The sequence below is a fragment of the Anopheles gambiae genome, chromosome X, assembly GCF_943734735.2.
Source record: "Anopheles gambiae chromosome X, idAnoGambNW_F1_1, whole genome shotgun sequence".
Classification (NCBI taxonomy): domain Eukaryota; kingdom Metazoa; phylum Arthropoda; class Insecta; order Diptera; family Culicidae; genus Anopheles; species Anopheles gambiae.
This window is the reverse complement of record NC_064600.1, coordinates 24879495-24994005: the sequence shown is the minus strand read 5'-3', so window position 1 is coordinate 24994005 and position 114511 is coordinate 24879495. Positions and strand designations below refer to the sequence as shown.

Sequence of the window (114511 nt, the reverse complement as noted above, 5' to 3'; positions counted from 1 at the left end):
ACCCCTGGGTTTGATTTGCACGCGCATTCCCTGGAAGAATGTTTGAGATATTGGGCATTGAAGACCAATGCGGCTCACTCGTCCGTTAATTTGTTGCTGCATATAGTGCGTGAGCGAGCTAATTTATTACTCCCTAAGGACGCACGGACGTTGTTGAAAACAAGTACCGCGCCCAAAAAAATATTAAACGTTGTGGGGGGACAGTATTGGTATAATGGCCTTGGACCGTGTCTTGAAAAGGCATTCAGGTGAGAATATGTAATAATAATGTAGTATGTTATTTAATTTATCCTTGCTTAAGGAGGCAAAATCGGTTTTGTTGTAAATGCTCATCATGAGTTAAAGCCCCTTGTGGATTGTGTCCCCCCTTCCCCTCCACGCCTGTCCTATCCTGCCTGACTATCCTGCTATGAGTTACAGACACGCTAGCCCATCAGTAGCACAGCCAGGCGCCTACAGGGCCACAACGCTTAAACCGCCAAAGAAGGCAGGCACAATATGTTAGGCTTCATTTTCCTTTTTTTTATTTTTGGTTGGATGAGAATCTTTTAAAGATCCAATATCTGTATATTTTAACTAATATTTCCCACACCAGCCACCAAGGATAGCAGTGGTGCAAACTAGTGATGGGAAAAATGAAGTTTTTGTCGGAATCGATTCCGGCTAGCTCCGCAGTTTTCTGGAATCGATTCCGGATAGTAGGTCCGGAATCAGTTTCCGGAATCGATTCCGGAATCGGCTCCGGAATCGGAATCTACTCCGGAATCGGCTCCGGAATTGATTCCCAACACGGAATCGGAATCGGGTAGGTCCGATTCCGAGCTCCCACCACTAGTGCAAACCATCCAATCGTTGTGTATATTGTTTTGTTGACAAGTGTAATATATTTTTATTTTAGAAAGCAGAGGATAATACCCGGCACTAAACTACCAATTATCTTAAATATTGATGGAGTGCCATTGCACAAAAGTAGCCGAACGGCATTTTGGCCAATTTTGGCAAAAGTACACAAAATGCCACACATAAAACCTATGACGGTGGCAATATTTTGTGGAACAAAGAAGCCAGATTCACTGGAGGATTACCTTCGTCCGTTGGTACAGGATGTCAATCATATCATTGACAATGGAGTACTTGCAGGTTCTCCTCCTACTTTGGTGAAGATTGAAGTATATGCAATTGTGGCTGATTCTCCAGCACGTGCATTTCTTAAAGGTAACGAAAAAAATGGAGCTTGTTTAAAATTGTTTTAACACTTTATTCCTAGGTGTGGTGTCACACATAGGGCATCATGGCTGCTTGAAATGCACGGCAGTTGGATACTATCATCCATCATCACGAACAACGTGTTTTCCATCAACCAGTGCTGCTCCGAGGACGGACGAAGATTTCCGTGCGGGTGTCTATAAGGAGCACATAAAAGAAAAAACACCACTGCTGGAATTAAAAAAATTCAATTTGGTTAAAAAAATGCCGGTGGATGATGACCTGCATCTTTTCTACTTAGGTATACAACGCCGGCATTTGCAAGGGAAGGTGTACGGATTGTGGGGGTCGGAAAAGTGGACTGCAGAAATGGTTGAACAAATTTCGTTGCATTTGGTAAGCATAGTTTTGCCATCGGAGATCCATCGCAAACTACGCAAGTTGGACGATTTGAAGTTTTGGAAAGGCTCTGAGTACAGTTCTTTCCTTCATTATGCTGCTCCTGTCGTTTTAAGAGGCAGAGTTAGCGAAAATGAATACAACCACTATATGCTTTTTAATTGCGCTACAAAATTCCTTGGCTCAAGAACATTTAAAAACCAATGGACAAGCGCTGGATGTTTGCTTGAACAATTTGTTGCCGACTATGATAAAATATACGGGGAAGGGTACGTGAGCAGTAATGTTCATAATTTGCTACATGTTACAGAGGAAGTTATGGACCTTGGACCTCTCCATGAAACATCAGCATTCGATTTTGAAAATGCGCTTCAGGGTAAGACACGCATGCTAAGAAGTGGTTACAAAAATCTGGAGCAAGTAATAAACCGGCTGTCCGAGTTAGACAATTTAACTGCTCCAGAACCAATGAAATTTTTTTATGACATCGAAGTCAAAGATACTCAAATAACAGTTCTTTTGAACAATTATGTATTGAAGAAAGGAAATAGAGATGGTTGGTTTCTTTCCACAGAAAAAGAAGTTATTCAATATTGTTCGGCAGCGAAGGTATCTTCTACTGTGCGTATTACCGGAAAAAAAGCTGATAGGCAGAAAGAAAGAAGCCTTCATCTTCCCGCTTTCTTCAACATATCTGTTCACATTTGAATGTAACGTAAATGAAATTGAAAGAACCGTAGTCGAGCTTACTCCATCACAAGTGTTCTGTAAACTTGTTGCCATACCATTAAATGAAGGTGGAGACACTTTTTTCACACCTTTGATACACACGCTTCCCGACGTAGACAGCAATTGAACAACGGTAAGTTTTCTTTATTACAAAAATATGAAGAAAAATATTAATTTCAAATTTCTCCACATTACGGTTTTTTAAATAAAAAAATAAATATTTTTTTCTTCTTTACGGGTTTTTACAGCACGTGAATTATTATACTTCAATATAACGACCTTGCCGTTCTAAAATAAAGCAAATGATAAATTCAAGTTTAAATCAGTCATTATTAATTCATTACAACTAGTATATTTATTGTCAAGCTTTTGCTTTCTTCTATTTTAATTTCAAAGTTTTGGCATAAGGAGCAGACATTTTTACACCCTTCATGCCTTGCGTTTGTCATTTAATTTTATGTTCACTTTGTAAATTTGCAAAAAGTTAACCTCTTGTTCTTCAAAATTCTTGGTCTTTGAAAAACTCTTATAATTACATAATTTGCTTAAAGCATTTTATCCTTTTGAACCCCCAACCACCCAAAGTACATTCAGCAAACACATTTCGACTGTCATCTGTTTTTCGCATAATAATATATCTTTACATAATCACGGAACTGTAAATCGACTCCTAAAAAACAAGGAACTCTTCAAGTAAAGTCTCGTAGTTGAGTGGATTGACATGAAACATTTGACCACTATCTTGTTTTGGAGGGCCAATGGCCCTCGATTAAACGGAATGTTTTACAAATTAATTGACTTTATTGAGCGTACTGTGCGAATGTCCACATCTTTAGAAGCAGGCAATTCCACTGGAGCTTTAGCCGGGAGCGGTGCTGACGACACGTCATTATTACCTACGATACTATCGATATGTCACGTTTCTTCGATAATTACTGATTCATCAACTGCATACACGATGTGCATCGACGCACTGTTTATAAATTGAAGCGGCACTTGACAAAAAACTTTTTTGGTAAGCGTTTCGAATTAATCTTCTGCGATTGTCCTCCATCAACTGTTTTTTTTTATTCACAGTTCTATTTTCAGGTTGTGAAACAGACATTGATGGGAATGGGACGTTTGGTAACGTTTGAGAAACATTATCTGATGGCACAAGTTCTCCGAACGACGACGGAAGCATCAAAGGAAGCAGTGCCATTTGTGATAATCCAGCCATACCATACACCAACAGCAAACGTGTCGATAATGCGGCAAACTGGCAGATCAGTCCGGCACCGCCATGTAAGTAGTTTTCTGTATCTATTTTGGCAAAAACTGTATTAAATAAAATATAAGTATTAAAAGCGGAAAAAACACGTATAAAAACATTGTTCATAACAAATTTATTATTGTTATCCATTTTTAAACATCTATTAACAGCAAACACGCTAACTTTTACTGTATCATTGTCATTGTTTTTAATGTTTTGATAACAGATTAATACTAGCAGCCGGACAACGGACGGGAGGACCGTAACGAGATAAAGAAAGGAAACAAGTGTATCAATAGATAACCAGTTTGTGGACAGCGCGAAATACACTATGTGCCCAACAAACTTGATGTATACATAAAGTAAGTGTTTAACTTTTACAATAATAATTAAAATTTATTGATAAAATACTATGTCGAAATTAAAGTAACTTCATGCTTACCCCCATAATTTATCGCTGATAGTATATCGTCTACGACGGTAGTGTTTAATATTTTATAATGTAATGCAAGATTTTATTAATTAAAATATGAATTTGCTTGTTCGCTCGTAGATGTACTCGTAATAATAATAATAAGGAGTAATCGCTATGCGGAACTCTGTATTATTATTATTTATCTGAATGTAAGACCGGTAATCATACGGGGGCAGATTCTTTCTCCATTTAACTCATCAGTTTGAAACATACTTGGCCACAAACACAACTTGGCCAAAGCAAGAGTGTCAAAGATCATTGATTTCTTTCTGTTAAATAAAATACGTACATGTCTTTTAGTCTTATTTACAAAATTCATTTTTCCTTTAAATCCTAATATTTACACAACAGTACTCCATACTGTAACGCTATTAGCAATAGTATTTTCATAACACAATTTTTTACTCACACAAAACTAAACTAACTCGCACAAGAGACTTAACTTATTATACATTTTCCTTATCCATTTTATAAAGAGGAGCTGGCATCTTATTTCCTTTTAAATGTAACCTTCGCTTTGCATGGCGATTTTTTTTGGTAAAATACGGCTGAAGGTCTTCATCTTGAAGATCACCAAGTTCTTTAAAAAGATTCAGCATGTTTGGAAAATCTTTTAAAGGAATTTTTTTTGAACCCTTGCCACTCCAGGTACAGTTTGCAAATAATTGTTTTGAGAAAATTGTGTCTATTGCGCGGTGTAAAATATAATGTATTCGACTGTCACGAGCCTTACGTAAAACAAACGCTAAAACGTTTTGCTTATATGTTTGATCGTCCCCTAGACGAACATCGAATGCTTCCAGTTCTTTTTTGGTATTGAGTGGATTGAATTGAAAATTTTTCGGAACTGAGTTTGTCTGCATAGGTGGTCGGATGCATCCCGATTGAACTGCATGTTCAAATCTTTGCCGCAAGGCACGCACTTCACGTAACACCATCCGATTGTCCACATCTCCAAGGACACGTGTCTCGTTTGACATTCGAGGGAGAGGCTCTACGGGAGAGGCTCGAAACAGTGCTGACGGCTCATGGTTTTCCAACGTCATATCATCAACCAAATCAGCTAACACTTCTTGTGTGGGTGATATATTTTTTATCGACAATTCACCTAACACACCTTGCAATGGTTTTGCTGTGGGGGCAGATTTATTTGAAATGTCACATGATTGAACATTCTCCGGTGATTGTAAATCCATGGCATGGATGTATGTTGACGTAGGAGCAGCATTTGTTCTTTTGACATCAACTGGTTTGATATTGTTGCTCATAAAAGAATGGACATTTGTCATTGGTGGTGGACCGAGATCTTTTAATGAAAATAATGGAAGTGACGAGCAATATAATGATGTCTTTGTAACACCTTCGATTTCACCTAGCGACCGTTTGGCACGTTGCTTGTTAGATCGTCCAGCAACATTTTTGGTTTTGGTTGGTTGGTTTACGGATCGAATTGAGGAAGCTCTTTCTATTTTTTTTTAATAGTTTTCGGAATCGGTGTGTTTGCTGCAGGAACTAGATCACTATTCTCTGATCCATATTTTGTACCAGATGAAACAGTCATTGTTGCAGTACATTGCGCAGGTTTTTTAGGTGATGATCTTGCTGGCCTCGACGGCATTGGAAGTGACGGAGAAAACAATGGTGGTGGCGATGTGATGTATTCGATTTCATGAAATCCATCAGAACTGTTACGCATCGGTGTTTGCATTTGCGATTGTCCTGTTATTCCGAACTCAAACTTGGCCGACGGGCAAGGGGACACTAGCCGCAATTGTCCAGCCGCATTAGATGGCATTACATGGACAGGAGAAAACGGCACAGTTTTTGTCATCGATGGTCCAGCTCCTCCTCGTGATAAAGGTGCCAGCGGGGGTGGAATCGTTACCGTTGACTGAACCTGTACTGGAGTAAGCCGCGCACCTGTCTGTGTAGACGATCCAGCTCCTCCGGATGAAAAAGGTGCCACCGGGGGGGGAATCGTCACTGTGGACAGAACACGTACGGGCGAAAACGGCACAGTTTTTGTCATCGATGGCCCAGCTCCTCCGGATGGCAAAGGTGCAGGCGGGGGTGGAATCGTAACCGTTGACAGAACCCGTACTGGAGAAAGCCGCGTACTTGTCTGAATAGATGTTCCAACTTCTTCCGATAACAACGGTGTCGCCGGGTGGGAAAACATTACACGTAATCCGGCCGCTCCTGGGGACAGCACTCGCACAGGAGGAAATTTCGCACCTTGCTGAGAACGTGTTAGGGTCGATTTTACCATTTCAGCGGATTTCAGTGTCGATGGTTGTTGTAATTTGGTATGCTGTAAACAAAAATAAAACTTGTTAAGAAAATGTCTATTTTAAACGCTCGTGTTTACTTTGTGTAGATACTTACAGGATAATTAGTTGGCTCCATTTTAGCACATGTAATTTTAGCGAATTGGTATAATTTAAGATAAACAACTTTCGATTTCACTGTGCAAGAATACTTCTGATTATCAAGAATGATTAACGCTCTCTGTTATTATTTCGTTCACAGCCTCAAACCAACAAAACAGCGGGTGGCGTAAAAAACCATCAAAAGCACCAAGAAGAAACCAAAACGCAGTGCAACCGTAAAATCAGTGGGTTAGATAAGGATAGCGTCATAGCTCCACTCCATGCGGTGCCAATAAACAGAAGAGTAAAAAAACAACAACAACGAAATAAACCGGTTTTTTTCAATCCGAAACAAGTGTGCGTGAGAGGGGATAGTATGCATTAGTATGTGTGAACGCGATCGTTCGGGTGGAATGTGTCTATGTGTGCGTGAAACCACATTTACTCTTCTACTGCAAGTGGGTACGTAAGTGGGGCCATATGTGTACGACACGATCCCATACAAAACTTCGGCTTTTGCGGACTGGGAGACAAAGCCAAAGTCGCTCGAAGGAAATAAGGTTCGAGATGGGTTCGAGGGAGCTTACCCAAGTAGCAACCGAAGCTTTTTTCTCCCAGTTTCAACCCCCTCATGTCCACAAACTGCCTTCGCTTACTATTCCTATCCCGTTTTTACATTCCACAACGTTTGTTGCGTTCTCGCTCATCAGGGTGTTAGTCAATTCTCTCTTGCCACACGAAGAGAATTCTCCTGCACACTTCGTGTGTTGGATTCTACCCATCCCTGTTGAACACACGTCATTTTCTTCCATCGCACTCATCAGGGTGTTTGCTCTTTTCCATCCAAGCCAAAGAGCGACTTCAGTGTGCTCTGAACCGTGGATGTGAGAGTGTGTGTTTGTGTGCTGCGTGAACTATTTTTCCTGCGTGAAACACTTTCCATACTGCGCCATCCGCGGTGTTCTTTCTGCTTCATCGGAGGACGAATTTTTATAATCTAATTGTTTGGGTAAGTGTCTTTTTCTAAGTGTCTAGTGCTATGTGACATTTATTCTAATTCTAATATTATTCTAATATGCAATGTTTTGCACATTACAAGTTTCAGATGTGTGCTGCTACCGCTAGCTGTTCCTCAAAATACTTAAAAAATGTGACACTGTGTGCACAGGCGTTCAAGTTTCAATTGATCCTCAAGCACAAAGGTAAGTTTGTCACATCTTTAAATGAAGTGTAATCTTTTTAACAAAGTGTGTCTATTAATTGTGTATTTTCATCAACAGCCTTCATACAACACCGCGGTTGAAGCGCACCAAATCTGATGACATCTTTCCTGAACCAAGCAGGCTGAACACGCGCACCACCACGGGCTCCAGCGCGGTGTGAAGGGGGAAGAAGAAAAGGCAGAATTGGAAACAGCCGCACCAGGCTTCCAACCACCGTGTGTGTGTATGTAAGTATGTGAGAACACATGTGTGAATCCTCTTGTGGGAACTGCAAAAAGAAGAGAATAAAGAGTGTGAAGCAGCTAGACTGCCGCAACCAAATAAAGAGAGTGAATTCTCATTTCAATCCGAAAAACTGGGAGAGAGTGATGACATGCGAGAGAGAATAAAACTAGAAACACGAGAGAGGACACGAAGCGCTTTCGGGTTTTTTTTCGCCTTCGCGCACTTTTTGCTTTATGCGCGCGAAAAAGTGAGCCTTGATCAGCGCGATGGCTCCCATACAACGGCCTTCGGCTTTGCTATCTGGGTATCGCTCAAACCCTTGCTCGACTTCGAGCGGAAGCGATGGCTCGAACCTTTCTTCGTGCAAAAAGCCGAAATTAGTTCGGGTTTCGAATGGGAAAGAAGCAAAACAACACACGCACACACACTGTGCAGTTTGATTTTGGGGCGTTCCTTTTTTTCGCGTTCGCCTTGGTGGGGCAAGTGCCAGGTGGGGTGGACGGCGGGTTAAGCCTGGGGCCGCTTGTGCTTTGTGGAATCCTCTTTGCTGCCTGTTTGCCTGTGAACTGATGGAGAGTTATTTTTGTATATGGATTAAAGGGTACTTACTAGTGATGGGCGTTTCGGAGGGCACCAACGGCTCCGGAGCCGGCTCCGGACTAACGGCTCCGGAGCCGGCTCCGACTTTTTCCCGGAGCCGGCTCCGCTCCGACGGCTCCGGAGCCGGCTCCGCTCCGACGGCTCCGGAGCCGGCTCCGCTCCGACGGCTCCGGAGCCGGCTCCGCACCGACGGCTCCGGAGCCGGCTCCGCACCAACGGCTCCGCACCAACGGCTCCGTAGCCGGCTCCGGACTAACGGCTCTACACTCACGCCTCCGTTCCATAAATGAATATATATTCTCGCACGTGTGGAAGCTAACACACGATATGATTGCAGTATTGGCATGCATGACGTTGTGTAGCATTCGTTAGTCTCGTCTTTCTTAACAATATTCAAAACTAATCGATATTTTTTTGATAAATTCTTTTAAACATGACCTACTCCGTTATTTACGGATTACCTCGATTGAAACTTCATTGAAAAAGTTTTTTTGGTCTTTTGTGTTAAAACCGGCTCCGTAGCCGTTGGAGCGGAGCCGTTGGTGCGGAGCCGGCTCCGGAGCCGTTGGTGCGGAGCCCGCTCCGGAGCCGTCGGAGCGGAGCCGGCTCCGGAGCCATCGGAGTGGAGCCGGCTCCGGAGCCGTCGGAGTGGAGCCGGCTCCGGAGCCGTCGGAGCGGAGCCGGCTCCGGAGCCGTCGGAGCGGAGCCGGCTCCGGAGCCGTCGGAGCGGAGCCGGCTCTGGAGCCGTCGGAGCGGAGCCGGCTCCGGAGCCGGCTCCGAAATTGCCTGGAGCCGGTCGGAGCCGGCTCCGGCTTCGGAGCCGTTTTGCCCATCACTAGTACTTACCACCGGGTCTTGATCCAGCGTTTGTGATGGGAGAAATGTTTGAAACCAGCCGGTCAAACAATTTAACCATTTATTACATCGCGTTTGGCGAGATTATTAATGGAATAAGAATGGATCTTTTCCATCGTTTGATTTTTTCTAGTATCACAGGCGCTAGCTTCCGCGCAATGAACAGATACCCGCTTACTGCTGAACATTTCAAATATGTTTGTTCGAAGAAAGCAACAGGTTTTTGATAAATATCTTTGAAACTATTCATCGTATCCAAAAACGATCTTCGAGAGCTAGATTCAGCAACTCAAAATATACTTAGAAAAAGTTTTTCGTTTTTTTGTTTTTTTTTTTTCATTACGGGTTCAGAAACTTTTTTTTAAATCGATAATATGATCAATCTTAGCAATGCGGCTTTTTAGCGCCGTTCCTATGAAAATATTATCTATAGAAACTTTCACGTGTATTTTAATGAAATATTTGAAAAGTGGTGTGCCTCGTAGTACTGTCGTCAACTCGTCCGACTTAACAACATGCCCGTCATGGGTTCAATCCCCAAAAATAGACCGTGCCGCCATACGTAGGATTGACTATCCTGCTATGGTGGGAAATCAATTAGTCACTGAAAGCCAAGCCCAAAAGTGGTACAGGCAGGCCTTGACCGACAACGGTTGTTGAGCCAAAGAAGAAGAAGAAGATTTGAAAAGTGGGGAAAAATTTAGAAAATGGTGAAAACAATAACATAGTAAGCAAATATTGCAAAGAACATGCAGTTTTTCATAATCATGGGCATGAATCCCACCGCGCGAAAAAATAGCACACCCTTCCCTCAGCAGCGTTGGTATTAGACTGATAAAACCATGGGGAATTGTTCGAGTCCCTCAACTGAATGTCTGCGCCTACACGCGAGGTCCAAAACAGCCGAAGTCATACAAAATCATGAAAAAGTCTGCGCCCTTTTGTTCCGGCGTCCTTGTGGAGTTTACCGAGCCGAACCGAATGGTAGTGTTCGAGAAACATGTGTGCGTATCAGGTAGCAGCATTTGTACTGCTTACCTGCCGTATGCCGCTGTGAAACCGAGCGAGACGCATAGACAACGAATCAAAAGGACATGTGTAGCCGTGAGGAAATTTCTCTTTGTCTCTTTTGCCTTGTCCTTGCCTTTAGATCCTGATGAGTGAAGCATGCATACCTTTCGGGTACGTTCGGGGTATAAGCTCTGTCCCTCTCATGTTAATGGTGAAGATAGAATCGTATGCCATCGGCTCTGCATTCGGGCGTGGGCAGGCCCGTGGACGCTGTCTGTTCGCATGCAATGAGAAAACCCCGCTTCTTCCCATCTTCATCCATACATTCGCTCCGCGCACACACACATCTACACGCGCTGTGTTTGCAGCTGTAGAACTTGATGCAGAATGTATGCTTTCTCGTTCTGGCACAGAGTAAAAGGTTCGAGCGACTTCGGCTTTGTTTGGTGGGTCGATTTCTTTCTTCGCTGATTTTGGCAGCGCACGAAGGGGGTTCGGTTTCAACTTCCAACAACAACAACCACACGAGCCCAGCCAACAATTTCCGAAGGCGCCCCGTGTAAAAAAATTTTACTTTAAGCTTTACTTAAGTTTTTACACTAGCAGCAGCTAAAGTAAAAACTTTCAGCACGGCACAAACCGACGCACACATTCAAATGCTTGGATTGCTGGTCCTGCTTACGCATACATTTGTAATTATCCCTCCCCTTATATTTTCGGATTGCTGGTTGTAGTAGTGACGCTTTTTCTTTTTGCTTTATGCACACTTTCGCATGCTATTTATTGGGGTTACTCTTTCCACATGCGTTTTGGCACACTCACACTCTGTATACGGCAGGATGCTTCACCCCTTCCAAATGCTGCAGTTGCTTTCTGTTACCCTTCCTCTCGTTCTTCCTTCTACCCTCTGCGCTAGGATATCCTCGACTGGTGCTGTGCGTGTTCAGCCGGCGCCTGTCTGGAAATGACGTCACGGACTGGTGCTGCGCATGTTTAGCCGTATCCTAGGCGTCATTGAAGTGCGCTCTTCTACGAAAGAGCTGTAATTATATCTGTTGATGAAAATTAACCAATAATTAATCCATGTTTTTTATAACAAACTAAACAATATTTTGCACATAGGATTATAGAAACGCTTACCTTTATATTTTAAAACCGGACAACGTTTTCCTTCCGTCGATTAACATGCGCGTGCACTGTAACTTTTTAGACGACAAGTGTTAGTTGAATGTATCAATTGAAGCACACACGAGGATAAGAAACTTACCTTAGAAATTTACAAGGATAAATCATTCCATAATTGAAAAAGAAGGAACACGGCACAAAACGTAAGCGAGCAAAGTACGGGGCACAAGAAATCACACATCACTCCAACACATCCTTCCACAGTGAAAGTTCTGGACAGACTGAGGATGCCTAACACCCGTATGAGCGCGATAGCAAAAAAAATCATGGGAGATCGAGAGAGATGTGTAGTCTCGGTTCAGCGAAATACGCATACCGATGCATGCGTGTGTGTCACGCGAAGGATATCGGTTTCCCCTTCTCCCGTTTTTCGTTCATAGGCCACACGATCGGCGTTGTGCCGTCCAAAATCTAGAAAAAGAAGACATGCTCTCTCGCTTTGGCACACAGGAAAGTTTTCCAATAGCTACGGTTTTGCTGGTTGGGAGGGAGCTCGTGGATACTCACGAATGGAAAATCACTCAAATTAGAGCGAGAGACAGATAGAAAAAACGAAAGGTCAATATAAAATCTTCGGCTTTTGACTGTTCCCACCGGTCACCAGCACTAAGAGATCCGCTGAGATTGAAGCTGGCTTTGAAGCTGAGTTGGCGAAATTATTCAAGTGATCCGTCGGGTCCCGAAGCCGAAGCAAACCCGAAGCCGAAGCAAAACCCGAACGGGGTTCGGCACGACCCACAGTGGTCTAAAGGCGGACTTTATGGAAAAGTATTTTTTCTGTTTATTTCTACCCATTTTATTTTTAACTTAAACTAGCATTGATGTTTAGTATAAAGTTGATATTTTAATGAATTTCTAGATTTGTTCAAAAGTTCTGACGCTTTGAATCTAAAAGTCTTGGCTAATTGGCCGTTTTTAAGCCGTATCCACTGACATAATGTATTTGCTTAAAGCTTCGTTTGTGTTCTACCTAAAAATTTAAATAATATATCGTTGGAAAGGTTTTTTTTTGTCTTTAAGAATATGTTAATAGACTTAAGCTACTGTGACGAATAAAAAAGCTACTACAAACTATAAATAGAAAAAGCTGAAAAATATACCAATAAGCCAATATTATAGAGCGCCATTTTATTTCCTGTAACTTCCTGTTTTTGCTACCCACATTGAATTAAAGTTTAACACTTTCTACAACTTCTGTGAAAAAATTTCGGTCCCCTTTTGTCCCCTCTAAGCGCTGCAGCAAATTAAAAGTTGATTGATTGAAATAATAAATGCAACAAACAGAGCTAAAAATACGACATTGTTTTCCGATTAACTACACTGTGGTTATTCTTGAGGTACAGTTGTCATTTTTTACAATCTAACAACATACCCTGCATGGGTTCAAACCCCGTACAGTTCGAGCTCCCTTCCTCCTGCTTCACTATATGCAAACCTGGTCAATTTGTTATGGACTCACAAATCAGTCAAAGACATTTTAGCCGCAACGTTGCCTACACAGGTATAGACTTACTACATCAAATAAGAAGAAGAAGTTTTTTATTATTTTCAACCACCTACAATTGAATAGTTTTGTACTTGTATTGATAAATTTAGTTCCCCCTTTTTCTTACTGTTTTTAAATAACCAACAAACTAAAATAAAAGTGATAACATTTATCTATTTTTTTCTTCTGTTTGAGCAAAAGCAAACACTATCTGTTGCTTGCTATAAGTATTGTATTGCAAATAATCATACGAAGGGTTCGTTAATCTCTAAATCTATCCTGGGTTTACTAGTCCGAACAATAACTGTCCCCATGTTTATTACAATATTTTCCTCAAATAAACAACTCAGCACCAGGATACATGTGATTGGCTGAGGTGGCTATTCAAAAGGATCATTGTTATAAATATGTGGACAGTTGTTCATTGCATTGGAAACCATGCAATACAAACAGCCAAATAAATGAAACGTAGGCTAACGGTACTATTTGAGTATCTACACCGACAAATAAAGTCTACTTCAATTGAAATGCATACTGATACAGATATACAAGTAGTAGTAAAAGTAAGGATCGACTGATCGTTAGACCAATACAATAAAAATCGTTAAGCTTAGCGTATTCTCATGAGAGAGTACGAATATTAATGCACACTGATAACACAATGCGTTAGATATTTTTGATTCTGATGCGTATCGTAGTAGCAAGACCGACGTTAATTTGATCACAAGTGAAAAATATTCCAGACCGTATAAATTCCGCAGCTAGTGAATTTGGGCACTTTTATCTTGTCCTAACAATTTAATAACATTATGCAGGTAGATAATACAGACCAACGATTGAAATACTTTTATTTAACGATTTCTTCAATTGCGTTCAACACGCACATCTAATATTTTTTCCATTAATACAGAACGTAACCCAAATTACCAACCGGGAGCTTGTTTTGCAGTTTAACTTCCAAAATTCAGCTAAACTGAACGTAGAGAATGCTTTTCGTTTCGTTTGCGAAACATTGGAATCGTCAGATATTGATGAAGATGCAGTAAAGCAAAAACTTAACTTGCTGGAAAGACGAGCCAAGCATCTGTGGAAAAAAACGAACAGCGATAGGAACAAATTTGATAGGGCTAATTTTGCGTGGTTGAACACACAATTTCTCTGTGACTTTAAGAGAGAAAAAATCACCATCATACAGTCAAAAAAACTCTTTAGTGAACTTACAAACAGGCAAAAACGAAGAAGAATAGCGCAAATGTCTTCATCAGTTAAATGTGAATCCGTAGATGAGGCATTGATGCTTGCAAGAAAAATCGCAACACAGCAAAAAAATACGTATGTTGTAAATGCGTTAACAAACAATCTTCACTCTTTAAGCTTCCGCCGCCAAGTGTCTCAGGCATGTTTTATTGGTGGCTTATTACTTTCTGATACTGATGCTCCTGATTTACTCTCGTCCATCTCGTAGTATGTTCCCTCTCGTTCCCTTCGTCCTCGTGATCCTCTGTCAATTGAAACACGTCATACTCTTTATACTTTCAATGATCCTATTCTATCCTATTTCAGGTTGTTTAACCACTTTTACTATCTCTTTGATTTCGACTCCTCTCTCAACTCTTTCCGTAACCGTATTTTTTCTTCTAATTCTCTTTAATTATTCTTCTAAGTTTCATTAAGTTTTGATAGTCTCTACGCTCTACCTATGTTTTTTTTCTTTAATTTTTTTGCTAGGTCTAGACTAGTTTAGTTAGGCTTAGTTTTTCATGAATTATTTTGTTTATTTGTTAGGGTTTATTTAGTTTTAAGTCTGCCTTATTTAGCCTTGATGGCGGATATTGTATTAATAAATGAAATGAAATGAAATGAAATGAAATGGTTAATTGTTCTACTCCTGCAATGAAATCAGGAGAAGAAGCCTTATCATTTTTGATAGAAGGAAATTTCTCCAAAAAACAATATTGTATCATTAGGAAAGAGTGTCCATCAAAGTTCCGTAGCTACATGGAAATACTTAAAGCTAAAAAAACATGTTCCCCGTCGGCAGAGTCAATACATGTAACTGAAAGCTCTGTGAAAGTTGATTTACAACCACTTGTACATATGACTACAGAAAGCATTGTCAGAATGGAAAAGGACAAAATATTTGCCTATATGGATAGCCGAAAACACAACCACTTAAAATTAATTTCACTGATGGCATGGGGTATGGACGGGTCATCAGGCCATTCACAATATCATCAGAATTATTCTAATGAAACTGCCGACGATAGTAATGTGTTGATAACATCATTAAGTCCCATCAACTTAACTGTCAAAGGTGATTCTTCAAATGAAATCATGTGGTCAAATTTAACTCCTCAAAGTGTCCGATTTTGTCGACCGATTTCTATGATCTTTGCAAAAGAAAATCGTGACTTAGTGATTAATAAAAAATCTGAAATTGAAGCAGAAATTGAAGCACTTCGGCCATATTTATTCGAAACTGAAAACAGGGAAAAATCAGTAATTGTAGAGTTTAGATTTGTCTTGAGTATGATTGACGGAAAAATCTTATCATACATCACTCAAATTCCAACGTCTTGCTGCCCGGTATGTGGATCAAAGCCCACAGAAATGCAGAATGTAAAATACATCGATAACGGATTCCAACCTTCTCCGGGGTCTTTGATTCATGGAATATCACCCCTGCACTGTTGGATAAGAGTTTTAGAGTGTATTTTGCATATATCATACAGATTAGATTTTACAAAATGGAAAGTGACTGCGCATTACAGAGAGGCATACAATAATAGAAAACGCATTGTTTTGCGTGATTTATTTACTAAATTTGGAGTGAAAGTAGACCAAGTTCGAGCAGGTTCATCAGGCACAAGCACTACAGGAAATGTTTGCAGGCGAATATTTTCCAACCCTAAACTTGCAAGTGAAGCGTTAGGTGTTGATGAGGACTTGATAAGGCGGTTTAGAAATATATTAATAGCTATCAATAGTGAACGGCCTTTTAACGCAGAAACGATTAGTTTATATTGTAAGGATACTTATTATAAGTTTATTAATTTGTATAGCTGATACTACATACCAGCAACTGTACATAAAATTTTAGCACATGCTGGAGAACTAATTCTGAACACTCCTGTTCCGTTAGGAAGTATAGGGGAAGAGTGCGGAGAAGCACGCCATAAAATATTCCGGAAAGATAGGGAATACCATGCACGCAAATGCACTAGAGAGAGCAATCTGGTCGATGTATTTATGCGTGCAATACACAGCAGTGATCCTTTTATTAGTTCACTTTCTTTGCATAATCGTGTGCAAAGAAAAATGAGCGACAACTATCCAGAGGAAGTCAAACTTTTCTTTGAGTTTGAGCAATTAAATTCAAATGAAAATGTACCTCCTCTTGAGGAATCCTTTGAGGATATTATGGACACTTTAGACAAGATGAATGAGCCACTCGTACAGGATATGAGTTAAAAGTTATATTTTATAAGTTGATAGACAATAAATCTTATTAGGAATCGACTTTGTTTTAATGTAGAACAAGGTATATAACATAAATTATACTTTTAATAATTAAAATTAAAGACGTTACATTTTATAGGAAGTATACGATTAAATTGACTACCCTTTTTATATTTTTTCCACAATTTTTTTAATTTAAATCAAGTGTTTCATTCAATATGTTTCATATCACAATAGTTTGTTAAATATTTTTTAATCAATTGATTTCATTTGAAAAACGACGATTGAAATGAAAAGAATAAATTAATTATTTATTTTATAAATATTTTTTTAATTTGAAATTTGTCATTGTAAATAAACAGTTGTGGGCAACTGGAAACAGTAACATGAAACATTAAAATAATAATAATTAAAAATGTTTACCTGTACTCAAATTGAAACTACGTGATCAATTTAAGATTAATTTTTTTGCTAGGGTTATACTGAAGCTTAAAAAAGATTGACTAGTGGCGCCATCTGGATGTCCAATATAATTCAAAATTCTTTGTAATTGTCTTAGATGTGAAACTAACGTCAATCGATACTGAAATAGGCCAAACACTGACAGTAAATAGCAATGTCCTCCGATTGCTCTGAAGCAAACCACTGTGCGACCCTTCGTAAAAATAGCCCCCTTCCCCTTTTTTGCCAGGATTTCTTTCCGAAATGATACAATGCGAACCATTATATCAATATGATTCGATTTATTGAATATTTTATGTAACATAAATACAAAAAAAACACAACACATGCACAATAACCACTGCACTTAATTCTAAATTAACGCACATAATTTAACAAACACTTTTTACACTCGCACAGAGAAAAATCAGCACAGCACTTTCTGCTCCACATCGCTCTCGCGCCTAGTTCTTCTCGCTGCACTGTACGGGCCACCATCTCCAACACCACGACACTGCCACAGGTTTTGTTGTCTCCGTTCGCCGTGAAACACACATGAAATGGAAGAAAAATGTTATTAATTAGAAGGGGGGATGTTGGTTGATAATTTTAATCACTTTTACTTACCTTAAATTAGATAAATCTCCATTTTTCACGGGGTTTATCCGCTGACAACCAAGCGCTGAAACACCACACAAGCACCAACCTCACTGGACTGAAAGTAAAGCTTACTGCGTGAATGTGTGTATGCGCTTCTGCCAAGCCAACCGCGCCGTACTGCGTGTGTAGCCAAGTGCGTGTGTGTGTATATTTGCACCACTGGACACAGAACACAAATCTCACCGCAAAGCAGAGCGTGTGTCGCCAAGTGTATGCATGTGTGTATTTGCACCACTGAATTCTGAACGTCCGCCGCACCGCACCACACAGCGTGTATCGCCAAGTGCGTGGCTGTGTGTTGTATCACCGTGGACTGCAGAAAACTACCTGCACTAGAACAGAGCGCTGGTGTGGCCAAATTTGTGCATGTGTGTACTTGCTCCACTGAAAGCCGGTATCGCACCAGATTTCGGGTGTCGCCTTGTGCGTGCGTGTGTGTTGATGTCACAGCACACTCGTTCATCTTTTTTTTTTTCGTTTTTTCGCTTGAGCCACTCGATTTCGTTCTTCGCTGATTTTGGCAGCGCACGAAGGGGGTTCGGTTTCAACTTCCAACAACAACAACCACACGAGGAGGCTCGGGGACACTCATCAGGGGAAAATCGCTCAAATTAGAGCGAGAGACAGATAGAAAAAGTGAAAGGTCAATATAAAATCTTCGGCTTTTGACTGTTGGGTATCGACTCCGGGCGACTCCGGACTACTTTGGACGACTTCGGATGGCTTCGACTCCGGGCTTATCTATTTTACACATTTCTAGTGGATTCATTTTTCAGGAATTGGAATCGGACTAACAATAGTCAGAGTCGGATCGGAGTCGTTGGTGCGCTCCATACAGCACATCACTAGTATACAGCGGCTACCACAACTATATGGATAGTCGTTTTTCGTGATTTGCGTAAAATCCATAAGGTATAGATAAAAACAGTGAATGTATGAGTTGTGCAGAGTACTATTTCACAGCTACGCATATTTTTTCAAATTTTTGAAAACGTTTTTACACGACTTATTATGAAAAAAACAATTTATGGTGGTATCATAACTTTAAAGACATTTCGAAAAACAGGGTTTTTGTGCTAACTAACGCATTTTAATATCGTTCAAAAATATTTTAAAAAAACATTTACAAGAAATGTTTTAAAGAAGAATATTTTTTTACGATTTTTAAAAAGAGGTTTTATAACTTTATTTAAGGTTTTATTAGTTTTATGAGAGTAATTATCAACATATGATTTTTAAAAACACAAACAAAAAAATCTAAAAAATATGTGTTTCTTCTGTAATGAATTTTTTGAAAATGCAAACCAATGTATGTTAAAAGATTTTTTTTAATTATTTTGAATTTACCATGAGAACCTTATCAATTTTTTGAATAACGGTTAAAAACTGATTCGATCAAACAAAAATAAAATATTTATTTTAGCTGAATATAAAGATTAGCTGCTGTTACACACATAATTCAGGAATGTAATCCTAGCCTGACCTGCTTCAAGGAAGCGTACTTTCACCGATTCTGTTTAATATTTACACATGCGATATTCCAAAAATGAAAAATGTCAAACAATACTCTTTTGCTGATGACTTTGCGATTAGTTCCTCTGCCAAATGTCGAAGAACAATTATAAAAAGCCTAAACAAAGGGCTAAATGAGTATGCAAGATACTGCAAAATATGGAAGCTGAAAGTCTTCTTCTTCTTTTTTTTGGCCTGCTCATGTATGAGCACGTCTAGTAGACATGGCCAGGTCGCCAATCCGTTTCCAGGAAACTCGGTCCTGGGCTGCAGTCCTCCAACCACGGCTGCATCCGATCTCCGACAGGTTCGACTCCACCTGATCCAGCCAACTAGCTCGCTGTGCTCCTCTACGCCTCGTGCCGAACGGGTCGCTGACGTGCACCCTCCTAGTGGGGCATGAGTCCGGCATCCTCATCACGTGTCCCAGCCATCGTATCCTTCCGGCTTTGATGACCGTCAGGATATCAGCACCGCCAAACAGCTCAGCTAGCTCGTGGTTCATCCTCCATTTCCACACGCCCTGCTCGCACACACCGCCAAAGATAGTCTTTAGTACCCGCCGTTCGAAAATGGCGAGTGCATTGGCGTCCTCCGTCAGCATAGTCCAAGACTCGTACCCGTAGAGGACTACCGGACGAATCAGTGTGCGATATATGGCGCATTTCGTGTGTTGCTGGAGTCTTCTGGATCACAGGAGTTTGTGGAGCCCGTAGTAGGCACGACTTCCCTGAACAATGCGCCTTCGGATTTCGCTGCTTACGTTGTTGTCCGAAGTTACGATCGTACCAAGGTAGCAGAACTCCTCTACCACCTCGAGATCGTCGCCGTCAACTGATACTCTGTTTCCGAGTCAGGCTTTATCACGTACAGAGCCCCCGGCAAGCAGGTACTTTGTCTTCGTCGCATTGATCCTCAATCCAATCCTTTCGGCCTCGCGTTTCAGTCGGGTGTACGCTTCGCACACCGTCGCAGTTGTACTATACGTCCGATGATGTCGATGTCATCCGCGAAGCCAAGGAATTGGAGAGTTCGGGTGAAAATCGTGCACCGGATGTCGAAGCCCGCGCTTCACATGACACCTTCCAGAGCGATGTTAAACAGCCAACAGGAGAGTCCGTCCCCTTGCCTCAGACCCCGGTGCGATTCGAACGATTCCGAAAGCATGTTCGTCACTCTCACCTTGCACTGCACCCCGTCCATAGTAGCCCTCAAGTAGGAAGCTGAAAGTAAATGAATCAAAAACTGAAGTATTTTTTTCTCGCGTTGTACAAGTAGAAGAAAATTTCCAGATAGAAAATTAAACATTAATTATAATGAAGTGGAATGGAAAAATTAAATCAAATTTTTGGGGGTTACACTCGAGAAAAGGTTAACATTCAAAAAACATATTGAAAATAGAATACTCTCTGCAACAAAAACCTCATGATCTCTATATAGCTTTACTAGCAGGAAATCAAAATTAAACTTAAAAAATAAGCTTTTGCTTTATAAACAAATCCTACGGCCTATATTATTATATTCATACCCTGTTTGGGAGAAAAGTGCCTCTACAAATTGTTTGAACGAATCCTTAATTTACCACTTTGGCATAGTACTAGTGACATTCACGTAAGAACAAATATGATAAAAATAATACAATATGCTGATCTACTTTAGAAAAGTATAAAACAAATCGCACGTCCAGCCAGTGGCGATTAGTAAATAGGCTATATTAATGTAAATATTAATGTAATAGAGGAAATATTAGTGTAGATAAAGTTGAGGCTAGATTCTCCTTAGTTTTTATTTTGTTCTTAGACTATAAGTCCTTAATGTGACCAGGGTTTTTTTTTCAAAAAACTTTTCCCTGCAGAAGAACTCCACTCTAATGCGATGGCTGAAACATGATCCTATCATGAAACTGTTAAATTTATCCAGTATTTTGTGTAAAAGCCACAAAAGGTCTAATATCAATCAGAGCTCCATTATATTGTATTTAAAAATAGTAAACAATGAAAATAAATAAAGTAAAGTAAACTCCATTTAAAAAAAAAATCCCAGACTGATATTTTTTTCCTCCTACCACCCACTTCACTTCATCGATGTTCTCTTAGATCGCTAGAAAGGCCCCGGTGACGGCCGCTTGTAAAGTGTGATCGTGTATTCATAAGGTAGTTTATGAGCCAAAATAAGGACTGACTAAATTAGTAATATGGTAATTAGTAAAAAGTAATAACTAAAATTTATGCTACTCGCTCGACAAATGCTCAAGAAATCTGTAACATTCTCAATCAATATATGTCTTATTACAGTCGCCCGAAGCGAATTATTACCGGCTGAGCAACATACTTTACTTTCAATCTTTTGAAAGTTTTCTTGATAATAATGGAATTAAACACGTCTTAAATGCAACATGTTCACCTCAAGCGAACGAACAGGTTGAACAAGTTAACAGCATTCTTCGCCCAATTCTTAGTAAACTCTCAAATAGTCCTGATCATAGTGTTTGGAGTTCACATTTAAGCGCAACCGAATATGCATTGCATAATATCAAGCACGCATCTATGAATTTCATCCCTTCTATTCTCTCTTTTGGCGTCGAGTAACGAGGCCATGATGATGATGAATCAACAGAGTTTCTTGATAAGAAAAAAACCAACGTACTTCAAGATCCAGATAAAATTCTTAATAAAGCATCAGAAAACATTACACGCAACCAGGAAATTAATGAAAAATACTTTCCTAAAAACCACAAACCGACTCCTGAATTCGAGATAGGTGATTTTGTCGTAATAAGAAACGTTGACACCGTCGTGTACCAAATCAAAAAGTTGATTTCAAAATTTAAAGAACCAGCTATTGTACACAAGATTTTACCTAACGATCGCTGTGTTATTAAGGATATAGAAGGTTATCAGGTAACCCAAATTCCATACAGTCCTTGGTACATACCTTCGCAATCGTACAAATGTTAAACAAAGAACTGTAAAAAAAGAGGTTAATTCACGCTAAGGTGTTAAAAAACACATGAATCTGTGTCGTTGGCCCTTCAATCCTTTTGTCCCTAAGATTATCTCGCCTCCAACAAAATGATCATATTTGAAATTTGAAAAAAATCCATCTGTGGTTTCAGTACGCTGACTGACTAATTGACTGGCGAAATTGTTGTTGAGCCATATGGCTTTTAGTCGTTGGCATTTTTCACGGTGAAATATTTTTCCAAGAAGACATAACATTTAGAGAGGGAAACTTGGAATTTTCGCCCGATCGCTTGAAGCGCTTCAAGAATTCGAGATACATTTTGCTCCACTCAGAATTTAATGCATTGTTCACGCTGAACAATAGCGGTTAGCTGGGAATAATAAGGAACTGCATTTAATTCATTATTTTAGGATGTCTAATAGTCTCAATAGTTAAAAAATTGAATTTCATGTATTTTGGTGGTAGCAATATTCCGATTAATATTCAATTAAATGTAGCGAACGTACAACATTTCACGTTCACTTTAACGCAAGGTCTAAGGCGACCTTTACAATAACAATATCTTTTCAGTATGAATGTCACAATATTATGTTAACTATTTTTTTATTTGTTTGTTTTTGTTATACACTACATAAAATTAAAATAGCTCTCCCATGTGTTTTTGGCACTACCATATCGATTAGAATTTTATTAGTCCAGGATGTTTAAATAAACTCCACCTCCAAAATACTCCACTACGTTGATGGTATTTTTTCAATAACTCTGAAATATTCCTGGAATAGGTGCGAAACAAGAATAAAACCACAGCGTAAAAATATCTTTTACTTGATTTCATTTTGTTTCGTTTAGTTTATGATTCAGTTCTGATTAATAATTTTCTATAATTTTGATAAGTTATTCGAAAAATTTACAATTGGATATCATTTTTTTCGTTTGATTACAAATATTGGACTGAACGCAGCATCAGGCGTACGAAAATAATGTTCAATGCAAAACTGTATACTTCTTCTTCTTCTATTTGGCGTAACGTCCTACGCGGACATGCCGGCCTATACATGCTTTTGAGACCTTCGAGCAAAACTGTACACAGTAGAAGTATATTAAGACCATATAGACGGTTCAAAGATCTTTTAAACAGATACTTGAGACGGCAGAGTAACGAAAAATGTTAAAAAACTACAAAACTCCAATAAAAAACAATGTTTGTATGACAGATAAGTGACGTATCTGTTAATTAAAATAGTTGTTTATCAAATTCGGCAACAATTTAAAACATACAATAGCATACATACCCACGTAAGCAATTCTTGATAGGGTTTAAGTGGTAGTCGTAAAAAACCATCAATATATTAAAATAATGTGTTTGAAAGGCGTTGAACAGGTTATTTTAACATCCTGAGCGAAACAAATCTTCATCGGTAAGGTAAAGCCGCAAACATTGCATAAAAAACATGATGGTGTTACTTTAATTTTACGCTTGTCTAGACATTTAGAGTTTTGAACATGTTGTCCAACCATATACCTAACCAATGGTTTCACTCACATACATGTTTACAATGTTTTAAATATTTATGATTCGAAACTATTTTATACTTATTATTAATTTGAACTGTTATGCTTCAATAATTCGAATGTTATTGAATCAAATAAATTAGTTATAGAAAGCTTGTGGTAAATATTTCTCAGTTTAACAAATCAAATGTATTTAACATTTAACAGTATTTAGCAGAAGTGATCATAAATATAAACGGGATTTCAACAAAATCCACCACTCTTTGCTTGACTCACATTTTGAGCGGCGGCTTTTCTTACTTATAAACGATACCTACATTTGTGTTAAATTTAGTTAATTTTTAAGCAAGTTTGCGACACCTGCCCTAACCTATAATCCCAATGTTAGCACGACGTAAACCGCATAAGAAAATGAAGTTATATAATTAAATTATTCAAATAGCTACTTGGCAACGCCGAAAGGAAAACAATTACCAACTGACATTATTCACTCCTGACTATGTGCACACGAGTTGTTTCGTTTTTTTCCTCAAGACCTATAGAGCACATGAAGTTAATTTACATATTTGCTTTTTCTGTAATCAGCTGAAGTAAAAATATCCTTTAGCATTTACGTGTAACTAACTATAACTAAAGTAAACCATTACGATATTTGTTATAGAATCTTAAACACACATAGAATCTAAAATAAAATCTATTCTACATAAATATTGTTTAATGGTCTCCAGCAAAGGTTCAAAGAGATTATGGGCGTTTCATTTCATTTCAAACTATATGTTTCTATGAACCATTGATTGGTATCTAGGAAGACTAGATGTGAAATAGTTGCAAGTAATAACTTCTGGTCGCGATGTTGTAAGTAACTTGTAGTTACTCCATCAGTTATTAAAAGCATCACAACTAATGCAAATTAAAAATAACCATTCTTACGCATATGATTCAATAAGTTTGTTGTGTCAGAAAGGGAGGATAAGTAATTTTTAAGATGGTACGTAATGATTAATGAGCTTATTTTATATCCCGGAAGAAAAGAACAATTACGATTTAGGATACATACCGTCTGGCTGTTAAGGAATTTTATGCATTCCACGAACAGTTTGTTACATGAAATAACAGTAGATTTCCTGTTTAGGGAATAACAATAAAAACATGAAAAATAAAAGTTTTTATTAGTAATATCTGTTGACGTGGTTGTATTGTTCGAATTAAATGAAAGTAATTTTTATATTATTCAAGAGCATTGTAAGAGCAAGATATTTGTAATTGTGATAAATAAAACATTTGGAGCGTGAAGAATGATCTTTTCCGGAAATAATTAGCAAAGATAAATATGTAAGATATACATATATATATATATATATATAAAATGAAAGTAGTTTTATATTATTCAAGAGCATTGTAAGAGCAAGCAATATATATATATGAGCATTGAAAAGGGAATATAGTTATTTATAAAACTCAAAAATTTCTCCTATAATTTCGCCTATAAATTGATCGTGCGGCGTAACGTCGTAAGGAAAAACACTTTTCAAATCTAAACTTATGGTGCACGATCGCAATTCTGCAACTATCCCCGAGTATCGTTTGTATCAGGTATGTCAATGTAACGGGCCGCGGGCCGCAAGTATTCATGAAGATTCTGTGTGCGGCCCGCGACGCTATGAAGTAATGATAAATCCAGTCCATATTTGCCTTCAACATCGATATTAAAGTTAGCAATTGCGGCCCGCAACAGACTCTTCGCGTAGACGTAACATGTGGTCCGCCGAAAAAATGAAATTGACACAACTGGTTAACATCCCTGTACATCCATCAAATAATCCATCAAATAATCCATCAAATAAAAAAAAACATATATTATTTCATGGATACACAGGGATGTTAACCAGATGAGTTTTTCTATATATATATATAGATATATATATATATATATATATATATATATATATATATATATATATATATATATATATATATATATATATATATATATATATATATATATATATATATATATATATATATATATATATATATATATATATATATATATATATATATATATATATATATATATATATATATAATATATATATATATATATATATATATATATATATATATATATATATGTGTGTATATATATATATATATATATATATATATATATATATATATATATATATATATATATATATATATATATATATATATATATATATACACATATATTTATATATATATATATATATATATATATATATATATATATATATATATATATATATATATATGTGTACATATATATATAGATATATATATATGTATATATATATATATATATATATATATATATATATATATATATATATATATATATATATATATATATATATATATATATATATATATATATATACATATATATACATTTTTTATTTTTCGAACCTAACATCTACATTTTTATCCATTCCCGTCATGTGCATGATACTTTACTAGGTTAAACGATTCAATTGTAAGATTCAGAATTGTTAGATGTCAACATTATAGAACCTGTGTTGACAGCATCTTGGTTGAATCAACTAAACGAAGTACATGTCATCATTTTTGTACTTTTACTACGTCTTTTCCATTAGCTAGAAAGCAGGCATAACTCTTTCCTCTTCTTATTCGTATTTGTTGACGTAACGACCAACACGATAAAGCCGACTCATTCAGTCTTTCTGGGCTTATCTATACCACGCAACCGATACTCAATCATTTTTAGAGGGAATCTATTCGTCTAAGAATTGATCCCTTTTTACCAACGTATATTCAATGTCCAAAATAAATGTACTATGGTTTCTATTGATTAATTGCGAACTATTTTTTTTGTGTAAACTATATGATCAAATTTAACACGTTTCACATTTTTTATAACTTAATAGGAGGAAAACTAGCGTAAATTAATATTATATTGTTTAAATTTTCATCTGCCATACTGGTTTATTTCTTTAAATTACTGTGTCTTTCATTATACAGGTACTGATGGTGTTGTACCTGTATAATCAAAGACACAGTAATTGGTAGATCATTATTGTTAATGTTTCCATAATACAAAACTGCATTCAATACTTAAAAAATATTACTAGATTACTTGTAATTACAGGAGTAATTACTTTACTCAATTGGTTCAACGAGCTGATAAACTCAAGCAAACTTGACTTTGCTCTTACTAAAACTTTTCAAATACTTAGACATTAGACAAAAATTTGTTCAAGAAAATGGAGTAAAAAGTAAATGGTTGCCAAGAGAGATGACCTAATAGACCTACACGATATAGTATCAAAGCAATGAGGGGCTCGTAGCGTAGAAGGAAGGGATTTGGTTTAGGTTGGAGACTGATGTCTAATACTAGTTGATGGCATTCATAAGTGTATGTGTCGCATTTGTACGTATGTATAGAAAGGGAAGTTCACCATCATACCCCATTGAATGGACTTCATTCGAAGAGCATGCGATCAGTACCTCTACCATGAGTATGTGTTTGTAACAGAATTTGAGTGCGTATATGAACGTACATCTAACCGGAAAACCAGCCTCTGTCATGGTTGCTGGGTCCCCTCCGGTGTCGATCGTAAGCACTTGGTTTAGCCAAGAAAATTACGCTGACTATAAAAACAAATTTAAAACACCATTCTGCAGTCAGTTGCAGTAGTTCGAGCTGAGTGACAACAGCTTACGGTTGGGAGTGTCTTTACTACATTTTGTTTCATTAACTGGAAAATATTGTTCTAATTTCTTTGATATTCTTTAATTCGATAGTTCTTTTGGTAGGTGATCGAGAGCCAGTTCACTTGTAGTGGGACTGTTAACTTTGTGAAGATATTGTTAACAGTCCATTTTAGTTGATTGAAATGTCTAGCAAATAATTTCGCTAGAGAAGAGTTAAAAAATCAGTAGGAACTGTGTATATTGCGTTATATTGTTAAATGACACCTCAAGTGTTTTAAGCGATTGTGTTAGAAGTGCTATAATAAAGTGATTGATTAAGAATTTGCAAGCCAAACATTTGTTTGAGAAGTGGTGGTCAGAGACTTTGAGCAAAATAACATAACAAGCAGAAAAAGCTTTTGTCTTTTTCCATACATCGATCAAACCTTTACTGGTGTTAACGAAACAACATGTCAGCAACAATTGCGCATACAGATGGCCTCAATAGTAGTGCCAACATTATTTCACCAATCAACATGTTCTACTTCCTGCTTACTCCTGCATTATTGCTGTGGTTTTTCTATTGGCGTTTATCACGACGCCACATGCTAGAACTAGCTGAACGGATACCTGGACCGAAAGGACTCCCTTTGATTGGAAACGCCTTAGACCTTGTTGGCAGTTCGCACTGTAAGTAGTTGGTATATCATACCACTTTGTCCAGCTTGCAGATCATACCTGTGTGGTGAATAAAGAAGCATTTGGTTTTTTTTGCATGTTAAAAATATGATTCAATCATGAATAATATGGAAGACATACTGTTTTGTAAATATTAGATTAATATAATTGTAAAACGACTGTCATGTCCGTCTTGAGTTCAATCCTAGAATGAGCAGCTCGTATATATACATATATACATATACATATATACATATATATTTATGTATGTGTATGTGTGTGTATGTGTGCGTCTATATATATATATATATATATATATATATATATATATATATATATATATATATATATATATATATATATATATATATATATATATATATATATATATATATATATATATATATATATATATATATATATATATATATATATATATATATATATATATATATATATATATATATATATATATATATATATATATATATATATATATATATATATATATATATATATATATATATATATATATATTTAAGTTAATATTTGTATACAGTATACTTTATAATTTTCATTAGATATGCTATTTCAGGGATTAGATATATTTAAGGGTATAATTGACTTGACAAATTTAAATCACATTCATCTATACTGGCTATCTATGTCCCTCCTGTGTTTGGTACCATGCATTTCATTTGCCTTATGTTCTTTATTCTTCCATAGCGGAAACGTTTCCCTCAGTAACGTTTGTTATGGCCAGTAACCTTAATCAACTCTAATCAGGGAATGGGGGTTATTGACTCACGTTTTACGAAGTGATTTAAATGAACAGTTGCTCTTACAGGTCGAATAGTGTTATGGCTTACAATTGTGCAGCACAAAAATGTAAAGAGCGAAAATTTGCAACTTTTAATTCTAAAGCGTTGTAAGATATGTTGCAAGTTTATGACCTGCTCACTATTATTCCTGGACCTGAAGGGTTACAAATGGGTTAGATTTAGGTTTACATTTATTTTTTTGTTTGTTTTACAAAACAATCGCTCACAAAAACAATTCAAATTAACATCATTCATGAAACTTTTTAGCATAGCTCAAGTTTTCTGACTAATGTTTTTTTCTTGACTATCACTTCAAGCCGTGTTCCGCACAATTATCGAGAAGGGCAAGGAATATAACGAAGTGATTAAAATATGGATAGGACCGAAGCTAATCGTCTTTCTAGTGGATCCACGCGATATAGAATTGCTTCTTAGCAGCCATGTTTACATTGACAAATCCCCTGAATACCGCTTCTTTAAACCCTGGCTGGGCAACGGACTACTTATAAGCACCGGTAAGTATGTTAATAAAGCTGTGTCTACGTCTGCACTGGACGCTTGACAAGCTGCTGCCCACGAAAAGCAAAAAACCAATTGGCACGAAACACGATGACTAGATTTGCATATATAACCGGTAAACGAATCGGCTCGCTATTCGCCGATACGGTACGGTAGATCATATGCATCAACAGACCGGAAGCGGCCATTATCCTAATCGTCAGAGCCATTGAATCCGGAATTTCTCGAAACGCTGAGCTTATCCACAAAACGCTACCAAGCACGATTTAACTTTTTTTACGAAACAGTAGTAAACATGTAAAACCGTTCAGATAATTTTCCACTCAGCAATAATTATTTACGCTATAAATAAGCTGTTTATTCCTTTTTCATCATAAGGTATACACTAAGAAAATTATTTAAAAATTTGAAAAATAATCGGTACTAGTCTTAATTTACTATTTATTCAATACAACTTGTGCAATACCTCACATATGGAATATTTTAAACAACCCTCGGTAGTAATGTAATATTTTATTCATCTCGTGTTTCTCCTATGATTTATAAAATGATTACCTTGAATTGTTCTTCAATAGGACACAAATGGCGTCAACATCGCAAACTGATTGCCCCTACTTTCCATCTCAACGTACTTAAGAGCTTTATTGATTTATTCAATGAAAACTCTCGTCTTGTAGTAAAGAAGATGCAGAACGAGAATGGGAAAGTCTTTGACTGTCACGACTATATGAGCGAATGCACAGTAGAAATTCTTCTAGGTAAGTGAACTACTAGTAAAAAATGCTAATCATTTTACCAATTAAATATGTTTTATCTATATTTATAAAGATCTACGTTTATATTATAATGAAATAATTGATTGAAATAACTCAAACAGACTGCAGATATTTTTTCATAGGCATTTTAATTTGATCTGTATTACAAAGTCTAACGCAATGTTTTTATCCCTAACATTTCAATTCTCCAAACACTGCAGTGAATAAGCATATATATTTATATGCGTACATCTTTTGTTTTGATTTTCATTTGAATGAAAACCATAAAAATGCAAGAATAACTGAATTATCCTGCGAAAAAATGTTTGTATACAAAGCACAATGCATATTTTTTGTATTTTTATTCAATTGTCATATTTTTTTGCCACATAGGCTTCAATACTCAATACTTCAATACTTATTATCAATATTTAAACCTTTCAACTTAACCCTAACATTTAGAAACACAGATAAAATAGTCACGAACACTTATTAATTTCATATTATGTTAACGCTTCCTTCTATTACTACAATAGTTTTTTAAAATATTAATGCTAAAAGCTTGCTTATAAAAAGTTGCACAATAATAAAATTAATTTTTGTGATGTTTCAACCCATTATCTATTGAAATTACTTTTCTTACTTTTTTCTACAAAACTCATTTGGACTCACAGCTGAATTACTTATAGTTTATTCCCGTCACTGACAAGATACGGTGCTCGTTATTTTTCTCTCGACTGCAATTGCATAATAATCGTTTGAAGTATCAGAAAACCAGTTTTGAGCACTGTATCTCTCAACTAAACGCTATTACACAAACACAGCTTCCTCCTCGAACTAGAGGTTTGTAGCATGCCAATAGATATATCGAACATATAGTATCAAAACAAAAAATCTATTTTCTCATATTTAAGCGGATTGTGACAAAAACAATTAAATCGAAATTCAAATTAGGCTATGCGCTCAATTATTTGTAATTTTCTCTTAGAATTTTACATAATTTTATATTTGTACTATTTTAAGGCCTTTTTTTTCTTGGAAGCCAAATACTTATTCTTTATGTCTTTAATATAAGTAAACCATTACACATGAAAAATATTTAAAAAACAAAAATGAAAAAAAATATTACATTTTTTGATTTCTTTTTTTCATTATGTGTTTTGAGATACATTTTCAAAATCAAAACGAGAAGACGTCAACTTTCACATGTGTGTGTTTCTCATATATTTTTTTCTTCAGATACTTAAAAGACGTTGGAGATTATGTAAAAAAAAAACTTTTATTCAAATGAAGTGAACATTAATATTGCTTATATGCTATGTACGCTATATACTTATCTAACGAATTTTTATGTTAGTATGGCTTTTCGATTCCATACTATTGTTCAAAATCATCAACCAGAAAGATAAATTAAATAATAACAATATCATTTCCAAATCTCACTAATAAAATTTGCTTGTTTAGCGTTATTTAGATCTTCTAACATCGTATGATGCACATACGCATTTTATTTGCGTAGAAAATGTAAATTGAAATTAATGATTCCTGTTTTGTTTTCTATAAATGATAGGCATTGCCTTCATTGGCTATCGTATACGATTCCTGTGGCACTCCAGGTGATTAAAAAAATAAAGAACTGCATTTGTTTTTAACCTTAGCTCATGAGTAAATCAACTCATCTTATTCTTCTTTGATTCTTGATTTCAACTCAATGTGAACTGGGGAATGATTCTAAAATAATGATTCTTAGATAACTTTTGCTAAAGCTTGTTGATTTTCGAACCATGTTAGAAACTGTCAACCAAACAAGTTCAAGATAATTTTGGATGTTTACATTCAACTTAGATTATCAATTAATCAACTTCAAAGTGAATAATTATATTTTGTTTCTAAATCATCAAATTCTTATCTTGTCTCAATCTTTACACCTGATACTTCCCGACGTTCTTCTAATTAATGTTTATAAATCCAGAAAGAAAAATAAATTCATCACATTTCGCCAACTAAAAATGTTCCGTTAGACGAATCGAAGTAAAAACAAACGAGATATCCAGTATTTTAAATAAAGCTCGCTTTATAAAATATTGGTTTTATACTGTCTGATACTGTTCTATCCTCTATTTTTCTTTTATTTTCTTGGACTACACTGACATTGCTAAGAGTATCAGAATGGTTAAGAAGGAAATTGAGCGAGAATAAAAAAAAGAGAAAAGTAACGACGGGTACCATAAGAAGAAGAGTAAACGGTGTTCTTATTTTCCAATGGCTTCTGTATTACTTTGAGTGCCATGGCTATCAGATAGCAAGCGGTTGTTATAAAATCAACTTATATTGTATTGAAATTATATTTTAACTCGTACCACTTAACAACATGCCCGTCATGGGTTCAAGCCCCAAATGGACCGTGCCGTCATACGTAGGACTGACTATCTTGCTATGGGGGGATATCAATAAGTCACTGAAAGCCAAGCCCACAAGTAGTGATACAGGCAGAACAACGGTTGTTGAGCCAAAAGTAGTAGTAGTAGTAGTAGTATTTTGAAAAATTAGATATTTTATCATAATATTTTGTAATAAATAAAAAAATAAACGACCCAATATTTTTTACTGGGTTTCTTAATATATTTTTTTGTTTTAAATGATTGCTTCATATCCTTAAATGACTCAAAATGAATGTCCCTGGAAAAGACCGTTTAATGACAGAAGTAACAAGTGTGCCTACCAATAACTAGCCAAACAAACATGCCACTCTTTTTCTGTATCAAATATTATCATTCGCTTAATTAACATTAAAATTGAAAAAAAATTATTAAAAAAATAAATTATTAGTTAAAATTAAAATTATTTTAATAAAATAAAACTGTACAAATGCATAGTAGCAGCAAGAGGTTTCGTCAATCAATTACGTAACGCTAGAATTGCATTTTTACCCTTTTCCTCCTATTGTCGCAAAAAGTAACGTTGGAAGAGACCCCTTCAAGAAATTACGTAACTGTTTGGTAACCTTCACTGCTTTTATTTCTTATTTTTGTATGAGATCTAAACTAATTAAACTATTTCTGTACATTTATTTTATACTGTTGTACGGGTCAGTTTCTAATGCAAACGGCATGATTTAATAATCGAGTGAAGTTTTTTTCAACAGCCCAGCTGCCACAAATAATGACAGCTGTTAAAAAGCATCTTGCATGTTTTTAATAATGCTGTTCGCACTGAAAACTGATCCAGAAAACTGAGTGTATTGCGTTAAATTACCAGGTTTAGATTTCAAGCAAAAAAAAATCTTATTATGCGCTAATTATTATCGCAATTTGCAACGCCGAACGTCAACATGGTCAGAATAAACCAAACATCATTTTGATCCTGTTAGAATACATACTTTGCTACTCACGTTACATGACATGTGAATCACATTTGGAAAGTAGAATTACCAATCGGAAGATTCTACTATTGTAGAACCGTAAGATTGTTTGAGCATTTCACAAAAGGTTACATTGAAAACTTTGCTTCATGAGCGGTACGAATTTTAACGGAAAAAATCATGTTTGGGCCGGTCTGGTGGTACAGTCGTCAACTCGTACGACGTAACAACATGCCCGTCATGGGTTCAAGTCCCGAATAGACCGTGCCCCCATACGTAGGACTGACTATCCTGCTATGGTAACAATAAGTCACTGAAAGCCAAGCTCACTTCACTAGTGGGTACAGGCAGGCCTTGACCGACAACGGTTGTTGAGCCAAAGAAGAAGAAGAAGAAGAAAAATGTATAACGACTGTAATCAACCCACATCGTGAACTTGATTGCTTGATTTGAAGTCGATTTTTCAATCAGCTAGAAAGGCGAAGTTTGGTCATTGTTTGATAAATTACTTGAAAAAATCTCATTTCTTTTGCTTATTTCAGTGAAAATAATAATACATGTCAAAAATATCCAAGAAAAAATCCAGAATGCTCTGTTGTTACTGAATTTATGACGAGTGAAACTATATCAATATATTTATTTTTATGGTCAGCTTTTATTTATCTGTTTATGAGGTGAGTTTGTGTTTGGGTTATATATTACGTATTCATCTTTGATTTAAAAAAACTTTATCAGCCACTAAAATATATGTTACCCTTGTGCAGTTTTGTTGTATCAATTTCAATATTTGATATTCTGAAGGGGCAGTCCCGTGGTAAAGTTCGATATGGGTTCGAGCCTAGAATAGACCGTTGTCCCGTAGCAAGTTCTTGACTATCTAGATATGTGTTATTGAATAGGTCTGGAAAGCCTGTATAGGCCGGCATGTCCACGCAGAATGTTACGCCAAGAAGAACAGAAAATATTCTAATCAAAAAATTGTATCATAAGATAAAGGATCTTAGAGCAAGACCTGGAAAATCTAGCAAGCGCAGCTATAATCGAAAATAGATCAAAAAAGATACTTCATTTTCCCAAAAATATTTTTTATTTTTTTGTACAGAGTTGTGAACTATTATTATGCTTTTAGTACTTAGAGACCAATAATATTAGAACCTTTGATTCAGAAAATATTACATTCTGAATTACAAGCTTATTGCAAAATTCAATTGTCAAAGTTTAAACTTAACATTAATATATCATACATCATGAAATAAGATCATTTATAAACCATTGCAAAATTGAACTATTTTTGCCCCGTGCTAAATTTCACTCTACATCTACAGTCTGCTCGGTAAAAGAGAATTGACTATTTGTTTATGATAGATGGAGTTGCATAAATCGTTACGTTGAAACTAAGTTGAGCGGTTTATCAACAATTGACATGTTATAGACAAACAACTAACAAGTCCCCTACCTTGTTCAGTGTAGTGATGTGCTCTTTGGAGCGCACTCACGGATCTGATCCGAGGCGGGATTTCGTTAGTTGGATTCCAACTCCGGCAAAATCCGTACCAATAGTTTGGCCCGGAGTCGTCTGGAGTTGTCCGGAGTCATCCGGCATCGTTCGAAGTCGTGCGGAGTCGCTCGAAGTCGTCCGGAGCCAGCCGGAGTCGTTTGGAATCGGAGTCGCTTGGAATCAGAGGCAGCTGGAGTCGACCGAAATCGGAGTTGGACGGCTCCTGGCGATTCCGGACGATTCCGAACGGCTCGGATTAATGCTGGCTACGGAACTACCTTTCGGAGTCGGTTCCGAAATTATCGGAGTCGGATCGGAGTCGGATCAGGATTTTTGCCAACTTTACCCATCACTAGTACTACAAGAGTTGTTTGAAATGTTCCGTTAGCCGTATGGCCCACTACTTCCTTACATGTTTGCAATGATAGCAATGAAGTATGATCTTCTGCGTATACATACATCCATGGATTCATTTTCACAGCCAGTATTGTGATTTATGTTCGATAGTAGTAGTTATTTATAGAATTGATCAATATTGTGCAAAAGAAATGAAAATTAATTTCGCCCCACTGTCAAATTCTATGCATTCTATCCGTAAATACGGGTTTAACATACTTTATCTCAAGACTTTGGGACACTGTCCCTAATTATTATCAAACGATGCCAAAACTCCAGCATATTACTTAAAAACGTTAATGATACCTGAATTAAATTGGCCATAAATTAATTGCCATAAATTTCTCGAATACACTGTTTCACACCCGGGCCGCATTGTGTTGCCATCAGCTGCGTTGGTTATAGGAGGCGCTTGAGTGGTGCAATCATATGAAAAACTCATATTTTCGTACAAACAGTTTAACAATATTTAATAAGGGATTCAAGTTATCTTTCCACATAATGAAATAGCTAGTTAATGCTCTACATGTTTTGCTTGGTTGGTGATATACCAGCCGGAGAGGCTATTCATTTTAATTCATAAGTTGCTCATAATTTTCCCTTGTTTACTATATCTTCCAATTATTTTTTCATACTTGGTTATATTTTCTTTTGTACATATGCTTTCACAGAAACTGCAATGGGAGTATCCAAAAAGACACAAGATCAATCTGGATATGACTACGCAATGGCCGTGATGAAAATGTGCGATATTCTGCATCTGCGCCATCGTAAAATGTGGTTGTACCCAGATCTATTTTTCAACCTTACTCAGTACGCTAAGAAACAAGTTAAATTGCTCAATACCATTCATAGTTTGACAAAAAAGGTTATTCGCAACAAGAAGGCAGCCTTTGATACCGGTACGCGTGGCTCTTTGGCTACAACTTCAATCAACACAGTCAATATTGAGAAATCCAAGAGTGATAGCACCAAGACAAACACAGTGGAAGGCCTTTCATTTGGTCAATCTTCCAACCTGAAAGATGATTTGGACGTAGAAGAGAACGATGTAGGCGAAAAAAAACGATTGGCTTTCTTGGACCTTTTACTTGAAAGCGCAGAAAATGGTGCACTTATTTCGGACGAGGAGATAAAAAACCAAGTGGATACGATTATGTTCGAAGGCCATGATACTACGGCAGCTGGTAGTAGCTTCTTCCTTTCGATGATGGGTGTACATCAACAAATTCAGGATAAAGTTATCCAAGAATTGGATGAAATTTTCGGAGAATCAGACCGTCCAGCCACATTCCAGGATACACTAGAAATGAAATATCTAGAGCGGTGCCTTATGGAAACTCTACGCATGTATCCGCCAGTACCTATAATTGCTCGTTCGCTAAAGCAAGATCTAAAACTAGCTTCGAGTGATATCGTAGTTCCTGCCGGAGCTACCATCACAGTAGCCACCTTTAAACTTCACCGCTTGGAATCGATCTACCCTAACCCTGACGTTTTTAACCCTGATAATTTCCTTCCCGAAAAGCAAGCAAATCGCCATTATTATGCATTCGTGCCATTTTCTGCAGGTCCAAGAAGTTGCGTCGGTAAGAGAAAAATTATAAAAAAGTTAAATACAAGTTTAATAAAATCAAATTTTTGTGTAAACAATTCGCAGTGAAAGATACTAATAGTTACATTACTTCCTTTTTTCAGGACGTAAATATGCTATGTTAAAGCTAAAGATAATTTTGTCTACTATCCTGCGCAATTTTCGCGTTTATTCCGATCTAAAAGAGGAAGAATTCAAGCTGCAGGCCGACATCATTTTGAAGCGCGAGGAAGGATTTCAGATCCGGCTTGAACCACGTCAACGCAAATCGAAGACATTATGAGGATTGGACGTTTACAGAGCATGCAAACTTCATTGTTATATTATACTTTACTATGTAGACATTTGTTTATGAACTCATGAAAGTTATTATAACAAGTAACATTTTTTATTTTTGTTCACTGGAAAAGCATTGAGGTAATATATTATTCTTCTTTTTCACATTTTAAATGGGAATACATTCGCATGAATAAAATTGTGATTGTGTTCAAACAATAAATAAAATAGGGATACTCAATGTCAATAAAGGTTGGGGATAACTTTTTGTGAAGGTTCGAAAAAAATCGAATATAATAATGTTTATAAAGCAAACATTATATTCTACCAATAAAACAAAATGGATCGTCAGTAATAACTATTTTAAATATAAGATTGAATGATATGCGTAGGACAGGTCTCTTCATTTATTTCAGGCCTATGTCACTTTTTTGTACCATTCACTCCATCTACGATTTTTACTCTTTATGCTGCATTTTCATTTTCACTCCGAAAAGACACTAAAAGATCAATAAAGTTATTTGTCATAAACATTATTTGTATGTAAACAACAATTGTCTTGGATTTCATTGTTTTCTTGACCATCGAACACCAGCCATCACCTTCGCAATGATTACGAGGCGTCGGTGGTTTTCTCTTACCTTGACGGCGATTCTCTCCGAAACGTACAACGGGTTAAAGGCGGTCGAAAGGGAAAAAATATAATTACAAAATTACCATGTTTATTGCATAGCCAAATAGTTAGTTAAGAACACACTATTATGCAACAAGTCTATCAATTCAACTTCGTAGTGTTGAAAAATCTCTCCAAACTACGATTTTTTTCCAATTTTGCTCCTATTTTTATTGCGCGTAATGAGTTTAGATGTGAATATTTGTAGTAGGTGGACGTATAATATGTTATTGGAAAGGAAATTTGATAAACTATAACGGTACTTTATTCACTTGCTTCCTATCAACGCCCGTCTTCGCGTATGATCGCTTCTCTAATGCTCTAATTCTATCTCTCCGATCTATCATCCTCCTGCCTAAACTGCTCGTTGTTAGCTTAAGGTGCGTTTACAGTTCTGACACCATCGCTACATCTCTGTCCTTAGAGTTCTCGGCTCCCTTAATGGAAATTGTTAACAACTCGTTCCCTTCTGGTTGTTCGTGCTCAAATTCTAAGTGCATTCTAAGCTCTTGTAGTTTACCCCATGTTTTCAGCCTAACAACGGCGTACACGGTTTGCAACGGTCGTTGTGTTCTTTGCGCACCTGGAATATCCTCGATTAAATATCTATCGTTGCCTAACACAGCCAATACTCAATGTAGCGACCTTGGTCGCTACGATAGAGACCATCAATGGCAGATGATAAAGGCGGCCGTATTCGTACAGGCGAATAAAGTACCTGAACCGTGAGGTAGCAGAGAAGGTGAGAGAAAGCAGAGCATGATAATGGAGAGAGGACAAAGTAGATGCTCGAAGGAGCTAACGGGCGATGGCGGCAAAAAGATGAAGGAGATTCTGGTGTCGGTGCTTGGCTAGAGAAGAAGTGTAGAATGAATTAAATAAAAGTTGATTTTTTTTGAGGACCATAAAATTGTTTGAGGCTGGCATTATTGATTCCGTTCGTAGCGGGAACGTACGGCGCTCACTCTGAAATTCTAGGGATGGCAACACATTTCTAAAGCCCGGTACTACAACGCCGCGGTGAATAACTGTAGCAACCATCTAGTACGTTAGGAAAATGAGTATCGGGACGTACGCCGCCGTTACGAACGGATTCAATAATACCAGCCTGAATACAGTATTTTTATAAATAGTTTAAACCTTTTCACCAATATGGTGTACCATGGTTCAAGCTGGTGGCTTTTTCCCGTAGCCAATAATTCTCTCTACTAGTACCAAATCGCATACCTTATGAGCGGTGGATCCCGCTCGCCGTTTGTCAAATCATGTTTTTTGCTTGTGCATCATGTTTCCTGTCTGTATCTTCGGTCCCGCTGCGCAAAGCGATCGAAAACTTCTCAAACTCAAACTGCAAACATATTTCACAGCGCATGGCTGTGAAATATTTCGCATTCAAAATTGTTGCAAATTTATAAATGAAATATTTCGAAATTTTCAGCGCTAAAATTTTTGGATTCCTGCTGCGCAAAGCGATCGAAAACTTTTCAAACTCAAACTGCAAACATATTTCACAGCCCATGGCTGTGAAATATTTCACATTCAAAATTGTTGCAAATTTATAAATGAAATATTTCGAAATTTTCAGCGCTGATTTTTGGATTGAAATATTTCTTCCGTCGGAATCCAAGCGTTTTCCTTGACATTCCGCACGACAAAATCGAGCAGTTTTGTAGCTCGGATTTTCGATCGCTTTCCGCCAGAAGCGATCGAAAATGCGAGCAGAAATGTCAGGGAAAACGCTTGGATTCCGATCGAAGAAATATTTCAATGCTAAAATTTCAGTGCAGAAAATTTCGAAATATTTCATTCATAAATTTGCAACAATTTTGAATGCGAAATATTTCACAGCCATGGGTTGTGAAATATGTATGCAGTTTGAGTTGGAAAAGTTTTCGATCGCTTTGCGCAGCGGGAAAGAAGGCATGAGAAAGTTCTCCGAACGCCATGATTTCTTCCGTCGCTTTGCACAGCGGGCTGTGTTCTGTTGGTATGGAAATTATACCTATACAATTCAATACATCGAGCCCGTTCAAACGGATTTGTCATTGTTCGCAAATGAACTGAATTGATTGCGATCATCATGTTGATATACATTTAAGTAGTTTTTTTTACAGAATCCTTGAGTGTGTACAAGGTAAAGGGTTCAATATTTGCTGGAGACATTTTGGCTCGAATTATTTATGTAATTTATTTATTTAATTAAATAACTAAGGCTTAACAATATGTTGCTTTAAAACCAAGGAGAGGAAGGAATGTACGGGTTATCGAATTATAGAGTGGGAAGGGTGATAGTGTTGCGAAGTAGGGAGTGGAAACGGGAGGATGGGATATGGTAGTCAAAGAGATCGGAGTGGTCATTGAAGGTAGCTAACGCTCGTTGGAGTAGGTCATTTTGGCCATAACGGGTTCGGCGAAATTCAAGGTAGAGGAGAGCTCTGGGGCGTAAGGGTTGAGACGGAACATAAAGGGGTAAACGCGACAAGAGAGATGGGGAATCAAGGTCAGAGGAGAGAAGATTGGCAACAAAAAGGGACTGGATGATAGAATGTATGACTTGGATAGGTTCCAAACTCAGCAGGCGACAACGGACATGATTTGGAAGAATAGACGACAGATCAGGAAGGAAGCGACGAATGGCATTACGGGTAAATTTGCGTTAGACTTTCTCTAGCCTTGCCATGGTAGTGATACCGGGTGGTATCCAAACGATATGACAGAGCATTTTTGAGGACATAAACGGAGACCATTAAGGCCATAACAATCAGAAAATTTGTCCAGCACATGCTGTAGGACATTACAATCATGAGATGAGGCAACAGGTAAAAAGATTTTTACATCATCGGCGTAGAGGAGACAGTTATTTTGAGGGAGCACAGATAGACAATCGTTGACAAACAGTACAAAAAACAAAGGACTTAGCATGTTTGGCGCAGTTCTTTCGATTTGTAGGAATTTAACGGGGAAAGAGATGTGATCGAGATCGATTGCGAGATAAGACTAACTTAATTTTATTCTGTACAAATTCAACTGGAAGATTTCGTGGTAGTAGTGTAATGATCCTTACATAGCGTAGGTAGTATAAGTTTGTAGTATTAGTGTTAATAGAGGAACGCGTATTAGTTTCGCAATAGACACGGAAGCGTAAAGGTGTGTACGGAACCTTACAAAGGTTAAAAGCTTTCGGCACTTTACAGTGCGTTGCAGTAATACGCAAGGTTGCCACAGTACTCCCCTCCTAGACAAGTTAACGGTAACGAGAAGGGATTATAACTTGTCGACCCGAACGCGTGACTTTAGCCGAAGGAGTAATAGTAGGAGTTGTGGCAGCATGTTTCGTAATAATTGGCGTTTGCTGTTCTTCCAGCGCGTAAGCGGGTTTTAGACGATCTATCGAAACGTTAGTTGTGCGCCCACGGATGTTCAGTTTAAAAAACTTGTCGGTTCGGTTCATCACCTCGAACGGTCCTTCGTACGGAAGTGATAACGATGGTCGAATTGAATCGTTACGCACAAATACGTTCCTGCACGTTTGCAGGTCTTGATGCATGAATACACTTCGATTTCCGTGTCGCGCGGTTTCCTGGGGGCGAAGATCACGCATAGCCCTTCGTAGTTTTGTGACAAATTCAGCTTCATTCGTGCTTTGCGATACGTCAACAAAAAACTCCGATGGTATTCGGAGGGTCGTTCCGTATACCAACTCAGCAGGTGAAGCTTTAATGTCCTCCTTGTACACTGTCCGCAAACCGAGCAATATGATCGGTAAATGCTCGCTCCAGTGGTCGGCATCGTGACAGAGGATTGCTGATTTAAGTGTCCTATGCCATCGTTCGATGATACCATTCGATTGGGGATGGTACGCAGTAGTCCGGAAATGGCTGGATCCGAGCAACCGAGCTAGTTCGGAAAACAGCGATGACTCGAACTGGCGCCCTTGATCGGACGTTATGCATGCAGGAACGCCAAATCTGGATACCCACCCGGAAACAAGAGCGTCGGCGATTGTTGTCGCGGTCATGTCTGGAATGGGGAATGCTTCCGGCCACCGAGTGAATCTGTCGATGATTGTCAGGCAATAACGGTTTCCTCTACTCGGAGGAAAAGGCCCCACGATGTCTATATTGATGTGCGCAAATCGACTGTCGGGTGCTGAGTACCGAGACACAGGCGATTGCGTGTGGCGAGTGACTTTCGATCGTTGGCACTGTAGGCAGCTTCTAGCAAAAGCGATGCTTTCCTTGCGAATGTTGGGCCATACAAATCTCTCCGTCATCATTGTGGCCGTTGCACGAGTGCCAGGGTGAGAAAGATGATGTGTTGCCTGCAGTGCTGTGTTACGAAAACGTCTCGTAACGAAGGGTCGAATGCGATCGCCTGAACAATCACATAGCAGTTGTTTCTTACTGCCTGGAATCGAAAAAGACTTTAGATTCAATGACAATTTTAATTTACCTTGCCGAATGTCCTGGATTTCCTCGTCGATTTTTTGGTCATCAGCAAGGGCGTCGTAATCGAGCGTAGGCACAGTTTGGATGGCAGCGATGCGGGAGAGCAAATCAGCAACGATGTTCTCCTTGCCCACTATATGCCTTATGTCCGTCGTTATCTGTCCGATGAAGTCCAATTGACGAGCTTGGCGATCGGAAGCTTTGTCGAGCTTTTGATGAAAGGCGAAGATGATCGGCTTGTGATCCGTGTAGATGTGGCAATTTCGTCCTTCTAGCATGAACTTGAAATGCCGCACAGCCAGGAAAATCGCTGTAAGCTCGCGATCATACGTGCTGTAGCGAAGTTGAGCCTTGTCGAATTTTTTCGAAAAAAATCCTAGCGGTTGTGCGTTTCCATCTACAATTTGGTGCAATACCGCGCCTGCAGCGATATCTGAAGCGTCGACCCAGAGAGATAGTTCGGCTGATTTGGCGGGGTGAGCTAGCAAAACTGCTTCGGCTAGCTGTTGCTTGCAACGGTTAAATGCGGCCATCGTCTCATCGGTCCAGGTCAGCGGCGTACGATCGTTTCGCTTATTGCCGGGAATCATCGTCAGCAGAGGAATCTGTACCTGGATCGCGTTTGGGACGAACCGCCGATAAAAATTGATCATGGCCAAGAAACTTTTCAAATCTTTAACTGTACTGGGCTGTTTGAAATTCTTGACGGCCTCGACGCGTTCCAAAAGCGGACGGATCCCCTCAGCGGAGACAGAATGTCCCAAAAAATCGAGTGTGTCACGCCCGAATTCGCATTTGGCTACATTTATTGCCAAGTTGTGTTGCTTCAGCCTCTCAAACAGCATGCGTAAATGCTCCCGATGCTCATCAGGCGAAGACGAAGCGATGAACAGATCGTCGATATACGGAAAGATGAAATCGAGTCCCCGAACGACCTCGTGAATCAGGCGTTGGAAGGTTTGAGCTGCGTTCCTTAATCCAAACGTCATAAAGGAGAACTCAAAGAGGCCAAAAGGTGTCGTGATGGCCGTTTTAGGTACGTCGTCAGGATGGATGGGAACCTGGTGAAACGCCTTCTGCAAGTCAACTTTGGAAAATATAGTTTTACCTTGCAAAATGGTCGTGAAGTCCTGAAGGTAGGGCAGAGGGTATCGATCTGGAACCGTCTGGGCGTTTAAGGCACGGTAGTCCCCGCATGGTCGCCAGGACCCATCCGCCTTTTTTACCATATGAAGAGGGCTGGCCCAGTTACTGCTTGAGGGTCGGCATATGCCGAGTTTCATCAGGTGTTCGAATTCAGTTCGAGCTGCTTCTAGTTTGTCGGGAGGCAGGCGTCTTGGTCGAGCGTATACCGGTTGTCCTGTAGTTTCAATTCGATGACAGATCGTCGATTGGCTGATCGTCCCCGGGGGTGCGAGACGGGTGATCGTCGGGAACTGAGCCAGTAAATCTGCGTATGGTGACACTGAATTAAACGTTTTAATGGAGTACTTACTGGATTTGGCAAGCGATCCGTTAGACTCGAGATGGGTGGTGTTGTCGATGAGGCGATTTCTTTTTAAATCGATTAATAAATCGAAATTTCGTAAAAAATCGGCACCAATTATTCCTGATGTGACGTCGGCGATCAGGAAACTCCACAAAAATTCTCGTCGGAGGCCAAGATTGACCTTTAGTAGAACTTCTCCATAAACTTTAATTGGTGTCCCATTTGCGGCGAACAGTTGTAGAGAGGTTGGCTTCACTTTTGCTGAATGCAATCCTCGCGGCACTACGGACACATCGGCACCCGTGTCGATTAAAAACTGCATGCAGCTGGTTGAGTCCGTAATTTTTAAGCGAAAGATTGTAACTGTGGAGGAATGTTCGCCGGGTTCCCCCATAGCATCAGCAGAGTGTCTTCATTGCTGGTTAGATGCAAATCGTGCACCGGTCGTACACGGTTTTCGACACCTCCGGGCGTCGTTGCCGAACGTGCGATGATACCAACACGGTCCGGTAGAAGGCTCCCTTAAGCTACGGTTATCGTTCCAATCACTACGACGAGAACGGGAAAGCGATCGTCCGCGTTCATTTCTTCGGTTGGGCAAAACTCTTTCGAGCCGTTTAGATAATTCGGCGATTTCACGATGCAGTTCCTGTATAGGGTCAACAACCTCCTGTTCTCTGATGTGGGAAGGCGCCATCGCAAAATTTTGCATGTGGTCAATGGCGTCGATTTTTCGTAGTCCCATCGAATCAACGATGGCGTCAGCGATGGTCGTTTTATCCGCAGCATCTCCTCGAGAAGCGATCACCGCTACTTGAGCATGTGGCGGCAATCGAGCTGCCCACAAATCAAGCAGCACTTCCTCACTCAATGCATCGCCCGCTACTCGCTTCATCTCGTTAAATAAACGACTAGGTTTCATGTCTCCTAGCGGCATGTCCGAGAGGACACGTTGAAGACGGCGCTGCTGGCTATTGGCAAAATGCGCTATCAACTCTCTTTTGATGTATTTGTACTTATCGTATGCCGGAGTGCCATCGATGATCGAGCGTAGTTCCGTCAGCTTATTGGGTGGCACCTGAGCCATCACGATATTATATCGGCGCACATCGTATGCTGAGCTGATCCCCGATGCCGCAAACCAAAATTCCAGCGACATGAAATAGGTTTCGATGTTTGTGTCGGTCATGCTGGGCGGATTTAGTCTCGGTGCTTTTATTTCTCCTACGAGCGATTGTGCTGCATCCCTACTCGTGCCGTCGGCGGCGGCGTCGGTTTTTTTATCTTCACTATTCATCATTGCGCGAAAACGTAATCAACCGAATTTACACTTAATTTGCGATGCACGGTTCGATGCGGTAATGAATTAACAAATTACGGATTAAATGATGGTGGATCACGTCGGGGTCACCACTTTGGCGCAGTTCTTTCGATTTGTAGGAATTTAACGGGGAAAGAGATGTGATCGAGATCGATTGCGAGATAAGACTAACTTAATTTTATTCTGTACAAATTCAACTGGAAGATTTCGTGGTAGTAGTGTAATGATCCTTACATAGCGTAGGTAGTATAAGTTTGTAGTATTAGTGTTAATAGAGGAACGCGTATTAGTTTCGCAATAGACACGGAAGCGTAAAGGTGTGTACGGAACCTTACAAAGGTTAAAAGCTTTCGGCACTTTACAGTGCGTTGCAGTAATACGCAAGGTTGCCACACATGCTTCTTCGAGGTACGCCAGGGAGACCTACGAATGTTTCGGTGAAACTATCGCAGACACGTACTTTGTAGGAACGGCCAGAAAGGTAAGATCCGAGCCAATCTAAAAGGTAACCTCCGAAGCCAAGTTTCTTAAGCTTAGCTAACAGGAGATTAATTGGTATGCTATCAAAAGCTGCTTTCATATCGGTATATATGGCGTCAATTTGGCTTGCGTATGAAAGAGCCGGATATCTAACAGATAATACAGGCGGTCCCCGAGATACACGGTACCTCTTATACGCGGATTCGGAGATACGCGGTTTTCAAAATTTGACAGTTCTTGAAGCAAATTGTACTGATGTGACACATCCATTGTGAAATACCAAATAATTTCCGTATTGATCGAATGTAAAATACCATTTAAAAAGGTTTAAAACTGTTCAATTCATTAGAAACATATCAAATAATTAATTTGGTGGCTAAAACCACCCCCTACTTGCAAAATTGCACGAAAATTAGTAATATTTTGGCTGGAAATCACGAGATTCGACTTACGCGGAAATTCGAGATACGCGGTATTTTGCGGCCGTTTTCGGTCCCCAATAATCGTGTATCTCGGGGACCGCCTGTAGACACATAAGGTTAGTAACGGTGGATCTTTTGAGCATGTAGCCAAACTGGAGAGGAAATATATAGCTGGAGCCAATAGGAGACAGGTACGAATGAACAATCGAATCCATAATTTTGGAAATTGAGCATAGTAAAGCAATTAGTGATGCGCGTTGCGCTCCGAACCTGCCAGGTGCGATCCGTTCCAACATGCAAGCATCCGGGCCGCGATCCTTATTTTTAACCCAACCAGGTTCAAACTGAACCTGTTTCTCTCACGGTTCTTTGCGATCCGTCCTGAACTGCCTGCTATCAACGTCCTTATCCTTTCGATGTGAAGCGGCTAGTCTCAGTGTTCTCTGCTGTCTTTTCTGGACTGGTTGCTCTCAGTGCTCTTTGCGATCCGGCCAAGAACGCTCGACGGAGAGAGTTGCTCTTTGATTTGATGGGCCGATTTGTTTAGTTTAGTTTAGTTTAGTTTATTAATCGATGGAGTATGAAGCCCTCTCGAGTCAAAATTTGTTTACAATAGACATTAGATAACGAACAGAACATTTATATATAGTTGTTGTTGCACGCATTCCGAACACTTGAAAGTGAAGTCAGTTCCGTTATCGTCATTCCAGGCTCATAGATATCGTCAGCTGAATTTAGTAGACGGCACATACAAAGAAGGGGATTGCGAGAGCCAAATGTTGTTCGGGTTTCAGCGACTGCCAGCATTGGTCGGCGACGGAGTATTCTGGCAGGAACATAGAGGTGAATCCTTGAAAGCAGCTCGGGTCAGTCGATGGTTCCGTTTAAGATTCCCGTGATAAATGCTAGTCTGGTGTGCTCAACACGTTCGGCGAGAGGCGGGATTCCAAGCAGCAAACACCTAGTTCTGGTGTCGAGGCGACGCGGCCAATCACGAAGGGCGAAGCGCATTGCCTTCCGTTGGATGGACTCTAGCCGCGCAAGTGCCCGAGTACATGCTGGCCACCAAACAATGCTAGCATATTCCAGCAGAGGTCTGATAAGTGGGCAGAACAGTGTCTTGAAACACATAGGATCACGAAGCTCGCGCGTCATGTTTATGACCAAGCCAAGTAGACGATTGCCACTAGCGACTACTTGGTCTATCTGTTCTTCGAATGAGAGTTTAGCATCTAGGAGGACTCCTAGATCCTTTACACAGTTCATTCTTTCGAGGTTCTGACCATCAAGCGTATAATTAAACAGCGCTGGAGCTCTTGAACGGCTGAATGAGATTATGGCGCATTTATCGATACAGACGCTTAGTGCGTTACGCTTGCACCAGGAGACAAATTCAGTCAAAGTGGCTTGAAGTTGAAGATGGTCCTCGGGCTCACGGATTTCACGATAGATTTTAGCATCATCTGCGTAGAGTAGCCAACTATAATCCGGGAGTGCCGTGCACAAGTCGTTTATGTAGAGCAGAAACAACAGAGGCCCCAGGTTGCTGCTCTGGGGCACGCCGGAAGAGGCACCGTTAGATCTAGATTAGTGGGAGTCCATTCTAACTGCACATAAACGACCACATAAATACGATTTCATCCACTTTACCAGGGGTGGTGATAATCCAAGTCTATCAAGTTTTGCCAGAAGAATGTTGTGGGACACACTGTCAAAAGTCGCCTTAATGTCCGTGTAAATGGCATCAACCTGCATACCATCATCAATGGACTTATAACAGCCGCTAACGAATTGCATCAGATTTGTCGTAGTTGATCTCTTAGGCATGAATCCATGTTGGTTGGTGCTGATGTATTTGCCGGCAGATGCTATTAATGGTTCATAGATGATTAGCTCGAACACTTTGGCGCAGGCAGCTAAAGAGGTAATACCTCGATAGTTCACTACTTCGTTTTTGCTGCCCTTTTTGTGGATGGGTGTTAGCCATGAGACCTTCCACAGTGATGGAAAGGTTCCTGTGCGCAGACATTCGTTAAAAAATCTTAGTTAAAACAGGAGCTACCGATACGGCACAACGCTTGAGAATTGTCGCTGGATCACGACGATCGATTTTTTGGGTAACCAGGGTCTCGGTGACGATAGGTAGCGTGACATGAATTCCATCTGCCGGAGTGTTCACGAGCGCGGAAGCAACAGCCTCCGGATGTGTGATGTTAGAGATGAAGCTATCCTCGAAACGCGTGGCGAACAGTTCACAAATATCTAATGGCGAGTGTGCACAATTATCCTTATATCGAATAGTCCCGGGGAGGCCAGTTGACTTGCGCATGTTGTCGGCAAAGCTCCAAAAGTGGCGAGGGTACTTTTGCAAGCTTCGTTCAGTGTGGCGTATATATCGACGATAGCAGACTCTATTATAACGTCGATAAAGTGCATGAACACCATTGTAGTAAAGCCGACACGGTGTGGATCGACTAGCGCGCAAATAGTCATAAGCGGCTCGCTTTGCTTTTTTTAGGGCATGTAATGTGCGGTCACCCCACGGCGGTCCGCGATGGGGCTTTTTAATAGGAGCACATTCACGCAATGCGGCCCGCATAAACTCTGAGAAATCGTTCGTGGCATGGTCAATGGATGTATAGTTAGATCATTTAAACGTATTGGTTGAAGGAGCAGATCAGTCTCTTGAGTTTAGTAAGGTCAGCACGTGCGTAATTGAGCTTTATTTCTGTAACAGTGGTAGCGTGATTCATAGACGATGCTGTGATTTCCAAATCAAATTCGAGCGGTGAGTGATAGCAGTCTATTGGCAGCAGCGGGTGCTCGCTGACGCGTATGAGCGAAGAAGTTGTTGCACTTGACCAATTTCCGTATGCAAGGTCTAAAATACGCCCCATAGAGTTAATGTTGTTATTAAGCTGGTAAAGCGCATTCTGGTGCAGTCCATCGACGAATTGGGCGCCACGTATTGAACTAGTAAGAGGTTCAAGAAACACAAAAGGGGTTTCATGATTCGATTGCGCAGGCGACCAGGAATGAGTGGGTTGGTTAAAGTCTCCCACGAGCACGAATCTGTCGTTTGGACCTAGTGTGTCGCAAATGCTGTTGACGGTGTCCAGTAATGCATTTATTTTTCCTCCGTCCGTGCTGTGGTTGGGAGGAAGGTAGGCAGCAACAATGTATAATCGGCTGAATGCAGATGCAAGCGAATTAAAGTGTTTGCGCAAGCACTGGAAGCGCATGAGAGCGGAGAGCGGAACTCACCGCAATTAGTACTCCACCGCCTCGAGATAGAGAGCTGTTTGCGGCATTTCTATCGCATCGATAGACACAGTGCGCATCGCCAAATAGGAGAGCTGTGGGAAGGCTGGGATCGAGCCAAGTCTCAGTGAGTACCACAACATCATAGTCCGCTTCTAACACAGTTAAACGGAACTCATCAGCTTTGGATCGTAAACCTCGCACGTTCTGATAGTATACAGTTATAGACGTGGAACGGACATTGAGTGGTATGCATGTGTAGGTTGGTGCATGGTCATCGGTGAGAGATCGTGTCGTTGACGTGTTGTTATTTCGTGTAAACAAGTGACTAGTCAGATTCAGTGGCACAGTGCCTTTTGAGGATACAGTAGTGTGATTGTTACTTAAGAAAAAAGTGTTTAATAGTAGTTTGGTGCATTTTAACGGTGTTTGGTGTAGCTGTAGTTGTTTTTGGTGGAGCAGGCGATATTAAGGTACAATTCATATCGGGTGATAATTGTACAGGGTGCATCGGGCTATGTCGAACAGGTATAGGTGTGTTTGTGTTGGTAAGTTCAGGACGATAGTGAGACGGCCTTTGCGGGAGTGAGATAAACTCACGTACACCGAGCCCGACCGGCCAAGATCCTGCGGTAAGTGCTTTATCTCGAAGAGCAGCGATAATTCTAACCTTAAAAGTTAGTGAACTAACCGAGTCACTACCTGGTCAACGGTGACGGTTTTAGCTAACTTAGACAGATGTAGCTACATATAGTTTGTTCTTGGTAGTTGAGACACGGTTGGGATCGACGTGGTGGTGGTATCGGCTCCTGTTATTATTGGTGGTAGTGAAGGGCGATTTCTTTGGTGAGTATTGTCGGTGTCTGTATTTACAGGGTATAGTGGAGCATTGTCAACAACAATGGCTTCCGTGGATGCAACAACGTCACGGAACAACCTTCTACGCTTTCCACTCGGGAGGGCATCTGGGGGCGGTACGTTGAAGCGTTCGCTAGGAGCTTGGTGAGCCGCGGCAAAACTGGCAAAGGCCTCACGGATTTCGTGCATCACAGGCGGGACTAAAGCAGCTTTCATCACCTCGACAGCAGCAGTAAGAGCCGCCTGGAAGCCGACCTGCATACCCGTTGTTTTAACTGCTTTACTATGTGGGTTGCCAAGAGCATTCGAACACCCTACACAGCTCCAATGAAGAGATGCCGTCCGTTTTACCTCTTCGATCACAGTGAAAGGTAATTTAGTGCACGCTGAGTGATATACAGCATCACAGAACGAGCACATAATACCACATTCAAGCGATTCAAGTGGCACAGAGCAGTCACAACAAACTCCCTCCATTTTAGTTGCCGTTGCAGATAGATGCAACAGGACTCAGGAACAAACGCAGGAATACAGCAAAGTCAGGAATGATTGACGAACAATTGAAGGCAGGACTACCAGAGACAGCTTATGTCACAGCTAAGCAGCAGTTTGACGAAAATTAGGCCGAAACGACAAAATAATTCACGAATTTACGCGGAGCACAGTGAGAAAACACACTCAGTCGTCAGCTGTCAACTGTCATTTGTCCAAACAAAGCATCCAGGATCGTTTTTAACCTGTTTCTCAGCGTTCTTTTCGATCCGGTCTGGAACGCTCGATCATCTGCTCTTTTTCATACGATGGGCCGATTTGGTACGTACAAAGGAAGCAGGTGAAATCTGAACCTGTTTCTCTCAGCGTTCTTTTCGATCCGGTATAGAACGTTGTTCTCTTTTCTTTAGCTGGTTTCTGTATGGATACACAGAAGCGTATCTGTATGGATACATCGCAAGTCATATTCTCTCAATCTCAGAGATAACGGTACAACACCAGCGCTTTGAAGCTAGAAAAGGATAGAGGTTTGTCAAGAAGTGAAAAGCTAATCGCCAAAATTTTGAAGAGACAATCCAGCGCTAGCGGTAAATGTAATGAATGAATTGCTTCTCTTTAGCCATATGGATGTTATTAGTATTGGTGAGTTATTTGGTCTGGATTGTGGTGATCAATGTATTGCTATGTGTTTGGTGCTAAGCTGTTTCGTTGCGCATTCAATAAACTCACTTGAATGTTTACCTGTGATCTTCTTTGTGCAACCAAAAACTTAGGGTACTCGACAGGTTAAGCTTTCTGCAATAATTTATTGAACACCGTTTATCGACCCGTGAAATAGCGTTATTCTTATAACCAATTGAAGTACACTACCGGACAATTGGAAACTCCGTTAGTGCACCGTAAAGTATAATGTCAATCCTACGGAAACAACTTAACACTCTAAGTATTTGTTATAGACCGATGATTCAATGCTACCTGCTTCTATTGAGAAATATTAATTCAATAAGCGTAATATGCGTTGCAAAGCATTACTAATATAAATCAATTGAAATCAATTGCTCCCAGATGCACTACCAAACGGAAAAAGACGAAGATTATTTCGTGATGCAGTTGCATCCTCAGATGCCGTGTTTGTTGACAGTGCAGCAATCTCAAACGTCACAAATACAAACAACACTCACCGGATCGATCGTCCTTCACTACCACCAATAATCACAGGTACTTATACAACCTCCGCTTCAATACCAACTGTTTCACAGACACCAAGAACCGATTATTTATGGCTGCATCTTTCAAGGTTGGCTGCGTCCGTCACCATAGAGCAAGTTGTCTCGTTGGTGTGTTTGCAGTTGGACACTGCAGACGCAATTGCTTTTAGTCTGCTAAAAGCAGGAACGGTTCCTAGCCCATTGAGTGCTGTATCGTTCAAGGTCAGAATCCCTGCTGCCCTTCGTAGTAAGGCACTTAACGCAGCCTCCTGGCCGGTCGGGCTCGGTGTGCGTGAGTTCATCTCGCTCCCGCCGCGATCTCTACATTAACGAACACAACACACGAACATTTACACACCGATACCGCAACAACCCCGTACTCAGCAGACACCGGCACCACTACAGCCTCGCACTCAACACTCACCGGCACTGCTGTGGTACTCAACACAATAATCCACACAATAATCCATACTCACCTGCACATATCCATGAACCCGGACGAACACAAACCGAACAATCACCAACCGATATGAACTGCACTCTCCCTTCACCCACTCTTCCGTCCACGTCACGTTCAAAAACACTTCAAACTACACTGGTTCAATTTTTTTCCGAAGTAACCACACTACAGCAGCGCACCCATATTTTGCGCATACGGCTCGAGCAAACCCTTCGACAACAAACACAATACACTCACCTTCTACGATAAGCTCGCTCAATTGCAACACCACAGCGCCTACTAACACTATGCAACAAGCACCCACTGATCGAGCGGCTTGTATCACTGTGTACTATCAGAATGTGCGTGGCCTGCGTTCTAAAGCCGATGAGTTCCGTTTGTCGGTTCTTGAGACGGAATACGATGTATTGGTACTCACTGACGGCCAGAGCATGGATTACGTTCGACGAAATCCGCTTCGGCGCTCAGTGCAAAAGGCACTCACGGCCCTTAAAACGATGTTCATTTTACCAGTTTTTTTGAATCTGGCAAGTTTTTGAATAAAATGAACTCTTTTGACGGTTACGTTCGTTCCCGATTGTATGGGATGAAATCCCCGAGGTTTTGGGCTGCGGATTTGTGTCGAATTGGTAATCTTTCGCGATTCCAAAGTATCATAATGCTGATTTCAGAAATTTAAATGATATCATTTATGATGTTTATAATATTTATTATAATAATAAATAAATAAATGTATATTCTATTAATATATATTGCTTATGTTTATTTTTAATTATTATTTATTATTAAATAAATAATAATTATTTATTATTTTATTATTTATTATTATTGTATATATATTTATATATATATATATATATATATATATATATATATATATATATATATATATATAGATATATATATATATATATATATATATATATATATATATATATATATATATGTATATATATATATATATATATATATATATATATATATATATATATATATATATATATCTATATATATAACAATATATATATATATTTTTTTTATTTATTATGTAAACCGGTCTCGTGGTATATATATATATATATATATATATATATATATATATATATATATATATATATATATATATATATATATATATATAAATAAAAAATATATATATATATATACAGTCGTCAACTCGTACGACGTGACAACATGCCCGTCATGGACCCCAAATAGACCGTGCCGCCATACTGACTATCCTGCTATGGGGGGTTATCCAAAAGTCACTGAAAGCCAATCCGACAAGTGGTACAGACAGGCCTTGACCGACAACGGTTGTTGAGCCAAAAGAAGAAAAAAAATATTATGTATTTAAATAATCTTAAGCTATGTACACGTGCTAGACAAACACACGGTGGCAAGCGAGCCACGGAGTCATGTTCCAACAGGAACTGAACTGGAAGCAGATTTCCAGGACAGCCGGCGCAGATCGCGAACGGTACCTCCACGTGGGGTGTTATATTGATTGAACACCTACCAGTATTACGCATTATTATTATTTTACATTACGAGAATTTACAGTACTTCACCTAGAGCACCACATATACTGTAAAAACTTTTAAAAAGCATAAAAATCAATTGCTGATTGTTGCCCATTTATTAGCATCGGTACAGAAAAAGGTAAAGCAAATATTTCATTTCAGGGAACGGTCAGAACCTCGCCGCATGCGATTTTGCCGCAAGCTTTTGTATGGGATTTGGCGGCAAAACCGCATGCGGCGAGGTTCTGACCGTTCCCTCACGAATCGACGGGGAAACGAATGTTATCTGTCAATTTTTAGTGCCTTCTTGCTCATACAGTGCCGTACAAGAAAACATAACCGTTGTTTTTACTGTTACTTTTTATTTAAAATTTAAATGTTAATCCACTTAATTGTATAACTCCTGCATTTTTCTAGTCTTCATTTTTTATACTATAAAAAAAACTCTTATTTCTCCATCTACATTCATAACATTATCCACTATATGAAACAAATTAGTTGCAGAAAAAAACAGGTTTGTTGTTTTTGTGTGTCACTGTTCGCGCACACGCGCGAAAACTTGAAACAATAGTAATCAAAATTTCCAAAGAATGAAAACCACACCATTCGATCACCCGTTTTTTGTTTGTTTGGTGTGAAGTAAAACGAAAGACCGTGCAAAAATTGATAAAAATGCCTGTAAGTAATCTAAAACATGTCATTGTATATGGTCAACATATGGGTTAATATATTATTATTCACTGATTTAAGGACAAGCGCAAAACTACAACCAAACGACAGTTTGAGGTACTTATTGCCATGATTGAAGGTAATGAAGGTGTAGCCGGTGATCGCATCAAAGGATCTTGTAAATTTTGGCAGGAAGTGACGGTAAAACTCAACGAATTGGGACCCCCTATCAAAGATATATCGGGATGGAAAAAAGTAAATTACCACTATTTGATAAGTGCTTTTTATATTGCATAACATAAACGTGTTTTACTATTTTAGGTTTGGGCGGATTATAAATCTGCTTTAAAAAAGAAGCTTTCATTTAATAATGCGGAATACAGATCGACCGGAGGGGGACCGTGCTCCTTGCGCAATTTTAATGCCCTGGAGCAGAAAGTTATTGAAGTGCTCGATATGCAACGTTCAGTGGTCGGAACACCTGACGTTCCACCAATGGGTCTAGCAGAAAGTGAAGATTCAATCGAAAATGAATGTTTGAATATCAGCCCAGAAGTAACAGAGCTCGTTACATCCGGAGCATGTAATCGGGACAGCGGACATCAACCAACTTCTGCCCAAATAATTGACCAAGAGGTTGAAATCGAAGAGGTTCCTGTTACTACAGAACCAGCTCGTAACAGCAGGCGAAAGAGACGCACATTGGCGGAGCAAAACTTGTTGGAGTTGCGTAAATTCAATGTGATTCAACAAAAAATACTCAACGTTAAAATCGAAAAACAAGAAACAAACAAAGCTAGGTTAGAAACTGAAAAGGAACATGCTAAAAGGAAATTTGAACTAAAACAAAAGGCAATGGAAATGCAACATGAATTGGCAATTCAGGATTTTCAACTGAGGAAGGAAATTGCCGAAAAGGAGCTAGAGTTAAAATATGCTAAATTAGAGCAAATTAGTAACGCAAATCAGCCCAGGCATTAATTACTAAAATGCTTAAAAGTTTCATGTTTACCCGATTTTATGAATTAAAAAATATGCTCAGAATTCTCAAAACAAATGAATCGCATTTGATGTTTCAATTTATTCAAACCATACTGAATTTCACCAAATTTAACTTTTTTGCACATAAAATAGCATTTATTTATGTCAAATATCTTCTAATAAATCTGTGAAAATTTGTTGCCACTCTATATTATTTTCAATACAGATGTTATGCAACGCACAACATGTGTTAATAATTAGACCACTTGTTTTAGGATCGTAGTTTAGTGATCTGTCTGTCCCAGCGAGACATCGAAACCGGGATTTCCAAACGCCTATTGTCTGTTCTACAATCATCCGACCAGAAGAGTGTTTTTTGTTAAATTCTGCCTCGGCGGATCCTTCGTCTGGGTCTCTGTGCGGTCTTACTAGCCACGGTTCTGATGGATACCCAGCATCCCCTTTAAATAATAAAATATCTCAAAACGATGCAGTGATTTAACAGCATGAATGCAATTATTACCCAAAATCTTGTCCCTTTGCCCGCTTCTGTGCAATCGTTGGAAATATTTGCGCACAATGCTCACTCGCCATATATGCGCATCGTGATGTGATCCAGCAAATCGTGCATCAACGGCTCGTATGCGTGTTTTATGGTCACACACCTTAAATAACAATAATGAATATTATTAAGCTTTAATGCATTAGTGATCGGTTAATTCAACAAAAATCCAGATTCGCTAACGAATGACACCCCGGAGTCGTTCGGAGCCCTCCACAGCCGTTGGAGTGATCGAAAAAGCAGCCGCTGAAGCCGCTGAAGCCGCTGAAGTCGACAGGAGCCGGCTCCGGCTGCCGACTAGCGGCTCTAAACTGTTGCAAACGGCTCCAGCGGCTCCGACAATTCCAAGGGCTTACGCTGCCAATTAGCGACTTTGGGAGGCTCTGCACGACTCCAACCGGCTTTGAACCGTGAGTACGAATCCAGAAATACATTACTGAAAAGCATGTTACATGTACAAGCTTTTCAATTCAATACTTACAATCAATGTGTTAATGCTGTAAAATGATTTCCTATTCAGGAAAGTAAGCGGACGTTCTTGCGGTTTTTTAATTTTAACGTGCGTTCCATCTACGCACATCACGACGTTCTCAATACCGCTTTTCAAGAAGAAATATTCTTTAGCTTCCTGTCTCTCTGATTGAGTCATTCGCAAATTTATCCAATCCCCAACTAATGAGTGGAGTGGTCGTAAAGTTCCTCTCAAAACTTTACTAAAAGTTGTCGGAGCCATTGCGACATGGAAATCTTTTCCTACGCCATGCTGATATCTCCCAGATGCGAAGAATATTATACATGCCGTCAACTTCTCTTTTTTTGATATTCCATGCGCTCTGCGAGAGTCTACCGAAGAATCAATACCATCAAGCAAATCCATGAAAATAGATTTCGATATCCTAAAGTTGTTAACAAATCTGTAATGTAATTGCCAACGAAGATAACGACAATCAGATGATAACGTTAGCAAAACAGTTATCAATTTATTTACGTACGCAGTATCCGTTAAAGCAAGAGGATCGGTATTATATCGAAGATTCCTACGATGTCTTTTCAATTCCTGCTTTGCCTCAGCTTCTACGTTTATACTGTTATAAAAGAACAACATTTTAAAACAAACAATATACTTTGTGTTTCTGTTCCACAAGTTGTAAAAATAAACGAAAGTCTGTCAAAATGGCGTAACATTAACCCTGCCACTTGCAACCAAATTAACATCATACTCCAAAAAATCCTGTCAACTTTGAAAAGTTATAACTTAAAAACGATAGCGAGTTGAACCAATCTATACACAGTTATAGAAACTGTATAAGTCTTTTAAATTATCTTCAGAATATTGCATCGATATTCCATAACGCATTCAAAAATGATAAGCCTTCATAGTCGCTGACTACCCGGGTAGCCCGGTTGCCTGAAATATGATGTTTTTTTGGTTGCCAGTGACAGGGTTAATAGAAGCTCCGGCCAGATTTCAAGTGCTGTATATAAACGAAGAAGTGACACATATGGGTAAGCAAAGACATGCTGTATTTTGTATGTGAACACTTGAATCTGGAGGGTATAAATGTATGTTTAAATGAACATAATTCATTTTGTACTGAGCGCCGAAACGGATTTCGTCGAACGTAATCCATGCTCTGGCCGTGAAACTTGGCTCGATCCCTGTATTCCCACCGCTCTCCTTCTAGGAGATGAGTATCGTGTTTACCGATGCGACCGGGATGCCACTAACAGCTCTCACTCTCGTGGGGGTGGTGTTTTAATTGCATGCAACGTTTCTCTTCTCTCTTATGTGCTTCCTACGTTGCCGCAACTGTTAGAACTCACTTGCGCATGTATTCAGTTATGCGACCACCGTTTGTTTATGGCCGCTGCCTACCTGCCTCCTAACCATAGCATGAATGAGGAGAAAATAAGTGCATTGATCGACTTCGTTGCTCTCTCTTATCTGCACTAGTCTTGGTCCGAGAGACAGGTTCATGCTTATTGGTGATTTCAACCAGTCTACGCTATCCTGGACATCGGCGTCAGAGGAAAATGGAGCTGCTTTTGATTTCTATGAGCCTCATGCACGCTCCGCGCGCAGTGTCCAGGTCGTTGATGGTTTGCATCAGAGTGGACTATACCAGCTTAACTTCAATACTAACTCATCGGGGCGAATACTTGACCTAATTTACACAAATTGGCCAGCTGCATCTACATGTTCTTCAATACGTGTCTGTGAATATCCCCTTACTACTATCGACGAACACCACCCTCCGCTTGACTTTGATTTGGACAACGTAGCCCCAGTTACGATCGCTACAGCCATTGATGCTGATAAAAGGCTGAATTATGCTCGTGTTGACCTTCCAAAATTGGAGCAATTGATTTTATCTTTTGACAATTCTTTTAACTGTTCGGACTATTCAACCATTGACGATGCCACAGAGGCTTTTTGTGAGTTAATGAGATCTGCTATATGTGAATGCACTACTGTTAAAATTCCTCGTTGTGGACCACCATGGGCTGATCGCACACTAAATGCATTAAAAAAAGAAAAAAGAAAAGCCTATTCTGATCAACGAGCAGAACAAAACAGCACGTCACGTCTTTATTACAACAGAGTTCATTCTCTCTATCGCCGATATAATAGATCCTGTCACCGAAGTTATTTGAAACAAACTGCACGTTCCCCCTGCAAGTACCCTAGGCGCTTTTGGAGTTATATGGACAAAAAACGAAAATCTGCTGGGCTACCAAGCATTATACGTTATGACGGTGACAGTGCCTGTTCCCTGCCAGAAATGTGTAAATTGTTTGCCTTGCGCTTCAAGGACAACTTCGCTTCTCAAACTACTGGTCCAGAAGATGTGGCCGATGCTCTCTTTAACACACCTGGTGCACTGCTCCCTATGCTACCAGTCATCACTGTCGATACGATCATCTCTGCCATCAAACGTGTCAAATCCTCATATACCCCTGGCCTAGATGGTATACCGGGAGTTATCCTAAAGTGGTGTGCTTCTGCGCTTGCTCCCTCGCTGATGAAGATTTTTAAGGAGTCTCTGAGATGTGGAACCTTTCCTGCCACTTGGAAATCTTCCTGGATGACACCCATCTACAAGAAGGGCTGTAAGAATGATGCTGTAAACTATCGTGGCATAACCTCACTCAGCGTGTGTGCAAAGGTGTTCGAAATGCTAATCTACGAGCCATTGTTGGCCTCGGCCTGCAACTATATTAGTGTGAATCAACATGGTTTTGTACCCAGGCGATCTACAACGACTAATCTACTAGAATTTGTTAGCAAATGCCATAAATCTATCGATAACGGTTTACAACTAGATGCTATTTATACGGATATCAAGGCAGCATTCGACAGTGTATCGCACTCCATATTGCTAGCGAAACTCGACTTACTTGGTCTCCCAAACCCTATGATAATGTGGCTTAGATCGTACCTTACAGATCGTCAATATTCTGTGAAGTTAGGCCCGTACATGTCAAGTCCAGTACATGCATCTTCTGGAGTCCCGCAGGGCAGCAACCTGGGTCCTTTGCTGTTCCTTCTTTTCATCAACGACGCGACATTGATCCTTCCGGCTGATAATCATCTACTGTACGCAGATGACGCGAAAATTTTTCGTGTTATTCGTGAACCAGAAGACCACGCCCGACTGCAAACTTCCTTGCATGAGTTCCAGTGTTGGTGCAACCGTAATGCTTTATCCCTATGCACACATAAATGTGAAGTCATCACTTTCAGTCGTTCTCGCTGCCCATCATTGTATGAATATGCGCTTGATGGGCAGTCCTTGGTGCGAAAACTATGTGTTAAGGATCTAGGTGTTTTGCTCGATACAAAACTATCATTTAAGGTTCAGCTGGATCATGTAGTAGCCACCAGCAATAGAATGCTAGGACTAGTTATCAATATGACTCGCGAGCTTAATGATTTACCTTGCACCAAGGCTCTCTATTGTTCACTTATCCGGTCGTTAATGGAATATGAAAATATCGTATGGTGGCCAACTGCAGCGCGTCCGTTAGCTCGATTGGAAATAATCCAGCGCAAAATTTCACGATTTGCACTTCGCTCATGGAACCAAAAGCTCGATTACCGGACTACGTGTTTACTACTCGGGCTACCCACCCTAAGTGAGCGAATACGAAATGCCAGGTTTACGTTCATCACGGGACTTCTCGACGGCCGTATTGACTCTCCGTCACTACTGGCTGCCATCAACCTGTACGTTCCGGCCAGGCCGCTCCGGACTCGGGCAATGTTGGCCCTCGACGACCCTAGAACGCAATTTGGCTCCTCTGACCCGTTCCTACTTATGTGCCGTGCTTTCAACGCAGTCAGTGACGCTTTTGAGCCGAGGATTTTGCCAACTGAGTTTAATGATCGTGTTTCTGTGTTAAATTTGGTTCCATAGTGCACATTTTTATGTTCTATGTTATTGTAATCCATTGTAAAGAACTCATTGTAAAACATTGCTAAAATGGTTCGAGAGGGCATTATTGTCCATCGATAGACAAATAAACATAAACATAAACATAAATAATTAATTCGCAGGATAAAAAGAAAAAAATGTTCAATTTAAAAAAAAATACACTATAGAACTGTATATTTAAGTTAAGCGTTTTTCTTTTAGCAGTAGAATAGTTTTACACATTCAAAAAGCTAATATTTAGCTTTGCTTGAATTGAAACTGTGTGATTATTGCACATAAAATATGTTACACAGTATTGAATGAATACTTTCAAGTTATCCATGTATAAAGTGAGCAACTGAAAAAAGCGTAACCATGGCAGGTCATCTTGAACTTGCGTTCCGCGTTCTGTTCCTTTTCTCCAGATTGGCAGGTTTGTTCCGTTCCTCAAGAACCTCGGATCTATTCCCATCACTAATAGCAATATTGCGTTTATTAGAACATAAGGAGCGATTGTTCTTATTGTAAATGGGAATAAGAAATCCGGATTGATCTTGATATTGTGGGAACGGAACCCTCATGGATTGATCTGGAGTAAATACGGGACAGAAGGGGAGCAAGAGACGTTGCACATTGTTTTAATATGGAAGATGGAATACCGTCGGGACTAGGAGAGAACGAAGGTTTCAGTTTACTCACGGCGGCAAGGACGCTTTGCGTGGTAATAGGCACATTGTTGCATGAGAAAACATCGGGAGGCGTTGAAAGTCCTTCGGATACAGGGAACTGATGGATGTAGGATCAACACTTGACAGGTACTTTGCAAAAAGTTTGCATTTGTCCTGAGTGCTGGAAGCGACTTCGTCGTCAAAAGAGATGGTAGAGGGATATTCCGAGTTAGAAGTGCGGGATTTGACAAAGCGCCAAAAGGACCCTGGATCCATCGAGAATCGGTTCTGTAGGCGAACAACATAGGACGCGTAGCAAGCATTGTGATATGTACGGTAAGCTTTGTCTGCATATTTATAGATCCTTAGGAAATAAGGATGAGGCGAACGATTATATGCCCGGGGAGTGTGGTTTTTATCGGCCTTCAAAGCCCTAAGCGACCTGTTCGACCACGGGAGATCGGGGGAGGGTTTCAGGAGTGGACAGCATAGAGGAAAGGAGAAGGTGATTCCATTTATTTATTTATTTATTTATTTATAATTTATAAGATACAAATATCTGCCTCAGAGGGCTAAATCTAGGGAAACTTAATGACTAAAACATAAAATTAATCATAACAAACAAATACTTAAATTTAACTAGACAAACATATACTAGACAACAAGCAATTTGTAACACAGGAAACACAAGTAAGATGAAAGAATTAGCATCGCGGCGTCGAAGATAGCGAGCAGGCGCGTACAGCGGTATTCTGTCAAGTAATGAAGGACAATCAATTTCGTTCCGAAGCAAACCGCTGATAAGCAAAGCTTGAGAAGCAGAGCGACGATCGTGCAGGGTCATCAAACCAAGCATACGACACCGGACTTCAAAAGGGGGAAGAAAAGCACCCGATTGCCCTAAAAGACGCCTAATGGCAATACGGGTGAATCTGCGTTGAACGCTTTCAACCCTTTCAATCCATATCGAGCTGACTGGGCACCACACAATGCTAGCGTATTCTAAAATAGGGTGGAATAAGCTACAGAAAAGGGCTTTAAGGCACATAGGTGTTATAGAGTAGCGTGTTGCTTGATCGAGTACTGTTTTATGACTGACGATTTATTCCTATCCTTACATATGCATAGATATACTTATCTCTAACGCCTACAGTATACGCTTACATTATACGCTTACGCTATACGCTTACGCTATACCTATACTTAGACACTACATTCTCCCCCTTAAACGAAGTTTACTTCTATCTTGGATATTTCAATCTTGGTTGTCCTTCTAATCTTTTTCATCGTCTTAACGGTGGAGGACTTGATTCACTCCTTTTCCTTTTATGGGAAATATTTACATTTGTTGGTGTTATGATTACATTCTTATTCATTCGATTATCCTTTTTCCTTATTTGGTTTTTATGCACCATACGTATTACTCCATTCAGACTAATCAAGTATCTCAACCCACTTATTTTCTTTTTGACTATTGCTGGAATCCATTCCACATGTTCCTTAAAGTGGTTTTTATAATACAATTCTTCTTCTTCTTCATATTCATCTTGATCTTTTATCATACGGACTTGCTTTCTTGTTTCCTCCTTCGTTGAGACTTGTCTTTCTTGTTTTTTTATAGGATTTACTTTTGCTATTAATGTGTGTGGTACATAACAAAATACTCTCTCTGATGGTGTGACTTTAGTTACCGTACATGGACTGTTTCTATAACTGATTAAAAAATGATTCAGCTTCCTTTGTAGACTTAATGGTTTTAATCTCGTATCCAACAAATACGTTTTAAGACTATCTTTTACTGTCCTAACCGCTCTCTCGGCCAACCCGTTTGACTGCGAGTGGTACGGCGGGGACTCACTGACTTTTATACCTTTTGCTCTTAAGAACGACAAAAACTTTTCTGAACCAAAAGGAGGACCATTATTTGACACTTTATCCTCTGGTAATCCAAAACATGCAAAAAATATTTCAAGCATCTCTATGAAATTTTCCGCATTAGTGCTTCTCATAATTTTAACCTCCATGAACTTGGAAAAACTATCGACTATTATGAATAGTGTACTATTTTCAAAAAAGAAAAAATCGATATGCACTCTCTAAAACGGACGCGTACATTGTAACCATTTCGTTGTGACTATTTCTTTTGGTACGATTTGTCTACACTGACAGACTTGACATGCTTTTATGTACTGTTCAAAATCTCTATCCATATTTTTCCACCATACGAGTTTTCTAGCTGACATTTTCATTTTTACTAACCCATCATGATTTTCATGGAATAGACTGACTATTTTATCTTTTAGCTTATCTGGTATTACTACTCGATCGTTGAAAAACAACACTCCATCTTCAATTACTAAACTGTTGCGAAATTTAGCATAATCTTTCAATTCCCAATTCACATTATTTGACCATCCGTACTTCACATTTATGTAGACTTTATGCAAAATACTATCTGACTTTTGGAATTGTTTGACCAACTCAATATCTATAATTGAGGAAGACGACATCGTGTTTAATTGTGTGAATTCATCTTCTATCTCTAAAACTTTTGCCAAAGGTAATCTGCTTAACCCATCCATATGACTCATGCATTTTCCTGGTCTATGCTCTATCACGTATTCATAATTCGCTAATAACAATGCCCATCGGCTCAGCCTAGCTACTGCTATAGAAGATGTTGTTCTTGACCGTTAAATATTTCTTTGACACCTGAATTATCAGTTACCAGTTTAATTTTGATGCCGTAAATGTACTTGTAAAATTTTTGGACACCAAAAATAACAGCTAATGTTTCTTATGAACCTGAACATAATTTTTCTGTGCTTGAGAAAGAGTTGTTGAAGCAAAATATATAAGTTTTTCTACTTCTTCAATTTCATGAGACAACCTCCTAACCCGTAAGGACTTGCATCCACTGCTTATATGACAGGTTTTTTTGGATCGAACGGTACTAAAATGTTGTTGGTAACTAACATTGCTTTTGTTTTCTCGAATGATTCCTGACACTCCTTTGACCATTCATATTTTTTGTCTTTGCGTAGAATTTCATACATTGGACCTAGTATTGTTGCTAGATTTGGCAAAAACCTGCTGTAGTAGTTTATCATGCCTAGATATGCTTGTAATTGCATCATATCTGATGGTACCGGTGCTTTAATAATCGCTTTTACTTTCGACTCATTCGGTATTATTCCATTCTATGATATTTTTTAGCCTTGGTACTCTACTTCAGTTTTAAAAAAATCCTACTTTTTTCATTTATCTCCACTTTATGCATTTCTTACTTCTTTAAAACTTCACATAAATTTTCTTTGCATTGTTTTTCGTTTTCTCCACCAACTAGTAGGGTAAATGTACCAATAGTGGTGCAATTTGTAGTGGTACCGTTGTGTTTCAATGGATTTAAAGTGTCAGGAAGGACAATTTCTGAATATTTTAACACATAGCAATTGGAATATGTTTTATCTTCGCAATCACAACCATTTTTACCATGAAATATATCAAATTTACGAAAAAATACATATTTTTGTGACTGCTTCGTTGTACCTATAATGGTGGTATGGTTCCTATAGTCGTCGTATTGTGTTCCTATAGTGGTGGTAAACAAAAATGCATCAAAAACAGTGTATAATATCAATGAAATTTAGTTTCGAAGCTGTTTTCGTATGAATATGAAGGATTACTGCCATAATATTGGTTTCTTGCGTAATTTGATCGTAAAACAATGTATAAATTTGATCCATGAAACTATTGACTAAAGTACTGCATCACACCTGTCGTCAACCTGGAACAGAGTGCATGATTTGAAGTCAATTTTTCATTCAGCCATATAAGCGAATTTTGGCCTGTTTTTGGTAAATTACCTACATAAAACTCATTTCTGTTGCTTATTTTGGTGAAAACAGTACGACATGTCAAAAATATCCTCGAAAAAATCTAAAACGACCTGTTTTTATTGATTTTATAACTATAACCACTGTAGGAACATGCCTGTTTTGTGTACCTATAATGGCACTATGGTAAAAAACACTTAAAAATGCATAAATATGGTCAAAAGGCAAATAATTTTAGTAAAACAATAACATTTCACAATAGTTAGGTTGAAAAACTAGTAATTGCGTGGTTATGTGGTCATTTAGAACGTTAACAGAAAAATGAGTTTCGTTATGAAATCCTAAGGATTTTAGAAAAATGTTGACCCATTTCACAAAATAATGGATTTTTCGGTCACTAAGTAACGGAATGGCCTCATTTAAATTTTAAACCCTTTGTAAAAGGCTAAAGAACATATAACACTAACTTAAATAACTTAATTACTTTTAATTTGCCCTATGAACCGCATTTTAGAGCAATAGCACCACTATTGGTACTACCACCACTATAGGTACATCTATCCTATGTCGTCCATATACGCAATGCCTTTAGTATTTAACAATATTTGATCGACTATAGATTGAAATATTGCAGGTGCTGATTGTACTCCAAATGGCATTCTAGTGTACTTGTATAAACCCTTATGTGTATTTATACTACAAACATTTTGAGAGCTTTCCGATAGCTTAACTTCATAAATCCGATAGCTTAACTTAATAAGTACAGAGTACATCGTACAGCAGCGTACAGAGTCATCATTTTTTCCTACCACCACTATAGGACTCGCCCACGCCGATGTACGTGTTGGTAGAAGTATACCGTCATCCACTAATTTAGTTAGGTTGGCTTCTACTTTTTCAATTAGAGCAAACGGCACTGAATACGCTTTGTGAAATGTTTGGCTTTAACACTAAATTCGCTTCAAATCCTACTATCGCTTCTTTATGATCACCGTTTGTTAAATTCGGAAACATTTTTGTCATTTCTTCAATCCATTTATCGGTATCAATTTGTTTTAAATTAAAGCTTTTTCGCCAATTAGGAAATAATATGTCTAACGCATCACGACCTAGTAGAGGATTCCCTTTGTTTTTAGTTGCGATTATTGTGATTTCTAGACTGACCGTTTGACTCTTTGTGGTTACATTTACACATATTTTTCCTAACGGTATTACACGTTGACCCGATGCCGTAATAAAACGCAAATGTGTTTGTTCTAATTCGATATTGGTAAATTTTTCCTTATACACACTCTCCGGTATGACTTTATTACACGCACCACAGTCTATCTCAAACGCAACGTCTTTCTCATTAACTTTTAGTACGCACACTTCTGGACTACTAATCGCGTTATCATCGAATATGCGTGTTAGTGACGCATCCTTTTATTCCGATCGCAAACTATGCACGTTACTATTTCGGCAACACGACGACACACGACGACTTACAAGTGAAACACTGCCACTTACGCGCAGGACATGTCTGTGGATTATGCGCTCTTCCACATCTGTAACACTTGCTCTCCTGCTTATGCGCACTGCTCTGTTGATGTATAGGTGTACTGCTTCCACGGTAGTAGTGCACTTTCAGACCGACGCTTCGTTTTGGTGCACACTTTATCACCGCCATCTCCCTCGGTTTCTCCTTCGCTGCAAACGTTTTGTTTTGTTCATCTGCAGCTTCCCACGTTCTGGCGATATTTTCTGCACTCTCGAATGTTAAATCCGACTCTCGTAGAAGACGTTTTCGTAATCCTTCATCTCGAACACCTGCTACTAGTTGATCTCGCAAGCATTGTGCTAAACAGCACGTGAATTTACACGATTGTGCGAGTGCTTTTAGTTCAACGATGTACTCTGCAACCGACCGATCTTTTTGCAGACAGTTTCTGAAGTTAAACCGTTCCGCTACTACGTTGACTTTCTGTTCCAGTTGCTCTTGTAGCGTTTTTGGCTGTTCAGGGAACACCAGCTTTGATATGAGGCTATACAGCGACGCTCCACCCAAGGTCAGCAACATAATTGTCTTCTTCGATGGTTGTTGGATTTCGGGTTAAAATTAATATTTCAAATATGAATTCAAATAGGAAAACACGCAGGAATTAGAAAGAACTAAACCATAGGATATAGATAGAACTACTTGACTGCACGAAATGAACTGCTCGAACTACACGAATGAACTTTGTAATGAATTATGTAATGAACTATGGGACAAACGAATACACAGTTACAAACAGACCGGCGGTTAAGGAGCACTCTTCTCATTTTCATTCTGATCAAATTTATACTAAGCTAATATCACAGTCCAGTACTTTAGTGAATATATTTCACATTTTTGATTAAATCATTTGTATGCAAGCTAATATCACAGTCCAGTACTTTAGTGAATATATTTCACAATGGTTCCACCTCGTTTACTTGGAGAAAAATATCCATACGTTCCAAGTACTCCCTGATGCTCTCGCCCATGACAAATGGTTCAATTTCACCGATTAACGACATGACTTTAGACTTGTATAATTTGACTTTTTCAGTAGCTTTATCCTCGTCACCAACTATTATAGAGTTGCGTGTTGCTTGATCGAGTACTGTTTTATGACTGACGATTTATTCCTATCCTTACACATACATAGATATACTTATCTCTAACGCCTACAGTATACGCTTACGCTATACCTATACTTAGACACTACAATAGGGTCACGCACATCATTTGTCATAGCACAAATCATTCCTAATACACTTTTGGCATGGTTAATGGTGCGTTCAATTTGTTGATTGAATGACAGCTTTGCATCAAGGAGAACTCCAAGATCACGAATGACATTAACACAATTTAATACAACAGAGTTTAGTAAATAATTATGAGACAACACATTTAAGCTCCGAGAGAAAGATATACAAGCACATTTATCGATACACAGGGAGAGAAAGTTAGCAGAACACCAAGAGGAGAAGGAGTCTAACAGACATTGAAGAGAGACACATGAATTAGAGTCAGTGATAGGACACAATATTTTTAAATCATCTGCAAACATAAGGAAGGAATCGGATGGAAGAACAGAGCACACATCATTGACAAATAAAATAAAAAGTAAAGGATTCAAGACACTACCCTGGGGTACACCCAACAAACAATGAAACTCATAAGAAAAACCGTCATTCAATTTAACACAGCAAAAACGATTCGATAGAAATGATTGTAGCCATTCAAGAAAGAAAGGAGAAAAGCCAAGTTTCTTGAATTTAGCAATGAGCAGAGAATGGGAGATTTTATCAAACGCAGCTTTGAAATCGGTATACACAGCATCAACCTGCATGCCAGAGTCCAGATTTAAGAGTGCTGAGGAAACAAATTCCATAAGATTAGTAGTGGTGGAGCGGCCAGCCATAAAGCCATGTTGATTTGGAATGATCCACGATTTCACCATTTCCATTAGAGGTAAACTAATAACAGATTCAAAGACTTTGCTGAACGCCGATAAAATAGATATGCCACGATAATAAGAGACGCAACCACGATCATCCTTTTTAAAAACTGGCCTTATCTATGCTTGTTTCCAAATATTCGGAAAAGTAGCCGTAGACAAAGAAAGATTAAAAAGGAAAGAAACAGGAAGGGCTAGTGCTTCACGACAATGAAAGAGTAAAGCAGCAGGAATACCATCGGGACCCGGCACTGAGGATGGTTTAAGGTTACCTAACGCACGTAAAACAGAAGCAGTGCTTACAGAAACAAATTCAACATTCAGGACATTGAGAGGGGTGAATGAAAGACTGGCCTCAAAGCTTGCAGAGTTATTTAAACCATTTTCATAGACAGTCGAGAAATGATCAGCAAAAAGCGAACGAATGCCATTCGGGCACGTAGTAAGCACATCACCAAGTGACATACTAGTAGGGAGGCCGTTATTGTTTCTCATAGAGTTAATGTAATTCCAAAACGCTAGATGGTTTGAACGGAAACGAGATTGAAGACGCAAAACATATAATTTATGGCGATATCTGTTAAATGATCTGTAAGCGAATGCTGCATATTTAAATAACCTACGCGTGTACGATGAACGCCAAGTCCGGTAAGCACGTGTGGTCCGTTTTCGATCCCTAAGCAGAGAGCGCAGATGGCGGTCAGACCATGGAGGGAAAGGAGGTGGTCTGAAGGGAGGAGAACAGGAGTATGAGGAAGTGATAAGGATAGCATTGAACTGTGTTACAACCTCATTGATGGACGTACATTCAAACAAAAATGACCAATCATTAGAGGACAAAATTACACGCAGCCTAGCATAGTCAGCCTTCTTATAATTATAAATAGGACTAAGATTAACACTTTGCGCAGAAACCCCCGCGAGTACGAGAACTATTTATTTATTTATATCTCATTTAGTATCTTGCATAGATTTGCTGGGACACGTACTTATATAATAAATCCTTAATTCATCTACAAACTTAGCTAAAGCGCTATCAATAAGGAAACGAGAGACAATTGGTTTTAAACTGAGCTATACTAATATTGAAGTCGAAGAATCTTTGGTATTTGTTGAAGCTATGTATCATTTGGTTAATAGGCGCATTGTAGGAATGTGCAGATCTTGCGAACGTAGGTCTTAACAGCTCACGTATCCTGAGAGGTCGTTCAGGAGCATAAAGATTCAGCTTTTCAAGTAGGTAGGGAGAGTCTATGTCCCCACTGATTAACTTCGCGACAAAACTAGCTTGCAATGCCCGACGTCTATGTTCTAAGGTTTGTAGACCAAAAAGCATGCACCGTGACAGGTAATCTAAATGTTGTGATGAAGCCCATTGTAATCGGTGTATTGCTATTCTGGAGAATCTTTTTTGTATGCTTTCTATCCTAGCCGTCCACACGTGACAGAATGGGGAGAAAAGAACTGGTTAAAGTCCAGATGGGCTCTCGTCCGGGTTAGTACCGAACTTGACCCAAAAATGTAAGCGCTGAAAATTTCGAAATATTTCAGTTATAAATTTGCAACAATTTTGAATGCGAAATATTTCACTGAGAATGCGCTGTGAAATATGTTTGCAGTTTGAGTTTGAGAAGTTTTCGATCGCTTTGCGCAGCGGGCACAAATTGTAAATAAGTGTTTGTTTCACACATCTTCATACTCCTGCTTCTCTTGGTAAGAAATACAACTTTCCTAAACTAGTCGTGATAAATGTTGTTTAATGGTTTGTGGTTTTGCACACATACATGACTACTGCATCGCGTCACCCACCGCCGTCGTGGGGAATGGATAATTTTCACGCAAACTGGCGGTATGGTGTATAGTGGAACGGGCAAAGATGACGCTACCTGCATCCTGCTTGGCGCGATGGCCAGTAACGATATTGATGATGTTCGGCGCCGGTACCGTCATGCGTAACGAGTTCTGTTCCACGCGCCGGTAGAGTGTCCACGAGTGATTTCGTCGATCAGGCCTGCCCGAAGTTAACTTATTTTGTCTGCAACTTTACACCCAGTACATCATCAACCAGTACGAGAATTCGATGCCGATTTCGGTGCAATCCTGGATCCGCATCGACGGATCGGGTAACATCGACACCGCTGGACGCAGAGCGATGACTAACCCGCAATCCCGTACCGGAAACTGGAACCTGCAGGCCGTCGTAGGCAGTGCTGGTACTGGTTTTCGCACTTGGACTGTCCGTTTGTTGGCGTTCACAACGACCTGAATCATCGTGCTCAATCAACTGTGGCCTGAAGAAGCCAACGACGTCAATGCGGCCCCAAGTCCATCGCTTTACGCATGTACCCCCCTCCCCCCTCCCCAGTGCTGGAGGAAAAAATCGCAAAGTGCGTGAAAAGGCTACTACGGCCGTACTATCGGATGAAACTCGTGCCGAACACCGCGAAGGCGACAAGAAGAAAGCGAAGGAAGGTTCCAAGACGGCCTCAAAGGGTAAGACGCAGCGTTCGGTAGCAAGTAAAACACGGCCAAGGTGGAGGTGCAAGCTTTATACATCGCAACACCGGTCAAGGAGGAATTGAAGACGGATAATTCGACTAACTCTGGAACGGCTTTTCGCGCACCAGCTATTGCTACCGGGAACGACCGGCAACAGATAAGGTAGCAGGCAGGACAGTGAACAAAACGTCCAGAAAACCGGAAGTGCTGTAACGTTCGAGTGTGTGAAACATGATGCTTAAAACCTGTACCTAGAACCCATTGATGAGGCGTGCTTTTCTTGCGTTTGATTTGTCCGTTTGATTTGTGATTGTACAATACAACTTGTACTACAATGTTTCAATTCGTTTTAAATATTAAAAACAAGCTGTGTGCTCTCTCTGAATGTCTAATTAATAACGGGTCAATGTTTCATTTTTATCTTGGATCCTTGGTATTTTGTTTCACAAGTTTCTATTCATCGGAAGTGCGTTATTATGACGTTAACGGTAATCGGTAATAGCTGCTGAATGGTGCTACTGTGGTGAAACGATGGCGCCTTTTCACGGACAGATAACCAGCAGTGGGCAGAATACAAGCCAGTAACGATCATCACCGAGACGATGCGCTTACTTTGCGTGGTTCGTGGGTTGGACAGTGAGTGTCGTGTCTTGAGGCACCGTTGTTGGTGGCGATCAGAAGCAGCACACTCGCGGCAGCTGTGAAGGATGTCTTCAGCAGGACACACACTTTGCAGATGACATGCTCGTCGCGCTTTACTAATATTCATCTCGTTGCGCAAATGGTGTTAGGTGAAACGCTGTGCGATGCTGTGATGCTGCGTCGTTTATCGATAATGATAATGATAATGTTTCCTTGCGCGGCCGTCCAGGACCGTTTTGCGGGAGGTTAGTTTTAGGGGTACATTTCCAAGCTTATGAAATGAAAGTCGTAAAGGAGTTTTACAGCAAGCGTAACATCCAATCCTAACAGCCCGAACGAATCTGGTCTGCCTTGATCGGATATGGTTTTATTTATACTCAAAAAAAAAGTTATGAATTCCGTACATTTGGTTGTGGCTTGTGTTTTTGTTCTGCTTAAAGTCAACTGTTTAGCTTCTGCTTGGTGTTGGACAAAACTCGGGTTTTGATACGGTAGGCCGTTCTATTTTCTGCGGTGTGTTTCTATGTGTTTTGGTTTACAATGTGTGCGGTATAGTGTGAGGTGTTTTTGTGTGGAGTGTCACAAAACTGTCTCTTTTTGGTGTTGTGGGTTCTAACGCATATGGTGTTCCTGCCTTTGGTTCCCGGTGTGGCTATCTTTGGTTACGCTGGCTATTGCTGATAAGTTGCTATGCGTCGTGAGTTCACTTACTTTTCTATAAGTGCGTCTCAATCGTCTCATCTGCGAAATGTACAAAAAATGCTAGGGATAAAGGGATAAGTGGATGCTACATGCAACGAACGGCATTGTTCCGGGCCCGACGGCCAAGCCGACCGCGAAGGTTTCGGTCGTTCTGGAGCGCTTGGTAAACCGTCTGCTGCCACGGAACAGAACGTCCCGGGCAAAGGGTTTCGGGAGCGTCAACGGTCTAACTCTCCTTCACCAAACTACTTTCAGTATTGGCCTACCAGGCTAGTTACCTCTTTTTCAATGTAAATTGGGAGGTCTATTACGTGGTAGCGCCGCAAATGATTTCCTTAAGCGTTGTCGAAAAGGTAATCGTATTCGCCCAAAGCTTCACCCGGGAGAATCTTAACACCAAACAAAGAAACGCACTCATCAAATGCTGGTGTAAGACTTATTTATTATTATGATTTCCTCCTTTTATACTCCAAATTAAAAGCTATCTTAGCCTACTAAGAACGAATCGAAGGGGCCTGTTTGAATTTAATTTTAAATTCAAACAGGCCCCTTCGATGTGGTCGCTGCGCAACAGGCATAATTGCATGCAACCCAACCATGTAAAGTGAAAGACACGGAAATTTCTTCGCGTGAAAGTACGGTTCCATTCATTCTCGAGATTTGCACCCAAAAATGGTCGCATGCAAGAATGCCCTTAACGGTCACCGAGACTTAACAGTCATCATCACACAACTTACCTGGTGCACCATCGTCTTATTTGCACGGCAGCCTCCTTGCGGGCGATTCACATGAGACATCTGCTTGGCTGGAAGAATAGTAAAGTGCTTTGCATTCAAATTAGTAAGTTTTCATAGGTTCGATTTTGTTTTTTTTCTTTTTTTTTGTTTTTGTTAATCAGGGAGGAAACCATGCATAGGGACCCGCATCCAGTTGGACGGCTGCACAGCAGGGACCACCCCCGGGTACTGTCGGATGCCTTCCGACTAAAACCTCCCCGAGCCTTCACCATTTTTTTGTGCAGAAAAATGGTATAGACGAATCAGCAGATATCGTCTCGGCGCCGCGCTGTGACGTCGTGGTTAGAGACGTCTGGCGTATGAGTCTTACGACTTTGTACCAAATAGTGTAAGGGCTAATGAGACCCTTACACTACCGAGCACAAGTCCGCTTCTCCTGACACTGTATTTATTGACGGATGCACCCTATTAGATCCTTCCAACCTTTGCTCGCGTTGCCGTCAGCGCATTAAGGCTTTGGTCTGCTACAGATGGTATGTGCAGGACTGCTCACGGTAGCCCAAAGGAAATCAAAGTAGTCTACTGATTCAAATGGAACTGGGCAACGGCAGCAAGAGTTTCATTAAGGGGAAAAGGACGAAAGCAAAGCTGGTAAAAAGGGAAGCAACAGCGCTTCAAGCAAAAGTAAGTGCTGCACAGAGTGCAGCAAATACGTTGTCCTTATGCTTCCGGCGAAAAGCATACTCCGCCAGGTAAAAATTTAAGCGGGTAGACCTATTGGTACCCTTTTTCTTAAGGAAGTGCTTAAGCCACCTCCATAAATTTTCCACCGTTTGCGTGTGGACAGTGTCATTATTTGGATTTATGAAATGCGTAGTGTGGTTCACGGTGGCATGCAAATATCCCACTTGGTCCAGTTGATTGTAACCGCGCCAACAGTCGGTTAAAATCCTGGTCCCCGCAGCAACGTTGGACCGTATAAGGTTGCCCAATATTGGTGCGGTCCTCTTGGCTACGCGACAGAGGAATATATCTTTCGTCTCGCGGCAAATACCTCCAACCAACCATTCTTCGTTGGAGGGATTAATTCTGCCGCGATTGTATTTCCTCTTGACCAGCTTTGTTTCGTCTATCTCGACAGTTTTACCGGGACCACCAATCATCGATCCGGTGTACTGATCGAGATACATCAACTCGGAGCGGATTTTACGGTAAAACGACATCACAGTTTTACGGTTTACATCCGCTTCGATTGCGGCTCTGTCGACACCTATCTCCATGCTCCAAAAATATATGAGCATCATTATTTTCTGTAGCGAAAGTTTCGACCCAGCGATAAACGATCCATTTCGCACACTTAATGAGGCGTTTCGACAGAGCCGCTTCCCACATACAGTATCGGACAGAAAGATAGGGCATTGGTTTTTTAACGCACCGTGCACCCGTTTTGCCAAGTTTATGTGTGGTTTGTATGTGGTTGTGTTTGTGTGTGTGTATGTGTGTGTATGTGTGTTTGTGTGTGTGTGTGTGTGTGTGTGTGTGTGTGTGTGTGTGTGTGTGTATGTGTGTGTGGATGTATGTTTGAATGTGTATTGATGTGTGTGTTTGTTTCACAAGTAGGTCGTTTCGGATAGATTTGTAAGTAGTTTTTTTGTGTTTTGGGTTAGGTTTTTGGTGTGATAAGCAGGACCACCGCCCTCGCGATCAGTGTGTTTTCGATATATTAACAATGTTACGGTCTTCTTTCGCCGTGGTCTTCTGAGGACGTCCGGTTGACTTGCGCGTTTCGGTTGTCCAAGCGCGTTTCAGTTGTCTAAGCACGTTTCGGTTGTCCGAAGCGCGTTTGCCACAAAAGTGCGCGATCGTTCCATTACGAACTCGATACTTTTGCGCTTAATGCCAGCAGCAGCCATTCGCTTTTACATATGGCGCTGATGATCGGTACAACGTTTACCTCGACCCATTGTTACTAACATTGCTTGCTTGGACCGTCAAGAACGCGCTGGTTAAAAAGTTGGACACGGCTGATCCCGTGCTCTGCCTGCGTTCTACTTCTATACGCGATGAATTACATCGTTTTGGAGCAGCGAAAACATCGCATGGATAAAAACTATCAACGAGTACGCGAGTAAGCGTCTTCCCTTCAAAATCGAGAAAAGAATACTGCCGCGCTCATGAAACAAAACGCCCATTGAAAGGAATAACTGCGCGCCAGCTCAATGCACGCACAAAGTTTACCATTCGCACACAACGTGCAACGCAGAGATGCACAAAGGCCTTTCAATGGCGTGCACTGGAGAAACACCTGTGAGGGAATGCCGAGTTCATTGCTATTGTGCGTGTGTCCATTTCGCACCGGTGTCGCATTCACATTCATGAAACAGCACACCTGCGTTTTCGTCCGAGGAACAAGCGCTGCTGTCGATGCAAACTTTAGTTTTTATCCAAGTGTAAACGCACAATGTTTCACATGATAACACACATAATAAGAATAATTTCAACGCAATATGACATCATGGCAAGCTATGTTTTTCAGACACAAACCCGCGCACTTGCAAATACACATTAAAAAGCACACTCTCTTTCTACTACTACACACACACACATACACACACACACATACACACATACACACACACAAACACAAGTAACGTGGCAAAACAAGTGCACGGTGCATTGAAAAAAAAGGGTCCTATCTTAATGTCCGATACTGTACCCATCTACATCCGTCAATACATACCCCTACCCGAAGATTCGTCCGGAGGTTCATCGGGTCACCGCATCGCCGGCATTCCTGGCTCGGTTTCAGCAGCTTCCACCGCAGTAGCCACTCCACAGCATCCTGCGGATCCTCTAGATCCTGCATGATGTTAACAAGCCGAATATGCTCTCTGCAAATATATTAATAAAATGTGTGTGTGAACAATAGCGTATGCGTAATGAATTTTTTGTAATTATTGGTTAAGTCAGCTAAGTTAGTTGATGTGTTAAACATTATGGTTGCATGTCTTTTTGTTATTATTTCATGTTAGTGTTTTGTTAGCGGAAAATAAAAATATGCCAGGCTCATACTCGAAGTGATTCCTTTCGCATGGCATGCCAGCATCTCAAACATTGACTTCATGGCCGTGTGGGGGCGGCCTCTTCGGATGCTTACCTTATTTTTTAGATGGTTAATTAATTAATATTTTTCATACGTAGCACCTTTGTTACTTTGTTAGCGTATGGTAGTAGGATTGGGAAAAATAAAAACCAATGATACTTACATGCTGTTTCCAAGGTAATGTTAAAAATTTGCACAATTGTCGCAGAGATTATTCATACGCATAGAGCGGTGATAAAACGCTTTTGGCGGTATATTTGTTATGATCGATTAGCTCTTGACATTCATGTGGGGTTATGTGCACACACACGCACATGAGATCGGTGTGTTTTTGTTATTTTAGTTTGATCGATTATACTAATTCCCTAAATTGGGGCTATCGTGCACGAGACAAACATTCATTTTCTCATTTTCGATTCATGCTCAGGTATTCCATGCCTCGATTGCTGGTGCAATAGATCGCAAGACAATCGAACAGCAAGTACAACACATTTTCACGATCTTCATAAGCATACCAAACACGCACAAACAAGTGCAGCCACTTTTCATCTGTGGTGTGCGTTTCTGTAATTTTGGCATTTTATCGCATCGGAAAATAATGTGGCGCATTCATCTTAACATGCAGCACCGGTAGCGCAATATCAATGCAACTAATTCTAAGCATTAACATTCGCGGCCAAATGCAACGGCTGAACCCAATTCCCAACGGCTATTCAAACCCCTCGAATCGAGCAATATTTGAATTCAAACTACTCGAATCGAGCTGTTCAGCTTTAGGTTAAATTCAAATATTGCTCGATTCGAGAGGTTTGAATAGCCGTTGGGAATTGGGTTCAGCCGTTGCATTTGGCCGCGAATTAATTTAGGGAATTAGTATAATCGATCAAACTAAAATAACAAAAACACACCGATCTCATGTGCGTGTGTGTGCACATAACCCCACATGAATGTCAAGAGCTAATCGATCATAACAAATATACCGCCAAAAGCGTTTTATCACCGCTCTATGCGTATGAATAATCTCTGCGACAATTGTGCAAATTTTTAACATTACCTTGGAAACAGCATGTAAGTATCATTGGTTTTTATTTTTCCCAATCCTACTACCATACGCTAACAAAGTAACAAAGGTGCTACGTATGAAAAATATTAATTAATTAACCATCTAAAAAATAAGGTAAGCATCCGAAGAGGCCGCCCCCACACGGCCATGAAGTCAATGTTTGAGATGCTGGCATGCCATGCGAAAGGAATCACTTCGAGTATGAGCCTGGCATATTTTTATTTTCCGCTAACAAAACACTAACATGAAATAATAACAAAAAGACATGCAACCATAATGTTTAACACATCAACTAACTTAGCTGACTTAACCAATAATTACAAAAAATTCATTACGCATACGCTATTGTTCACACACACATTTTATTAATATATTTGCAGAGAGCATATTCGGCTTGTTAACATCATGCAGGATCTAGAGGATCCGCAGGATGCTGTGGAGTGGCTACTGCGGTGGAAGCTGCTGAAACCGAGCCAGGAATGCCGGCGATGCGGTGACCCGATGAACCTCCGGACGAATCTTCGGGTAGGGGTATGTATTGACGGATGTAGATGGGTACAGTATCGGACATTAAGATAGGACCCTTTTTTTTTCAATGCACCGTGCACTTGTTTTGCCACGTTACTTGTGTTTGTGTGTGTGTATGTGTGTATGTGTGTGTGTGTATGTGTGTGTGTGTAGTAGTAGAAAGAGAGTGTGCTTTTTAATGTGTATTTGCAAGTGCGCGGGTTTGTGTCTGAAAAACATAGCTTGCCATGATGTCATATTGCGTTGAAATTATTCTTATTATGTGTGTTATCATGTGAAACATTGTGCGTTTACACTTGGATAAAAACTAAAGTTTGCATCGACAGCAGCGCTTGTTCCTCGGACGAAAACGCAGGTGTGCTGTTTCATGAATGTGAATGCGACACCGGTGCGAAATGGACACACGCACAATAGCAATGAACTCGGCATTCCCTCACAGGTGTTTCTCCAGTGCACGCCATTGAAAGGCCTTTGTGCATCTCTGCGTTGCACGTTGTGTGCGAATGGTAAACTTTGTGCGTGCATTGAGCTGGCGCGCAGTTATTCCTTTCAATGGGCGTTTTGTTTCATGAGCGCGGCAGTATTCTTTTCTCGATTTTGAAGGGAAGACGCTTACTCGCGTACTCGTTGATAGTTTTTATCCATGCGATGTTTTCGCTGCTCCAAAACGATGTAATTCATCGCGTATAGAAGTAGAACGCAGGCAGAGCACGGGATCAGCCGTGTCCAACTTTTTAACCAGCGCGTTCTTGACGGTCCAAGCAAGCAATGTTAGTAACAATGGGTCGAGGTAAACGTTGTACCGATCATCAGCGCCATATGTAAAAGCGAATGGCTGCTGCTGGCATTAAGCGCAAAAGTATCGAGTTCGTAATGGAACGATCGCGCACTTTTGTGGCAAACGCGCTTCGGACAACCGAAACGTGCTTAGACAACTGAAACGCGCTTGGACAACCGAAACGCGCAAGTCAACCGGACGTCCTCAGAAGACCACGGCGAAAGAAGACCGTAACATTGTTAATATATCGAAAACACACTGATCGCGAGGGCGGTGGTCCTGCTTATCACACCAAAAACCTAACCCAAAACACAAAAAAACTACTTACAAATCTATCCGAAACGACCTACTTGTGAAACAAACACACACATCAATACACATTCAAACATACATCCACACACACATACACACACACACACACACACACACACACACACACACACACACACACACACACACACAAACACACATACACACACATACACACACACAAACACAACCACATACAAACCACACATAAACTTGGCAAAACGGGTGCACGGTGCGTTAAAAAACCAATGCCCTATCTTTCTGTCCGATACTGTATGTGGGAAGCGGCTCTGTCGAAACGCCTCATTAAGTGTGCGAAATGGATCGTTTATCGCTGGGTCGAAACTTTCGCTACAGAAAATAATGATGCTCATATATTTTTGGAGCATGGAGATAGGTGTCGACAGAGCCGCAATCGAAGCGGATGTAAACCGTAAAACTGTGATGTCGTTTTACCGTAAAATCCGCTCCGAGTTGATGTATCTCGATCAGTACACCGGATCGATGATTGGTGGTCCCGGTAAAACTGTCGAGATAGACGAAACAAAGCTGGTCAAGAGGAAATACAATCGCGGCAGAATTAATCCCTCCAACGAAGAATGGTTGGTTGGAGGTATTTGCCGCGAGACGAAAGATATATTCCTCTGTCGCGTAGCCAAGAGGACCGCACCAATATTGGGCAACCTTATACGGTCCAACGTTGCTGCGGGGACCAGGATTTTAACCGACTGTTGGCGCGGTTACAATCAACTGGACCAAGTGGGATATTTGCATGCCACCGTGAACCACACTACGCATTTCATAAATCCAAATAATGACACTGTCCACACGCAAACGGTGGAAAATTTATGGAGGTGGCTTAAGCACTTCCTTAAGAAAAAGGGTACCAATAGGTCTACCCGCTTAAATTTTTACCTGGCGGAGTATGCTTTTCGCCGGAAGCATAAGGACAACGTATTTGCTGCACTCTGTGCAGCACTTACTTTTGCTTGAAGCGCTGTTGCTTCCCTTTTTACCAGCTTTGCTTTCGTCCTTTTCCCCTTAATGAAACTCTTGCTGCCGTTGCCCAGTTCCATTTGAATCAGTAGACTACTTTGATTTCCTTTGGGCTACCGTGAGCAGTCCTGCACATACCATCTGTAGCAGACCAAAGCCTTAATGCGCTGACGGCAACGCGAGCAAAGGTTGGAAGGATCTAATAGGGTGCATCCGTCAATAAATACAGTGTCAGGAGAAGCGGACTTGTGCTCGGTAGTGTAAGGGTCTCATTAGCCCTTACACTATTTGGTACAAAGTCGTAAGACTCATACGCCAGACGTCTCTAACCACGACGTCACAGCGCGGCGCCGAGACGATATCTGCTGATTCGTCTATACCATTTTTCTGCACAAAAAAATGGTGAAGGCTCGGGGAGGTTTTAGTCGGAAGGCATCCGACAGTACCCGGGGGTGGTCCCTGCTGTGCAGCCGTCCAACTGGATGCGGGTCCCTATGCATGGTTTCCTCCCTGATTAACAAAAACAAAAAAAAAGAAAAAAAACAAAATCGAACCTATGAAAACTTACTAATTTGAATGCAAAGCACTTTACTATTCTTCCAGCCAAGCAGATGTCTCATGTGAATTCCCCGCAAGGAGGCTGCCGTGCAAATAAGACGATGGTGCACCAGGTAAGTTGTGTGATGATGACTGTTAAGTCTCGGTGACCCTTAAGGGCATTCTTGCATGCGACCATTTTTGGGTGCAAATCTCGAGAATGAATGGAACCGTACTTTCACGCGAAGAAATTTCCGTGTCTTTCACTTTACATGGTTGGGTTGCATGCAATTATGCCTGTTGCGCAGCGACCACATCGAAGGGGCCTGTTTGAATTTAAAATTAAATTCAAACAGGCCCCTTCGATTCGTTCTTAGTAGGCTAAGATAGCTTTTAATTTGGAGTATAAAAGGAGGAAATCATAATAATAAATAAGTCTTACACCAGCATTTGATGAGTGCGTTTCTTTGTTTGGTGTTAAGATTCTCCCGGGTGAAGCTTTGGGCGAATACGATTACCTTTTCGACAACGCTTAAGGAAATCATTTGCGGCGCTACCACGTAATAGACCTCCCAATTTACATTGAAAAAGAGGTAACTAGCCTGGTAGGCCAATACTGAAAGTAGTTTGGTGAAGGAGAGTTAGACCGTTGACGCTCCCGAAACCCTTTGCCCGGGACGTTCTGTTCCGTGGCAGCAGACGGTTTACCAAGCGCTCCAGAACGACCGAAACCTTCGCGGTCGGCTTGGCCGTCGGGCCCGGAACAATGCCGTTCGTTGCATGTAGCATCCACTTATCCCTTTATCCCTAGCATTTTTTGTACATTTCGCAGATGAGACGATTGAGACGCACTTATAGAAAAGTAAGTGAACTCACGACGCATAGCAACTTATCAGCAATAGCCAGCGTAACCAAAGATAGCCACACCGGGAACCAAAGGCAGGAACACCATATGCGTTAGAACCCACAACACCAAAAAGAGACAGTTTTGTGACACTCCACACAAAAACACCTCACACTATACCGCACACATTGTAAACCAAAACACATAGAAACACACCGCAGAAAATAGAACGGCCTACCGTATCAAAACCCGAGTTTTGTCCAACACCAAGCAGAAGCTAAACAGTTGACTTTAAGCAGAACAAAAACACAAGCCACAACCAAATGTACGGAATTCATAACTTTTTTTTTGAGTATAAATAAAACCATATCCGATCAAGGCAGACCAGATTCGTTCGGGCTGTTAGGATTGGATGTTACGCTTGCTGTAAAACTCCTTTACGACTTTCATTTCATAAGCTTGGAAATGTACCCCTAAAACTAACCTCCCGCAAAACGGTCCTGGACGGCCGCGCAAGGAAACATTATCATTATCATTATCGATAAACGACGCAGCATCACAGCATCGCACAGCGTTTCACCTAACACCATTTGCGCAACGAGATGAATATTAGTAAAGCGCGACGAGCATGTCATCTGCAAAGTGTGTGTCCTGCTGAAGACATCCTTCACAGCTGCCGCGAGTGTGCTGCTTCTGATCGCCACCAACAACGGTGCCTCAAGACACGACACTCACTGTCCAACCCACGAACCACGCAAAGTAAGCGCATCGTCTCGGTGATGATCGTTACTGGCTTGTATTCTGCCCACTGCTGGTTATCTGTCCGTGAAAAGGCGCCATCGTTTCACCACAGTAGCACCATTCAGCAGCTATTACCGATTACCGTTAACGTCATAATAACGCACTTCCGATGAATAGAAACTTGTGAAACAAAATACCAAGGATCCAAGATAAAAATGAAACATTGACCCGTTATTAATTAGACATTCAGAGAGAGCACACAGCTTGTTTTTAATATTTAAAACGAATTGAAACATTGTAGTACAAGTTGTATTGTACAATCACAAATCAAACGGACAAATCAAACGCAAGAAAAGCACGCCTCATCAATGGGTTCTAGGTACAGGTTTTAAGCATCATGTTTCACACACTCGAACGTTACAGCACTTCCGGTTTTCTGGACGTTTTGTTCACTGTCCTGCCTGCTACCTTATCTGTTGCCGGTCGTTCCCGGTAGCAATAGCTGGTGCGCGAAAAGCCGTTCCAGAGTTAGTCGAATTATCCGTCTTCAATTCCTCCTTGACCGGTGTTGCGATGTATAAAGCTTGCACCTCCACCTTGGCCGTGTTTTACTTGCTACCGAACGCTGCGTCTTACCCTTTGAGGCCGTCTTGGAACCTTCCTTCGCTTTCTTCTTGTCGCCTTCGCGGTGTTCGGCACGAGTTTCATCCGATAGTACGGCCGTAGTAGCCTTTTCACGCACTTTGCGATTTTTTCCTCCAGCACTGGGGAGGGGGGAGGGGGGTACATGCGTAAAGCGATGGACTTGGGGCCGCATTGACGTCGTTGGCTTCTTCAGGCCACAGTTGATTGAGCACGATGATTCAGGTCGTTGTGAACGCCAACAAACGGACAGTCCAAGTGCGAAAACCAGTACCAGCACTGCCTACGACGGCCTGCAGGTTCCAGTTTCCGGTACGGGATTGCGGGTTAGTCATCGCTCTGCGTCCAGCGGTGTCGATGTTACCCGATCCGTCGATGCGGATCCAGGATTGCACCGAAATCGGCATCGAATTCTCGTACTGGTTGATGATGTACTGGGTGTAAAGTTGCAGACAAAATAAGTTAACTTCGGGCAGGCCTGATCGACGAAATCACTCGTGGACACTCTACCGGCGCGTGGAACAGAACTCGTTACGCATGACGGTACCGGCGCCGAACATCATCAATATCGTTACTGGCCATCGCGCCAAGCAGGATGCAGGTAGCGTCATCTTTGCCCGTTCCACTATACACCATACCGCCAGTTTGCGTGAAAATTATCCATTCCCCACGACGGCGGTGGGTGACGCGATGCAGTAGTCATGTGTGTCTGCAAATCCACAAACCATTAAATAACATTTATCACGACTAGTTTAGGAAAGTTGTATTTCTTACCAAGAGAAGCAGGAGTATGAAGATGTGTGAAACAAACACTTATTTACAATTTATGGCAGCAACGATCTGACAGCCGCTCAGCTGCATGAAAAATTGTCGAGCAATCTCAGATGAAATGTTGCACCACAGCGCCCCCTGTGGGTCAAGTTCGGTACTAACCCGGACGAGTGCCCATCTGGACTTTAACCCCATGGAGGTCCACGTTTTCTTGATGCTGTCTTTAAGGGACAACATTCAGCGAATATACTTATTAGTTTATCAGTGAAGGAACGAATAGCGGTATTCAGATCATAGTTGGACACTATTATGAATGTTACGATCACAACGGTAAACGATAAATTTATCACTACTAAAGAGCATACTATTGAGTAAAGAATCATCAGCCCAGGTTTCAGTGAAAACAATCACATTAAAATCAGCAGCATCGGCCGCTAGCCTCAAATCAGTATATTTTGATCGTAACCCACGAGTGTTCTGATAGTAAATACTTAGCTATTCATTTGGTTCATTTGACAACGACGGTTTTCTGGCGTGATCAGCACGGGTACGTTTAACAGGAGCAGGCAGGTTGTCTGGAGGCGACCGATCCGATGGTTTACGAGAGGAGACAGTTGTTCTCGCAGGGATGAACACCGAGGCAGACGATGAAGGAATCGACGAGGTTGATTGAAGAGCAGGAAGCACGGAAATAGGCTCGGAACAGGTGTCACTCAGTGGATGAGAGAGAGCCGAAGGCAGAGAACCACTCTGAGAAGCCATGCTGGCCAAGCGTGGTGTACTCAGAGAGCCGAAGTGAGATGGATCGTTAACGGGAGCATCCAGTCGGGCAACGATAGATTTAACGGTGTTAGTGTTGCTTGCACTATCGATATTTTTGGCCGACTCATCTGTGAGCGAGTCGTTCACTGACACTGCAAGGAGATGACGATTTTGGTAATCGACAAACTCACGGAACACGAGAGACAGAGGCCAAGTGGCAGGAGAGAGAGCTTCAAGCGCTTGCTGGAAGGTTCACCGACCTTAAACGATACAAATGACATCGTTTCGACGTTGGTGCCAAGTTTAACGAGACGACGCACCACAATGTTAGATGGAGCAAGCGCAAGTCTATTAGTAACCATGATGATGACATGCTTATCCGTAACAGATGTGTCGAAGCGCGACATAAAAATCCATGACAATGACTGTGGCCTTCGAGCCACAAATACAGGATCATATGTACTCCCCGAGCCCGTTCCTTGCTGCATTGCAGGTGCAGGAGCCGCTGCCGGTCAGGGTGCCGGAGGGAGGTGACGAGATGGTAGGTCAAGGGGCAGTGATGATCGGAGAGGGAACCGTGCGTCTCTCTTAACATATATGTGGAATCAAACAAGGCCCTCTCACTCAATAGATCCTGCTTAAAACGGAGAAGCAGATCCGCTCTTATCGAATTAATGGCGTTTCCAAGAGAAGTTAAAATGCCGTCCATTGAATTGACCGCGGTGGCCTCAATCTCGGGAAACAATACAGGCTTTTTCGATTTTCGTAAGGCGTCACATTGTTTGCACAACCAGCACAGACCACAATCTGTCAACAATTTACTTAACGTGGATTCCGAGACACCGGCACATTGAGCATGGAACAATCAGCCACACACCCCCGAACAGGACAAATGTAATGGTTCACCATTTGGATTAATTGCCGTAGAGCAAATTGCACAGATAGTCATGATGATACACTGGAAAGCAGGCACTCAACGAGTGATATCGCACAGCACAAATGATCAGCAATAGATCTCAATACAACAATCGATGAAAAGGTGTGCAAAAGTCACAAGCGATAGAGCATCAACCAGCCACAGGACGAATAATCAAACCGCGTTAAAACACTAGGATAAGCAGAAGCGATCAAAACCACGTCTGTGCGTCACCAAGCAGATAGTGAGAGTGATTACAGAGAGAGTGATGCAGAGTGCAGAGTGAGAGTGATAGTGATACATTGTTGAACTTATATACTACTTCGTCGATGTTGCTGCACTGTTCGACGAAAGACCAGATTGTCTGCAAGATGATATCACATAGTTTTCTTATATTCGTTCTACGAAAGTTAAACCTTCGGTATCGAGATCGCCGTAATTTAGGTTGATGTTGTTGGGTGACGGGGGTTGCAAACTTAACGGATAATTCAAGTGCAGGATGATGTTGATCTAGCGCCACAAGGGGTAGGGGTGATTCCATCATTGAAGAGCAAAACTGGGCAGCGATCGTAATTCCAAATATAAGATCAAGTTGACGATCACGAGAATGTTTTACTCCTGACAGTTGAAGCAAGCCGTTAAACGACATTCCATCAATGAGAGCTGCATTTCCCGTAGAGGTGCTGGTCGAGGTGAAATGAAGCGGTAGCGTCGACGACGGGAGCCAAGAGAGAGAGGGAGTGTTGAAATCTCCGAGCAATAGTAACTGATCGGATGGTTTCATACGTTCGGTAATGAGACACACACTCTCATTTAGTGAATCCAGTAGTTCCACACATGAGCTGTGATCAGGTGGAATGTAGATGACACCAGTAAACAGAGAGAAATTAACGAATGATGCCTACCCAAGAGAGCTCCAGTGATGTAAAGGTGTGCGAAATTGAGTACGAAGTGAGCTTGGATGAGCATGCTATCAGGACTCCGCCTCCACGAGAGCGAGAACAGGTATTTGAGCCACGGTTATAACGGTAGTTCGCGTAATTATTGTCGCAGATAGAGAGGAAGGCACGGAGTCGTCTAGCCAAGTTTCGGTAAGGGCATACACATCGAAATTGTTCTCAGCCAGGGCTTGTGTTCTCTCACGAAGTCGCAAAAAAAGGATAAAAAACACTAGGACGTGGAATGTCTTTAAAACGTTATAATAATATCATTTATTCCACTCAACTACACGTATACGAATGCTCGATCGATCCGCTGATCGATCGCACGAAGCCCACGATAGCCGATTCCCCAGGATGCTGAGAGAGAATTTACGCACAAAATTCTCTCTCACGCACGCTCCCACATGACGTATCGATAACCTGACGTGGAGACACGAGGTTATCGGGTCGAAGTGCGTTTCGGAACGCAAGCGCAATCTTTCGAAACGCATTCGAAAGATGTTGTTCAAAACCGGTGACCGTTTCGCCGTTGACGGTTTCGAACCTCATCAATTTACATGACCATTTCTCCCCCCTTTGGGACGCAGTCGACCGTCCCAAACGCTGCACGAAGGTGGTTGGTCATCCTCAAGTTCAGAGATCGTATTATGCATCGTTTGGTAGGATCCACGCTGGCCAATTTCATCTGTTTTCTCGGTGGATAGGGCCAGCAGGTCAGCCGGTGTCTCGTCGGCGTTCTTCTCTGTGGCGTCTATCGGAAGCGGAGCCAACAACCTCACGTTTCGCTTGTAAGTACCGCTGCTTGTCCGAATGTCAGCAACGCGTACCATATCGTCAGGTCCCACGTAAGTTCTCGTAACTATCCCCATGGGCCATCGACCGACCGGGAGGTTGTCGTCGCCAACCAGTACAATCTGCCAAACTTGCACGTTCGAAGTTCGTTTTGTCCATTTGGCGTGGCATCGTAGCTGGGACAGGTAATCGGCTTGCTGGGACCAAAATTGCTGGGACAATTTTTGCACCCGCTTCCATCTCGTCTTGACACCATCCGTATCATCGTTTTGGATGGTAGCAGGAATAGAGAATGAGGCCCGCGCGATCAAAAAGTGTGCTGGAGTGAGCGCTTCGACGGAGCCAGGATTGGCATGGACAGCAGTAAGTGGCCTGGAATTGAGAATTGATGAAATTTGATAGAGTAACGTTTGCAACTCAACCAATTTGAGATGGGCGCCCCTCGCTGCAGCCTTGAAAAGGCGTTTGGCCACTTTAATGTTGGCCTCCCAAAGGCCGCCGAAATTCGGGCTCCGCGGCGGAATGAAGGAGAACCGTATCCCCTTTTCGGCAGCTAGATTCACTATCTCGTCCTGGAAGGCGCGGTTGTTGTAGGCTTCACGTAGCAGGCGCAACTCTTTGGCTGCTCCAACGAAGTTTCGGCCGTTATCTGAATATATCGTGTCTGGTCTGCCACGAAGGGATACGAAACGAATCAGTGCTGAGATGAAGGCAGACGTTGAAAGGTTATCCACCACTTCCAGATGAATTGCCTTGGTAGCGAAGCAGACGAATATGCACGCGTAGACTTCTATCCGCCGTGTCGATTTGGTGTGAGGGATGACGTAGAAAGGTCCACATAAGTCCACCCCCGTGTTGGTGAAAGCGGGTGACACAGTTACCCGGGCAGCAGGCAATTGTCCCATTTGCTGCACGAATTGTTTAGGTCTGGCTCGTACACATACGATACATCGCGAAGTCACACCGATAACTGTGCGTCGAAGATCTCGCATCCAGAACCTTGCCCGAAATTCTGCCATAGGGGCCCTTTCCGTTTTAAGGTCGTAGGCTGAAATTTCAGCCTGTCAACTGTTTGCATTGTACAGCAGTTTTCGAGTAGCTATCTAAGTGGGTATAATATACAGATGGGCTTATCTTAAGGTGTATGAATTTAGAAGGCTGATTTTTATCGCTTCTGTTTCTGAATTAATATTTTATAAGTGTTTTGTGTATTCGACAAGCCTCCAGAAAGCTTGTTTGAACAAAAGTTTTCACCCATCCTGTCAAAAAGTGATATTCAAATTTGGTTATAAAAAACATGCTATGAGACCACCTGGATACACTTTGATTCTGGATTCCATCGCCAGATCTCTTTAATGCACCTTGGGAAAAATGTAAACAATACCGTGTTTTCGTGCTGGTACTCGAATCTAATTCTAGCTTTGAGGTTAGAATAATCTAGACTGAAAATTGCAGGCTAGTTTTATGTGTGGTTTTGTGTGGAGTGTTTACATGATTTCAGCCTCCAACTGTCAAACTCCATACAAAAAAACTAACTAGAATCGTGAAGGGCCCCATAACTAGGTCCGTACCGGCGTGGTGATTGTATTCATGAAGGTACCGTACAATAGTGCGAGAAAAGGGATGTGATTTCGGAACTAAGATCGGCACTCTCGCATCATCCGTCATTTCTGCGTTCTCCAATCGTCCCTTCACACGTATCAGGTTGTCTCGAACGATCGGGTTAAGGTGCTGAAGAGGACCTTTTGAGCTAACCTGTCCAGATTCGTGCATTTCTCGTACCTCATTGGGGAATGCTGTGGCCTGCATTACCCGTAGCAACAATTGAAGTCCGGATTCCAATTCGTCCAGCAGCAACGGACCAGTTTTTCTTTCCACCGTAGAAGAGGTCACACGGAGCCTGGCAGAATTAACTTTGAAGTTGTGGATGATTCTGCTAAGCCATGCGAAATGTCGCCTCGTCTTAATGAAGGAATTGTGGTACTTATATTGAGCTATCAAATCTTCCCAAGCGGGGCCTACGGTTGCCGCTAAAGCTTGTGGTGGGGCTGCAACCTCTTCTGATATGGTCTCGTAACCATCATTGGTTTGTGGGCTGGAATCTGTAATGATAAAATTCCGACCGTTTAACCAGAATTTCATATTTTCCCCTCTCACCAATTTGCTAGCTGGAAGTCCCCTGGATACGATGTCTGCCGGGTTTAGCTTTGTTGGTACATAGTGCCAATCACATGCATTGGTCGCAGCGCATATCTTGGATACTCGATTTTTTATGAAGACGTCTAATTTCGAATTATTGGAACGTATCCAGGCTAATACGACTTGCGAGTCAGTCCACCATCTAGTTTGTTGGACTCGGGTGCCGAATACGTCCTTTATTTTCACGTAGAGTTCAGCTAGTAAGAGTGCTGCTTGGAGTTCTAGTCTGGGCAAAGTCAGTTCCTTCAGCGGTGCAACTCTTGACTTGGCACATAGAAGTCGCGATCGTCTTTCTCCATTACCATCCAAGTAGCGAACGTATATTGCACACCCATATGCTTTTGTTGAGGCATCACAAAAACCATAGATGGTACTATTTTCTGCTTCACTTGGCAGCGCCATTCTTGGGATGTGTAGCTGCCGAAGGACTGGTAGTTGAGCCGCAAACTCGTTCCACTTAGCAAGGGCATGAGGTGGTACAGTTTCGTCCCATGTAAGATTGTCGCGCCATAGATTTTGCATGAGGATTTTTGCGGTGATGATCACGGGTTGCAGGATTCCAACTGGATCGTAAAGTTTGGCAATTCTTGCCACTAAGCATAGTTTGGTCATGGAGTTTACGGGCAGGTGGCAATCATTGTCAATGATAAGCTGGAATGTGTCTTCTGAAGGACACCACGCTAGACCCAGCATTTTGATAGCCTGTCTGTCGCCGATTTGCACCGGAGAGTCAAGGTGTTCTTCTGGCACATCATGTACTACTGCAGGGACATCGGATGCCCATTTCCGTAAGGGCATTCCTCTATTTAAAAGTGCCCGTTCAATCCCGCAGCTAAGCACACGTAATTCGTCCGGAGTCGCAGCACCCAAGGACAGGTTATCCACGTAGAATGAGCGCTGAATGGCGTCAGCGATTTCCGGATTGGATGAACGCACTTCCTCGCCCGCCTCATATAACGCTCTACACGCAAGATACGACGAGGAGGCCTCGCCGTAAGTGACGGTACGGAGCCGATACATTTGAGCGGTATCTCTTGCATCTTCGCGCCATAATATGCACTGCATCCGGGTGTCCGAGTCAGCTACCCAGATTTGGCGATTTGGCTTAGTGCGGTTTGTGTCTAGGATGTAATGAATTTACTGCAGATTATTCTAGCGGATGTTATACTAATAATTGTGTCTTTGCTATTCTAATCTAATTCTAATTTGCTAAGTCTAATAGTGTCGGGTGTCGAACCTATGCTACACCTCCCCCATTTTTGTGAATAACGTAAGATTGAGTGAATGAGCGAAAGAATTGCGTTATTCATTTAGTTCTTGATTAATCTGTTCTTATGTACTGTTGTAGTCTTTTGCGTATGCTTATTCTTGATTGTACAAGCTGGAATGTGTCTTCTGAAGGACACCACGCTAGACCCAGCATTTTGATAGCCTGTCTGTCGCCGATTTGCACCGGAGAGTCAAGGTGTTCTTCTGGCACATCATGTACTACTGCAGGGACATCGGATGCCCATTTCCGTAAGGGCATTCCTCTATTTAAAAGTGCCCGTTCAATCCCGCAGCTAAGCACACGTAATTCGTCCGGAGTCGCAGCACCCAAGGACAGGTTATCCACGTAGAATGAGCGCTGAATGGCGTCAGCGATTTCCGGATTGGATGAACGCACTTCCTCGCCCGCCTCATATAACGCTCTACACGCAAGATACGACGAGGAGGCCTCGCCGTAAGTGACGGTACGGAGCCGATACATTTGAGCGGTATCTCTTGCATCTTCGCGCCATAATATGCACTGCATCCGGGTGTCCGAGTCAGCTACCCAGATTTGGCGATTTGGCTTAGTGCGGTTTGTGTCTAGGATGTAATGAATTTACTGCAGATTATTCTAGCGGATGTTATACTAATAATTGTGTCTTTGCTATTCTAATCTAATTCTAATTTGCTAAGTCTAATAGTGTCGGGTGTCGAACCTATGCTACACCTCCCCCATTTTTGTGAATAACGTAAGATTGAGTGAATGAGCGAAAGAATTGCGTTATTCATTTAGTTCTTGATTAATCTGTTCTTATGTACTGTTGTAGTCTTTTGCGTATGCTTATTCTTGATTGTACAAGCTGGAATGTGTCTTCTGAAGGACACCACGCTAGACCCAGCATTTTGATAGCCTGTCTGTCGCCGATTTGCACCGGAGAGTCAAGGTGTTCTTCTGGCACATCATGTACTACTGCAGGGACATCGGATGCCCATTTCCGTAAGGGCATTCCTCTATTTAAAAGTGCCCGTTCAATCCCGCAGCTAAGCACACGTAATTCGTCCGGAGTCGCAGCACCCAAGGACAGGTTATCCACGTAGAATGAGCGCTGAATGGCGTCAGCGATTTCCGGATTGGATGAACGCACTTCCTCGCCCGCCTCATATAACGCTCTACACGCAAGATACGACGAGGAGGCCTCGCCGTAAGTGACGGTACGGAGCCGATACATTTGAGCGGTATCTCTTGCATCTTCGCGCCATAATATGCACTGCATCCGGGTTTCCGAGTCAGCTACCCAGATTTGGCGATACATCTTCGCAATGTCCGCTGTAACCACCACTGTCTGCGTCCGAAAATGCAACCATAAGTGAAGGAGATCCGGTTGTATCACTGGCCCGATGGCTTGTAGGTCGTTAAGCGAAATTCCAGTGGTGGACTTCGCACTCGCGTCGAAGACTACTCGCAGCTTCGTGGTTGTAGAATCTGGTTTTATCACACACGAATGTGGGATTACGTATCGAACTTTATGTAGTTTGTCGGCCGGTACAGGAGTCATGTGTCTTAGCTCAAGATATTCGCGCATGAACTTTCGGTACTCCTCGTAATCTTCGTGTGAGCTCTGAAATGTTCCTCGAGCTCATGGTCTTGCAAAGCTAATCGGTCTGGGACGTCAGGTGGCAGTTCTTCCACCTTCCAAAATCGCTCAAGGCTCACTTCCAGGTGGTCAATATAGGTCGCCTTATGACAACTCCGCGAGTGGAGATTAGTGGAGGTCATATTGCATAGCAACCCTCCAACTATCCAACCGAATTTGGTGTTTTGTAAAGTGAGTCCATTAGGTAAGCGATGAAGTCCTGCACCGAGCGAGTCATAGTGTAGTGAACTTGTCATCACTTAGTGCCGTTCCTGACTAAAGACGGATTGTATTTGCACTTTTATATAAACTCACTTTATTTTTGCCACTTTACTTAAACTTAATAGCGTGGTTGGCTTCTATTGATTTGCGAACTAAATTTTGCGCGGCGGACTGGACTGCGTGATTTTACTGATACAACAACTCTCTTCTAGCTACGCGCGAGCTTCCTTTTATACGAAATAATTACATTGCGCTTATGGGCATATTTAGCTTATCCGCTCCGTTATGCATGATTACAATTTATTATCCTGCTCTATCTATCGCATTATGCGTACGTGACTTTTTGCGTACATTAGGTAACATCGTCCTTCCATGTGTATTATCCTACTGCGCAATTGGATGAACTCTATTAAATTTTCCCTATTTATCTAGTTGGTTCGGATTAGAACATATTGCACTTTTATGTCTAATATTTGTGTGCATCTAATTACAGTAATTTATGTTCTGATAATGTTTAATCTAAAATTTTATACTTGTAAAAACTATTTCTTTTGAGTGTGTTGGTGAATACGATCACGCCACTTATCATGCTATTTCATTCTATCATTAGCTGTTTCATTCTAGCCTTAGTGCGGTTTGTGTCTAGGATGTAATGAATTTACTGCAGATTATTCTAGCGGATGTTATACTAATAATTGTGTCTTTGCTATTCTAATCTAATTCTAATTTGCTAAGTCTAATAGTGTCGGGTGTCGAACCTATGCTACACCTCCCCCGTTTTTGTGAATAACGTAAGATTGAGTGAATGAGCGAAAGAATTGCGTTATTCATTTAGTTCTTGATTAATCTGTTCTTATGTACTGTTGTAGTCTTTTGCGTATGCTTATTCTTGATTGTACAATTTGGATCTTAATTGGAATATTCGTAATTATAAATGGACCTAAGTACAATGGATCTAATTTTTTTTTTATTTTCATTTTTTAAGTATACCAAGTCTCCTATGCTTACATCTATGGGATTTATATGCTGATTTAATTCTTTTTCTTTTTTCTCTTTTTCTATAATTATGTTCTTACGTGCAATCTCATTGGACTTTTGTAGTTTAAATTTCATTTCATTGTAATATTGTTCTATATTATAAACTGGATCGATTTTATGTTTATAAATTTCTTGTGGTAGATTTGCTGTTCTACCGAAAACTAATTCAAACGGAGTATATTTTGTTTCTGTATGTGGTGTTGTATTATAAACAAACTCATAAAATTTTATCCAATCATCCCAATCATCGTGATGTTCATTAGTAAATGCTCTAAGGTATTCATTTAAGCTTCTATGATTACGTTCTAGAGCTCCAATTGTTTGTGGAAAATGTTTGTTTTATTTTTAAAATTTGGGCTATTTTACCTAACACCTCATTGTTATATTCCAATCCTTGGTCTAATCCAAGCTCCAAAAAGCTTCCATAAGTCAAGATAAAATGTTCAACCAATGCTTTCGCAATCGTGTTTGCTTCTTTGTTTTTAATTGGAATGATCACTATATATTTTGATAGGTCGCATTGAATCGTAATTGCATATCTGTTGTTATTTATTGTTTTGGGTAATGGACCAACTGTGTCAATTGATATGATGGTAAATGGTTTTGCTGGAGTTGATGTGATTATAGATTTTTCTTTTGTGTGCTTATTTACTTTGCTGACTTTGCATATTTCACATTTCTGCACGTAACTTATTATATCTTGCTTCATATTATTCCATTTAAATTTTTCACGAATTTTTAAATATAATCTGTATTCCCCTATATGACCTCCTGTGGGTATGGCATGATATTCTTCCATTATTTTCAACTTTTCTTTCTCACTTGTTATCCATTTAGGTGGATCAAACAAAATTATCTCGTAACCGAAAATTGCTGTGTCTACTATTTCCTTTATGGTTAATTGAGAGTAATATTCGAATAATTTGTCCTCAACTGATATTGCTAACTTGTCTCGGTTAAATTTCTTAGCAATTTGGCATATATCTAGAAGAGCAAGTTCTATTTCTTGACTTCCATTTTGGCCTTTAGAATTGTTAAGAGGGATAACCCTTTTTCCAAGTTGCTTATTATAGTTGTGACTACATACTTTGATTTCTATTCCATTTCTTTTAACTTCTGACTTAATTTTCAAAATCTTATTAACTTCTGACGGTCTATCTGTCTTCCAAAATACTTGATTAGTTACTTCTTCTTCATTTCTTCCAGCTGTTGGTGTATCCTTTACTTTATTTTGCGCCTTTACCATTGCTCTTGTGTTAACTACCATAATTGAATTGTTTTTAATGCTTTTAATATCCTCCTCTTTAGTTTTTGGGATCAATTCTTTCAACTCATCTGAATTTAACACGATTCGTGATAATGCGTCTGCTGCAACATTACTTTTTCCAGCTACGAATTGTATTGTGAAATCAAATTCTTCCAGATCTAGTCTAATTCTGGTTAATTTTGACGTTGGATTTTTCATACCAAAGAGATAAACCAGTGGTCTATGGTCTGTTCTGATTGTAAATTTCCGCCCATAAACATATGGTTTAAAATGATTTACTGCCCAGTGTATAGCTACTAATTCTTTTTCTATTATACTCTTATTCTTTTCGCCTTTAGTAAAAGTTTTACTTGCGAATGCAATAGGAAAATCTTGCCCATTTGTGATTTGGGAGAGAACTGCTCCGCACGCAAAGTTTGATGCGTCTGTAGTTATAATAAAATCTTTGCTAAAGTCTGGGTATTTAAGAATGGTTGGAGATAGCAGATGCTCCTTTAATGAATCAAATGATGTTTGTTGTTCCTTTTTCCATTCAAAAAGTGTGCCTTTCTTTAATAAATCATTTAGTGGCTTTGCAATTTTTGCAAAGTTTTGTATAAACTTTCTGTAGTAATTACAGAAAGCTACGAATCTTCTAACTTCGTCTGCGTTAGTTGGTATAGGAAACTTTCTTATTGTTTCGAATTTGGTTTCATCAGGGTATATTCCCTGGTTCGTTATTTTCTGTCCAAGATATGTAACATCTGATTTAAAGAATTTGCACTTCTCTGGGTTCAATTTAAGATTGTAGTATCGTAATCTATTAAATACTTGTGTAAGATTTTCTATATGATTTTTCATTGAGCTTCCTATTACTATAACATCATCGATATAAATGAATGCTATTTCAGGTGTGAGGCCAGCCATTGCTAGTGCCATCATACGCTGAAAACTGTTAGGACTTATGTTTAGTCCAAAAGGCAGTCTTGTGAATTGATAATGTCCTTTTGGTGTAGAAAATGCTGTATATTTTCGCGATTCTTTTTCCAAAGGGATCTGATGAAAACCTGACATCAGATCTAGAGTGCTGAAATATTTTGCATTTCCTAATTGGTCTAATATTGTGTCTATTCTCGGAAGTGGAAACTTATCTGGTAATATCTTTTTGTTCAATTGCCTAAAATCGACTACTTATCTCCATTTCTTATCGTTTCCTGTTTTCTTGGGGACAAGCAGAATTGGTGAATTGTAAGGGGAAACGGAGTTTTCTATTATATTATTTTCTAACATCTTATTTACTTGCTGATCTATTTCTTTGCTTTGCGAATGAATTTGTTTATAGTTGGGTATAAATGTAGGAATATTGTCTTTAGGAGTAATTGTTTGTTTATAAAAATTATTAGTTGTAATTGGGTCTTCATTTAAACAAAATAAATCTGAAAATTTATTTACTAGTTTACTTATTTCTTGACTAATAATATCTGGATAATTTTTTAAATTGATTTTGCTTAATATTTCTTTAACTCTATGCATATTTGTTTTAGTTTCTGCTACTTTATAAATTTCAAAGTTATTAATTGGCTCTATTGTAGGTTTGAAAAATTTCGTGTTAATAATAGTATCTTTTTCAGTAGTATTAATAAATTTTATACATGGATTATTCTTGGAAACTATTGTATTAGCGCAAAATATTCCTGTTGTTATTTCCTGTGCATGAACTACTGAATCTTTTTTTAAATTCTTTAAATCTATTTTATGAATAATTTCACTTCTTGCTGGAATTAAGAGTGAATTGTCTTCTATAGGATGAGATATTGAGATTCCATTGATATCAAAATTTAACAAATAATATTCATAATCTATCTTACATTTATATTTTGTAAAGAAATCTCTTCCTAAAATTCCATCGGCTTCTATTTCTATAATATCTGGAATAAAGTGAAATTTATGACTAACTGTTGCGTTGTTAAATATTAAATTTGAACTAATTGTACCATAGGTAATTAAAGAGTTATTAGTAATTCCTGTAAGTCTAACTTTGTTATTGCTATCTATCTCATGCTGAGATCTAATTTTTCCTATTTTAAATAATGAAACTGCTGCTCCTGTGTCTATAAATAATGAACTATACTTATTTGCAGCTTTTTCTACTTTAATTGTAGTTGAATTATTGGCAGATAAATTCAATGTCATTACCGGCAGCTGTTCTATTCCTGCCGGGCTTGGCCTAAAAAATTATTCTGTTCCTCTTCTTCTTCAGCTTCAGTAGTAAATATTCTACGAGCTTGTTGATTTGAGAAGTTATTGGGCTGTGTATTTTGTCTTCCAAATTGATTATATTGTCCAGGGTTCCTATAGAAATGTCTATCTCTGTTTCTATTTGGGGTATATGTATTTGGGTTCGTTCTATTTGAATTTGGACTTTCATAATACCTCCTGTTAGTTCTGTTTTGGAAGTTTGGGTTCGAGTTATATCTATTAGAATTATTTGTTTTGCTGTTAGGAAATCTTTTGAAATTATTTGTGGAAAAATTTTGGTTTCTATTAAAGGCTAAAACTTGATTTGAATTATTGTTTTCGATTTCATTTTCTAATACCTTTTGTGTAGCTGCTGTAATTGTTGGGTATTGTCCGACTTTAAGTAGAATTTTTGTTTCAGAGTTGGAAATTTTTTCTTTAAGTGTGTCAACTCCAACTTTAACAGCCATTTTGTTTGCTACTTCTTCGGGAATTTTTTGTTCTAGATAAAGTCCTTTTAATTTGCTAGTTAAGATTTCGACCTCTTCACAAATTTTAGTGGTTTGTCTTGCTTGGATAGTTTTTAATTGGTTGATGACTTTTTCGGGATTTGTTTTTTCTTCACATCTTACTTTTATATTTTCTAGAATTTCATCGATGTTGTCCAGATCTCGTGGTAATCCTATTCTGGCTTTCCCTGTTATTCGTGTTTTGATAAATTTTACCAGCATTACCTTTTGATCATTTGGAGTAATCTCTTTAAGTAAGTTTACAGAATCTATGAAAATGTCAAGATTCTCTTTTGATCCATCATATGTTTGAACAAGAGATGTTGCAATTTTAATATCGAAATGCGCCATTTTTTCTGTTTGGGAATCGTTTGTCATTTGGTAATTGTTTATGCGAAACTCAATCGCTGAAAAGCATTCGTTGGTTTCACTGTTAATTTTGTTTAAATACTCTTCACTTATGGCTTCTCCGAGCTCTATCAAATCCGATTGTATGGATGTTAATAGTTCTCTAGCCAAAATTTTATATTTACTTACAGTACAAACTCTAAAATTCTTTGGTAAATACTCTAATTTATGTTGTATTAACCTTAACTGGAATAATTTATCCTTTAACTTACTCATTAAATTCGATCCATTAAATAATAACGACAATCATAATAAATAACATAACTAATTAACGTTTAAGTCCAATAAAATTATTTCGCAGAAACTATAATTGTTCCTATTTTTTTATTATTATTTTTTTAATTTACTTATTTTATATATATATATATATATATATATATATATATATATATATATATATATATATATATATATATATATATATATATATATATATATATATATATATATATATATATATATATATATATATATATATATATATATATATATATATATATATATATATATATATATATATATATATATATATATATATATATATATATATATATATATATATATATATATATATATATATATATATATATATATATATATATATATATATCCACCAACTAGATAAATAGGGAAAATTTAATAGAGTTCATCCAATTGCGCAGTAGGATAATACACATGGAAGGACGATGTTACCTAATGTACGCAAAAAGTCACGTACGCATAATGCGATAGATAGAGCAGGATAATAAATTGTAATCATGCATAACGGAGCGGATAAGCTAAATATGCCCATAAGCGCAATGTAATTATTTCGTATAAAAGGAAGCTCGCGCGTAGCTAGAAGAGAGTTGTTGTATCAGTAAAATCACGCAGTCCAGTCCGCCGCGCAAAATTTAGTTCGCAAATCAATAGAAGCCAACCACGCTATTAAGTTTAAGTAAAGTGGCAAAAATAAAGTTAGTTTATATAAAAGTGCAAATACAATCCGTCTTTAGTCAGGAACGGCACTAAGTGATGACAAGTTCACTACATGGCGACCGTGACACAGAGCCAAAGCAAAGGAATACGAACAAAACACTGAAGTAAGCATAACGAAAGGCTGCAGGTTATAAAAATCCCGTTGGACACGGTATGTAAACACTATGGTAAAATTTATATTTTGAAAACAAAAATACCATAGCGCGAAAAGCGGACGAAGGTATGTATCGCAACAATCGCGAGTGCAAATTCGTCGTAAACACTATTATGCACAATACATATACACTAAGCTCACAAACACTAAAGTATTCGGCATAGATGTACGTTTAGATCACATTACACTTATAATCACAAAAGCCGATACGCGTCGTAAAGTGAGATGCAATAATGTGCAGTGACACCAATACAAATTAGTTCCGTGATACAACAACTGTGAAAAAACTCACCCGAAACTGCATGAATATCCCGAAACATCACCAATACAGTGCTAAAAATGAAATCAAATGTGAATTAAAAGCAACAACAATTACACATGCAGTGACACATAAATACCGAACCGGAATACTAATCAAAATAGTGCACAAGAAAGTGTGAAACTAAGTGCGCTAAGTGAAACCCAACTGAACAATCCCATAATCGCAGCAGCAGCAGCACTTCCACAACGAACAACACGAGGAAAGTGTTAAGAACGATAGAACGCGAGCAACAATACGCGAGGAAGCAGTCAACGACGCCATCGCAGTATACACATCGAGCAGCTGTTAAACTACACATCGTGCATGCCGTAGGACACGCAAACGATAAGTTTTGTTAAGTCAGGTATTGTAAAATTAACACTATGGGATATATATGAATATTCATATATGAATATATATATATATATATATATATATATATATATATATATATATATATATATATATATATATATATATATATATATATATATATATATATATATATATATATATATATATATATATATATATATATATATATATATATATATATATATATATATATATATATATATATATATATATATATATATATATATATATATATATATATATATATATATATATATATATATATATATATATATATATATATATATATATTTTTTTTTTTTTTTACTGAATATTCATATATATCCCATAGTGTTTATTTTACAATACCTGACTTAACAAAACTTATCGTTTGCGTGTCCTACGGCATGCACGATGTGTAGTTTAACAGCTGCTCGATGTGTATACTGCGATGGCGTCGTTGACTGCTTCCTCGCGTATTGTTGCTCCCGTTCTATCGTTCTTAACACTTTCCTCGTGTTGTTCGTTGTGGAAGTGCTGCTGCTGCTGCGATTATGGGATTGTTCAGTTGGGTTTCACTTAGCGCACTTAGTTTCACACTTTCTTGTGCACTATTTTGATTAGTATTCCGGTTCGGTATTTATGTGTCACTGCATGTGTAATTGTTGTTGCTTTTAATTCACATTTGATTTCATTTTTAGCACTGTATTGGTGATGTTTCGGGATATTCATGCAGTTTCGGGTGAGTTTTTTCACAGTTGTTGTATCACGGAACTAATCTGTATTGGTGTCACTGCACATTATTGCATCTCACTTTACGACGCGTATCGGCTTTTGTGTTTATAAGTGTAATGTGATCTAAACGTACATCTATGCCGAATACTTTAGTGTTTGTGAGCTTAGTGTATATGTATTGTGCATAATAGTGTTTACGACGAATTTGCACTCGCGATTGTTGCGATACATACCTTCGTCCGCTTTTCGCGCTATGGTATTTTTGTTTTCAAAATATAAATTTTACCATAGTGTTTACATACCGTGTCCAACGGGATTTTTATAACCTGCAGCCTTTCGTTATGCTTACTTCAGTGTTTTGTTCGTATTCCTTTGCTTTGGCTCTGTGTCACGGTCGCCATGTAGTGAACTTGTCATCACTTAGTGCCGTTCCTGACTAAAGACGGATTGTATTTGCACTTTTATATAAACTAACTTTATTTTTGCCACTTTACTTAAACTTAATAGCGTGGTTGGCTTCTATTGATTTGCGAACTAAATTTTGCGCGGCGGACTGGACTGCGTGATTTTACTGATACAACAACTCTCTTCTAGCTACGCGCGAGCTTCCTTTTATACGAAATAATTACATTGCGCTTATGGGCATATTTAGCTTATCCGCTCCGTTATGCATGATTACAATTTATTATCCTGCTCTATCTATCGCATTATGCGTACGTGACTTTTTGCGTACATTAGGTAACATCGTCCTTCCATGTGTATTATCCTACTGCGCAATTGGATGAACTCTATTAAATTTTCCCTATTTATCTAGTTGGTTCGGATTAGAACATATTGCACTTTTATGTCTAATATTTGTGTGCATCTAATTACAGTAATTTATGTTCTGATAATGTTTAATCTAAAATTTTATACTTGTAAAAACTATTTCTTTTGAGTGTGTTGGTGAATACGATCACGCCACTTATCATGCTATTTCATTATATCATTAGCTGTTTCATTCTAGCCTTAGTGCGGTTTGTGTCTAGGATGTAATGAATTTACTGTAGATTATTATAGCGGATGTTATACTAATAATTGTGTCTTTGCTATTCTAATCTAATTCTAATTTGCTAAGTCTAATAGTGTCGGGTGTCGAACCTATGCTACAATAGCATATTCCGGCCCCTAATATCGCATTAACTGGCCCTGTATGACTGAAGTTTTCATCGGCGAGTCGCTTGCCAGGTGGGAGGCTCAGTTCGTCCTGCTTGATTGTGCGATAGGGTTGCGCACTGAGTTCCGGTATGACGTAGAAATTGGAGCTGAAACGGTAGGATCCATTAATTGCTATGACTTTTGTACGAATTTTATTCGATACAGGGAGTTTACCACTTATCCCCATTAGCGTAATTTTCTCAGACAGTAACGGTAACCTCAACCGTTTCACAGCGGACGCCGTGATGGCTTGGATTTGGCACCCAGAATCTAGCAGGCAACGGATTCGTTGCCACTCCCCCAGGCCGTCTTGAATAAGCACCGCAACAGTTGCTAGCAAAACGTGGTTGGCAAGGTTAGAGACGTCACGAGATGACGCACCAGACAGATGCATTGAACCACACGTAGCGGAACGCTGGGCAGCTGGAGTCATCCTCACTGCTAGGGGATGGCTTAGATTGGAACAGGAGGATACGATACCACCATCATCCATTGCAGGGGAAGATGCGCGCACACTTAGCAATGGCTGAGCAGAGCGGGAATGCAAGACACCACGCGGCGACGAAACGGACCGAGTGCGTGGATCGGCCATCGCTGAAAGCACGGCACTAGTGCTTGGGGATGGCGGCACGGAGCGGGAACGCGGGGACGGCAGCACGGAGCAGGAACGCAGGACACCACGTGGATCGGCCATCGCTGAAAGCCCGGCACTAGTGCTTGTGGATGGCGGCACGGAGCGGGAACGCGGGGACGGCAGCACGGAGCAGGAACGCCGGACACCACGTGGATCGGCCATCGCTGAAAGCACGGCACTAGTGCTTGTGGATGGCGGCACGGAGCGGGAACGCGGCGACGGAAGCACGGAGCAGGGACGCCGGACACCACGTGGTGGCGAAACGGAATGTGGTTGTCACTTCGCAGCTTCGGAAGATTTCACGTGCAAAAGAGTATGATGCTTTTGTCTACACACTTGGCATCTTTTGTTGCTGGGGCACTGCGAAGCGGGGTGCTGGCTGGAAAGGCAATTCACGCACTTGCCTTTGCTCATCACGTAGTTGATGCGTTCACATTCCGACCGAACCTGCAGCTCTGGACACAGCGGGCCCGTGTGGCCCGGCTTGTCGCACGCATAGCAGCGTCGCGGGCCTGGCTGGTGATCCACCGAGCTGTATCTAGTTCGCTGGGTTTGCAGGGTTGGCGTCTGACTGCTACTTACTGTATCCACCGTGGCTACGAATGCCGCACGTATTGGGCGCTTGCTACTAGTAGAAGCGCGGTCAGGACGGGACGTGGCGCTTTTCCGCGGCTCATAGTAGAGCGAACTCGACAGCCTATCGAGCTCGTCGCGCAGTTCCTTCCACGTCGGAATGGTGTGGACGTCCAGCCTACGGAATATTCTGGTTATGGTTTCATCGTCTAGCTTGGACATAACCAGGCTCACCAGCATTCCATCCTCCACCACGCTAGGCCGTTGTCCGCTTGCGCCTGCAATTTGCTTCGCTGCGGAGGTTGATGTTTCGACCACATCTATTATCCGCATAAGCCCGTTGGAAGACGCCACAGTCATTTTTGGAAGGTCTCTGAGATAGTTAAAGTGGCTGAGGAAAGCTACCCGTTTCTTGTAGAACCTTTCCTCCAACTTACTTCATGCCCTTTCGAAGGGCATGCCAGCGTTTTCGAAGGCTTCGCAACTGTTCCGCGCAATATCGCACCGATCGAAACACTTTATAAGGAACGCGTACCGCTCCGCATCACCTGTCAAACCGACAATCCGCTTTTCGAACCGTCCCGCGAACGCTGGCCATTCCGAAGGATCTCCGTTAAACTTCGGAAGTTCGATACGCGGAAGATGATCGGAACGGGAAGGGGTTGATGCAAGTGTTACATCTAACTGCGGAGTAGGCGGCACTTCCACAGCATACACTTTCCTCGGTTTTCACTTGCGCGTAGGCCTCAACGAACGTATCGCGTCGCGGTTGCGGACCCGATATCGCTTCCAGCTGCAACTGCGCTTTGTTGCCTTCGCTCCACAATAACGCTGCGATCTCATCCTTACTCTTAGCCATTTGCTGGCTCAACCTACCTTCGCGCACTTGCGATACAATGTTTTGCAGCGCACTATCTAGGCCTGTCAGTTGGCGAGTCGCTTCCAACTTGATCCGCTGGTTTTCGTCTGCTGTTTGATCCTCCGTCGGCATATTGGCTTCTTTTCACTAGCACATAGCACAACTCACTATTATTTCACCTTTTTCACGTAGCAAAATCACGTCGGGGTCACCAAATGTTCTCTCACGAAGTCGCAAAAAAAGGATAAAAAACACTAGGACGTGGAATGTCTTTAAAACGTTATAATAATATCATTTATTCCACTCAACTACACGTATACGAATGCTCGATCGATCCGCTGATCGATCGCACGAAGCCCACGATAGCCGATTCCCCAGGATGCTGAGAGAGAATTTACGCACAAAATTCTCTCTCACGCACGCTCCCACATGATGTATCGATAACCTGACGTGGGAACACGAGGTTATCGGGTCAAAGTGCGTTTCGGAACGCAAGCGCAATCTTTCGAAACGCATTCGAAAGATGCTGTTCAAAACCGGTGACCGTTTCGCCGTTGACGGTTTCGAACCTCATCAATTTACATGACCAGCTTGTCTCACGTTGAGTAATTTAGTGCGTAATCTTCTCACGTTCTGATAGTAGATGGTGAGAGAGTGAGATGATTCGGTTGCTTGATGGACTGTGTTGTTGACGTGAAGCGAAGTAACGGAGGTTATTCGTCTGATATTATCAAGATTAGTGTCTCGATCGGTGGTTCTGCGTAGATTGGATTCTGTTGTGAAGTGTGTTGCGATGGATTGTGGGCGTCTAGTGGCAGTTGTCGTGTCGGAGGGCGCCAAAAATTTTGAGCAGCGGATGAACGGAGATCGATGAATTCTCTGAGTATTCTTTCTTTGTGCCAGGTATGTGAGGAGAGTGCCCTTTCTCGAAACTCAAGTGACATCCCTACTTTACATGAGATAAAAGTGAATGTGCTAGGATCGCGGTCGCGGGGCAACAGCTTATTTATGATGACGTTATCAGTGCCCAGTTGTGTTGTTATCATTTCCTTCATCTCGACGTCTGTATCCGACGGAGATATGCGGGTAAGGTGTAACTAAAACCTATTATAGTTAGGATCACTTAATGGGACTGTCAACACGGCACGAGACGATGTTGATGTAGGCGCTGTACCCGCGAGCAGTGGGCATTAGGATTGGTATTCGGCGGCGTAAAATCAACAAGCCTCCGCTTAGGTGAATTTCGGGATGGTGCATTTTGTGAGTTACGATCGAGCTCACCGGGGCGAGAGCTTATAGGAGAGGCCATAGTATTATTCGTTTGAAGCCTTGACTGCGTCCAAGGCATCTGTGAGACGACTATCAAATTCTCCGAGAAGCTAGTTTTTAACATGCTAGTTTTTGGTCGATTTTGCGGTAACTTGTGTTGACCAGACAGCAGATGAGCCGAGTGTTTAATATTTTTAAATTATTGGTTTCAACCGCAGAATGAGTACTTCTTTGTCTACAGTATACGTCTATGGTGGGTAAATGAAAAAGATAAAGAGCGTTCTTGGTGAATAAAAACCCCATGAAAAAAAGAACAAAAGAATATTCGTTCGCGTTCGGTTCTTTTTGGCGAGCGAACTAGTTCGTTCGCGTCCGGTAAAAAGAATCGTTTTGCCCATGCCTAAACGGAATGTTACCGGAGTACCTGGGGTTGAGGGTGGAGCGTGGCACAGTTGTCCACGATTATGGAACGCGCAGAGCGAATGAACCACGAATGCCCAACTACTCGTATGCTCAAGCAAGAAATTCCCTATTCTTCAAAGGCATAATAATATGCGCTTCCCACTGGAGTTGCCAATCAGAGGACAATAGCTGATTTCGACGGTCCTACGCAACTCATGAAATTGAAAATTCTTTACATGAAATTGAAAAGGTAATAATCATCAACCGATGTACAAGTGTGAAAGTAAAATTATGCTGATGATGACATATGCTTTTCTTTGCTTCTTTTCATACTTTCATCCACTGATGGCGTCGAGCATCGCCGTGGATGTGATCGTCTAAACGTCTAAACGAAGAGCTTCATTCCGGGATTTGTTTGGAATATGGTAAGTTGTTAGGCGGGAGGGTGGGTGGGTGGTTGGCTAGGTTCTACCTCATGAATACCACAATGAGCTCTGACATGTTCCTTTTGCACGATGATACAGTATCGGACAGGTGTATGTGTGGTTTGTATGTGTGTGTGTGTGAGTGTATGTGTGTGTGTGTGTGTGTGTGTGTGAGTGTGTGTGTGTGTGTGTGTGTGTGTGTGTGTGTGTGTGTGTGTGTGTGTGTGTGTGTGTGTGTGTGTGTGTGTGTGTGTGTGTGTGTGTGTGTGTGTGTGTGTGTGTGTGTGTGTGTGTGTGTGTGTGTGTGTGTGTGTGTGTGTGTGTGTGTGTGTGTGTGTGTGTGTGTGTGTGTGTGTGTGTGTGTGTGTGTGTGTGTGTGTATGTGTGTGTGTGTGTGTGTGTGTGTGTGTGTGTGTGTGTGTGTGTGTGTGTGTGTGTGTGTGTGTGTGTGTGTGTGTGTGTGTGTGTGTGTGTGTGTGTGTGTGTGTGTTGGTATTCACAAGTATGTCGTTTCGGATAGATTTGTAAGTAGTTTTTTTGTGTTTTGGGTTAGGTTTTTGATGTAATAAGCAGTAACAACCGCCCTCGAGATCAGTGTTTTTTCGATACATTAACAATGTTACGGTCTTCTTTCGCCGTGGTCTTCTGAGGACGTCCGGTTGACTTGCGCGTTTCGGTTGTCCAAGCGCGTTTCGGTTGTCCGAGCACGTTTCGGTTGTCCGAAGCGCGTTTGCCACAAAAGTACGCGATCGTTCCATCACGAACTCGGTCGTTCTGAGCTTAATGCCAGCTGCCGCCATTCGCTTACTGATATGGCGTTGATGATCAGTACAACGATTATCTCGACCCATTGTTACTAACATTGCTTGCTTGGACTGTCAAGAACGCGCTGGTTAAAAAGTTGGACACGGCTGATCCCGTGCTCAGCCTCTGTTCTGCTTCTACACGTGATGAATTACATCGTTGTAGAGCAGCAAAAACAGCGTATGGATAAAAACTATCAATGAGTAAGCGAGTGAGTGTCTACCCATTTAAATCGAGAACAGAATACTGCCGTGCTCATGAAACAAAACGCCCATTGAAAAGAACAACTGCGCTCCAGCTCAATGCACGCACAAAGCATTCCATGCGCACACAACGTTCAACGCAGAGATGCATGCAGGCCTTTCAATGGCGTGCTCTGGAGAAACACCTGTGAGGGAATGCCGAGTTCATTGCTATTGTGCGCGTGTCCATTTCGCACCGGTGTCGCATTCACATTCATGAAACAGCACACCTGCGTTCTCGTCCGAGGAACAAGCGTCGATGCAAACTTTGGCTTTTATCCAAGTGCAAACGCACGCTGTTTCACATGATAACACATATAATCAGAATGCTTTCAACGCAATATGAAACCATTTCAAGCTACGTTTCTTCAGAAAAAACCCGCACACACACACACACACACACACACACACACACACACACACACACACACACACACACACACACACACACACACACACACACATACACAAGTAACGTGGTAAAACAAGTGCACGGTGCGTTGAAAAAACCAGGGTCCTATCTTAATGTCCGAAACTGTATCTTGACGCTGTTCGTTTGTTACGTCTTCTATCACAGTAGCTGTTAGAAAACGAAGCGGAAAATAATTTAGTGCCGAACACGTTAAAGGTTTTTGTGATACTTTAGCTGTTGCCAAAAAATAAGTCTTTTTATTCCGCCAGTTGGTTTGTAGATATCGCGATGGCTAATCTTCCGAGTCTTTTTATCCTATTTCCCTACAACTATTCTCTCTTTTTCCCATCTCTTTTCCTCTCTCACCAATTCCTGACGCATATGTCGACAGGTCATTGGAACCATCCTATTTTGCTGTTGTAAGGTTCCAACAGTAGCAATAATTACAAAGTGACCTTTATTATCAAAATGATGTTTGTACACATTTTGAAACGATTGCAATAAAGATTGTGGGACAAGTATAGCAGTTTGTTTTCCATTATGGTATCTTTTAAGCAGTTCCTAGATATCGTTTTCAGTATACTCTGGCTTTTGTATTGTAACTCTATTATAGTTTAAAAATGGAGTTCCTAGTTTTTCTATCGGTTGCTGTCCTATTTCAAATACCATTTGATTTCTATAAAATTTTATTGGTCTATCGCTATAACGCATGAAATAGTCAGGAGATGTTTGAGCGGAGTGTATGGTACCTACGTCAGAATAGCTGCTTAAGCTACTAGCAGGATTTGTTATAATTGAGTGATCTGTATTTGTGTTAACTTGTATTTCATCGTTCGATTTCCTACTCAGGGCGTCAGCAACTACATTGGCTTTGCCCTCCTTGAACTTGATATCATACTCGTAATTTTCTAACTCTAAACGCCAGCGCAAATTTTCGAATTTTTGCTTGAAGATTTTAAAAATATGAGCGGTTTGTGATCTGTAACGAGTGTACATTTTCTACCATACAAATAAAGCTTGGATTTTTCTACTGCCCACACAATCGCCAACGCTTCTTTCTCTGTAGTGGAATATTGTAATTCAGTATCATTCATCGTTCTGCTACCAACCCAACCGACATAATCGCGCGACATTTAACAATTTTGTATGAGAAAAAACGGGCTCAAAACGTTCTCAAATCGTGCTCATTAGCAGCACTAAAGAGCACGTTTCTGCAACGGTGCGCAGCGTGTATCATACATGTAGTTTCTGTATGCTACATTACAGGGTTTCGAATCATATAAGGGAATAGTTCAACCACTTAGGGGAATGTTGCAAATCGGTAGGGGAATGTTGCAAGCAAGCTGTGGATGTTTGCAATCACTTAGGGGAGTTGTGCAATCGATTAGGGGAATGTTGCAAGCGTACTGTGGAGCTGTCATCAGACTGTGGGTGCCGGTGTAAAAAGCTACGAATTGATACCGATGATGTTTTTTTTAAAAACATCGTTTGGAGTTGTTTTCGTGTGGGATTCTGCTGTACACATGATAAACTAAATACATCCTGCTGCGGAGCCATAATTAAACATGATAAGTTAGTAAGATTTACGAAAATATTTTAAGATATTTACAGCGGCACCCACAGTCTGATGACAGCTCCACAGTACGCTGTTGCCCGCTTGGCAAAGAGTAACTCATTTTGATGCCTCTCGCTACCCCTGGCCCTAGTTTTGAAGGAATCATGCGACACACTCGCACTCCACTACCCCATCCCATGGAAAAACGCTCCCACCATCGAGGTGTTGACCAAAATTTCGCTGTGTGCATGAGACACACACTCGCACTCCTCCAGCCCTCCACTGCTGAACGCTCCCACCGTTGCGAAGATGCGAGAATTTTTGCTCTGAGCGTGAGACCCTGAAGCGCCAGAGATGACACAATGTGTAAAGACGATCATAATTCGATATGGTCAAAATGCGTCGATTGTCGTTTCATTTATCTGGTAATGATGTTTTCACTTCATCAAAATTTTAAACATTAACAACTAGGCTGATAACAATAGTTGAAATGTAAATCAGAATAAAATCAATTCATTTGAAGTAAAATGAATTCCATTATACTCTATTTTGACCAAATGATCAACTCTTGTACATAGTGCCATTTACTTTGTGTTCTTCACTCTCGCGCTGTGTTGTGATCGTTCGAAACTCATTGCCAGAACGAATGCAAATTTCATTTGGGAAGGATCGGTGCCGGAAGATGCAGTGAAAATTATAAAATGTTTATAGAAAAGTGGTTAAGTAAATCGTGAAAGATGTAAACGCAGGCGTAACTGCAGTTTGTTTTGTTACATGATCTACGGGTAAGTGCATGCATAAGAAGAAGAATATTTCAAATGATGTTTGTGTTTTAACTATCGTATTGCTTTCAATGTTCGTTTATTCTTCTATTATTTGCCATCACACCTAGCTATTTCATTACCAAAGCACCTGATAACCGATCAAAGAAGGTGAATCGGGCTTACAGAGTCGCCGTTTAATTTAAAATATCTGCGTGATCGGTAAGTTTTAAATAGTCCTAGTTATGTTCACCATTCTAATGCTAGATATATCTTTCATTCCTCAGGAAAACGCATCAAACAACAAGTGTTTTTCTTCCAACAGCACGCGCCATCGGTGGAGCAAGCTGCAAACGTTTCGTTCGCCCAGCACGCACCATCAAGTATTATAATATTCCCGAATAGCTCTGTGAATAAAAAACTGCACACTTACTGTCCGAATTTCCTGGAATTTTTTGATCGGTCTACGCTCGTGGGAATGGTGGGTCCGTTGAGGAGAAGGAAAGAAAGGGTGGGAGCGAGGATTAACCAAAAACGCGGCATTGAGAATGAGGGGAGGTGCGCTCAGCGCTCACGCTGGGACACTCACGATGCTTGAAATAAAATGTTAACAAGCATCGATTTCAAGCATGCATGTCGCGCGACATTTTGCCAAGCGGGTAACAAGCATCGATTTCAAGCATGCATGTCGCGCGACATTTTGCCAAGCGGGAACCCAACCGACATTGTCACGTTGCAAGCGGTTTTTTTTGTATAGAAAAAGTGTTCTCTATAGCGCGGTCAAATCGTTCTCGATAGCAGAACTACCCAACCAGCATTATCGCGCGATTTTTATGTGTATCTATCATTTTTCTCATTCTAACATTCACAAAATTTTTCATTCTGCCTCGGTCTTCTGGGTGTTGGTCTGTATTTGCTTGCGACTTGGCTGTGTCGCATCAACGATTCGCATGTTTCATTTAGCTCATCCCTTTCCATCGTTGGAGAGAAACTCTTGCGTCTCGCTTTTCTGGGACTTGTCCAAATTCGCTTGCTACACCAATCGTTCACGCAAGCGTACTCCTCTCGCCCGCTCTTTGTATCATTGTACAGGTACTCCCCGATATACGCTATCAATGCGTACCGGAGGCAATAGCGTATCTCGAATATTCAATAGCGAAAGTCGAATTTCGAGGTTTTCAGTCAAATTATAACTAATATCCGTATAACTTTGCATGAAGTGGTAGGTTTTAGCCACTAAATTAGTTATTTGATCTAATTTCAACTGAATTTTTCAATTTTATACCATTTGAAATGGTTTTTATTATTCAACCAAAAGGGAATTTATTTTGCATTTGACATTCGATTTCTAAAATTAGTACTACTTGTTCAAAGAACCGTCAAATTTAGAAAAAAAAGCGTATAGCCAAATCGTGTATATCGAGTATGGCGTATATCGGGGAATACCTGTATAGCCACACGAGGAAGGCGCTGCTTCGCGTTCACATGAAAATGTGGTAGTGTGAAATCAAGTTTGCAAGCGGTAGGACGCGTCGGTGTGTGTCCGTTTTTTCTCTCGTGAAACCAGTACGGAAAAACTATTTGGTAAGTACAGTTTTTAATAAAGGGTTATATTAATCTTTATCAAACTGAATTGTATTCATAATTGTGATATAAAATCAATTTCGTTTTTTTTAAAGAAATCGTAACACGCGCACGAACGGAAGTGAGCACGGACCACAACAGAAGCAATATTCAATTGGTTGGTAAGTATTGTGCTTGACGTTAAATTGAACAGCTGTTGGCAAAATAGTTAATATTTCCTTCTATCCCTAGGAGTGCCGAAAACAGAACAGGAGAGGAAAGAAGGCAGGAACGATCCGATCCTCCAACGTGCTAGCGCCTGGTAGAGGAGAAGCGGCAGGAAGGTAGAGACGAACATCCAGCTCGCTTGTGTAGCACGTGGGAGCAGCAAGAGGGAAGCAAGCAGGACGCGTACACACCATTCGACGAAGGCAAAGCTGGAGGAAAGGAAGAACGAGGAGAGAAGGCAGGCAAGACGGGTACGTATGTATCCCGCACCGGTTTTAGACAGTGTGAATTGTGTGAGTATGTAAATATGTATGTGCGAGTAAGAAGGTAAAATAAAGAGCGTAAGCATGTGCAGAATGGACAAAAGAGAGTAAGAGTCTTTGTAGGGAGAATGGAGAGAATGAAAGAAATTGAGAAGGGATGTAGCATACATAAACCAAATGTATGATACACGCTGTCGCACGATTTCAAAAACCTTCTCTATAGTTCTGCTATCGAGAACGATTTGACGGCGCTATAGAGAACACTTTTTCTATACAAAAAAAACCGCTTGCAACGTGACAATGTTGGTTGGGTATAGAGAAGGTTTTTGAAATCGTGCGACAGCGTGTATCATACATTTGGTTTATGTATGCTACATCCCTTCTCAATTTCTTTCATTCTCTTCATTCTCCCTACAAAGCTCTTTCTCTCATTTGTCGATTCCGTACATGCTTACGCTCTTTATTTTACCTTCTTACTCGCACATACAAATTTACATACTCACACAATTCACACTGCCGAAAACCGGTGCGGAATACACACATACCCGTCTTGCCTGCCTTCTCTCCTCGTTCTTCCTTTCATCCAGCGTTGTCTTCGTCGAATGGTGTGCACTAGTGATGGGTAGCCGGAATCGCACCCACGGCTCGGAATCGCTTCCGAGCATTGCTACTCCGGCTCCGATTCCGAAAAATTCAAACCGTCGATTCCGCCCGGAGCCGTCGGAGCCGTCCGGAGCCGTCGGAGCCGTCCGGAGCCGTCCGGAGCCGTCCGGAGCCGTCCGGAGCCGTCGGAGCCGTCCGGAGCCGCTAGTCGGCAGCCGGAGCCGTCGGAGCCGTCGGAGCCGTCGGAGCCGTCCGGAGCCGTCGGAGCCGTCCGGAGCCGTCCGGAGCCGCTAGTCGGCAGCCGGAGCCGTCGGAGCCGTCGGAGCCGTCCGGAGCCGTCGGAGCCGTCCGGAGCCGTCCGGAGCCGTCGAAGCCGTCCGGAGCCGTCCGGAGCCGTCGGAGCCGTCCGGAGCCGTCCGGAGCCGCTAGTCGGCAGCTGGAGCCGTCGGAGCCGTCCGGAGCCGTCGGGGCCGTTGGAGCCGTTGGAGCCGTTTGAGCTGTCCGGAATCGTTGGAGCCGTCGGAGCCGTCCGGAGCCGTCGGAGCCGTTGGAGCCGTCGGAGCCGCTAGTCGGCAGCTGGAGCCGGTCGGAGCCGTCGTAGCAGTTGGAGCCGACGGAGCCGGTTGGAGCCGTCCGGAGCCGGTCGGAACCGTCGTAGTCGTTGGAGCCGACGGAGCCGTCGTAGTCGTTGGAGCCAACGGAACCGGTTGGAGACGTTGGGACCGTCGGGGCCGTCGAAGCCGACAGAGCCAGTTCGAGCCGTCGGAGTCGTTGTAATAGTCGGAAGTCTTCTGAAGCGCATTAATTTCCCGATATCAGCGATGATTTCATTTTAAAAAAAACAGCTTACGAGTAAAAAATGAGTCTTCTTCATTTATTGCTCTGAAGTTTTTTTTGTATTTTTTTTAAACAATAAAGTCAAAAACAATTGTTTGCTCCGTATATATAGGGAAAAACTATGAATCAAACTATTATTGATCTTTATTTTCATAAAAGATGGACGGATGATTGATAGTTATATTCTTTGTCTTGTCCATGTGCCATCATGTTATTCGGTAAAAAACAAGTGCGGCCTAAACCATACACGTTAGTCAATGTAAACAACCGTGCAAAACTGCCATAATTACACTCGTCTGCCTCGTTCGTATTTTATCAAACCCACCTCCCGTCATAGATCTATTGCTCCTTGACCTCCTAATTTGATTCATTTTTTTTTCTATGTATATATACGGAGCAAACAATTATTTTTGGCTTTATTTTTGAAAAAAAAAACACACAAAAAAACTTCATATCAATAAATGAAGAAGACTCTTTTTTTACTCGTTAGCCGTTTTTTACAATAAAATTATCACTAATATCGGGAAATAAATGCGCTTCAGAATGCTTCCGACTATTACAACTACTCCGACGGCTCCGACGGCTCCGGACGGCTCCAACGGCTCCAACGGCTCCGACGGCTCCGCCGGTTCTGGACGGCTCCGGCTGGCTCCGGACGGCTCCGACGGCTCCAACGGCTCCAACGGCTCCAACGGCTCCAACGGCTCCGACGGCTCCGGACGGCTCCGACGGCTCCGGACGGCTCCGGCTGCCGACTAGCGGCTCCGGACGGCTCCGGACGGCTCCGGACGGCTCCGGACGGCTCCGGACGGCTCCGACGGCTCCGGACGGCTCCGACGGCTCCGACGGCTCCGACCGGCTCCGGCTGCCGACTAGCGGCTCCGGACGGCTCCGAACGGCTCCGGACGGCTCCGAGGTCGGAGTTTCGCACCTACCTTCCGGAATCGCTTCCAATTTTGGCGGAGTCATCCGGAAGCGATTCCGGATTTTTGTTGAATTTACCCATCACTAGTGTGCACGCGTTAAAAATTATTCCTGCTTACCTCCCCCTCGCTGTTCCCAAGTGCTGCGCTAGCGTGCTGGATGATCGTCCCTACCTTCCTGCCGCCTCTCCTCTATCAGGCGCGTTCCTGCCTTCGCGAGCACGTTGGGGGATCGTTCCTGCCTTCCTGCCGCTTCTCCTTCGTCCGGCGCTAACGCGTTGAATGATCGTTCCTGCCTCTCCTGTCCTTTTGTTTTTGGTACTGCTGGTGAAAGAGGGAAATATTATCTATTTTGAAAACCGCTGTTCCATTTAACGCGAAGCATGATACTTACCAACCAATTAATTATTTCTATCGTGGTCCGTGCTCACTTCCGTTTGTGCGTGTGTTACGATTTTCTATAGAAAACGAAATTGATTTGATATCACCAATTATTAATACCATTCAGTTTGATACAGATTGATACAATCCTTTATTAAAAGCTGTACTTACCAAATAGTTTTTCCGTACTGGTTTCACGAGAGAAAAAAACGGGCACGCATCGACGTAGCCTACCGCTTGCAAACTTGATTTCACACTACCACATTTTCATGTGAACGCGAAGCAGCGCCTTCCTCTGGTGGCTATACAGGTATTACCCGATATACGCCATACTCGATATACACGATTTCGCTATACGCTTTTTTTCTAAATTTTAAAGTTTTTTGAGCAAATTGTACTAATTTGACACATCGAATATCAAATTCAAAATAAATTCCCTTTTGATCGAATATTAAAAGCCATTTCAAAAGGTGTACAATTGTAATCTTCAGTTGAATCAGATCAAATAACTAATTAAGTGGTAAATCCTACCACTTCAAGCAAAATTATACGAAAATTAGCTATAATTTGACTGAAAACTCGACATTTGCTAATATTCGAGATACGCTATTGCCTCCGGTCCG

At 40.6% G+C, this 114511-nt stretch overlaps 3 protein-coding genes and 5 long non-coding RNA genes across 9 annotated transcripts; 4 read left to right on the top strand and 4 right to left on the bottom strand.

Moving 5' to 3' along the window:
* Positions 1 to 2178: 2178 nt before the first annotated feature.
* On the top strand, positions 2179 to 6952 carry LOC133392918 (uncharacterized). The gene is made up of 4 exons (XR_009765888.1): positions 2179 to 3349; positions 3412 to 3618; positions 3813 to 3948; positions 6591 to 6952. It is a non-coding gene; the product is annotated as an uncharacterized LOC133392918 (long non-coding RNA).
* Positions 6953 to 7117: 165 nt separating this feature from the next.
* Positions 7118 to 7972, top strand: LOC133392917 (uncharacterized). The gene is made up of 3 exons (XR_009765887.1): positions 7118 to 7439; positions 7530 to 7632; positions 7711 to 7972. It is a non-coding gene; the product is annotated as an uncharacterized LOC133392917 (long non-coding RNA).
* A 3336-nt stretch (positions 7973 to 11308) lies between these two features.
* LOC133391740 (uncharacterized) lies at positions 11309 to 16675 on the bottom strand. The gene is made up of 3 exons (XR_009765195.1): positions 11612 to 16675; positions 11485 to 11546; positions 11309 to 11396 (listed from the first exon to the last, which is right to left on the bottom strand). It is a non-coding gene; the product is annotated as an uncharacterized LOC133391740 (long non-coding RNA).
* Positions 16676 to 18970: 2295 nt separating this feature from the next.
* On the bottom strand, positions 18971 to 99178 carry LOC133391738 (uncharacterized). Its single transcript, XR_009765190.1, has 3 exons — positions 98860 to 99178; positions 24621 to 24687; positions 18971 to 20310 (listed from the first exon to the last, which is right to left on the bottom strand). It is a non-coding gene; the product is annotated as an uncharacterized LOC133391738 (long non-coding RNA).
* On the top strand, positions 27155 to 37708 carry LOC1274154 (cytochrome P450 4g15). The gene is made up of 6 exons (XM_558699.7): positions 27155 to 27286; positions 27368 to 27946; positions 29073 to 29270; positions 29850 to 30032; positions 35956 to 36873; positions 36983 to 37708. Exons 2-6 carry the CDS (start codon positions 27727 to 27729, stop codon positions 37159 to 37161), a joined length of 1698 nt encoding a protein of 565 aa, XP_558699.6. The 5' UTR covers positions 27155 to 27286; positions 27368 to 27726; the 3' UTR covers positions 37162 to 37708.
* Positions 54030 to 58861, bottom strand: LOC133392921 (putative nuclease HARBI1). Of its 2 annotated transcripts, none has more exons than XM_061655530.1 (3): positions 56483 to 58861; positions 55963 to 56104; positions 54030 to 55900 (listed from the first exon to the last, which is right to left on the bottom strand). In XM_061655530.1, exons 1-3 carry the CDS (start codon positions 57104 to 57106, stop codon positions 55605 to 55607), a joined length of 1062 nt encoding a protein of 353 aa, XP_061511514.1. In that variant the 5' UTR covers positions 57107 to 58861; the 3' UTR covers positions 54030 to 55604. The 2 variants fall into 2 exon arrangements, with proteins under 2 accessions (XP_061511514.1, XP_061511520.1); XM_061655536.1 differs by having other exon boundaries at positions 54030 to 55879.
* LOC133392927 (uncharacterized) lies at positions 61124 to 67576 on the bottom strand. Its single transcript, XM_061655547.1, has one exon. The coding sequence runs from the start codon at positions 66977 to 66979 to the stop codon at positions 66374 to 66376; it is 606 nt and encodes a 201-aa protein (XP_061511531.1). The 5' UTR covers positions 66980 to 67576; the 3' UTR covers positions 61124 to 66373.
* A 6753-nt stretch (positions 99179 to 105931) lies between the features above and the next one.
* On the top strand, positions 105932 to 111469 carry LOC133392148 (uncharacterized). The gene is made up of 5 exons (XR_009765488.1): positions 105932 to 109114; positions 109222 to 109312; positions 109378 to 110674; positions 110770 to 110835; positions 110906 to 111469. It is a non-coding gene; the product is annotated as an uncharacterized LOC133392148 (long non-coding RNA).
* The last annotated feature ends 3042 nt before the right edge of the window (positions 111470 to 114511 follow it).

What these genes read in the sequence shown, in the direction of transcription:
- LOC1274154 (XM_558699.7), top strand. Translation starts at nt 27,727, where the DNA reads ATGTCAGCAACAATTGCGCATACAGATGGCCTCAATAGTAGTGCCAAC. An exon ending in CGGACTACTTATAAGCACCG is followed by an intron (nt 29,271 to 29,849) that starts GTAAGTATGTTA and finishes GTTCTTCAATAG; the next exon opens with GACACAAATGGCGTCAACAT. An exon ending in AGGTCCAAGAAGTTGCGTCG is followed by an intron (nt 36,874 to 36,982) that starts GTAAGAGAAAAA and finishes TCCTTTTTTCAG; the next exon opens with GACGTAAATATGCTATGTTA.
- LOC133392921 (XM_061655530.1), bottom strand. Translation starts at nt 57,106, where the DNA reads ATGTTGTTCTTTTATAACAGTATAAACGTAGAAGCTGAGGCAAAGCAG. An exon ending in ACAGCATTAACACATTGATT is followed by an intron (nt 56,105 to 56,482) that starts GTAAGTATTGAA and finishes TTGTTATTTAAG; the next exon opens with GTGTGTGACCATAAAACACG. An exon ending in GCAAAGGGACAAGATTTTGG is followed by an intron (nt 55,901 to 55,962) that starts GTAATAATTGCA and finishes TATTATTTAAAG; the next exon opens with GGGATGCTGGGTATCCATCA.
- LOC133392927 (XM_061655547.1), bottom strand. Translation starts at nt 66,979, where the DNA reads ATGTTGCTGACCTTGGGTGGAGCGTCGCTGTATAGCCTCATATCAAAG.